This window comes from Myiozetetes cayanensis, unplaced genomic scaffold (genome assembly GCF_022539395.1).
Source record: "Myiozetetes cayanensis isolate MyiCay16 unplaced genomic scaffold, myiCay2020 scf36, whole genome shotgun sequence".
Lineage (NCBI taxonomy): Eukaryota > Metazoa > Chordata > Aves > Passeriformes > Tyrannidae > Myiozetetes > Myiozetetes cayanensis.
The window spans coordinates 813,514-955,440 of NW_026087588.1; the positions used below are offsets into that span (position 1 = coordinate 813,514).

The 141,927-nt window shown below is 49.0% G+C and overlaps 3 long non-coding RNA genes across 10 annotated transcripts; all 3 read left to right on the plus strand.

Annotated features, from left to right (window-relative positions):
* Positions 1 to 2,183: 2,183 nt before the first annotated feature.
* Positions 2,184 to 7,298, plus strand: LOC126646624 (uncharacterized). The gene is made up of 3 exons (XR_007630346.1): positions 2,184 to 2,298; positions 3,227 to 3,349; positions 7,109 to 7,298. It is a non-coding gene; the product is annotated as an uncharacterized LOC126646624 (long non-coding RNA).
* A 16,206-nt stretch (positions 7,299 to 23,504) lies between these two features.
* On the plus strand, positions 23,505 to 119,025 carry LOC126646621 (uncharacterized). 8 transcript variants are annotated; one of them, XR_007630337.1, is made up of 5 exons: positions 23,505 to 26,742; positions 50,603 to 50,778; positions 74,233 to 74,359; positions 95,383 to 95,490; positions 118,374 to 119,025. It is a non-coding gene; the product is annotated as an uncharacterized LOC126646621 (long non-coding RNA). The 8 variants fall into 8 exon arrangements; XR_007630338.1 differs by lacking the exon at positions 118,374 to 119,025 and adding an exon at positions 100,485 to 101,055; XR_007630343.1 differs by lacking the exons at positions 95,383 to 95,490; positions 118,374 to 119,025 and adding an exon at positions 76,739 to 76,937 and having other exon boundaries at positions 23,505 to 26,164; positions 26,412 to 26,742.
* Positions 94,303 to 95,360, plus strand: LOC126646626 (uncharacterized). The gene is made up of 3 exons (XR_007630348.1): positions 94,303 to 94,334; positions 94,902 to 95,002; positions 95,168 to 95,360. It is a non-coding gene; the product is annotated as an uncharacterized LOC126646626 (long non-coding RNA).
* Positions 119,026 to 141,927: the final 22,902 nt, after the last annotated feature.

Sequence of the window (141,927 nt, forward strand, 5' to 3'; positions counted from 1 at the left end):
GCTGCCCTTTGCACACATTAAAACAGCGCTTCCCTACCGCTTCCTGGCTCCCTAAAAAGCCAGGTCACACCAGGGATGTGACAGATTGGCCGGTGACCTGGAAGGATATCAAATGGAAGGATTTAGCTTCTGGAGGAGACTTTTCCAAAGGACTCATGGGTGGAAGAACAAAACCTTTCCAAATACCAGTGCTGTCTGTTCTGCTGCTCCTCAGAGGGAGGAACTGGAGTGAAAGAACACCTGACAGTAAAATGCTCCCTGAACTGTGACTGTTTCCATTCCCAGCCTCCTTGGGTAAGTGTTTGACCATCTTTGAAGGTGTTTTCTAGTTCACTGGTGTCATCTGTGAACAGATTTTCTTGCCCTACTCTCTGAAATTTGGACAATGACCAGACATTTAGTTGCCCCTTTTATACTCAAGATCCTTGAATCCCTGTCAACTGGCCAGCTCATGGAATGGAACAGACTTTCCTTTTTAAACCTCTCCAGCAATAGTGAGAAATCCGAATGTTTATGGAATTAGGAAAATCCAGTTTTGGCAGTAGGAAACTGAAAGGTAGAATGTCAAACCAAAAATGTGGAACTCAACAGAATTTAAAATAATATTTTTAGGTAGTTATTATTTTCTTCTTTTCATGAGCTGAAAGGAAAAGATTTTTTTCCTAGCTCTAGTAGTGGCACCTTCTGCTGTCAGAACTGATGCTTCAGATTCTCAGGATACTTCAGGCTTCAATACTTATGCTCCCTTAATTGAGGTATTACAGATACTATGGATTGTTTTTAGCACATCCTTTACTTTTTGTTGTTTTCCATGGTTCAGTGGGTGAACTTGGCACTCTACCCAGAAGGCAAACAGAAATGCTTAAATAAATAAAAAAACCAAAAAATAAAAGAAAATGAGTCTAAATATAAATCTGTCAAAATCAGACTCTTCTCTGCAGCAGCATTGAAGGCAAGAAATCAATTGGCAGGATCTGCATCCAAGGAGGTAAGTGAGGGAGCTGGGGGAATATCCTGCTCGTGGCTGTCAGCATGGGATCTGGCAGCCGTGGTGCTGGGTGTCCATCAAGGAAGTGGAGACAGATCCATGAACTGTGAAGAGAAACCACATTGGTGAAGTCCTGACCCTGCTGAAATCTTGGACAAAAATCCCACAGGCTTCTGGGGATTTCACCCTTGGGAAGAATTGAGAACATGCCTTTTCCTCCAAGTTTTCAAGTATTTACTTGTCCTTCCACTCCAGTTATTGGTCGTCAGGAGTTTTGCTTTTCAGCAGATGCCTTCAGAAAATCCAGTTGCTTTATTCCTAGGAGATGTGCACTCAAAGGCACAGACAGCTTTTGGAATTCTTATCCTTGAGGAAAGTCACAGAAACTGGATTTCCAACAAAAACTTTGCATCAGTTTTGGTAGCTGATCCCTCAATTCATAAAATACTGTTCTTCCTTACTCCAGCTCTTCCCTTGCAGCTCTCCTTGGACACCCTGGCAGTCATTTCAATTCAGGATATGTTGGGCTGTGGCTGAAGTATTTCAGTTTTTACTCCTTTTTTAAATGAGGAAGAAAGAAAAAAAAAAACACCTTTTTGTTTCTTACGGAAAAGTTTAGACAACAAAAAATGGTTTTCATTAGAAATTCCCAGGGGGAAAGAATAGGAGACAAAATTCTGTTCTCTGCCTAACTCTTGTTTCAGATACTGAGGCAGAGTGAATCTTTTGTAAACCCTTTTAGAGGAGGAATTGTAAACAGAATTGTCCATGAAAATGGAAAACATCTTGCACATCCTAAAAAGTGCTGGGCTGTTGCAGTGCAGGGGTCGCTCCTGCTCCACCTCCTCTGATTAAATACTGACACACGGCAAAGCCTCCAGGCAAGCCTTCCATATTCATCAGACAGGAAAGGAGGCATTTTGGGGGAATGTCAATACGAATATTACAGTCTCTTTGCTCTTTGTATTGTCCCCTAAACAGTCAAAGTGAAGTTGCAGGAGATAATGTACAATTATGCTGTCACTAAAGTTTGTGGAGCTGCTTGCAGGAGCTTGGGAGAGATATCCTTCCAGGCACGGTGAGGCTGCACATTCCCATATCTGTCGTGCTTCAAAACAGGCTGAAAACTGCATTTCACTGTGTGTGTGGGAGACTGTCTGATATTTGGGAGTGACATGTCCTCACTGTCCTCTCCAGCAATGAAAGCGTGTAGGATGTTGTGACTGCAGCGTCCAGAGGACCAAGGAGATCCTGGTAACTCCCATGCCTGCTTTCAGGATGACTCAAAAGCATCCAGTACCATCCTAAGGGTATGGCAACACATGTCCTGCTCCTCTAGCTGATGTGGGTTTTCTTTGCTGTGGAGACCTTGGGGATCCCATCTTGCTTGGCTCCTCCTCGCGCAGGGACCAGATCTGGGATGCAGCCTTGAGTGGGAGGAGTTCTTGGGCATAGGAATGAGGGGTTTTGCACACTGGTGTGGTTTTGGAGAGAAGACCCTTCTCTCATCACTCACCATGTTTTCTGGTTTAGTTGCTGACAAGTTCTGAGGAGGACTCTGGTGACACCAGAGTGGAGGTGAGGCTGTGACCTTTTGCAGCCTTGGGGACAGGCTCCCTTTGCCTCTTTTGTGAGTGATGTCCCTATTTAGGGATAAATAATATTTTTGTTCTATTTATTATTCATTTCTCCCATTTAATATGGGAGAAATTTAATATTTAAACTTAATATTTAAACTTGGTCAAAGTTTAAATCCCCCACTTTGGAAGAGCCAGAGCTGGGAGAGCTGCTGAGCCTGAGGCAGTAGCTGTCCTGTTGCTGCTGGGATGGATTAACCTCTTCCTTGCCAAGAGTCTCTCCTGATGGCTGCTCAAGGTGGAACAAGGAAGGTTCTGGGTGGCTGGTGCAACAGTCTGAGGATGCATTAGTTTAACATCCACGTGGAGTTGTAGTAGATGTCACTTGCTACAGTGAGGAGCTGGGATTGCTGACCCACAAGGGCTCTCCCACTTCTTAATTTTCCCCCTCTGCGAAGGCAAAATCCACTCGCTCTTGGCAGACCCCTTTGTGCAGAGCATGGAGCCAGACTAATGCCTGGTGGGATTGGGTTGAAGCCTCTTCTCAGCTGTGCAGTGCCAGAGGGTTGGGAAGGCCTTGCAGAGAGGGGTTCCTCTGCCCCATATTATCATGGTCAAGCTTCTTGGGGCTCTGCTAAACCTTGTTCTCTCCTTCTCCCAGGGCAGAAAGCTGATCTGCTCACATATGGGAGGAAAGCTGGGCTCCAAACACTGGCTCCTGGTAGCAAAAATGAAGCTGCTGGGCAGGAGTGAGAGGAGATGACGGAGCCCGGAGGAGTGGTGGGTAAGAAAAGCCTTCTGTTGCCAAGCAGGGTAGTTTTATTGCAAGTCTTAATGGTATTTACTATGTTTTCCAAGAGCCCCAGAGCCAGATTTCATGTAGTTCAGCTGTCATTAAAAAGCAAATGTACATTTCTGGCTCTCCTGGCCTTGTTGACACCCTGGAAAATGAGATTCTGGCGTGTCAAAGAGCCAACAGGCAAATACCCACTCCCCAAAGTGTGCTGTCTTCAGATCCCAGAGCAAAACCTGGCACTTTGGGAAGCTGTGCTTGGGTTCATTGGTACTGAACATCTGCCCAAATTCTTCCTGGCTTGTTCAGGCTGTCTCTGAGACCCACAAGGCTTGGCCTGAAAATCTATTATTCAGTGGCATTGATCTTGGTGGTAGTGAGCTGTTCCATTGAATTGTTCTCTCTTTGTTTCCCTGGGCATTTTCAGTCATTGTTTGATGTGTAAGCCTGTCCTTGCTGGTCTAGCCTTACTGAGAGTCTCCCCAGGGTGGGGAGGGAGGGGGTCTCCCGTACTGGCATGGCTGGATGCGGCTGGGAAGCATCTCCAAGAAGGGTACAGGGAGGGGAACATTCCGCCATCAAACCCGTAGGCAGTGCTGCACGTACCAGCCTTTCTGCTGCCAGGAGAAGAATAGTGGGACTGTAAGTATGTGGCTTTTCCCAAGGGATGTGGGGCAGGGGGACGTCCCGGGCAGCAGGCACAGGGAGCCTGAGGCCACCGCTGGGCAGTGGGAGAAGCCTTTGCCTGACAAGGCCGTGCCTGCTCTTGCCTTCTCTATTTTTTTTCACCCCTGGTTCCATTAAGATAATTAAATGAGAGGTTACGATTGCGGGTGGGGGAAGGAGAAGTGTCAGCCAGCCCTCCCTGGGTGGGGTCCCCGTACCTTCCTTCCGCCCGCAAGTGCCACCTCTGAGCAGCATCCGGCCTCGTTCCCCTTTCTGCTTTATTTATGAATAAATAATCGCCGCGGCGGAGAATAAATCAAGCGGCTGTGGCCGCGCTGGCGCTTCCAGGCGGCTCGTTCCTCTCCCTTTATCCAGCTCTGAGCGGTGCCTGGCAAAGCGTGCAGCGTTCTTCCCCCTTCCCTCCCGCTCCCCATTGTCCTCCCCAGTGCTAGCCTGCAGACCTGCCCCCTCCTTTAATTCCCTGCTGGGGGCTGCTGTCCCAGGCCACACAAGTGAAAGCATTCCCGACGCTGAACAAGGTTCCCCCGGGGAGGGTGGGCAGTGGGAACGGCACAGGGGAGCCATTTGCTATTCCTTACAGATTCAGGCAGCTGAACTCTCTGAGAGAAAATTTGCTCTGGGATGGTTTTGTGGTTTTCCTCCCCTTGCTCGTGGTGTATTGAAAGACGCTGGGAACACCAAGTGGGAGGTGTGTGCAGGGATGCTCTGCAGCACATGGCAGGGCTTCGGTGCACACAAGTGGAGGTTTACTGTCCTTTCTCCCTCAAAGGCGACAGCTATTTGTAAGGACATATTTCCTGTTTTATATCAGTTGAGATCAGTGGCCGGGGCTGTTGTTCTGGACACGTGGTGGTGTGGAGATTCTATTTTTTTTTTTTCCAGTGCAAACACACCTTCTGACAGCACTGGGCTGAACAACAAGGAGCAAAACTTTTCCCTGACCTGTCTGTACCTACACAGAGATGAGAGGATGGATCTGAGGATATTGGGAGCAGGCTGGGATGCTGGAGACTCAGTCAGGGATTTGTTGTATTTCTCGGCCTGCTGTTAATCTCTATTTTGCTCCAAGCAGAGCTTGTCAGTGCCCAGCATCCCTCACACACACTGCCCTGAGGAAGCACTGAGCACGCTGCCAGCAGGGCCAGTGTTAAATCCTTTTCCTGCTGGGTTTTTCCCAGGCCTGTTGATGGGACTGTTCAGTGCAGGTGCCTCTCCGTCCTACGTGAGGTTTACCAGACATGTGACACACCAGGCCCAGAGCAGAGGAGGGGTGTAAGGGTGTCCCTCGGGCAGCAGAGGATGTTTGCATCCCGTCCCCTTTCCATGGGCTATTCCACATCCCAGCTGCTACCCTAGCTCTGTTCTCTTCTGCACTAACTCCAAATGAGTGAAAGAAGAAAACAGGGTGAAAGAAAACGGGTGAAGAAATAAATAGGATTGGGAGATTTGTAAGAAATAAATGGGATTGGGAGGTATGTACGAGAGAACTAGAGAGGGACTTTTGGACAAGGGCCTGGAGTGACAGGACAAGGGGGAATGGCTTTCCACTGCCAGAGGGCAGGGTTAGGTGGGATATGGGGAAGCAATTCTTGGCTGTGAGGATGGTGAGGCCCTGGCACAGGTTGCCCAGAGAAGCTGTGGCTGCCCCATCCCCTGGAAGTGTCCAAGGCCAGGAGCAACATGGTCTAGTGGAAGGTCCTTAAGGTCTCTTCCAACACAAACGTTCTGGGATTCTGTGATTTGAGAGCTGAAAAGGTATTGTGTAAGGCCATGTCACATGAGGCAGATGAGCTGCTGGCTGTCCTCCCTGGGTTCCCTGGGTACATGTTCCTCCCCGGAACATGTAGCATCCTTTAATGGACTAGTGACTGCTCCAAGTGCCATAGAATGTGGGGAATAGAGCCAGGAAAGGAGCTCTGCAACAGAAGAAAGGACATGTGGAGGCTATTGCACCACAGCTAAGGGATATTTACCATTTTGTGGGAAGTGAGGTCTCAACAGCAAGGAACAGGTCTCTCCGAAAGCTGGACTTGCTTCTCCAGCTGTAGCACAGCCACCTGCCAGGCTGGAGCAGCAGCTGGGGTTTATATGGGGCTTGATCCAGCAGTGGCTTTGTGGGTCAAACCCAACTGGGACCTTATCAGAGCAGCTGCTTGCACCTCTGCAAGCAGGAGAAAGATACTTGTCTTAAATATTTATCCCTGCTCAGGGGCTTTGGGTGTAATTTTGCATTTCTGTATGAACTTTGATACCAGTAGATGGTGTTCTCTGGGAGTTGTATCTAAATCTAGAAACACTCTGCATCTTTTTCTCTCTCTCTTTTTTTTTTTTTTTTTTTTTTTTTTTAAAACACTCAGCCAATCAGTTTTGGGTGAAGTTCTGTGCCTCATTAGTCTTCAGCTTCAGGAAACATGAGAAATGCATGATGTCATCAATTGTGTACCATCACATGCTTTTGAAATGCCATCAGACTTGCTAAATATTCAGTGTATATTTTCTGTCTCAACAGACTGTGTTGGCTGAAACTGCTTATGCAAATGAAAAGCTGTACCTCTTCAATAGGTTGTTATGAGCTGATCCTGAATAATTGGGGTTGAGCGGAGCAGTAGGTGGGAAAAGTCAGCAAAGGCAATAATTAATCAAGTGGCTTCACGTCTAGCCTGGATGTGGAACCCAGAAAACCCTCTCTGAAGACAGGACATTCATTCCTAAGGATTGCAGGAGCTCCAGTTGTGCAAAAACCTCCTTTTTTTAGGTTTTGCCCAGCAACTCCCAAGGGAAGCCTGTTAGAAAGTCTTTTCTCCCCTGAGCCTCTTAGCATGTATTCCTAAACTCAGCTTATATTAATTCACAACTGCTTTGTTCATCGACTGAAATGGCTCTTTTTCACCCTATTTTCCTCCCTTCCTTTTTTTCCTCCTCCAGTCTTCTATGTATTTCTAGACCCCAAGCATGTCCCTTCTTGGCTTTTGTTTTGCTAGACTAAGTGAGCTGAGCTCTTTTCATCTCTTCTCAAAAGGCAAAGCTCTCTGTTTCTTCTGTATCACCCTTTATTTTTTGCAGGTCTTTTTGATCTAAAGTGGACCCAGTCTCCTAAATCACAGCTTTGAAAGATGACAGAGCCATTCCATGGAGATAGTGGGTGCTGGAAGGGTGGGTGTGAGAGCAAGGAGCCCACGTTCCAACCATGATGAACAAGCCCCAGAGGGAAGCACAGCACTGCCAGAAACAAGCAGCAAGAAACTCATTTCATTCTCAGGCAAGTGTCTGATAAAGGAAGATTTTTTTTTTCCCCCCTGTTGTAAAACAGGGTATATGCAAAAAAATGCAGAATGGATTTATCCAGGTGATTGTTAAGAGTTAATCGATAATATAACACTTTTCTCGTTATTATGAGAAATTAGCTGATTAGAAACTTGATTAGTGGGAAGATTTTTCATGACTATAATTAAAGCACTGCATGGCTTCTTGTGTAATTGATATTTAATGGTTACATGGAAAGCTGGTTGTCTATAAGAAACAGTGTTGGGTTGATTTTTTTTTTCCATTGTTCGCCTGTGGATTGGGCAGAGGAGGGGCCAAGTGGCTCACCTAGTCAGGGGGAAGGAGGGAGAAGAGGATGAGATGCAACTGCTCAGGACCTAGAGAGGTGGGAAAATATCAATGTTTTGTAGCCATGTGTGGGATAAAAGAGCTGGATGGGGGTCTATAAGGAGGAAAGGTAGTGGGATTTTGTTCTGAGAACAGAGGTCTCATTAGTCTAAGCTTCAAAGAACCAAAAAACTATCCAACTCAGAAACAATAACCCAACTTCTCTTGGAGGGTGATATGAGAGCAGGGATTTATCCGTTTGATGTCCTCTGTGTGAGAAGCTAAAAGACACAAGGTAAAGGTATGATGATGCTTCTCCTGGTGTCCTGTTCCAGCTCTGGCATCAATGTCAGGGAGGTACCTTTGTGTTTGTCCTGGAGGAACAGTCTTTCTGGGCTTTGTCTATAAAGTTTTGGAGTGTTTCCCAAGAGAGGCAGTGGAGCCTCTGCAATGTTGGATGCTTTATCTGCAAGATCTGCTCCAGCCCAATCAGCCTGATGGGAAAGAACTACCTGTCTTGTGATCCTGGGGTATCAGAGTCCACAATCCCAGTGGTCTACCCTGGCCTAAAGGTCTGTTAACTCTTCAGTTAAAACTGGTGAGTTGAATCCCACAGAATCACAGGATGGGCCAGGCTGGAAGGGACCACAGGGTTCACCTGGTCCCACCTCCCTGCTCCAGCAGGGTCATCCCAGAGTACATGGATTGCATCCAGCTGGCTCTGGAATACCCCCAGTAAGGGAGACTCCACTCCCTGTCTGGTCTCTGTTCAGTGCTGGGGCACTGCACAGCAAGAAGTTCCTGGTCATTAGTTCCTGCCCGTTCCTCCTGTCCTCATATCCCAGTCCCTTTGCCTTGTAGCTCCTCTGACAGTGTTCATGGCCAGTGTGATAAAGGCCTGGTCCTGTGCCAACTGTATCAGTTTTTGGGCAACTCTGTAGGATATGAAGACATACAATGGGGATACAGACACTGCCAAGTGTCTACATATGTGTTTTCAGACTGTAGCTCATATTGTGCTTTGTAATTAGATTACTGGGACATTCCAGTGCCTGAAGAAAAACAGAGAGAGACAAGTTACAAGAGCCTGGAGTGACGGGGCAAGGGGGAAAGGCTTCAAACTGACAGAGGGTAGGTTTAGATTGGATATTAGGAAGAAATTTTTCCCTGTGAGGGTGGGGAGGCCCTGGCACAGGTTGCCCAGAGAAGCTGTGGCTGCCCCATCCCTGGAAGTGTCCAAGGCCAGGTTGGACGGGGCTTGGGGCAACCTGGGCTAGTGGAAGGTGTCCCTGCCCATGGCAGGGTGTGGAATGAGAGGAGCTTGAAGGTCCCTTTCAATCCAGCCCCTTCTAGGATTCTATGACATGCTCTGTTCATCTCCTCCGCTGATGAGATGATGTTTGGTCCTAAGCACCGTGTCCTCTGTCCCTTTTAGTTAGCAGCATTAATCCAGAGTTTCTTCCCTGATGGAGAGCTACAGCCCTCACTGCAGGGACGCTGCAAGTGATTGTGCCAGTGTATGAACACGAGGCTGCTCCTTTGGAAAAGCAGCTCTCTGAATTTCCACACATCCCAAACTTTGTCCTTGTGTCAGCCAGCATGGGCAACAGCTGTGATGGGAGGTTGGGGCTGGGCTGGGTTTGGCAGGGAGGCTGCAGGCAGCCTTCCAGCCCTCAACCTGGCAGCAGCCATGCAGGGAGGTTGCACTCGGGCTTGTCCCCCATTGGGTGCTGTGCTCTGCTCCCCCACATCAATCTGCCCCTGGCTGTCAGGACTGTGGCTCGCTCTGGGTGTGTATTTGGCCAACGAATGTCACACCACCCCAAGCAAATCCACAAATCTAATAACAATCAACCCCACTGCTGATGCATTATTAACATTTGGGTTTGTTTTCCTTTTCCTGCGAGGAGAAGTGTTTGAAGGTGGGTAGATGGTGCTAAATTGTGTTTATTGCACGCCTGCTGAATATATAACGTCTGTGTGACCTCCCTGAAGAGTTAGACAGGCCTTTGCACAACATAATAATTCTCAAGCACTCAGAAATGCATACAAATGCTCTGGTGCAATAAGAGGAATTCTAGACCTCACATGCTAGGTGATGAATGCTGCTGGGGGGCCCAGCAACTGCCCAGATCCACAAGAGAAGACCTCTCCTGTTTTGTCCAACAGCAAAATGTTAGTGAATTCTTCTGGAATGGCCGAGGAATTGGTGGTAGGTTTTAAAAGCTGATAGCCCTGATGGCTTTGGAGGGAGATGCTCTGGAAATCCTTGATGGCACAGGCCAATCTGCAGCCTCTTTTTACCTTGTAGTCAGCCAAACAGCAAGAAAGCCTCAGCACGCAAAGTTTTCTTGTGGTTTTTATTCTAAAGGAAGGCAGTGGAATGTGTGGGATATGCCAAATCTGCTTTGTTAGGATTCCATTAAATGCCTTTTCTCTGATTGTAAACCAGAAATGTTTTCACTCTCTCTTCAGATGATGTTCTTTGAAAGGTAAACTCCACCAAACAAACACTTGTAGCCTGAAGTACCATCTCAGGGTGCTGACTTGTTATTTTGGTAGAGGAAACTTAAATGTCTCAATTCAAGTTAGGAGATGGCAGAAGTTTTGAGGGTTGTGGTGTATGATTTGGATTCCAAAATGTGTGTTTCTGGGAAAGCATGGAGCCTCCTTCCAGGGATGGAGCTCCAAAGGATGGAGCTTCTGCAGCTCTTTCCATGGGAAAACTGGGAAGGGAAGCTTTGCTATACTGTAACTGTGTGTCATCCAGTGAATCACATGGAAAAGACCCCATGGAGAAACAGACCCTTTGGACTGAAACTGGGTCTTAGATAAGAGTTACTGATAAAACTTTTGGCAAATTGAGGCTGTCTATACCTACAATAAGACACTAAGTCAGAGCATCTGAAGGAGGGAATGAAGATGGGGAAGAGCCTTGATTTGAAGCCCAGTAAGGACACTGAGGGCACTTGGTGTGTTCAGCTGGACAAGACAAGACTGAGGGGAGACCTCACTGTAGTTCCAGTTTCCTAGGCAGGGGCAGAGGAGGGGCAGGACTGAGCTCTGCTCTGGGGGGACCAGGGACAGCACCCAGGGAATGGCTGGAGCTGTGTTAGGGCAGGGTCAGGTTGGATCTCAGGAAAAGGTTCTTCCCCCAGAGGGTGGTTGGCACTGAACAGGCTCCCTGGGGCCGTGGGCACAGCCCCAAGGCTGCCAGAGCTCCAGGAGGGTTTGGATGATCCTCTGGGGCACAGGGGGTGACTCTTGGGGCTGGGCCTGTGCAGGGCTGAGGGTTGGACTGGATGGTCCTTGTGGGTGCCTTCCAGCTCAGCATATCCTGTGATTCACCCCTCCCTGTCTGGCATCACCACAAGAGCTCACTCTTCCTGTCATTGCCTGGCTGAGGGACCATTTCCACACCATGGAGTTTGCTCCTTGGCTAATCTTATTTGGATAGCAGCAGACTTTGGCAGCCACTTCCTCTCTTTGCTTTGCTAACATCAGCACAGTTTCATTATTACTTACTCTGGAGTTTATGCTCAGACAAGATCAGGCCGCAGCTTGCAGCTGAAACGGGTCAGAATCCCATGTTTGCCAAAGCTTGGCTTGGGAAGGCAGCTTTGCAGGAGAGAAACTTGGCTGAAATAGCCCTGAGACTAACTGCAGTTGTATATAAACGTGTCACCTGTAGAACAGCCTGACAGTGTGTGTGCAAGTGCCAAGAGCCAGGGGTACAAATCTCCCTCCTGGTGTTGGCTTGTGTCTGGCTGCCAGCGCTGCAGGAGCTCTGACTGGAGAAACCCTGGCTATGGAAATCTCTCCTGCTCCAAGCCCTCAGCCAGCTATCCATCAGTTACTGATGAGAAACAGGTTCAGAGGTCTCCCTAAAATACTTACCAGGAGCTTGTGTCTCCCACAGAAACCTGATGGAGTGCAGCTCAGCAGACCTGGGTGAGTTGGCGGGACTGGTTGTCTCCCTGCTGCTGCTCTTATTTATTGCTGTGGTCTCCTGCAGTATGTGCTTGGTGCTGGGGGACAGAGAGCCATTAAAGCCTTTTGAAGAAGAGCAGGAGGAACTGGAGAACTTACAAAGCTGGGCTCAAAATGGCTCTCCAAGATGTGGTTTGCAGTTCTTGCAGTGAGCTTCCCCTGTGTTTGTTGCTTACCTTGATCATGTTCTTCCAGTGTTTTCCCCCTTGTTTTTGGGTTCAGTCCATGGACAAGAGAGTTCTGATCCAAAGTCCAGATGTTGGAGAGCAAGTGTGTTGCCCTGAGATGGCCCTGAGGGCTCATCCAGGTACTTGAATTACTACTCTGTGATGAATTGCCATGAGCCACTCTGTGCATCTACTCATATTTCCATGGCAAATGGGAGGTTATTCAGCTTCATTGCCTTGCACATGGTCATGGCTGGGCTGTGGGTGCCTGTAAATCCAGTGAAGTGTGTGTGTGTTTGCTGTGCTATCACTTTTTAAGGGCCAGCCCAGAACAAACTGAGGACTTCCTTTGAGGACTGTGGGAGGGCCAGGCCAGCCTGGCTGGCTCTTTGCTCCCAGCACAGCCATGCTCACTTGTGCTTTGGCAATGAGAAAGAAATTTCTTGCTGATTACAAAAGGACAAGAGGGAAGAATGAATTAATTAAAAAGATTAAAAAAAAGTCCAGCTACTTTTCATTTTCCAAAGTGCCCATTTTCTTAACTGTTCCTCTAAATGATCATCTCTTTGGATTTATTCTGTTTCCTCAATGCTGTTGTTGTTCTGTGTATTCCATGTCACTCAGCAAATGTCTCCCATCTCCTTCCAGCCAACTTGCACAATACACTACAATTACATAATTACGCTGTTGTAATCAAATAATTAAGTTGCACATTAAACATGCATTAGGGCTTACAAAGGAAGGAGCTTCAGACACGGGCACAGAATAGGAGGGAGTGAGCCAGTCAGTGTTGGTGCTAATTGCATCCTTTCTAATGGCTCAGGGACTCCAGGTTTTTGGTCTCAGGTGGCAAAATGGCAGTGGACTGAGACTGCTGAGTTTTAAATAAGCAGGCAGGCTTAGTGAGCAGACTTCCCTCTGGAGGGAAACAAGACTCAGTGACCAAACACACGCAGAAAGAAAAAGGGAATAATTGTGAAGCCTATTGGATTCAAGTCTACTGAAACCTGCTTTAGTTGAAGCTCAGAATCAGCTCTTTGAGGAGGAGGAGGACACCTGTCCCTTGCCATCGTGGGACTCAGCTGGTCTAGCAGGAGAAGGTTGTGAAGTCTTTGGGATGTCAGTGTTTTAGCAGTGGGGTTGGGATGTCTTTGGGATGTCATTAGTTTAGCATTAGTACTAGAGGAGTGAATGAGTCTGTGACTAAGTTATAGATATGGGTGTTTCCCCCATTTTTTTGTTTGCTGGTATAGGAAAAATACCACCAAACAGATCCAGATCTTTGTCCTGGCCTCATCCTGCCTCTAATTTGCTGCCACTCAGAGACTCAGGTGGCAGCTTAGGACCCACTGCTCCTAATTCAAACCCTGCAGGATGAGGTCTAGCACAAAAGATGGCCCTGGTCTATTCATGCCACATCTAAACAGCAAAAATCTGCTTTTTGGTACAAATTTGGGTGGATTTCTCAAAGGATTCTGTGTGAGTATTGGGTGAAACAGCTCTGAATCCTCTCATGGCTGATGTCTCCCATAGCTGGGACATGGCAGAAGAAGCTGAGGTGACACAGTTGCTTCCCACCAGGTTTTACAACAAGTGGTTTTACAACGTACACACTTCATCTGCATCTCTGCAGCAGTGGCTATGATCCAGGGAACGTAGAGATCAAATTGAAACAGAAATTGCAGGCCTGGAGGAAGGACTCTCTGGAGAGCAAGAGTAAATCTGTGTCCAGTTTGATATGCCAGGATAAAAGGGTCTGCGTGGTAGGTCTTTGCAAGTAGGAACACGGTCCCCTCCTAAAATCTTTGGTTATTGAGTCTCTAAGAATTTCTTTTTTTAACGGGAACTTTAATCTTACAATTAAAAGCCAATGTTTGTGCTCAGTAATTGCACAGAGGGGAAAAGGAATGTTCTCTGATGCATGAATAAGCACTAGGAGGAGAAAAGTGTTTATAAATCAGGAAACACGGGGAGTTGCAGCAGCATGGAAGTGACCTGAAGGCTGGTGTGTCTTTGGCCTCTTGGGGAACTGGAGTGGCTGAGGCAGCAGAAGGCAGCTGAGAAGGAAGGAGCAGCCATGGGGGTCCATCAAACCACTGGCCATCGCTCTGGTACCGCTCCCATCACTCTGGACCAGCTGTTCAGGCCCTGGGGATGTGCAGAGCCCTCCTGGCTTTCTCACCATGCTGCTGTTGTGTCTTACAGTCTGTTCCAGAGATCTGTGCTCCCTCTACGTTCCCAGAGCTGTCCTTGTTCCGTCACACAACCCACACCTACCACACCTACCCAACCCACACAACCCAATCCCAGGTAATCTTCCACCTCAGCGCAGAACAAGTTCACAGCAGCATCTCCACTCCATGGGTTGGGAAGTGGAGAGGAAAACACGGAGCAGAAATACAGAAACTTCTCTTCAGCCACAGTTCAGCACCATATTTCCCCCTGAATCTTGAGAAGAAAACATGATCCTGAAGAATTTTTTTCAAATCCCTGCTTTGAGCACATGTACATGCACTTAAATAAAAAAAATGCTTCAGAGAAAGCTCTTTGCTGTATTAAATCTGATTGACTGGGTTCCTGTAGCATGCATAGACTTCACGAAATATAAATGGTGCAGGTTAGATAAGATGGTGTTTAAGAGGGGAAAAAAACCGCCCAACTATAGAAAGAAGATGCAATTTGATGAGCAGATCCAAGGCTGTAAGTGGAGATTGAATGGGCTATAAACAATTTAAGGCTTGGGAGAAGGCCGGTGCTGCTGGGGATGCATTTGTAGCCCAGTGTGCTGGCTCTCTAACCCACCTGGAAGAAGGAGTAAAAATTCTGGGAAGGGTGATCTTTCACACTGAGTCCTCATCACGTCATCTTCAAAGATTTCTGAGCATCTCCGTATCCATCTAATGCTGTATATATACTTAAAAGAAAATAAATCTATATGTATGTACCTGCTAAAACATCAGAACTGTGGATTTATTCAGCCATCCTGCTCCTGTTGTCTGTGCATCTGTCTTGTTTAAATCTTGTTCTCTCTGTTTTGTCCACACTAGGTGAATAGGAGATACCTGAGTGAACTCCCAAAGCACCTCTGGGTCTTACAGCTTTAAAGTGTGGCTTTAAAAACAGCACTTCCAACCAGCTCCTCATGGATCTGCTTCCACAGGTTTGTGTTTTACAACACAAATTAAGAATTTCTGAGGTTTTTTTCTGGGTGCATGAATACATTGCTTGGCTGCTTTGAGGTTCCTGTACTGCTGACTGGAGAGGGGTGCTCGAGGCTCTTATGAGTATTCATGTTTCCCTACAGCTTTGGTTCTGGGACTGGAGTGTTTATATAACGCCTGCTAAAGCAAAGAGGGATTCTGAGGAGAAAGGAAAAAGAAAAGCCTGGGAGGTAAATGTTGGATGTACTCTGAGGCCATGAAATAAGCCCAACTCCCATCCTTAGGCTTTTTGGATAGTGAGGAATGGGACTGGATTCCCATGGGGTGACTGTGGAGATGTCCATGGGGACAGATCTTCATGTTTTTGCTGTCTGAAATATTCATGAACTTCTGACTTCTTGAGAGTTTCCTTGCCAGACAGAACCCCCTCCAGCAAACAGTTAATAATTGTCTGGCACTTGGAACCACGGGCACTCACAACACGTACAAATTTGCAATACCAGAACCCTTTGCAGAGCAGAATTTCTGGTTACTTGAAGGCTTTTGCGCCCCTCTGTAAATCTGTGTGAACAAACATTTTTCTTGCTGTTCTTTATTTTCTCCCCTGATTTCTAACCCTTCTCCCCATTTGTTTTATGTCCCTGTCCTTCACCAGAATGACAACACCTCCTAATATAGCCTGGGCTACCAATTCTCTTCTTTGCTCTTTACTCCTTTTTCCAGGACATTAATGAAGAGGTGACAAAAGATGGGTCTGAGTGATCTCTGCTGAACCCCATCAGGCACGTCTCCCCATCTTGACACTCTGCTGTTTATCACTTTGCCTGGTTTATGGGTCTTTCCTCCCTTTCTGAAGCACACACCTTTTCTCATGTCCAAGTTGATTTGAAAGGAGCACCAGAGTGATCTTTCCTGGGAGGCTGGATCAGACATCTTTCTGAAGCTGAAATACAGTTTTCTACCTCATTTGGATGGAAGGCCAGAGCACATTGACTGGGTAGGGGCTGAAAAATCAGTGTTTTTGTTATTTCAGGCCATGTTTGTTGTGGAACCTGCTGAGGAGAGCTCAGCCCTGGGAAGCTTTTATGGCACATGTGCCCATCCTGGTGATCTCTGCTCTCAGTGAGTGGCCCTGACAGCAGCTCTGCGTCTTGGTCAAGTAAACCTGCTCCTCCCTGGACAGAAGCAGCAAAGAGAGGCTTGATAGGGACAGGCAGCCCTGCTCCTTGATGTCCCTATCACAGGGATGGGCTGTCTGGGTGGGGTGGGAGGTGGAGAACCTCTGTGTCCTACAGAGGTTCTCCCCCAAGGTGCAGTGGGGGGGTGAGTTGAAGGTTTTTGAGCAAAGAATGCTAAGAGAAAAGGTTGTAACACAGTGTTATCCACCCATCACATCCCAGCTGAGGGCCTCATTCCTTGAGGGACCCGGTCTGTGACCATCCTGTGCCTGGACAGGCGCCTGGGGGTGTGATTGCCATGAGCGAGGTGAGAGCAGGGCGATAAATTCCAGAGGACAGGTTTCAAAAGGAAGCCTGTGTTGGCTTTCCTCCCCTCCCTTGACTGGGACAAGGCTTGGGCACTGGGAGGAAGGCCTTGCCTGTCCCTCCTCAGGCCCAGCAGGATGTCCCAGTGCTCCAGAGCGGCCTCTGCTCATGCACTGGCAGAGCCAGACTTTACCTTATGGCATCTGCTTACTTTTCCCTCCTGCTTAATCGGTTCTGTTAATTTATTGTGGACAGGAGCTTGTTCTGCCAAGTGCTAATTGCAAAGGTTATTGTTTCTGCCCTTCTCAGAGCACAGCAGGAAACCCTACAATTCCATCACATGAGAAACAAGGTAAAAAAAACCCGAAGTTTTTGGGCTGGATGTGAGCCTATCGTCCCATGCAGTGTGTATGCCACAGAGCAGGGGCTGCCCTGCTGTTTCCTTCCCACTGCAGAGGGAAACCTCCTGTCCCTGGGATGGGGGATTGAGTTCCTCCTTATCATCATGAAATATGTGCTTGAGCACAGGTGTCCTTCATCCTCTGAGCTCTGGAGTTTGCAGGTAAGGCTTCCAAAGGCTGGAAGCTGGTGAGGGAATGCCATCCCCTGTGAGGATATTCCTCCTGTCCCTGGGCATGTCTGGCACATCTTTCCAAGGAGCAAGCCTGGGCTGGTACAAGCTTGTCCCCAGCTCTGGTTTCTCAGGGTGTCTAACTGTCTCCACTCTGTGGGTGATACGCTGTTGTTCCTAGGGTGGCTGAGCTGGCCACAGTCCTTTTCTTGATGAAGGGAGACAGGCACACTCTAATCTGGGAGGTTTCTCCTAGGTGCAGAAGTCTGCTTCCTTGGGTGAAGTGGGATGTCTCCAAAGCCAGGCTCCTTCCCTGCAGGGAGAGGAAGAACCACTGCTGCTGGGCCATCTGCTGACAGGGCTTCAGCGTCTGCCTGGATCAACAGATTTCATGGTGGGCACCAGCCCCTTCCCCAAGTACCTGGCACTGCAGTTGTGTTGGGGTTTGAAGGGGAAAAGCCCAGAGTCTTTTCAGGAGGCTGCTGCAGTGCTGATCCTGATTCTTCAAGCTGCTGGACAACCTGGTGGAGCTCCTCCTCCTTTGCTTGTCCATAGGTGTTGGTGCCACACCTGAGAGCATCCTTTTCCATGGCCTCTGTCCCCTGGGGCTCTGTATTTGCTATCCCAGGCTTTGTTCCTACTGCAGTGTTTACTCTGGCTCGTTTCCTGTTTATCTCATATCATGGCTGGTGTTTGTTTTTGTTCAGCAGCTCAGAAGCTTTTGGAAGCAAGTGTTTATAAACAGAGGGATGTTTGGGACCATATTTGGATCCATCAGCAGACTCCAGTGGTGTTTTACACAGATTATGGGTATGACTTTGTACTGTTTCTTCTCTGCTCTGCCCTCTGGCCCAATATCCTCTAGTTCAGTGTTTTTCACGATGCTCAAACTTTCCCCCTCCTCTTCAGCTCTCTCCAGAGTCCCTCCCAGCAGGTACGCAAGGCCAACCACCGCTCACTAGACAGATAAGTACAGAATAACAGATTAATGGCACATATTTCATTCCATTCCATTCTAGTCTAATGAAACACATGATAAATGTTTTATTATAAATTTTATTCGTTTCCCCTCTGTAGAAAGTCTGGCTAGCACCTGTGGGCAGCACTTTCACGTGAAAGAAGCACAGTTAAAATCCAGGTTTCAGGGAAGAAGTGCATATATCACACTTAAAGGAGCTTTTGAGCTTAAGATATAAAGGCAAATTACATTTTATATTGTGACTTTAATAGCTGAGGAGCTGCATCTCTGAGCTGTGCAGGGTGACAGTGGCAGCTCAGGCAATATGTGGGACAACGTGCCAGCCATATGTGTCGCCATATCTCACACCCAGCCTTGCAAGTCAGTGCTTTTTATTGAAGGGATGAATTTGCCAGCATGTCAAGGCTGTCTTGTGCACTTTTGAAGAAGTGCCACGCTGTCTGTAATCCCCAAAGGCTGGTGACAGGAGGGGAGCAGGCTCTGCCTCACCAGGTATCTCCTCCATGCCCTGCCTGCTGGGGATGGAGGCTGGGCTCGACTTCAGCACGTGACCTTTTCTCTCCCCAATTCACTTTTTTCCCCCCACTGTGTGCCAGGCTTCCTTCCTTCTGCCTTCATCCTCATGCTTTCCATCTGTCCTTCCTCACAAATTCACATATCTTTTCTTCCCAAATTTTGGCTGAGCTTCCCTGTCTTTGTGCTGGGGGCTTTGGAAAGCCTCATGCCAACACCTGGCCAGGGCGAAACCTTGACCACGTGCAGGTACCTGCAAGAACCTGCAGCATTTTATTTTTTTTTAAATATTGTTGGCCAGAGGATGGGCTCCAGGCGTGTGTATCTTCCAGATATCCCAGGGCTTTTCCTAGGGCTCTGTGTGTGCTCTGAAAGCAGGTTGTGGGAGAAAGGCAGCTCCATGTGCTCTATTAAATGAGTGTTGTTTCTCACGCCTCAAATTGAGCAAAAATGCTGGTAGTAAAAAAAAAAAAAGTACAATCACAAAGAAATCTTTCTTGGTTATTCAATTTGTGCAATATCTTATTAGAGGGAAAGAAAGGACTGTTATCTGCCTTGTAAAGGTTAATATAATAATAAGCAGATACTGACTTCTATTGAGACGAACATGATGATTTATTGACCCGAGAGGTAAATATTCAGTGAAGCAAAGCCAGGGTCAATGCTCACCACGAGGGGAATAAATTCTGGTGTTTTCTGCAATGGGGAGACCGGTCACCACTAAACATCATCTGCTTTGGTGTTGCCTACTGCCACTTCAGTGAGACAGCTAAATGTGGTAGATACCAACAGGTATTTCACCTTGTTTTTTAGAGAAAATGCCAGTTTAATAATGTTTCCTTTGGATATTTTCGTCCTTTGAAATACTTTATGAGGCTTTTAAAAGTACTTTCTTATAAACCAAGCAAACAAACAATAAAAGCAGCTCCCAAGGGTAACTAGTTTTGGATTGCCAGATGTATTTCTTGACTAACTGATAGAATTTTATTGTACTTTATTTTGCTTTATTAGAAAAACACTCAGTTTCCAATTTCCAAGCCTTCCAGCCTGACCAGAGGTTTTCCTGCACAAGTGTTCCTTTGGATTGCAAACCCCTTTTTCATGTATGAAATGCCTCAACACAGAAATGTCAAGCAGCTCTCGTAGTTCTCATGGAGAAAGGTGGGCTTGGAAGGCTGGCACTTGCTGCAGGGAGCTGCCTCCCTGGACCACAGGGATGCTGTAGGATTCTTTGGGAGAAGGGAGGTACAGAGGGTTTGTGTGTAGGGATAACTGGTGCCTGTTTGGGTTGTGATGGGTATCACTCTTCTCCAAGCAGTGGCAGATGTGTTCTCCGCTCTTCCAGGCAGTGTGCTGGCAATCAGGGATGTTTGCTGGCTGGTTGCTCCCAGAACGTGGTCCTGTGAGATGAGATCTGTCAGCTGCTCTCACCTGGGTGAGAAACGTAAATTCCTGTCTTGTAACGTGCCAAGGGCTTGTCTGGCTGGGGCTGGGAGGAACTGTAAATACACTTGGTGGGAGGAGGGAGAGGAATTGCACTTCTCCAACTTGAGCAAAGTGACATGAAGAAGGATATTATTTTAGAAAGTTTATCTCTTTTGTATCTATGGTGACAAGATCTTTATCGGGGTAAGACAGACTCACGGGCTGTCTGCTCCTTGTTATCTCAGTGTAGGATGACAGTATAAGTATCACGTCTAGAAATGTTATCTATCCTTTATTATTTCACTTGTGAGGGGCTAACAGGAGTGTTATCAGGGTGTTTACAATCAAAACACGTGCAGCTCAAGTGATAAAAGGGAAAACAGACATCTGATCTCCAAGGATATGAAGACAATGCAGCCTTGAGCAGGAGGAGATGGATCCTATTTTTGAAAATGGTTTGGCAGGCTGGGAATGGACAAACAAGTTCAGATCATAAGCTTGAGAGATGGGTTTAGGGGAGAGACACACACACAGGCATGCAGAAAATGAAAAGGTGATCATATCAACAGCAATCTCAGCTAAAAGAGAAATATTTCCCAATAAATTTTTTATGATTTTTTTTTTCTTTTGTTTCTCTCTTCTCCCTTCGAGAGGGTGATACGGAAAGCTGTCAGGACCAGCAAGTGGAGTAGAGTTGCTTCAAGTCAGTCAGGATCTGAGAAAGCTCAACCAGGCTTGGAGGGTGGAGAGCAGCCAAGGTCACTTATCAGGGAGTTCATTGAGATTAATTCCTTATCTTGCCTGGGTCAGTGCTGGGTTAATTTAGGGAGTGCAGAGACAGAGGGTTAGTGGTGACCATAAACCTTATCCATGATCTCCTTAGGGACAGAGAAGCTCAGTCCCTAGAGGACTTTTAGAAATCTGACCCCTGGGATGCTTGAGCTGCTGGTAATTGAGAGGAGTCCAAAGCCGTCCTGGACAGCAGATCCTCACTGACCCACAGCTCGAGCAATCCAGGTGCCAAATGGTGTGGGGTTCTTTATCTAACATGAATAAGCCTCATTAGTTGAAGATGGGGTTGTGCAGCACTCCATCTAAATCCAGCTCTTGCTCCCAGAAGTGTTTGTGCTCTTGCCTGGTTTGCTCTTACTGTAGAGGATGTGGCAGGAACACCTCATATCTTTATTCCACTCTTGATATCAGTGCTCTCCAAGCGAAGCTCTGTGGCTTCTATTCCACAAAATAACATGATTTTCCATCATCTTTCCTCACTTGTTTGTCCCACGATGAGGTGGGACACAGAAGCTTATGGCCTCATATGGAAAGCAAGCAGCAAGATCTCTCAAGGAGACCCAAACTGGAGCAGAAATTTTGGTGCCAAGTGTCCCTCTCTCCCTTGTGAAGGAGATGGAGAGGGTGGAGGGTGTCTCTGTGAGATGTAGATGAGGGCTAGGTGCTGGGAGGGACCTTGGAGGATGAAATTGACTCCTGGTGCCAACCCTGTCTCTGGGTATCTGTGATAGTTTGGACCTGGCTCCCTGTCAAATGCCCGAAAGTCACGACAGCAGCCCCCTTCCCCCCTCCCTTCTCCTCTTAGGGCAAAGAAAAAAAACTATAAAAAATTAAAGAACCCCAAGTCAAGCTACTTATATAAAAAATATATATATTTATGTAAATTACAGTTATATACAGTTAAGATGCTATATACATAGTAAAAGGGGATCCACCCCCCGAAGGGATAGGGAAAGGGGAAAAAAGGGATGAAAGGGAACAAAAGGGACACCGAACAGGTATACTTGATCAAACTCAAGAACTATACTAGTAACTAACAAAACAGATCTCACCACTTCCCTTAGAAAAGCAGGATTGGCAGACACAGCCAGCACTCTCCGAAACCCCCACGTGGCAGGCCAGTGGTCGCTGCAGGCCTCAGCTTTAGATAAGCGAGACCAGCACAAGGACCTACAGTTCCCGACCCTCGCTGGAAGAGAAGAGAGCGAGGTCTCTAATCTCCAACTTATTTATACTCTGGTTTACGTAAAAATCGTATGGAATACTGGATACTTGGCCACTTCCTTGGTTACAGACTGGTCACCAGGAAGGCCTAGATCAAAACCATCACAGCATCTGTCTCTGGGCTGGCAGAAAACGGGAACTAAAGACCTGCTCTAGGTAACGGGGAGGGAACAAACACAGACTTCTTGTGAGCAGCTTAATAATTCTGCATTGGCCTGTCTGCCGAACTCCATGTTCATCCTGCTTTGAGGATTAGCCTCCTTTCAACCTGTCAAATGCTTCTGCCATCACTCTAATGGCTGTGAGCTCCTGGGAACCCTTCCTTCACCTGGGGGAACCTGCAGTGACTCCTCTGTCTTGTTTAGAAGAAATAATCTCTGCTTGTGTTATGTGGTGTTTTGTTGTTGTTGTGGGTTTTTTTTTTGTTGTTTGTTTTGTTTTGGTTTTTTTTGTGTGAAGCCCCAGTTTTGGAGGGCCAGAGGGGCCATTTTGTGCAGTAATGGATGACCCACTGCTCGTCTCCTGCCCTTCATCTCTCACACCTTTAATTGCACTTGTGTGTCTGAAGCGTGTGGAATTCATTATCCAGCAAACAACGTCCTCTGCAATATCAGCCTTAATTAACTGCCCCCCTCTGTATTTTCTTGCTCTTATCCTCTCCAAATCTCCAGGCTGACACAAGCTGAGGGCCCCCCACATGCATCAGTGCCAGCTAGTGAGCCATGACCAGATAAGAAGAAATGGAATTCCTTATCTCTTTTTTTTATAAACACATACACATGCACACACAAACCTGGAAAAGGTCAAGGTTACTGGGAAGGAAGAAGGCCCTTCAAGACAACAAAACCCCTTCTCTTTTTAAGTCTCCATAGCAACTGGATGGAGCATCATGGGATGTTGAGATGAGAGAGGACTATTCTTTCCCTACAACACTCTTTCCACTTCATTAGACTCTTTATCAACTATCTGTGCACTGGGCTGAGTGTCTGTTTTTGTGTTGGGGAGCAGTGCAGAGGACTCAAAAGTACGCTGACCTTTTCAGTGGGACTTTGGGAGTTCCTTGTGGGAGTTGCATCCTCTTCCCTTGCCTTCCTCCCCCACAGCCCCCTTGTCTCCAGTTCACATGACCTTCTAATCAAAACCCCTGTGGCTGGTGAGGTATGAAGGGTTTCTTTAAAAGGAGAAAGGAGAAGGGGGAAAAAAGAAGAGAAGATTATGAGAATGTCCTTCAGTGGCACTGGAGGTGTCAAGACCCAGCTGTCAGAGCTGTGCATCTGCAGGGAAGATTAATGAGTCTGCTTAGAGGAAATCCAAATAAAACAGAGCAGAATAAATACCAAGTGACTGTGTGGGTGATGAGGGGAAGGGTGAGGAAGGAGCAAGAGAGTGTGACAGGGCACAAGTTGATATTCCTCAATCTTGTAAGTGTTTGATTCCCTGTGGAAGAGTCAGTTAGAACAGGGAAGATCTTTGGATTTAGTCCTGTGGGCTTGCAGTGACATGGCTGAGTGTGTGGGTCTGTGAGTGTGGTTATAAAAGTGCTGGTTGGACTGAGGCACAAACACTGTGTATTTTTATTTTAACTTCCATGGGTAAGAATTCACTGTGGAGGAGAATTTTGTGTTAAGCTTCTCAACACTTGGCCTGCATTGTCCTCCAGGTGTCTTGAGCTGCTTTGCAAATGGAATCAATGGTTGTTCTTAGGAAACATCAGTGCCTGTTTTGTGTTGGGCAATGGTTGTAATGTACCTTGGAGATAGGCTGGGCTCTGTGGGGGTTAGGAACAGATTTAAGCCTTGCTGTGGATGGTGGGATTGCACTTACTTGCACTGCAGAAGAAACTGGACCTTGGACCTGGCCTTCCACCGAGAACCAGGACACTCTTAGAACCTTCAGCTTCTGGATCCTCTGGATTTTCACTTCCAGGGAGCCATTATGTGACAGTTTGCAGCTTATTTTGAGAAGCCTTCACACCACAAGTACCCAGCTGAGCATCTTATGGGCTGAAACTCCCTGTGTTTGGTACTGCATGGATCAGACAAGGAGAGGGGCCTGTTAGTGTGGATGGCTGATGAGGCCAGTCATTTAAACAAGTGTTTGTAAAGAGTGTTAAGGCTTTTAGGCTGTGTGCCTCTGAGCTGTAAGATTGACATGAGTGTTTGAGAGAGGAAAACCATCTAAAAAAAAAACCAAACCTTTGTACTTCCAGTAGGAGTCAGGCTATGAACACCCCAGTCCTGCTGCCTCAATCCTCACAGGAGTCATTCTGAAGGGGGAAATCCCATTAAGTCATAATAGGGCTCTTAAGTAGTTCCCTCAGATGAATTTGTGGCACTCTGCAAGTCCCATAATTCCCAATATACAGATGAAGAAGCTGAGGTTAAGTGACTTAGCCAAGGTCATGTAGCAAATCAATAACCACTCCAGCACCCCTCTAGTTGCCTCCATGTGTCTCCGGCTTCAGTGAGGACACTGCCAGCACCTGCCAAAGGGAAATTATCATCCCCACCACGGCCCAGCCATGGAAACTCAGGGTTTGAAATGTTGAATCACGTGGCTAAACAGGTACATAAAAAAGCTGGTGGTGTTAAGAAACGGGGGTTTCTGAGTTCAATCTAAGCTTGCTTCCCACGAGTGGCTGTTCCCAAGGAAAAGGGTTGTTTGTCCTGGGATCAGGCAGACTGTAATTCTGGGACTCGTAGGATGCTTATTTTAGTTCATTTATGTGTTGTCTTTATCATAGAGTCAGAGAATGGTTTGGGTTGAAGGGGACTTTAAATCTGATCTGATTCCACCCCCTGCCATGGGCAGGGACACCTTTCACTAGCCCAGGTTGCCCCAAGCCCCGTCCAACCTGGCCTTGGGATGGGGCAGCCACAGCTTCTCTGGGCAACCTGGACCAGGGCCTCACCACCCTCACAGGGAACAATTTCTTCCCAATATCCTATCTAAATCTATCCTCTGTTAAGTTTAAGGCTATTCTCCCCTTATCTCTTGTTCCTCTTCCCACCACAGCTCTCTGGGGTCAGAGGGGAATGGGAGATGCTGGATGTAGACATCTGGTATTGCCCAAGAGGGCTGTTTCTCCTTATGACAGTGCCTTGCTCCCCTGTTCTTTTCTCGCAGCTTTTCTAGAGCTAATTCCCAGCTCTTTGAATTGCTGGTCCTGCTCTTGCAGTTGCAGTGGCCGGTGCTTGATAATCTGGGTCCGTTTCCTTTCCCAGGAAAACAGGACAAAAGCATAGAGAATGAACACAACCTGTGTGTTGGGATCAACCCACTGTCCTTGGCTTTGCTGTGTTCCCTGTAGTGCCTCCTGCAGCCCTGTGGGATGGTGCTCCAGGAGGCTGGAAAGGAGAGGTCAATGATAAGTTGTTCTCCATGTCAGGCTCCTTCCAACTTTGCTGCGAGGTCTCAGAAGGACAGCATGTATTTCATGTATGCCCCTCTCTGCTTCCTGATCAGCTTTTCTGCATGTGTTTGGCACTTGCCAGACCTCTGGCATCCCTACTGCTGTCCAGCTTAACATGCAGGAAAGGAGCTTTTGGGAATTCTGCAGGACAGCAACTCTGCAGGTAGAAGGGTGAGGATGAAGATCAGCCTCCTGCACTATCTCCCACAGCTTTATGACTTTCCAGCTCCTCCAGAAATGCCCTGACCTAATCCAAGAGCCCCTCTGTGTCCTATCCCCGGTGCTGTGCCTGCATTGCAAGCACTAAGCTCCTGCTCAGCCTTTCCCAGCAGCAGGGAGGGCAGGGTGGACTGCCACTGCTGTCTCCCATCTTGCTGGGGTGATGGATGGCAGCTCCTGCAGAGGAGCGCTTGGTATTGGATAGCTCCTGGAGGATTTCCAACCTGGCTTTGAAGTTGGCCAAGTGTTAAACTTGTTTTGATGGTTTTTATGTATTGGAGCAGTTTTCTGTGTTTATTTTGGGGTGATATCCCAGCACCCCAGCTGCTGCTGGAAGGATGCTCTGGGAGGGCACCATCCCTGAAAACAACCCTCCCTTCAGCAGTGCATGGCAAAGCTCCCGTGTTTCACATTCAGTGGGAGGCACAGGAGATATTTTGGACTGCAAACTGTGGCTTTAAAAAAACCCACTCAGCAGTGATTTGAGGTTTTCTTCTCGAAGCCTTACTGACTTTGAATATATACTGCCTCTGTTTTTGTGAGCAGGCTCTCCAGCAAGACGGACCTGTTCCAGGGATTGTTGTGCCTCAGGTATCAGCTGCTCCTTTTGTAGATGGGATGACTTAGGCCCCCTGTTCCCTGCCGTCCTCTGGTTTGATTTCACCTTCCTTCACATCGTGGCATTTCAGAGAAAGCTCCCTGTTTGGTAGAGCAGCTGTGCTGTCTTAATTCAGCTGTAATGTGTGTTTGTCCAGGTGCTGCCGGTGGGGCACAGCAGCACTAGGAAGATGTTTTATGAGATCCTTTCCAAGTCCTACTAATCTCTGAGTCTCTCTAGGATTTGTGGATATCAGCTGTGCTGCTTTTGCTTCGTGGGATGGGGTTGGAACCTGAAGATGGGAAATCAGTTGCGTGTGATCCCTTATCTGCCTCGTCTCACTGTTACCTCTCCCCTCCCGGCTGTTTCCAGCAGCCAAAGAGGGGTTAGTCGTTGTATTCCAGACCTTAAACCATGTTGGGGGAGTTCGAACATAGCTGAGCAGCTTCAGAGAGGGTCCTACCTGCTTGTTTGTGGAGCTTGCTGGTGGCACTGGAGACCTTCCCCTGCAGCCTGGATCCCAGGGAACGTTCCCACTCCTGCACCACCGAGTGCCAGCATCGAGATTAAGGTAAGGCTGCCACTTCCCTGGGTCCAAAGGGTGTGTTTTGTGTGTGTCCTGCTGCCAGAGCTAGAGTTTGCTGCTTCCTTTTGCTTTTGCTGAGGGAATTAGTGTCTCCTCAGTCACTTGTATTTGGATGTGCACTCTCTGAAGGAGAGAATTCCCTCAGTGGCATGTAAATGTTTGATTTTATTGTGAGGATTCTCTTCCTTGCACCTTCCCCTGTGATGGGAACGTTTCTGCCTCAGAAATGCCTATTGCTCTCAGGATGCTTTTCTTTTTATGCAGTGCATTCCCAGGATATATTGCTGTTGGAATATATTGCTGTATCCCCCTCCTCTCCCCCAGTCCTGGTTGCTGTGTGCTTGAGAGCCATCCCATTCCCTCAAACACTGTTTGATATTTTCTCCTGCAGAGATGGTGTGGGGATTGTGGAGGTCACTCTCCCTCTCCGTGTCTCGTTGTGTGTGTGCTGTATATATTCATCTCCTGCAGCTTCTGCACCACAGCCTCGTGGATGAAGTTGTATTTTAGGCTCACACAACTTCTGTGCTGACTGTACCACTTAGTATTTCAGTCTGTGCTTTCCCTTGGCTTTCAGCTCAGAACTCACATTGTCTTCGTGCTGTTGTGACTGGCGGAGTTATTTTAATTTGTCTCTATTTTGTCTCAGCTTTGTTTCCTCCCTCACAGAGCATCGGGGAGGTCTTTGCTGTCCAGCCCATTCACTGCTGTTATGCGTCACCAGCCCTCTGCCTGCTTGTTTGTGAGCTGCTGGGTTCATAAAACTCAGCCTGGAGAGGGATGCAAATCATATCCTTGGGCCGTCCTGATCCGTGTTCTGAGCACATGTGCACTGCTGTGTTGGCCCAGCAGTTCTTGCCCCTTTGTTAGGCTGCTTTTAGCAAAGCTCTTAGTGTTTAGGGTAATGCAGAGGGGTTTTCTCCTTCCTCAGTTGTTTCACATGAGTCTCCACTCAGGGAATTTCCTGCTGCTTTTTGCTTAATTGTGTTTGTTTCAGTTGTTCCCAAAGGCCACCCAGGAGTTGGACGTCATGGAGCTGGACACGCACAGGGGGAGGGAATGGATGTGACCCAGACAAATGCGACCCCCAAAACTGGGAAAGCCCCCCTGGCAACTCTGACTCAGCCTTTGAGATGCCCAAAGGCTCAGGACAACAGGAGGGAGACCTTCTAGATCAGGAGCAAAGCAGGCAAGTTGTATTTTCCCCTTCAGCACAGAGAGCTCATGGCAGGTTTGGAGCAGTTCCTGCCTCTTATTTCTCCCTTTGGATGTGGGATCATGTCTTTGGTGTCACACAGGACCCTCAAGTACTTCCCCTGAGCTGTTGGCTAAGTCAGCTTTGCCCACTGCAGGCCCCTGCAGCTCAGACTCAGAAGCAGATCCTGTATCCTGGGGATATTTTCTGGGAGTCCCCTTTGAACTTTTGCACCTTTCGTGGCTGTAACACACAAAGCAAAGGGTCCCTCTTTGCAGGTTTGTTCCCTGCAGTGGCTCATTGTGCTGCTCAGCAGCATGAAGGTGCATTTAACATCATGTCTGCAGGGGCAGGGAGGGGCACCTTTAGCATTTGAGGTTCGTATGGGTCAGAAATGGCTTTGTGGAGCCTATCCAGGGTTTCAGTGTGTTTTCCTCAGCTGCTGTGACGTGCTGTGTTGCTCTTGCAGCCTTTCCCCATCTCTTCAGTAGCGTGTTGCTGCCGCTTTGTTCTGTCCTTTATCCAGCCCCTCTGGTAGTTTCCCGGTTTTCCCACAGTGAGTTAAAGAGCCTCCTATTGTTGGGCACAACCCCTTCCATTGCCACCTGCTCAGGGACAGGGGTTGTTGTTCAGCCCAAACTGTTTGTTTGGGTTTTCTTTCTTGCCACATTCACACCTTTCCACTTTCATGTACCTGCAGGAGCCGACTTGCTTCTGACACTGAGTTCAGTCTCCAAACATAAAAGAAGAGAAAGTCAGGACAGAAAGGCATTTAAGCTTTGTTCTTCCTCCACACCTGCTGTTCTCACTCGTCAGGCACTTCCTAAAGTGGAGTTCTCCAAGTCCCTAGTCATTACCCTTTACATAAGCATAATATAGTGCTGCAGCACTTCCTACAGGGAAGCCACCTATTGTAGCAATCTGTAAAACAAAAGCTGGATTGATCCTTCTCCCATTGCTCCCAGAAAAAAAAAAAAAAAGAGCTGCATGCTGTTCCTCAAATGGGGAAGTCTGAAAGCCTTCATCAGAGGGCAGTTCATTTTTACACGACGTTTTTACACTCCAGCAAAACTGAAAGCAAGGCATAATTTGAAGCAGCCACGGTGGCTGTTAGAGCAGAACCACACAAATAAAATGCCTGGGATGATGTAGCTGAACACGTCGCAGTCAGAAAAATGTCAGTGTGCAGGGAACAAGGAAAACGAGATGGATGAATGTGAATTAGCAAGGAGCAGGCTTCCAAGGCAGAAAAATCAAATTGAGAGCATAGATCATTAGATCCAAAAGAAGCAGGTAAGAAGTGCATGAAATTGTACCTTGAACAACAGAACAAGTGCCTCCACCTCCAGGGTGAGTGGATAGACAGGGGAGTCCTGGCTGCCAGTTGAGGCTTTGCCACTGGGTGTTGTTGCCCAGATCACTTTTGAGGTCCTTGTGCATCAGCTTCTGTGTTTGTGAGCCAAAGCAGGGTGCTTTTTATCATCTGCAGATGTAACCGGCTCCAAAAGAGCAAGGAGGTGGTTTCTGGAGGGACTGCCTTGGCCCCTGTCATCTTCCAGGGGTATCACTGATATCTATTGCATGCAGCTAGTCCTTTGCTTATTTTTTCCCCAGCAGGCAAAGTGTGAAATTATTTTGATCCTGTTGAATTTTTTAAAAGTAACTGTGCATGATTATACCCAAAAAACTGAGGTGGAAGAAATGCACTTCACACACAGCAGCTCTTGGCAGATGTGAGAAAGTGTGGCATGGGTTTGGACCAGCCTAGGAATGGCTGAGATGGAGGAATTTGTGTGTTTGAAAAGTCGAGCTCATATTTTTCTTGGACAATCTTTCAGGTCACTCTGTAACACAGAACTGAAGGTCACAGTTCTTAACGGGATTATGAAATGCCCCAGATGCTCAGTGTGATAGTCTAGACAAGGCAGCCCAGGGAGAGATGCTGGAGGAAGTTCCTCTGACAGGTCCAGGCAAGAAAAGCCCTTTGGATGGACACGTCACACATAGAGCCTCCCGTTGGTGCTTCTTCCTGTCCACTCCTGGAGAGCAGAGACTGGTCCCAGTTGAGTCCTGCTTAAGGATAAAACTCATGGTCACAGGGGAATCACTTCATTCAAATCCCCTCTGGCTGATTCCCCCACTTCAGCTGAGGTGGAAATTTCACTGGATCTTACAGAGATATTAATTGAGTGATAAGGGAAGTTCTCCCTTTCAGCAGCAGGTGAAAAGCCCAGCTCCTTGCAGGGGGTGTGAACCAATCCCAAATCTTTGTTTGTGAAGCCTAGCCATGATGATGATGATGATGATAAACCAACACGTACTTTACAGAATATGAAATGGAACCAATTTTTCCTGTAAGAACAATATAATCATAATAATAAAATCATAAAATGGTTTAGGTTGGAAAGGACCTTATAGACCATCCAATCCCAGCCCCTGCCATGGGCAGGGACACCTTCCACTAGCCCAGCTTGTTCCAAGGCCTGTCCAAGCTGGCCTTGGACACTTGCAGGGATCCAAGGGCAGTCACAGCTTCTCTGGGTAACCTGTGCCAGGTTATGTTATAAAACTTTATTAGCGATATGAAATGAAGAAAATGCCCCGTCTATTATCCCAGGTTTGGACACAGAAACACAGCCCAGCTGGTCTGAGCATGGCAATTGAGAGGGCTCTTCTTCTCCCCTTAATGCCTTAATAAATATCCTCTTTATTTTATCAGAGGCTTTATTGTTGCTGATGTTCAGTGTGTCCAGGGATTTCCACTTCACTTGGCAGCCTCCCAGGTTTCAACCTGCTGTCACATCCCTCACAGCCTGTTTGCTGTGGAAGGTGTTACTGTGCTGGTGTGCTTGGCCAGTCTGTGATGTGGCTCCTTGCAGCAGCTCTTGGGAACCTTTGCACACCGCTTTTTTTGTTTGTTTGTTTGTTTTTTTTGTTTTGTTTTGTTTTTTGTTTGGTTTGTTTTGTTTTTCCTTTTTCTTTTCTTAGCTTTGGTTTATCTGAACTGGCTGTTGTAAATGTTAGTTAAAACCTTGTTGAGTGGCTGGTGTTTTACAGCCGTCTGGTTCAGCAGTTTATTTTGGTCTCCAGCGATGTTTATAGATGCATTTCCTCTCATCTCTTCCAGCTTTACATTTGCTTTATGATACTTTGATGCTTGTTTTTGGAAGAGCTTTTCAGTGAATTATCTTGGGAGTTAATGCTGACCTGCTTCCTTGGCTTCAGCAGCTGCTCTGCCCTGGTGCATCCCAAGCCGGACGCTCGTGCTGCAATGAATCCTCTGTCAGCTTTTTGCTGTCAAGATTTTTGGCTATTGCTACATGTCATTCATATTGCAGGCTCTCCTGAGAGTGAAGGGGAACATGAATCTCCCCATGGGCCTACTGGGGAGGTTCCTGAAGGGTGGAAAAGCCCTCAGCCGATGGGATTTGCCCAGGACAGCGCTTGCTATGAACCCATATTCTCTAATTTCTGAGCTGTCATAGGAGACTGCTTCGCCTTTTTCAGGACGATTTAAGAGCATATGCTGTTCAGGATTCCCACTCGAGTGTTATTTATTAGTTTTGTAGTATCTTCCAGGCTGCTTTCTTCAGTGTCAGGTTGATTCCTTGGGGACAAAGGAAACAAAGGGAGGGAAGTGCTCGCAGGAGGGATAGAACAGGAGTGTGACTAATACCTTCTCTCTCTCTCCACAGTGTTTTTTCACAGATCAAAAATCAATTAAGGGCGAATTTCACTGGGAACTCTTTAAACAATGTAATATTTCATTAGAGATTATTGCAGGTTCTTTCACATTTGCAGCCCAGGTGTGAATTACAAAATTAGCTGATTCTTTTAATAATTTCCTTCGGGGTAACGCTGCTCTGAGCACCCTGTGTTTGGTGCAAGCTGTGCAGCTGCTCTTAGAAAATATGTGTTTGTTGTCTCCCCCCATATCCTGGTGGAGACACAAGACTGAAGGAATGGGTTTCTGAGCGTGAGGGTTGCCTGGCTGGGCACAGGGCTGTGGACTGGAAGGAAATGAGAACTGAAGGAAATGAGAGTGTGATGTTACAGGAGACATAGAGAGGGGCTTTGAGATGAGTGGATTGCGGCTTTTCCCAATCCCTTCTTGAGCTGTTACTTGCACAAACCCCTACCTTGGTGAAACCTCCCTGTTTCTATAACTTTCTACCTCCTTCTTGGTTTCTGGATCTGTCCCTCTTGCCACCTAAACTCTGTAACACTGAGAGGGATTCTGGAAGTGCCAGCGCATTTTCTCTGGCATCTGGATTCCTTTGGACACATCTCTCCTTCCAAACCCCTCCCTTCCTGAAGCATGAGGAGCTGAGCAGTGTGATTTCCTCTGCTCCACTGCAGCCACCCTTTCAATCATCAGCTTGCCCTTTTCAGTCCCCATTCCCTGGGTTGTACATCTTGCCTTATTCCCAGCCTGCTTATTGATTCTTATTTGGGTATCATCTGTCTTAGTAAGGCCTGGGGAGCCCACATTTGGAGGGAGAGGTCGGGTCTTTCATTGGTTTGAGTGTGCTGTGGTTGGGTGGGAGTTGGGATGCATAAGCACTTGAAGTTGGAAGGAGCAGGATCAGTCTTAAGAGCAGCCCATAGAAACACATACATCTGTGTTTGTCTCACTCTGACCCACATTTTTGCAGTTCTTGTCCCCTGACAGCAGTTCTCTCTGCATTTTCCTCTCTCTGCAGAGCTCTCCCCTGCCCCAGGAGAGTGTTAAGGGTTACCTTGGTCAGGGTGACCCCTGGCACTGCAAGGAGGAACCAGTAAAGGCATTTTTTAAAAAAAAAAACACAACCCTCTGCAGAGACCCAGTGGCCATAATTGCTTTCCTCGAGAACGGGAGGATGAGGCAAACAGTTATGATGGTTTTCCTTGAGTGCTCTCTTGGGCCCTAATTATTTCCAGCTTAGGATATTTTCTGTCTGGTAGGACTCCTCTCTCTAATGATCCTTGCTGAATCTCACTTCTAAGTACTTGCCCAGCCCTGCCTTGAACCCCCTGTAAACTTTCCATAGCCCCTTCTTCTCATAAGCATTTTATATAATTTGCTGGGGATCTCTTTGATTCATTTCCTCTGACACTCCTGGTTCTTGGGTTGGACAAGATGATTAACAAATAATTTTCTACCTGACAGGAGGTTGTGGCCAGGTGGGGCTTGGCCTCTTCTCCCAGGCAACAAGGGACAGGAAGAGAGGAAATGGCCTCAAGCTGTGCCAGGGGAGGTCGAGTTTAGACATCAGGAAGAATTTCTTCACTGAAAAGGTTGTTAAACATTGGCAGGGGTTGCCCAGGCAGGTTTGGAGTCCCCACCCCTGGAGGTGGAAGGACTGGAGGTGGCACTCAGTGCTCTGGGCTGGGTGACAAGGTGGGAATCAGGCACAGGCTGGACTCAATGATCCTGGAGGTCTTTTCCAACCTGATTGATTCTGGTATTCTGGGATTCTCACCCCCTCCTCCAGTGGACTCAAGATTTTTCAATTCGCCTCACCTGCCTCTTTTCTAGGCAGAATCCCAGCCCACTGGGCTGTTTTTCATGGAGAAGCCATTCCAGACCTTATATCATACATTCTGTCCTTCCATGAACCCTTCCTGCTGCATTCCTTCTCCTTTGCACCCCTGTAGCTCTGCAGGGTCACCATCCACAGAGTTTACCTGGTTGCCAAAACCAGTTTTGGGGTACTTTGTGTGGCTTGAGTGACCAGAGTGAGCTGCACATTTGGGAGAAGCTGGCCCTTATTTGCAAACACTTCTATTACATGAACCTTTTCAGCAAAATGCCAATTATTATGAGTCTTGGAAGAGGACTCTCTGCAGCTTCCAATTACAGTTCTGGCTGCAGCCGATTTCACTGTCCTTTGCTATTTAGGGCGCATTTGAAAATGCATTTTGGGCGGTGTCTTTCATTTCATTTATGATGACTCACATTCTTCCTAATACTAAACGAAATTAAAAAGGGCTTCCTGCTTGGAATCAATTAGTTTTAATGAAAATAAAATAAATAGGTTGCTGTATGTTGGCCACGTGGCAGAACCACTGGAGGGAGAGGAAACCCAAGTACCTGGCTGTGGTGCCTGGATGTTGCTCTATAAGTTCTGCTGAACCCCAGAAGGATTTGGTGTATCTGTTGGCCTTTGGAACAGGAGAGATGAGTGATCAAGCTGGGTCTGCTCTGAGGAATCTTCTAAAAATGCTCAGTACATCCCACATTTACGCTGATAATTCAGTTCAGATGAGCTGATTATAGCCTGTGGGCATAACCGTGTCCTGCTCTGGGCCCCTCATGGCAAGAGAGACACTGAGGGGCTGGAGTGTGTGCAGGGAAGGGAATGGAGCTGGGAAGGGGCTGGAGCAGCAGGAGCGACCGAGGGAGCTGAGGGGGCTCAGCCTGGAGAAAAGGAGGCTCAGGGGGGACCTTCTGGCTCTGCAACTGCCTGACAGGAGGGGGGAACCGGGGGGAGTCAGGCTCTGCTCCCAGGGAACAAGGGACAGGAGGAGGGGAAACGGCCTCCAGCTGTACCAGAGGAGGCTCAGGAGGATATCAGGAGGAATTTCTTCCTGGAAAGGGCTGTCAGGCACTGTAAGGGGCTGCCCAGGAGGTTTGGAGTCCCCATCCCTGGAGGTGTCAAAGGGAGGACTGGCCGTGGCACTCAGTGCTCTGGGCTGCGGGACAAGGTGGGCATCAGGCACAGGGTGGACTCAGTGATTCTGGAGGTCTTTTCCAACCTTAGTGATTCCATGATGTGCCATTTATTCTCTTTACCTCTTCCAAGTTCAGCAAAGTGCAAGGGGTTAAGGCTGAGGAGAATTTGGATTTGGGAGCTGTGGCTTCATGCTCTGGGAACTTTTGGTTGACCTTTGCATGTGATTCAGGTCAGATGCTGGGACACGTTTTCCCACCTCTGTGGAATTATCCAGATCTTGTGAAATGGGTTATGTTGGCTGAGGAAAAAGAGTTGACTGGGCATGAAATGTGTTCTGACACCATCTGAGCAGATCTGGGCCGCCAGGGAGAGCCTGAACTGGGCCAGTCCTTTGTGTCCTGTTCAAGGGGCACTAGAATGGGACCGACAGTCCCATCAGACAATGCCTGTGAGGGTTTTCCTGTGCTTGGGCTCATATTTACCCCCTCCTGCTTGGAAACACACAGAAGTAGATCAAAAACATTCTGTCTAGTGGATTCCAGCATTAAGTCAAGTGACTGTTGGATTCTTTCCAAGGGCTCACACAACCCTTCTGAAAAGCAGGTTGTTATGTGTTAGTTTGGAGCCCTTTTGTTCAGCCTCAGGTGTTTTTGTTCCCTTCTGGTATTTACTGAGAGGATAAGAAGAGAATAACTCAAGATGGCATTGTGCAAAAAATCACATGTTCAGAAGGGGAGTGCTACATTTTGGCCCTTCCTCCACCAGGAGTGGGATCCCTTGCCCCTTTTTTCAGTCAAGTAGCAGATTAGAAGAGTAACAAGCCTTTTACTAAATCAAAATCCTACCGAAAGGAAACACTACACTGCACGGTTTTCCTCCTCTGTGTGCAGGGAAAGATGGAAAGGCGAGGTTGGAAGAGGAGGATGAGAGGGAAGTTGTGTTGTTCGATGCTCACATGGCATCAGTGAGGATGAGGAGATACAAAAACATGAACAGAACTTTAAATAATTACTGTATTTCAACATACTCATCCCATCCAGTTGTACCTGCTTATGCAGGAACAGTGCTTTCATTTTTTTTCTTTTTCCTCTATTTGTTTAGTGGTTTTTTTTTTTCTTTTAAGGTGCAGGTTATTAAGGAGTCTAGTAAAGGATTTTAATTAATCTCTGGGAAATAATTCCTAACTTGGTTTGTAATTCAGAATCCTAGAAGCTGCTTGGCTGGGAAACTCCAAAAACACTTGAATTTATCTGAAATCTATATGCTGGAGCCTTGCCTTGCTATGGATGATGTATTTAAGCTGAGGAGAAACTGAATAAGAAGGGCTGGCCATGTGTTTTGTACAATGGATTTTGCAGGCAGAGATTTAATAAGGGAGATCCATTATTTTTGGTTCAATGGTACTGTTATCCATATGCCACTTTTCCAAGCTTTCATGACTCCTGCAAACATCTCGGTGTACTTGTAGGCCTGTCTTGAGTTTTGATTTTTTGCTTGACAACGGAAGGCAGAGTCAGGGTTATTTATGATATTTAACTCTGACTGTAGCATCTCATTTGCTGTCCTGACTCCTTCAGGGGTTTTTCAGCACCACCTCATTACTTAATCCTCTGTTTTTCTACGTGTGCTGCTCTTCTAAGGGTCTCTTTTAGGCAGCTGAAGGTATTTATAGAGCATTCATCTGGGCATGTGACAGGCTAGGAGAGCTGGGGCTGTTCAGCCTGGAGAAGAGAAGGCTCCAGGGAGGACTTAGAGCCCCTTTCAGTGCCTAAAGGGGCTCCAGGAGAGCTGGAGAGGGACTTTTTGCAAGGGCATGGGGTGAGAGGATAAGGCTTTGGAAGATGCTTTCAGCTTAGAAAGAGAGTAAAGAGAGGAAATTTAGGTTGGATGTTGGGAAGAAATTCTTGGCTGGGAGGGTGAGGAGGTCCTGGCACAGGTTGCCCAGAAAAGCTGTGGCTGCCCCATCCTTGGAAGTGTTCAAGGCCAGGTTGGATGGGGCTTGGAGCAACCTGGGCTAGTGGAAGGTGTCACTGCCCATGGCAGGGGATGGAATGAGGTGGGCTTTAAGGCCCCTTCCAACCCAAACCATTCCAGGATTCTGTGATATGGATGTGAACCAAAATTATGCTTATTTTCACCCCAGAGTGACCATCATGTTGAAGCTCTGACAAGTGCAGCCATGTGTGGTTAAAACAAGCTGAAATAAAGAGGTTGTGAAGGTGATCAAAAAGTTTTAGTCAGGTGCTTCATTAGGGTCCACCATCCTAGTCCTGCCATCCAAACCTGAAAGGGGAGAGCCTTGGGCTTGGGCTGCCCAGGGATAGTGCTCCCAGTGATGGGATGTGCAGCAAACAGCAGCATCAAGGAGCTGGAATGCCCTGCTCTGCCCTCAGGGATGCTGCTTGTTTCTCTGTTCAGGCCTCCCTTCCCTCCAGCTTGTTAAAATGTTGATAATCTCCCTGGTACGGTGGGTATTTGTTGTTGGACTTAACTGCAAAACCCCTGCAAAGCTCAGGGTGAGGGCTGGGAGCAGCTGCTGAGTTGTTCCTCTAATGGATTCAGTCTCATGCTCTTGTGCCCACTCACCTCTTTATTTTGCTTCCTTTCTCCTCGTTGCCATTTCTTTGCTCTCTTTATTCCATTTCCCTCTCAATTCTGTGTTTCTGGCACCTGCCACCCAGCTTGCAGAGTCCCCATCTGCCACAATCCCCGTGGAATGTGTCCCTGCCCAAAAACTGGGGAGGTTTGGTGCTGGGGAGGAGAGATGCAGCCAGCAACATACAAGTTATTTTTTATTTCAGGCTTTTAACAGCCAACCAGGCTGACTATCAACCATGACTGTTTCTGCTCCTCCTTCCCTTCATTTAGGTGAAGGGGACTCTGAGGGAGGCTCTGGAGGATCAGTGGTTGGCCATCCCAGGGACATCCTTGGAAAAATCACATAAAAGCACATGGCTCATGCAGGTCCTGCCTTCTGTTGCAAATTCGTGTCACCCCCTGGCACAACACAGGCTGGTGAGGGAAGAGCAGGAGCTGGATGGAATGGGATGGGAAGGGATGCTGCATATTCACACTGACTCAAGATACCACCTTTCTCAGCTCGAGTCATGTGAACACATTAAATATTAACACACAGGCAGCTTTCTAAAAGATTTTAGCCATCCAGGTGAATGAGACCTTCCCTCCCTCTCTCCATAGAGACCAGCTCCCTGCTGCCTGGGTTGCCAGCACACACTAATTGGGGCTGTCATCAAAAGGAATGAGTTTCCAGGCGAGCTGAGTTCAGCCAGGTCTGGCTCTGAAGTGTGCAGCTGCCCGTTCCCTTTTGTCTCCCTTCTCCTCCTGCCATTCTTTTTTCTTCTCTCTCCCTTCTGTTTCTTTTCCTTTTGGAAAGAAGCTCTTTGTTTGGGGGCTGTGAATGGGAACGTGCTCCCCTCAGTGTGTGTGTGAGGGGGTGTCTCTCAGGCTCTGAGTGACTCTGGAGAGGCACATGGGCAGTGCAGGGCTCTGGAGGGGACAGTGTGACACCCGTGTCAGGAAGGGGGGGTAGGGAGTATGTTCCTCAGCATGTAGCAGCTCCTCTCCACAGCAGCCCTCTACAAAAGGCTGGGAATCCCTTTGAAAAGGCTGGAGACGTAGTGCAATTACCAGCTCTTCCAGTCTGCTTCTCAGCATCCCTTTGGATAACCTTTGACTCCTCATTTGAAGGCAGTCTCTGGTGCTGTGCCCCCAACAGGGTAGGTTGCTCCTGCTTGGCCTCTGCCACTGGTCCTTCGAGGCATCAAACCTGTGCTTAGATCATTTGTACCATCTCAGTGATTTTTCAACACCGGGCTGGGCTTTGCTGCTGCCTTGGAGTGGTCAGGGCTGCTCATTCCTCTTTCACATTCCCTTGTCAGCACAGTGCAAATGTAATAATGTCCGCAGAGCATCCCTCATTCTTGCAGGGCTGGAGTGATGGTTGGAGTTTTTTGGGGCCTCCTGTGTCCTGCCACAGAGCAACCCCTTTCCAGACACCTGAGTGCTCTAAGTTTGTGTGGGACATGGGAAATATCTGCACCCTGGTGGTCTTGGAGGGTTGAACTGGACAAAAATTCATCATGGACAGCAGATTTTGGGCCACAGCTCTACTGAGATCCCCTCCACACCCTTTGGGTACCAAAGTCACCAAATGCTGTTGTTTTATCCAGAGTTTCTGGACATTCCATGCAGCCAAGTCAGTGTTTTCATCACTCACTGAGCTCACCAGGTAACACAGCTCCTGCTCTTACAGGAGATAAGGTGTTCCCTGTTCCCAGTGTCACCTGGCACTTTGCTTCCCAGACCTGGAGACCAAACATGCTTCCCTGTGGGTCTAGTCCAGCACAAAGGAAGAGGAAAGAGGCATGACAGATGGAGAGACTGCTCTGTGCTGTGGGAGATCCAGGAATTCCTTATGGATTAGCTCCAAAGGTGACACCCTGGTGTTTGCAAGAGGCATTTGGCTGGGGGGGGGCTCTGCTCCAGGGCAGGTCTGAGTGAGCATCAGTAGGGTGGGATTGTTCTGGGGAGGAAGACAAGGGTAGATCCCATCCCAGGCCTTGCTGTTTCCAAGGCAAATGTGCAGATTTCCCTTATCCTGGTGCTGACAACTGTGTTATTAATGGAGTGAGAGGGGCCTGGGCTCCCCCCTTGCCCCCATGGCGAGGGATGACACCAGCAGCTCAGAGCTGCAAGTTTCATCTTATTCTGAGCATTTAACCCCTCACAGCACCAAATTTATTGAGGGCTGGACTGAGGCAAACAGGGACAGGGCTGCTCACCCTCAGAAAACACCTCCCCCAGTCCCAATTCCACAGGGGGGATGCTTTTCCCACCCTGGGGGTGCCCCTTCCAGCCAGCAAAATTCATGGTGAGGGAGGTCACGGAGCAAAATGCCACCAGTGGGTTCCATGAAGGGCTGGCTGATTTTATGGCCAATAATAACATTTGTAGTTCTACATGCTATGGTAAGATAAGGCTAATCAATTCTCATGCTTCAGGTCAGCAGCTGATTGCTGCAGGGGTCAGGAAGGAATTATTTGCTCACCATTTACAGCTTTATTTAATTGGCCAGATGCATTAAAAGCCTTTTAATTATTTTTTTCCCCCTTCCATCCTTTTAAAGCATATGGAATTAAACACTTCCAGGGACAAGGCTCTGCACTAGGAGGGCACCACTGCTCTAGTCTAGCAGGGCAAGTTTTGCTTCATTAGTGAACCTTTCAACTGGGATTTTGCTGGAAGTTGGCAGAGAGGGTTTTATTCCAGAAGAGGATATTTCATTGGAGCTTCCTGATAACTCAGAGGAAAATTCATTTGGCTCTTCAAAGCGAGTCCTGTGTGCAGGGTCTGCTCTGAGTTTGGGTCCAGAGCTGGATGGGAATTTTCCACTGCAGTGCTCATTACACAGGCATAGCAATTTCTGTAATTGTTGGTTTTAGCTTCACTTTCAAAACTGCAACAAAACCACTGGGAAAAGTCTAAATTGAAGAGCTTTGTTTTGAGGCAAATTCTTTGCTTTAAATGAAACCCGCAGTCAGGAGCCAATGCAACAGCGGAAAGCAGCTGCCAGGGCTGGTTTGGAGGAGCTGCCGTGGAGTTGCTCAGTGCCCTGGCATGGACTGTCCTCTTTGCAGGGATTTGTCCAGGAGCACCATTCCCTTTCATCAGGAAAGAAAGCAGATCCCATTCATTTCACTGAAAAATGCCTTTTCCTCTTCATGGGAAACCTGCAAGAGAATTTTTCATCTCAGCTGCTTTCCACTGAAAACCTGCATTTTTTCTCGGGACTAGTTTTAAAAATCAATTTTCTCATTTGATTAAACAAAAAAAACACCATAAAATCTGGGATATTTAAAATATTCTCTTTAAACTAAAGCTCCAGTTGCCTTGTGGGACTTTCAGAGGAGCTGAAGTTTGCCCTGGTTCAGACTGGAGCACCATAATCAAATTTCTTCTCCATTGTTTTCTTTATTGTGGTTTTTTTTTTTGCAAATTGTAGGGATTGCTGACCTTTTGTCTGACTTTTGAAAGTGGAAGACATAAAAACTCCCCTCCACTCTTGCAGGACAGCAATTCTATTTTCATTTTAATCCCTGCTGTAATTTGACACATTTCTTTTAGTAGAAAGGAAACCTCTGATAGGGGAGCTCCAGGCAGAGCCTGGCACTGCCATGTGTGCCCAACAGCATCCTGCATGATTTGCTGCAATATCCCTGATTTTTAGCCCCTTTTGACTTCTATTTCTGCCTTTTAGAGGCTTTCTTTGCACATTCAGAAGGACTGTCCCTGTTCTGCCCCAGGGCAGGAGAGTGAGGTGAGATGAGCTTGATGGTGAGAAAAGCACCACATCTGTGTCCTCAACCAATGCTGGAGTAAATGTGAGATGCCTAATGAGGTGATTAGAATGATTAGAATAATGAGGTAGGGATGTGAAACCCTGTGTTTCCCGACCTGGGACTTCCCCCGAGGTGACCACGCAGGAGGTTGAAGTGAGGTAGGAAAGGGAGAGTGGGGTTGTGGAGGGGGAGCCACAACCCGGGCTATGATGGGGAGGAGGGTCTTAAGTGAGCCAGGGCTCAGGGTCCTCTTGAGGCAGCTCCCAGCTCGTGCAGATCGTTGTTTCCATCCTGGCTGCAGTGAAAGGAACTCCATTTACTCCTGCTCCTGAAAATCCTGCCCTGAAACGGGAGGGACTGGGGTCTTGTGGACAGTGAGACCCTTCCGACAGGCTGGGCAGGGTGAGGAACCTCGTCAAATCTGCAACAAAGGCTTCATGGAAAGATTCATTCAGACAGATGGAAAGGTCCAACAAACCCTGCAAAAACTCCAACTGAGGACAAAATCTCTATTTACTGTACTTGGTGTACCTCTGCTATAGGATTTGACTTTCAGGAATGGCTTGTCCAGGATGGAAGGAGTTGCAGGCAGCTCAGATTGTACAAGATTTTAACAAGCAGAACATTCCAAGGGCATCTTCCTGGCTGAAGGCAAGACCCTGCTGGGCTGCTCCGCTCCAGTGCCTTGCAGGGAGACGTGTCCTTCTGTCCTAGCTTCTGTCCTCATGTGTCTGAGCACATCAGGACTCCTTGTCAGGGATTATCTCTGAGGGGGGTTCCTCCATCCCCACACTCTCACTGAAAGGGGTTGGAATGTGGAAGTGGTGAGTTCCTGGGACCTCTCAAGGTCAAGCTGTCATCCTGCACTTGGCAGAGCTGCTGGGCTGTGTCCTGATCCACAGCAGTCACACCTCTCCTTTTTGCTTATCGAGACACAGCTATAAATTAATTGTGGATTATTAATTAAATTAATTGTAAAACTTACACGAATCACTGCCTTCTCTATCCCAGTCTATAATCACTTGCCTTCCATGACCAATTAGACAGGGACAGTCAATATTTTATCCTTGTCCAATACCAAGGCAGCTGTACTGGAGTGGCATAGACCAAGAAATCATTGCTGTCATTGCTTGCATGTGGACTGGGGAGAGTGGGCTTCACCTGCTGCAACTGGAAATGATGAAAAATGCACCAAGAAAATGGTTAATTAATTCCTCCAGTTGTGCTTGGCTGAGCACAGGGGGGCTTGAGGGCTGCAGTCATTTGCTCTCTGGTCAAAACCTCCTGCAGAAAGTTTGGCTGGACCTCTGGGTGGGGTGGTCTTGGCTGGGTTTCATCAGTATCCTCAGTTCTGCCACTAATTTTGACTCTAATATTCAAGTTGCAGCTGAGTTCCCTCTCAGTAGAGCTGGCTGAGAGGGAGATTTACACCTGTTCTCCCAACTGGAAAAAACCCCACGTTCTATTGCTGATGGAATGCTGAAACTTTAAAAATGCAAGTCACTTTTTCATTTTGCTGCTGCAGAACTGTCTGTGTGGATGGGAGCAGCAATAGGGATGGTAATTGCAGACAAAATCTCTATTTCCTTTAATTGTTTCCGTAACTTGATTTACTTCTGAAATACTTGGTGGATGTTTTGCTTGTTTACTGTCTCTTTGCATTGCTATCACTTTTCCTGCCTTGACTGATGGAACACATTCATAATATCTTTGCATTTGGCATGGACAGATAGAGTTGGTCTCAATAGCAGCTTGTGTAGATAAGGAGCTTCTGGTGAAATGGTTAATATCAACTGAGGACAGAAGGAGTGATTTGTAGGGAAGAGGCAGCATGAAACTACAGAAAACCCTGCCTGAATCTCTGATTTCAAGAGCAAAATCTAAGCAGGATGAAGTTACTTTGTAGATAGGGAAAGGAAAAGGTTGGGCTGGAAAAGGGATAGCTGGGGAGGTTGGAGAAGCCCTTGGTTCTGAGGAGAAGCCCTTGGTTCTGAGGCCATCAAGGCTCCAGTGAAAGACCTCCAGAAGAATTTCTGCGTGGTTAAGGGCTTCATGTGGCCATCCAGGCTTAACTAGAAGGTGGCACATGGAGTAGAGCATTACCCTCAGCTCACCAACAGACAGAGGGACACGTGTTCTACCCCTGTCTGTTGGGATGGCAGGGAATACAGATCAATGTCCATGGCCTCATGGGAGGAGGATGCTCCCTGGCTCTCTTCAGCATCCCTTTGCTTCCCTTCCATGGTGGTGGCTCTCTGCACACCTCAGGAATGTGGCAATCCAACCCTTTATGCCTGGCAGTTATTCCTCCCACCTCCTGCTTTTGAAGTTGGCCGGGAACCCTGGCTGGCTTTGCAGTCAGGCGTGTTCCTTGCTCAGCTGTGCACCTGGTTCTCCTCCTCTTTCCCACTTATTTCCATAGCATTTCTTCCTCCTGTGGAGCTGTTGGACACCTGTGCTCAGCTCCAGCACACAGCTCCTGTCCTCCCTCGCTGAGGAGGCTGCAACAGCTGCTTTCATTTCCTCAGGTCTCTCTTCAGTTACTGCCTCACAGCTCCAAGGAGTCTTCCCTAGCTCCAAGCTAACCAGTTTTTGGCCAAGGCTCCAGATCTCTTCCGTATCTTATTTCCCACGTGCTCTGGGTAATGCTTTGTCTCTGGACAATTTTTTTTCCTTTTAATTTTGCAGCGAAAATTACCTAAGCTGGCTGAAATAAGTGTTTCAAAGATGCCTTGTTGATTGGAAGCCAAAGCTGGGGGATGCCTTATATAGATGTTTTCTCTGGGAATAATCAGCCCGAAGGCTGGTCTCGGAGGAGGGTGGCAGATGAGAGCTATCAACTGAGGTTTTTATGAAACACGAGACTTGCACTAGAATTTCAATTCAGATAAAACATGCCAATTGAAGTGTATCTTTCCCTTGTCACTTCTGTAGAAAGAGATTTTATTAACACCAATTGCATGGAAACAGGGGTCGGCCACAGTGCCCCCATGAAGATAAAAAGACATTAATGCACTTAGGCTGTGACAGCAAAGAGCAGCTGGTTTTATTTTATGTCCCTTTGGACTCCAGTGGGAGTTTTGTATGAGCAGTGTGGGATTTTGGGGCTGAGTTCAATGACAGATCCCTTTGGTAAAAATCTGGGGCAGAAAGGCTGGGAAGGAGCAGCTCAGGGTGTGAAGTGACAAGATCCTAAGTGGTCCCAGTGTGGGTGAGTTGTGAGACCTCAGGATTGCTACAGATGGGATGTTGGGTGTGAAGATGGACAGATGATCAGGTGTAGATCCTGCCCAGATGTTTGCCAAGCTGTGGTGGGTAGATGCTGGTATCCCAAAGATTTGGGACCCATTCCTACTTGCCAGAGCTGGAGCCACGGGCATGGTTTTTGTATCCTGGTCTTCTCTTTCCAACAGATTCATTTTTCCCTTGTATTGCTGTCAGAGCTGGGCATGAGCTTTAGCCTGACCCAAACAATGGATACGGAAAGCTTTGGGGAAAGATTGTAGGATGCACATCCCCCTCCTGATCCTGAGTCCTGCAGCCATTGCAGCCCCACCCCAAATATTGTGGCAGTTTTGGGCACCACAACATCAGAAAGATATGAAGCTGTTAAAGAGGAGTCCATGAGGATGGGGAAGGGCCTTGATTTGAAGGTGTGTGAGGACACTGAAGGCACTTCGTGTGTTCAGCTGAACAAGAGGAGACTGAGGGGAGACCTCACTGCAGTTCCAACTGCCTGGGCAGGGGCAGAGGAGGGGCAGGAGCTCTGCTCTGGGTGAGCAGGGACAGCACCCAGGGAATGGCTGGAGCTGTGTCAGGGCAGGGTCAGGTTGGATCACAGAGAAAGGTTCTTCCCCCAGAAGGTGGATGGGCACTGAACAGGCTCCCCAGGGCAGTGGGCACAGCCCCAAGGATGCCAGAGCTCAAGCACAGGGACAGAATTTGGGGTGTCCTGTGCAGGGCTGAGGGTTGGATCCTTGTGGTTTTCTTCCAGCTCAGCATGTTCTGGGCTTCTGTAGTTTCCCCCCACAGGCCCCCTGAGCAGGAGAAGGACTGTGGCCCATTTCCCAGCCCCACCAACCCATCCTCAGCTTGTGAGGTGCTTCTGAGGCTTCCTCTGCTCCGAGCTCCATCCCAAGCCTCACTCACTGTTAGTAAGGCCGAGGTTTCACAGTTCCCACCCGGCACAACCAGATTGGATGACAATTTCTCGGCAGGAATTGTCCAACACGTCCTGGTTGCAGTCCCCCAGAGATTGGCACATCTCCTTCAGTCAACTAGCCCATTGTGATAAGCCTGGAGCTGGGTCCCTGAGCCCTGGGCTCCAACCTGCCTGGGCACTTTGCAGTGTCTGGACCCTGCTAAGGGGGTGGGAGTCGCTGCTGGAAAAGCTTTCTCCTTCTAGGTCATCTAATTTAGAGCTTTCTAATAAATAGGCTGCTCGACATTTTTTGATATAAAGGTCAACATCCTCTGATAGAGTCGAGGATTTGAAGATAAGTGGAGGAAATGGCATTGGTAGGCTGATTTTGATAATGATACTAATCCTGGCTCTGATCTTTGATAATGATAGTAACCCCATCAGTGAACTCCTCATATCGCTGAAAATGGGACTGGTATCCTTTTTGGCAGAAGTGATGCCTCTTAGCACAGAGCAGCTTTCCTGGAGACTTTAACTTGTGCAAGAGCTGCCACACAGAATGCAGAAAAGGAAGCTTAAATTGTTTTTCAGGAAGAAAATCAATCAGAGCAAGTGTTTTTGGCTAAATCTGGTCTCAGTCTCCTGAGTCAGCTTTCCCAAACCTGTTGGGTGTTTGCTGATGAATTATTGTAGTGATGAGAACACAGTTGACACAGAGGCCAAAGGGCATTTATGGATGGAGGCTCCTGTTTCAGAAAACATCTTCAAATCCTACGAATCCTTTTATTCAGGCAGAGAAGGACCAAGACTTCCCTTTTGTGGAGCTACTGAGGAAGCTGTGCTTTGGGAAAGGTGGGAAGTGGTTCAGCACAGGGGTTTACCACATCCCTCCAGTCTGTGGACAGTGGATTTTGAAGCTGTTTGTGTTGGAGATGTTTTCTGGCCATTGTGTGTTTTTTTGGGAATGCTTAAGGGAGAGCAGAAAGAAGCTGAGGAAGAAGCTCTTTCTCTGTAGACCCTGACAGTACACACAGGGCTGGTGTCCAGAGAGAAATGCCCAGATCCACAAAGTATGTTTGGAATTCCTTAGAGGATTCTCCCAGCAGAGCTCTGCAGCACCTGAGGATTTCTGGGGAGATCAGAGCTGGCAGGGCCTGGTTTCCAGTATGCCCTGTTTGCTTTGCTACTTAAAATTTTCCCAAGTTAGAGTAGTACAAGGTCCTCTTTTTCTGAAGAACCCCAATGCCTGTATCACATTTTGCTCCCCAATTTCTGGTCTCTAATGTGATATGTAGCATCACTTTTCAGGTGGGGCCAGTTTGGGGATTGTCACACACCTCCCACAGTCCCAACAACCTTTATTCTCCTTGACCTGTGATCTATCACAGGCATGTGCTGAGAGCTGATTCCTATCTCTCGTCAGGTGGATCAGTTATTGCTCCGTAACTGGCTCAAGCCATGGGGTTGGAGATGTTGGATTTCTTTGATAAGGTACCAAAGTGACATTCTGATATCTGAACCAAAGCAGAGTCAAAGCACTGAGTAAATGCTTTTCCCATCTCCCCCCATGGTAGTCTCCCAAATCCCAGAAGAAACAACTTATTTCTATTACTCAGACACTTTCTAGCAGGAATTATCTGCCTGAGCAGAAGATAGTTTGCTTTCTTTGTGTTTCTTAGGCTCTTGCTATGACTTGCTCTCTAGAGAGAAAAGTATAAAACTCCTTCCAGGTGACATTTGCAGAAAAAAAAAAAAAATCAATTGTTTATCAACATCCCAGCAATCAATAAATGCAGTGATAGGTGCAACTGCCTCTCTCAGAGCTGAACCTTGATTGCTAAGGAGGCAGATTTGCTGCTAAAGCCACCTGGGCCTGAGGCTTGGCTGTATCTGTGGGGCCAAAGCCTGGAGCTGATCCTTGGAAGATCGGAGAGTTGCCTGGTGCTGTCCTGAGCCCTTTGGAAGATCAGAGAGTTGCCTGGTGCTGTCCTGAGCCCTTTCCCTCCTCAGGATAGTGCTGATTAGTGGTCTGTGCTCATTGTCTCTGCTCTATTGGGCTCTGCTGATTGAGAGGGCTCTGGAGATGTTCCCACAGGGGTTTGGGCTCTGGGTACTTCTACACCAAGACACAGTGCAGAGATGAACCACAGGGCGAGGTGTTTGTCCTCACCCCTGTTTTGAAGTCTTAATTGTCTGTTTGTCCACCTTCAGCAAGCCCCTGGACTCCCCTCTCTCTTTCTGAAGAACCCCAATGCCTGTAGTACGTGTTGTTCCCTGATTCCCTTGGCATCCTGAGCTTGCTGCTGGAAGTGGGCATGGAACACTTCCAAGGCTGTGGGTATTGACGAACTTGCTTCCAACCGCACTGGTGAAAAGGCCAGACTGGACAGGGCTTGGAGCAACCTGAGCTAGTGGAAGGTGTCCCTGCCCATGGCAGTGGGTGGGACTGGATAGGCTTTAAGGTCCCTTCCAACCCAAGCCTATCCATGATTCTGTGGTTGGCATCTCCAGACATCCATCTTCTTCCTCCCTCTCCCCAGATGGTGCTGCTCCCTCTGCCTGGGACACCTGCAGGATTGAAGGTGTTACTTGAGTCCCATTAAATGAGGCAACTTGAAGATGTCCCTGTTTGCACAGGCTTCCTGAGCCTGAGCTTTCCCAGAGCCAGAGTTTTTCCAGAGCTCAAGGAGCATTTGGACAATGGTCTTGGGTACAGGGTGGGATTATTGGGGTGTCTGATTATTGGCAGGGCCTGGAGTTGCACTGGATGATCCCTGTGGGCTCCTTCTGATTCACGAGATTCCATGATCTAACTTTGAGGTCTCCACGTGGCCCAGACACCCCCTCCCAAAGAAACAGGGTAGGAATGGAAGAGTTAACACCAGCAGCTCCCAGGCACGCTGGAGAGTTACATCATGTTGCTGTGGAAACTAACTTTGTGAAACCACAGTGATGTATGGGAAAGCTTTGGGTCAGCGGGTAATAAATTCTGTTTAAAAAGTGATTTTTTCCCCATCTGCTGATGTAAACATCATTAGGAGAAATGACGGTTGAGAGATGGATTTCTTTTTCTATCAATTTTCAGACAAAGGAAATAATTTTGGGTGTGTGGGGTTGGTTTTTTTTATATAACAAAAAAGTTGCTGGAAATCAGAGAGTACTATAAATAATGAAATAAAGAAAAAGCATTGGTGATGGAACAGAAATTTTCCCTGGTGATTGGTTTACAGCTTCCTGTGATTTAATGGGAACGTGCAGTTGCCTGTGGGAAGCTGCACAAACCCTGGATGGGCTCTGTAAGCTGATGCTTTGTAAACTGTAGCACAAATCTCAAACTTTGAGGGCTCCAGAGCATCCTTGGCCTACAAGTTTTATCTCATCTGCATTTTCCTGGCCTGCCTGTTTTCAGTGAGGGGTAAGTTCCCAACCTGCCACATCACCTTTGGGATTCTCACTGAGGTGTGGGGGCTTTTTGAGGTTGTTTTTGACCCTTTGGGACCCAGGAGGGTCTGGAGGGATGCAGCAAAACTCTCTCAGTTTGCCCAAAACAGTGTGACAGTCCCAGCTAACAGCAAGTGTGCCACTGGAAATGCAGACAAAGGTGTCACCATGATTAATGGGGTAATTAATAAGCAATTAATGTGCTTCATGGCATGGCTGTAGCTTTTCTCCCAGCCTTCCACTCAGCACTGATCCACTTTCTCTGACAATCAGAGCTCAGAGGGCTGTTGGAGATGATCCTTCCAGACCTTCTCCTTGGTGCCACCAAGAGCATCCAGTGCAGCTCTGCCTTGGCAGGGCAGGGTGTCTGCTTTGGAGGGAAATGAAGGAAATCTGAGGGTGTTGTTTCACCAACTGATGGGATTTAAAGTGATTCAGTGGATTGTTCTAGAAATGAGTGCTCTGAAATATCCTCCTTTGGCAGCTTCTCCATTCACATCCCCAAGCTGTCTGAAAGTTGGCCCATGTGCAGATACCCCACCTGGCATCACAGATTCCCATTTCCCTGACCTACAGTGTTATTCCAAACTCATCCTTCTGCCTCTTTCCTCTCCTGGCTCAGCCTGCGTTTTTCCATGCCCTCCAACACCCCCCCAGTTCTCCATCAAACCTGGGTGGGTTCTCTCAGCTATGTTGAAGCCCATCCAGGTGTTAGGCTGAGTTTAGAGCTGAGCAAGAAGAGCATTTCCCATTATGGAGTTTAATTTAAGTGTACTTTTTGTTTTGAAATGTCCCTGTGAAACCATTAAAAATTGTTTACATATTTTCAGTCGATTCTGGCATTTCAAAGCAATTGGAGTATAAGAGAAACTTCCAAGTGAAAAACTGTTTTAGAATTAAAATCAAGGTATTCTATGCCCTCAAAATAATGAAACATGATGTTTTGATGTTGTCAAAACACTCGGGTCATTGTTTTGTTTAGAAACAAGGCTGGGTTGGTAGTGACAGGCCCAAGTGAGTTGTTTCCTTTTGCAAGAAGTCAACATTCCCATGGAAAATCCCCACGGAGCTCAGAGAGGAGCAGCCAAACCTCACTCACTTGTGTAATACCATCCCTTTCACTCTTCAGCCTCAAGGCTTGTGCTCGAGGAGGAATCCCAAAAGTTCATAATTAATTTGTGTAGCTAATTCATGGATGGAGTGGGAATAGGATCGTAAAACAGTAATAATCCTCAGTGTTTGTGAGTGATGGAGTGGCCACCGAGGGCACCCATGGTTTGCTGAGGAACACGAGTGTCTTAGAGGACATGGATGTTATAATGCAGTGTAACAAAATAAATGGCTGTGGTAACAAAGGGCGACCAGGTCAAAAACAGGCAGAAGATTCCACAGCTCGGGAGATTTTGCGCTTTGTCCTAGACTAATGGAAATGTGAGGAGAAACCTCCCTTTTAGAAAGCAAAGGAGAGGAAAAGGGATGTGAGGGATTGCAAGAAACCCCATCCCCCGAAGACCAGCACAGGTGTGTCCTTTGAGCTTGGTGTTTTGGGATCTGAAGGGATTTAGGTTGTCTCTGTTTATGAAGACCAGGTCCACCCCTGGGGAGCTGCCTGTGCACCACTCCAATGGCTGATCCTTGGCATTCCCCAACCCTCCAGGAGAGATTCTGGCTCAGGAAAATGCTCCTCCCAAGTGCTCAATTTGCTGCAGGCTGCACATGGGCACCGGTGTGGAGAGCAGGATGGCTCAGGACCATGGTGCTGCTCTTGCACGGGATTGGGGTGGCTTCTTCCTCGTGGCATCTCTGTTTGCACCTCCAATAGTGAGGTTATCCCCATGCCCCAGGAGGTTCTCCCCTGACTGCCTGCACTTTTAAGTGCATCCATAGTTTTCTCCAGCCCAGCCTGGCATGTGGATATTTGAGAGCCCACTGCATCTCTGCCAGCACAGCTTGTCTGCTGTAACCAACCCAGTCGTGGCATCATTTACTGCTCCTCCAATATTTGTGTCAACTATGATCTTTCCTGGCAGCAAACTCATGTTTTCTCTTCCAGATCCTGGAGAAAAACGTCCAGCAGTCCCCAGCTGAGAGCAGAGCTTTCCCTGCACAGCCCTGGTGGATAAGAAGCTCAACAAGACCTGGGACCCAGAAACCCCCCGTGTGCTGGGCTGAGTCCAGAGAAGTGTGGGCAGCAGATGAGGGGGGACTGTTCCCCTCTGCCCTACTTAGGTGAGACCCCCCTGCAGAGCTGCCTCCAGCCCTAGGGAACAACATCAGGAGGACATGGAGCAAGTCCAGAGGTGGCCATGGAGATGCTCCAAGGACTGGAGCCCCTCTGCTCTGGAGACAGGCTGGGAGAGCTGGAGACCTTAGAACCCCTTTAGTGCCTAAAGGGGCTCCAGGAGAGCTGGAGAGGGACTGGAGATAAGGGCCTGGAGTAAGAGGGCAAGGGGGAATGGCTTCCCACTGCCAGAGGGCAGGCTTAGATGGGATATTTGGGAGAAATTCTTCCCTATGAGGGTGGGGAGGCCCTTGCACAGGTTGCCCAGAGAAGCTGTGGCTGCCCCATCCCTGGAAGTGTCCAAGGCCAGGTTGGACGGGGCTTGGAGCAACCTGGGCTAGTGAAAGGAGTCCCTGCCCATGGCAGGGAGATTGGAACTGGATGAGCTTTAAGATCCCTTCCAACCCAAACCATTCCATGATTCATTTTATGAACCCTCCCTTCACTCCTGGCTCCTCCAGAGTGAGATTTCCTCTGTTTTGGAAGGGTCAAGATTTCAAGGCAAGGCCCCCAGTTCATTCACCTCCGTTTTGTGCATCCAGCAGAATTCCAGGCTGGGTGCTGGGGAGATGGTGTGAGCTGTGGTTTTAGGATGTCAGCAGTGACAAGGGGGTGAATGATCTTTCTGTCAGTGCAGTGGAGGCCATCCTGCACTATCGATTTCTTTTTATTTGTTTTTTGTTTGTTTGTTTGTTTGTTTAGCAGAACACTCCATTCAAAGCAGTGTAAAGCACTCTTTAAATATTAATGCTTTTCCCCACTGATTTCCCTCTCTGCCCCCATCTCTTGTTTTACCTGGACTGCTGGACAGCTGGAGGATATTCCCACCAAATGATTAGCAGGTCCAGGATGGTGCATAAAACACTCAGCAGTGCCCCTTTACCGGGGAAGCAACTTGACTTTCATTGTCAGTGCTGAAAGCATCTACAAACAGAGATTTAGCATCAGCCTCCGGGCTTAAGACACAGCTGTTATATTTTCCTTTCTCCCTTTATCTGTTTTTTTCCCCTCTCCTTTGCACTAATGTAATGCTTATTTAGGAACTGCAGCCATCTGTGTCTGCTGTGGATGGCACTGTTAAATTTGCTATTGCTTTCTTTCCACTGGTTTGATGAGCCTCCCAGAGCACAGAGAATTTCCCAGGACAGCAAAGACTTCCTTTGATTGCTTTATTTTATTTTTGGTTTTGTGATAACCTCTGAAAGGGATGGCGTACACAGTGCTGGGAAAAGGTGGGCAGCTGGAGAGCTGAGGATCCTGCCTTGTGCTGAGTTAACAAGGTGAGTTTATGAAGAACCAGTCAGCAAAAAAGTTGATGAAATTAGAGGGGATCATGAATAAAAAGGGAGGGAAGGAGGAAGGGCTGGGACTGGAGCTCTTCCTGTTCCTCCCACCAGCTTGTGGTTGCTGGTGAGATGGATCATGCAGGAATTGGGGCAGTTGCAGAAATCCAGTGTCCAAGGCCAGGGAATGTTTTTTGTGGTTTTTTTTTTTTTTTTTTTCCTCCCTGGGTGGACAGGGAGCTATCCCAAACTGGAAGTCATGGCACAACAAAGGCTAGGTGTGGCACTGCCAGTAGGAACTCTGATGTTTCTGTTGGAGAGGCAGAAGTTGATTTCTTCTTGTTTTGTCCCCAAGTTGCCTTCAAATGGCTCGTGTTCACCCTGGTGAGGAAGGGTAAATTTTAACAATATCTGCAAAAAGAATGAAAAATATCTCTCTTTTGGCCAAACCTTGTAGAGAGAGCTGCTCTGGATGGACTCCCCAGTCCTACAAGTTATTCACCTTTTAATCCACCTCTCTTTGATTTTGATTGGTGTTTTCTCTGTCAGCTGCTCCTTTAAACTCTGCTCCATGGGAACCATAACTCCTCTTTGCTCCTCTACCTCTTGGATTGCCCTCTGGATGGGAAGGTTAATAACAAGTTTATCTGAAAATACTTTTCCATCTTATGGAAAATAATGGGGCCCAGGAATTAGGTGGTGGAGGTGCTGCTTTATGGTCTAGAAGGGCTGAGATGGGTTGTATTTGACCATAAACCCTTTGGCTGCACCTCTTTGGGTAGCCCGGACTGTTCCATACTCCTCCTCCAAAGCATCATTCAGAATCCCTGAATACACTGAGCTGGAAAAGGACCCACGAGGACCATCCAGTCCAACCCTCAGCCCTGCACAGGCCCAGCCCCAGGAGTCACCACCTGTGCCCACTGCCCTGGGGAGCCTGTTCAGTGCCAACCACCCTCTGGGGGAAGAACCTTGTCCTGAGATCCAACCTGAGCCTGCCCTGACACAGCTCCAGCCATTTCCTGGGTGCTGTCCCTGGTTCCCCCAGAGCAGAGCTCAGTCCTGCCCCTCCTCTGCCCCTGCCCAGGCAGCTGGAACTGCAGTGAGGTCTCCCCTCAGTCTCCTCTTGTCCAGCCGACAACATCAAGTGCCCTGTGGCTGCAGGCTCTCTGAATTGACTTTGCCATCTCCCAGGATGGGATAAGGTGGTGTTCTGAATGGTGATAACTTGCCTGGTTCAAAGCCATGGCAGGGACTGCTGCAGGCATGAGATGGTGGAGCTGGTCAAATTCCAGATGTCAGGAAAGTCACTTTAGCTTTGCAGGATGCCTGAAGGTCCCCGTGTGCCTCAATTCACAGACACACAGGAAACACCTTAGCTGCTACTAAGACTGATACCTCTCCATCCTTCAAATCCAGGCAGGCAGGAGCACATGATCCTGCCTTGCCTGCTCAGAACCAGTCCCTGGGATGTGCCAGCATCCTGTGGAGCCATGGGCACGTTGGTCTCCCTGAGCTGGCAGTGAGGATTAGTACCTGCAGTGCTGAAGGCACCCCACCCTAGCTAACTCCTGAGGGCCTGGCAATATGGCTTTGCAGCTGTCAGCATGATGAATGGATGTTATGTTTTATTTGCTGCTTTATCACATACTAATTATGTATATGATAATTCTGAGTATCACCGTTTCTTTGGGCTCATTTGTTTTTCACTCTCTAGAGCCAGAACAGGGGGGCATTTCTATCTTCTCCACTCCCATTCTTGAAATTCTGCTTTAATTGCTTCTCTTTGACTCTTGCTTAAAGTTTCCTGCTCTGAAGGGGTCAGTGTATTGATCCTGCACTTTGATAAGGTCAGCAGAGATCAGCTGTGACATTTCCAAGCCATTTGCTCCTCCCCTAATGGGCTTAGTCATCAAAGAGTTTTACAGGGGACAGGGCAGGGGAGAGATTGAATTTAAACTCTTACATATGTTGATTTAGGCAGTCCTGGAAGGTTCTGAATAGAGGTGTCACTTGACAGGCTAAAGCATGTGATGTGCAGGTTATGAACCCTGTGTGTGGTACCGGCCATCGTAACCAATGTCGTGGAACCTCCACGTGACCCACCTTACTGGGGGACTGAGTGAGGTGGCACTGACTGATCCCAAAGGGCACAGAAAAAGGTGACCCCCACTCCTGGCACACCTACAAACCCTGGCTGTGCCTCCAGCCACAGCCAATGTGCCTCCAGCCACAGCCTCTGACAAAACAGAGGAAGGTGAGGAGATTAGGAAAAAGAAACAGCAGGCAACATCTGTCCAGCCAAATGAGCCTGGAGGAGGAGAATAAATAAATGAATTCCTTCCCAATGTCTGCAGCAACCAGCTGAGGTCTGGGGGAGTGAGATTGGACGACAGCAAGGGGCTTAATGAGGAGTCCAAGGCTGAGCAGCAGATTACACAGAATTTCCTGTTCTTGTCATGGCTGAGGGGACAAGGACGGGAGCAGGGGCATGGGGGGATGCCCTGCACTATCCAGTCCCACTGCCCTGAGCCTGGATCCTGTCTCCCAGGAGCTGGATTAAAGCCTGGTTGTCCCAAAGTTATCTCCTGCTGGGCCAGTGGTGTCAAAGGAGGAGGATCCACACCCTTGAGAGCTCCTCCAGTGTTCCCTTGCCCTCCCTGCTGGGAAATTGCACTGAATTTTGGGACTTACCTGACCTGAACTTCCAGGCATTGCATCTCATCGTGTAGCTGTCAAAACCCTTGGAAGTGCCCTGGGACCCAGGATGTTTCCATGCTGGAGGTATCTGGACATCTTGGGATCTATTAAGCAACTCTTCAACAAACTGAACAAGCTGAGCTGAGTGAGGAGTTTTTCCAGCCCTCAGCTGTGTTTCTGGAATCCTTTGGAATGCTCCCTGGAGCGTCCCCTCCCTGTGTGGACACCACAGATCTCCTGGGAAAGCTCTGAAAATGCAGAGCTATGGTGAGCTCTGCACAGGGGCTCTCTGAGCCTCTGTGTGAAATGTTGGAGGGGATTGGGTTTCTTTACATGGAGTCATGTAAATGTGGGTAAAAGAAGGAGAAAAATGGAAGGTAAGAGAGGGAGCAAATGCAAAGGGTCAGGAAAAACCCAGTTCCTGTCTCTGCTTGGCTGAATGTTCACTTACTCTGGCATCTTTAGTCCTGTAGCAGTGGTGCTTTCTGAGGTCATCTCTCACATCGTAAGTAGCTGCAATTTGTATTCCTACTTCCCAGAGGTGTTATCTTGCATTTGGTTGCATCAGACTTCATTTTCCCACAGTGCTGTACCCAGGCCCTGCAGATCAGGGTGAGCAGCTTGTGGTCAGGTGAGCACGTGTGGCTGAGCAGAGCAGAGCACCCCGTGTGCTCTGTTACCCTGTCCAACCACGGAGGGATGTTTATCCTCCTGAATCCGTGCTTGGGCACATGGATCAGGGGGCCCTCGACTGGGGTAGACCCTATTGACACCTGATAGGATGGGGTGAGAAAAATGTATTTAGTGGCTCTATAAGGGGCCATGAATCCTGCCCCTGGTATCTGATCTCATTTAACCTCAAGTGCAACCCGCCCTGTTCTTATCGTTACTTACTGTGTGACCTCCCTTTCTGCTGTCTATAAATGTTCCCAGCAAAGAGAATCACTCCAGCAAATGGTGGATAAAATGCTGAATGATGTGGCCAGAGAGCAGAGCATTGGAATTGATCTAAACTGCCTGGATGTCCCTGCTGATCCTGGAGCAAAAGCTTTTTGTGGATGTTTTCAGGGTATCCCAGGCAGTGGCAGAGTGATTCAATCAGCCTCTCTTATCAGATTCTCACTTATCTTTCCCTTCCCTTCTCCAGCAGGGTAGGAAATGCCTTCTCTGAAAGGCTGGACAGGCACTGCTGGGGTGGAGAGCTGCAGCCTTTAGCAGAGTAAGCAGATACCAGATTATGAGGTAACTTAAGAATTCAGCTGGTTAATCGAGCATGTGGCCTCCAGATCCTTCCCAGCTCCAGCCCTGCACACCCTCGTGCCTTGGGGCTCCCATATGAGAAATATGTGTTTTATGCACACAGGGTTCTTCTCCATGGAGGATTTCCAAGGCACCAGCCTCTGAAATGCTCCTGGCTGCTGCTCCTCTTGGAGAGGAGACAGTCCCTTGTCACCGGAGAGACATCTGCCAACCTGAGCCCACAGAGGGAGGCTGAGGGTAAATTACTTCTTAAAAAGTCACTTTAACTGCTTTTTTCTCACTTGGGTCAGAATGACCTCAAGGAACAGAATAGGCTTGGCTGATCTGGCTGTAGTCCCAGCCCTTGCCCTGTAGATGCTGAGTAACCCAGCCAAGGTAGAGCAGAATCAAGCAGAAGGTCCCCTGCAGTGTGGGATGTCACTGGACCATGCAGAGGGATTAGGGTTTGTGCCATTCTCAGGTTAACACTTTGCAAACACTATTTGCAGGCAAGAAGTGATAGTTCCAAACACGTTTAAATAAGTTTAAAGACTGGGCATGCATATTCCTTAGGGTTTAGAGTGGATGGAGCAGGACAGTGGGGTCCTCAGAAGTGGATTTGAGATATACAGTTGCCTTATTCCTGTTCCTGTTGGGGTTTTTGTGGGAGTGAGGGCACTCACAGGGCTGTGCTGGCACCCTGGGCCCTCTTGAGGACCTTCCCCTGTGCTCCTGGATGCTGTGGGAGGGCATGAGCTGCTCTGGAGGTGGAGCTGGAGTGAGCAAAGTGCAGGGTGGGACTTGGGAAGCTTTGGGAAGCTGATTTACCAAATGTGTGGTCTGGTGGAGCCACTGACATCTCCCTGGCAAAAGCACCTGTGAACAGGCAGCTGGGATTTCCCTCTTTTCCCTTCCTTTCCTTTCCCTGCACTGTTCCTGTTAAGCTCTCTTCACTGCACTCACCCTGATGGTCCTTCTCTTGGTTTATGTCCTTCAAACTCTTCCCTTTAAACACTTAGTCATCACTTAGCTAAACTACTATATACAAATATAGCTCTTTTGATCTTCCTACGTAAATCAATACCTCCTGCCCTTTCATCTTTGTAGGGGCTTTCTCTGAGCTCTCTCCAGTTTACTACCTGTCTTTAAAAGTGAGCTGTCTTTTCAGCCTGATTCTCCACAATTTTCGGATTTCCTGAAGCCCCAACAGCTGCAGGAAATGGTGGTAGCTCCTTGCCACCTCCCTTTACCTTTGAGTGGTACCAACTGTTACGTACAGAGCATCTCTTGTCTCCTTGGGCTGCTGTGGCTCTTCACAAGCCTTGTCAGCCTGTTCTGTAAGTGAACAGTGATGCAGCCCAAGCTCCCGTTCCCAGGGGAGGTCTCACAGGACAGTGAAAACCAAGGCACAAGCCAGGCTCAAAACTGCTGTGCCATTTTGGGGTGAAGGATGCTTGTCCCACTTGGGTTATAGAAAGGAATTCCTGCAGTAATTGATGGCTGTGGAGATGAACCCAACATTGTTTGCAACAACACAGCAAATTCCCAGGGAAGCTGTGGCTGCCCCAGCCCTGACAGTGTCCAAGGCCGGGTTGGATGGGGCTTGGAGCAACCTGGGATAGTGGAAGGTGTCCCTGCACGTGGAAGGGCATGGAATGAGATGATTTTTAAGGTCCCTCCCAACTCAAACCATTTTGGGATTCTGTGAAATATGTGACATGAGTACAAGGAAGCCCAAGATGAGTGAAGGGAAATGAGCTGCAGGTAGCAGCTATTTGTCCCTGCAGGGTGGGTAACTGGGCATCCCTTCCTGAGCAAGGCACTGGAGCATCCTCAGCCATGGCTGGTGGGCTCAGGTCTCAGGCTCAGCAGGGAGCCAGACCTGGGACACGTGGGGTGGGATGCTTTTGTCATCTCCGTGGCAGGGATGGATGGGCTCCTGTCACTGCTTGGCTGGAACCGTGGGAGCAGCAGGAGTGTCCTGCTGATGTACAGCGGGAGGTGATCCTATGCCTTGATTTAGTGTGGGTGTCACACACTAAACCCGGCTCACACTTCATCCCAAGTGTTTAGTCCCTTGCTTATGTTACATTTGGGAAATAAAACTGTCAGTGAAATGGTCTTGAGCATGTGACCATGGCTTTAGGGCAAGAATTAAGGCTCTCTATAGGGCTGGAAGAGACCATTGTGCAATTCTTCCCCCTCTCCTTAGCCTGTTACCTCCAATTACCCTGGGACCATTCCACCCCTTGACTGGGAACACTGGGAAAGCCATTAAAGCTATTACAGTAAAAAGTCTTCCCCACCCCCCCCACCTCACTTCTAAATGAAAGGTTTATAATAGCAATAAACCCTTGATTTTAACATCTCCTTATGGGTCAAATCAAAGCTGGTTAGAGCATGAGACAGGGAATCTCACCACTCTGCTCATCCCCTCTGGATAAATGGAGTAGTGCTGCCATGGGCCATATAGCTTAATTAGTCCCTATTCTCTGCCGTTCCTTAAAAACATCCTTTGCAAAGCCTGGGCAGCCTGTCTGCGTCATATTTCCTGCGTTCTCAGAGGTGTTAATGAATTCATTAATCACTTAATGGCAAGGAAGGTCTTTAGGGACCGGCGTCGCAATTTACTGCTCCCAGGAGGAAAACTCTCTATCGCTGCTCTAAAGTTTCAGCTCCGCTAATTTGTGCCAGCAGAGCTGCTGAGCTCCTTCCTGCAGTCCTTGGAGTCCACATGGACCTCCAGCATTGTGGAAGAGCACGGAGTGATGGGGGTGGGAATTTCCAGGGTGAGGTCTTGTGCTGAATGATGAAGGTTTCAGAGGCTGAACAGGGCAGAGGAAATCTCTCCCTACCCTCGTACTTGTTTTCCTTTTTTTAACCCCCACTGGAACAGGCTTCCTGAAAAACCACTGCAAAAGTTCCTCTGTGCACTGGGCTTGGAAATGCATCCCAAGCCTTGCTGGCTTAAAGGAAATACAGACTATGGCAGTGTGGCTGTGTAATGTGGTCTGGGATTGCAGGCTAGGCCGTGAAATGAGCCTGTGAATCTTTTCTAATTGAAGAACGTCAGGGTGATGTATTTTGACTGAAACTGTCAGTTCAGATGTGAGTTTGAGTGTTTGCATTTCTGTTCAATGGGAAATGTTGATTATTTCAGTCTCTCGCCCTTGGAGCGGGAGAGTGGTGGGTGCCAAAGTTCCCCACAAAATGGCTCTTTTGGCTTCTTTCTAATCACAGGGAGAGGAGGAGGTGAACAGAGCCCTCCTCTCTGCTAATTCCCTTCCACCAGCCTGTCATCACTTTGCAATTGCACCTTTTTTAAGGATTTTTTTTCTCCCCGCTTCTCTGTTCTCCCGTTTAACTTCTGCTCTGGTTTCTCTTTCCATCTTTGCTCTCAGTCTGTTACTTTCCCAGGCTGAGAGCCCAGGGAAGGGCAGTGTGTCAGAAGAGGGGTAGAAGAGCAGGGAGAGCTGGGGGCTGCCCATGTGCAGGCCTTTGCTCCCTATCCCTGCTCTCCTCCTGAGATTCGTTCCCCAGGCTGGTGTTCTTGGCTCAGCAGCTCTCGTTAAGGGACATGTGAGATGAAAGGCAGGAGAGGAGCTACACGTTGTCCTGGGAGAGGAGAAAGGAGGGAGAGAAAGCAGGAATGCAAAACCGCTTCATTGGAGGAAGCACAAAGGGAGGCAATTTCACTAAATGCCAGATGGTCAAACTGAAGCAGAGACATGCAGAGCCCTCTGCATCCAACTGTTTGCTTTGGCAGGAGCCTCGAGCTTTCCAGTGAGAGTCTCCCAGGTGCCCTCTTCTCCTGCTCGGCTTTCCTCAGCCCCTTTGCTCATCCTCTGGACCCCTCCTCTTTCTCCATCCTCCTTCTACTCCCTTGGATCTCTTTCCTGGCCTCTCATCTCCTGCTGCTGTCCGTGATCACCTCCAATGCTGATGTGATTAAGAGCAAAGACTGAGCACGGAACCACCTGGGCAACCACCCTTCTTCCTCCAGGAGGAGATGTCTCTGTCCAACAGCAGGCTTGTTGAACATGGGAGCTGGATGCATGGCCAGGCAGGGGAAAGCTTTTGTTTGAAGGTATTCTTTAATACATGAAAAGATATCCATGTCTTGAAGAGTCACACCTATTAAGTATCCATTGGTTATTTAATGAGTGGGTTTTTTACAGTTATTACTGTTATTAAATCTGAATTTTCCTACGCTGAAAACACTGCCAGGGTTACCTATGGAGTTGCACTGTCAGCTTCAGGAAGGTAAACAAGGTAAAGATGGTGGGAATGGGAGTTTTTGTGCTTTTCTTTCTTGGGCAATGTCCATTTAGAGGTTATTTTTCTCCCTGTTGTCTTCAATAAAATTCCAGATAACAATGGTCAAGATGGAGATCTACAGAACAGCATAATAAGTATTTCAAAATTTGTACAAACCAGGGACTATGGAAAAGGCAGCTGAGCTTTCCATGGGCTCATACTGACATATATGTTTATTACCAGCTATTCTTGCTCAGATTTGAAAATACAAGTTGTTTGCAGGTTGTTCTCCTGGTTTAAATTGTAGAGGTCTGTGGAATAAATACAGGCAGAGTGCTGATCCTGAATGACTGGATCCCATTTCTGAGGCATTTAACTCAAGTTGGCAGCACAGCTCCTAACAAGGCTCAGAGGGAGAGTGGAAGCTTGGGTGGAGGCAGTGGGATGCTGGGAGCCTGAGCAGGGCAGGAGATCTGCATTTCCCTTTGTGCAAATTAAATCAGAGTTTAGGCATCCCAGAGATTGAGGGGTGGTACCCGCACAGGGTGGCATCTTGCCACTGCCAACACAACACTGGCAGTTCTGGGCTTGTTCTTCCCATGAAGGAACGTTGATGATCCTGGGAGTCTTTCCAGTTTAATGATTCTATGAGTACAAATTTTGTCCTCCCTTCCCTGAGAGATCTATTGTTTGGTTTGGCTGGAAAGGCAGCAAGATCCTTGCAGGCAGAGGACCCATCACTCTGGGGGAACTTGGAATAGTTCAACTTGGACATCACCCCAGGAGATGTTGCTCCAGACAGAGCAATCAGGAGGGACTTTGTTCAGCACAGGCAGAGAGATGCAGCTCCCAAGGGGCTCCCCTGTATATGAGCAGTGTGCTCTCTGCATTCCAAACATTTATTACCCTACACTGCCTTCTGTGCCTTTTACAACAATTACAACCCGTGTTTGCCTTGTTGTCTCCACAGTACCTAACAGGAATGCCATCATTACTCTAGTCATTAGCAGAATGGAGGTTGTTGTCTGGAGCTGCTGGCTCGTGCACTCCAACCTCCCATGCTCCATCTTCCTTCCAGGGGGCTGTTGTTGTGCTCAGCAGGGTTGAACCTGAGGGGGAGAAGAGGTAATGGAGATTACAGAGAGACTTGTTTTGAGGGAGTGCTGGTGGGGGTCAGGATCAGCAAGGGGGACTCAGGGATGCTGCTCATGTCAACATCCATGGAAATCAGAGCAAAACAGCCCCTTCCCTACATTCCTTCTGTGCTCGGTGTCTCTTAGCTCTGTTCCTGGCAGTCCAACCTGATGCTTGGACCTGAAGAGATGCTTTTCCTCTGGTGGTGGAGATCTGTGGATGAAGGGGAAAAGGCTGGAATTCAGCTGGCAGCTGCTGTTAATCCAGCCATGTGCAGCCCTGGTGGTAGCAGGTGGCAGGGATTCTGGATCCACTGACTCTCTCCCTTTCCCTGCACAGAGATCCCCATCTTAGCATATGGAAGCCCCAGCAGAGATTCTGGACCTGCTGGGTTCCCCTTGATAAACCAACAACAAAAAAAGAGGGATGGGTAGATTATGTTTTCCCACACGAGCATTTTTTCATGTATCTTCCCTCCTAGCCTTTGGCAACCCTGAAACCCTTGGAAGTTCATTTAGATTTCCCACATTTCAAGGGTGCAGCAAAGATAAAGCAAATATTTTAACTATGGGATGTGGGAGGGAAGTTGTGCTCCCCAAAACAATCCTGCCCTCTGTTCACCTTTCCTACGGAAAATGCTGAGCTTCACATTTCAAATCTCACATACATTTTTCTGGAAATGTTATCAAACTCTTTACAGAGCTGCTGACCAAATGGAGTGTTTTGTTTAAGTTCAGTAACAGGTCTCATTAAAACATAAATGATTGTTTTTCTCATTATGGTAAAAAGGAAAAAAAGAAGAAAAATCTTTCATAATTTTTCTATTTTCCTTCAATTGTTGAAATTTTGGGGAACCAGAACTGTTAAGTGTCTATCTCACTGGGGGGATTCCAGAGGGAAGGACTTAATGGCTTGGAATATAAACATAATATTCGCAAAAAAAGAGGAAAGTAAGAAACAAGGTTTATTTGTTGGTTGTTTCTTTTTCCCCAAAATATTGGTCTTTTGCACCACAGTGCAAGAATTGTCACATTCTCCCATGGTTCATTCTCACAAGGTTTGGTTTCTCAGTGTTTAAAACCAACTTAACCTTTGCAAGACCTTTGCAGGACAGCCACGTCCTCGGTACTTTTTAACTCCAGCTTCACATTGACTGTCCTTGTTTTTTATAGGAAGCTGGGGAAAAATTATTTATGGGCATATTTTCCTCCTTTCTAAATGCAAATTATTAATTCAAGTGAAGATGTATAATTGTTTCCTGATATTAGGTATTTTTAGGTGTGCTCCCATCTGAATGCTACAAGCAGGCCTTTTTCCATTATCCTTTGGAAAGAAAAACAAATTTCAATGGGATTGTATTTGTTGAATACTGATGAAAGTAACTGAACAGAATTTAAAATTTACATGGGGAATAAGGTATAAAATGTGACCTACTGAGTTAAACTATTTGCTGTATCTTAGCAGACTATCATCATCATTGAATTGTAGCTGTGATAAAATATAACTCGTAATGCAGGGGATAGAATAATGTTTTTTATAATGAAAAGTGCATTTCCTGTGTTCTACCAAACTTGGAATACTTGGAGCAGAAGTAATAACAAGCATATATAATGAATGACCAAAACCTGTGTGTATCCAATTACCCTACAATGCGATACTTAAAAGTTTTTAAGGATTGTCTTTGAATTTTGAGTAAAGTCAAAAGGAAAGGTGATTTCTGGGGAAGTCAGATTGTCCCTGGAGCTGATGCTGCAGAGATTTGGGTGATCCTACCAGCCCAGATTCACAAATTGTTGGCCCAGACCCTTGAGTTCTTCTGGTTTGTGACATTTAGAGGAGAAGATTTTGTTCCTTGGGAGTTGTGGTTCCCCTCCAGAAAACAGAAAACCTGTCCTGTGCCATTCCACCCTTCAGTGTGGAAACCAAAGTGGGTTGGGAGGCCTCACAGCTGGGTTGGGGAATGCTGTTGATCCTCAGCCCTGTGTTGTTATTAACTCACAGAACCCTGAGCCCACAGATCCCACAATCACAGTGTCCAGACATCAGGCATCTTCTGGTGGCTGAAACTCCGATTGAGATGGTGACAGTGATGGGGGGTGTGGAAAACAGGAAAACTGTGGATAATACTTGCAGCTTGGAATGTGGGCTGTGTGGCTCTGCAGGAAGAACGGTTGGCTGGAGTGAAGTAGCAAACTGCAGGACCCTGATGATGCATTTCAGCCTTCGGAAAGCTCTAATTGATCTTTGGTACAACAAGCCCAGCTCCTGAATTGGATAAATCTATCTATAAATCTGATGATCTATCTTGGGCTGTGCTGGGATGACCTTGGCTGGATTGGTGCCCACCAAAGCTGCTCCATCACTCCCCTCCTCAACTGGAGGGAAAACAGAAAGCCTTGTGGGCTGAGATAAGGGCAGGGAGATCACTCACCAGGTACCATCCTGGGCAAAGCAGACTCCACTTGGGGAAAGTAATTGAATTAACTACCAACCAAATCAACCCTATGTGCTTGAAAGGAGACAAGACCACTGTTTTTTGGCTGCATTTGTGTCCTGGGGATCCTCCAGTGCTGCCCTGAATATCCGCTGGCATGGAACACATGGCCCACGGCCTGGGAACCTCTGAGCACACCCTCTGAAGGAGGTTGGACTTGGTGACTTCAGTGTCCTGTGCTAATCCAGGATCCTCCTGCTCCCACTAGAGCACCAGCAGCAGCGTTGCAGTGACCAGAGAGCCAGGGCCCCTCATCCACATCCACCTCTGCTCAGAGGTAAGGAATGATGCTGAATTCAACACGACAAGGAGGGCAGGAGAAGCAGAGGGACAAAGACCAGGGCTGAGTAGCTGGGACTTGCTGCTGCTCTTGTTTGTGTTGAGTACCTCCATGGGGGATGTTCTCCACTCTGTCTCAGCACGCTGAGAGGCCTTTAAGTGAGAGGCTGTGGTTTACAGAGTCAACAGATTTAAGCAGGCTTTGAATATTAATTATTAATTACTCCTGGAGAGTGCCATACATGAGATTGGTGGAGTAGTTAACAGCCCTGCCTCCTCCTCCCCACAGACACGCTCTTGCTGTCAGATTTCTCTCCCCGACCCAGACCCCAGCGCTAGAATTAGGCCAGAAACTATTTTCCAGTTGAGTGGCTTTTAATGGGCTCTCCAGACGTTTTCTCTGCATCCTGTGAGTGACTAGATATGTGGAGAGCAGAGTCAGTGGGACTGATTCATTCTCTAAGAAGTATTACGGTTTTAACTAAGTGAGGCTTGGTGTTGCTGGAGGTTGTATCTCATTCTCCAAAAACAGCCACTAATTACCCACAACACAGGGCAAGGGGCTGCTCTGGAGAAGCCCATTTGCAGGAGTCCTGAGGGAAGCTGTTTTTCTGGTGAAAGGCATGGTGCTCATCTTTTATGGGTCATCTCTCATAGGGAAAGGATCTTACCCAGGGTTCCTGGGAGTGTCTCACCCACCTCAGCTGTGGCAGAGTGAATGAAGTGGTGTTTGGTGATGAAAGTGAAGGTTTAGGGGTGGTTCCACATCCCAGCTCTCTGCAGGTGTTCAGAAGGTATGTGTCTCTTACAGCTTTTCAAGCCATTGAGGTGCCACTTCCTTCCTGGGCTGTCCCTCCCTGTGTGACACAGCCTGTTTTAATTTCACCACGCCCTCCCTCGAGGTCACCCACACCTTCTTGGGATCTGAGGTTTTGTCCCCGTGAAGGGACTTGCCATGGAACAGGAGTGCTGTGAGGGAAGGCACTTTGGGGTGACACTGGGAGGTCTTCTGCTGAGCTGAGCCAGCACAGCTCTGCTGGCCTTAAGTGTCTGGCTGAGTCTGGGCTGGTGTTGTCTTACAGTAGTGGACAGAAAAGACACTCCAAAATCAGAAGTCAGCCAACAGAAAGCTTTGAGTCTTCCCTGGTGGCCTCATAACATGCTTTGTGAGAAGCTGAGGCCTGCTCCCCAGTTCCCCTTCCTTCCCCCGTGGTTCAGTTGCACATCTCAGAGCGGTGGCTGCAGCGCTGCAGGCTGAGCAGAGCTCTGTGTGCGGGAGCCAACAAAAAGATGAGCCACGAGTCTCCGGGCAGATCCAGCTCCCTCTTGACTCCAACTCTTGAACTGCCTGGCTTCCTCCACCTCCTGGGATAGAAATTTGGGATAAAGCACAGCCCTCATTACGGGAACTGCTCAAGCAGCAACAAAAAGGGCAGTGGAGAGGAGGCTCGGGAGCTCCCTGTGCCAGAGGAAGGAATATTGTGATCTGTTCGCGGCTGCCTTGTTTCCAAACACCTCACACACTTTGTTCGTGCGCTGGATTAAGTGGCCTGCAGAATTTAATTCCTCTGGGAAAAAAACCCAAAACAAAACAGGCTCCCCACCCCCAAAGTGCAGCGATGCCTTAATTGGGCTGTGACAAAGCTGAACGTCTCCTGAGCCGGGAGCGGGGTGGGGGTTGTTTGGAATTCTGCATCCTAAGAGCCGCGGCCGTCCTGTGTCTAGGCAGACAGTTTGGCAGGGAAAGTCACAGCTGGGTGATTCCAGCTCCCCCAGGCCGCGGCTTTTCGAGGGAAAACGCTGACAGATCGGCAGCTAGAGCGAACAGGACTCTCATAATTTATTTTTAATGCCACGCTGTCTTTAACTGTGCAATTTCCTCCAGGGTGTTTGCTTTGAGCTCGCGGGATAATTACATCTGAGAAACCAGGCTAATTACAGTTAACAGCCTGAAAAAGGGAAGGCCCCCCTTCCCAATCCCCCACCCGGGTTTTTCCAGCACCGTTCCCCGCGACGGCCCCTTTTCCATGGAGGAAGTCGGTTTGTCCCGGCGTTGGGACGATCCCTTCCCATCCTGGCTCCGCAGAGGTGACGCTTCAGTGGTTTGTGTTGGGTGGGGACGTGGCAACCCCTGCCAGGGCTGTGATGGGGCACTGATAGCGGGGAGGTCACCGGTGATGCCGTGGCCAGGGTGGCAGTGCCCTCTGCGGGTGGACCAGCCTGCTCCGTCGGGAAAGGTTGCTCCGGTGAGGAAGGATGCTTCCCTCAGCCAAGTGGGGAAAAAATCCTGGATTTCCCAAGCTTTTCATGACTTAGGTCCAGCACTGTGGACCTCAACATGAGGAAGGACTTCATTTGAGGGTGTCGGAGCATTGGAGCAGATACGCAGTGAGGGCCCAGAGAAGGAGACTCCACTGCAGTTCCAGCTTTCTGGGGAGGGGGAGAGGAGGGGCAGGCCCTGAGCTCTGCTCTGGGGGAACCAGGGACAGCACCCAGGGAATGGCTGCAGCTTTGTCAGGGCAGGGTCAGGTTGGATCTCAGAGAAAGGTTCTTCCCCCAGAGGGTGGTTGGCTCTGAACAGGCTCCCCAGGGCAGTGGGCACAGCCCCAAGGCTGCCAGAGCTCCAGGAAGTTTTGGATGATCCTCTGGGTCACAGGGGGTGACTCCTGGGGCTGGGCCTGTGCAGGGCTGAGGATTGGACTGGATGGTCCTTGTGGGTCCCTCCCAGTTCAGCACACTCTGGGATTCCAAACCTATCTGGATGTGTCACCTGCTCCAGGTGACCCTTCCTTGGCAGGGTGTTTGGACTGGATGATCTCCAGAGGTCCCTTCCAACCCCAGCCACTCTGAGATTGTGTGACTGTGCAATGAATGCAGGTAACTGGGGAACATGTTTTCTCCTTCCAGTTCATCCATTCCCATTATCACCTGCAATTACTCTGTGACATGCAGGGCATGAAGTGCACATTGGGGTAAAGGCGCCGCGCTAGCACCGCGGAGACCCGGGTTCGATTCCCGGTCAGGGCCACTCCCGGGCAGGTGGGGCTCGTTAGCCCTTAAAGGCAACCCACCTACGTCCTAAGGACCTCGCTGCCACCGTCCCAGCTCGCTTGGCCCCGGCAGATGAACCTTAGGATTAAAGGGTGGGCTCAGTTCCGCGCACACTGTGTCTCACCTAAAAAATCCAATGCGCAGGCTGGAAGGTGGAAAGACCTTCCCCGGATCTTCGCTCGCGAAGACTGGCCATTATATTATTATTATTATTATTATCGCCTGGCCTTCCCATGGAAAGATGCTTTCCCCTCCTTCCTCCACACTGTTTATTCTGCATTTAATATAGGCAATTTTTTTTAGTGGGGGGGTTGTAAGTGTGGTTAGCTATGGCTTGTATAGGATAATTAATACCTTTCTTAGTCCAAATGGTGAAAAAAAAGTCTCCCCCCAAAAAATCCAACCCAAACCTGACAAGTGTGTGGGCTTGGATTCTCGGGAGACAGGAGCAGCCTCTGCATCCAAGAAATGTCCTTGTTTCTGTCTTTATCATCTGCTCTAATAAAAGCTCCCAATATTTCCTCCAAGCCTTCCTGACTTAATTTAGGAGTTCAGGCTGGGATGAGGAGCCCACTGGGCTGCAGGAACATGAATGGGTGGGAGGGATGGGAATTCTGACTGAGGCAGCACAGTCAGAGTTCCCAAGGCTTGATGTGCTTTCCCCAGGAGCCCAGGGTTGACAGGTGTGGTCCAGGTCCTCGTGGTGTTTCTGCTGGGCTTGGCTCTCCTTGCTGAGGCTGAGTTGCCCCCAGTGCCCCCCCAGCACAGCCCGTGCTCCATCAGGAATCACTCTGGGAACTGAAAAGGCCTTGAGTGCCGCCTTGCTGGAACACCATGTGGTTACTGAGCTCTCTAGAGAACAAAATCTAAGAGATCTGAAGCAAAGCAGCCCCCTCTGTGGCCCCCAGCAGCCTCAGGTGCTGCCTGGCACTATATCCATGCATTTGCTCTCCGTGTTTTTACACGATCCGGCCTCTAATTCTTGCAGTCTTGAAAAATAATTCATTTTCCCTTCTGGGATTCCAGTTCAAGGATTAATTTAATGATTTCTTTTTCTTTCCCATTGTTTGTTTTTAATGATCAAGGTGATAGTTATAAATTGTTAACAAGTTCTGGTGGAAATGGGATCCCTGGGAACTTCTTTTACACGCTGAATAAAATAACAGAGATTGATTTAGCAAAGCTGGTTGAGTTGCTGTGTCTTCAAAGATTATCTTGGTTCTGCATGAAAGGCCAGATTTTTGAGCAGTATTTAGGCCTAACTGAAATCAGGTGCTCAAGCACCTTCAAAACAGGAGAAGCTTCTGTCTGTAGGGAGTGATAATATTGTACGTTAAATCAGGTAGTGTATTAGAACTCACTTTTTTTTTTTTGGCTGGGTAATTTTTCAGGTGGATCATTTCCTCTGGCAAACCGCTGAGCAGGCACAGAAGGATTATTTTAGGAAAAAGGCCCTTTCTTTCTCTGCTGGGAACAGCCCATATCCCTGGAGGCCACTGGGACTGGTGAGGGCGGATGCTCTGCTGGTGGCATCTCCACGGGACTCTTGGTCTGAGAGCCATGACTTTGCACAGAGGCAGAATTTGTGGGGTTACTGTGGCTCATTTTGCTTCACTCTCCTTCTGCTCAGTGTTTGCTGATGTACAGAGCATTTACTCCTGGCAATTATTCTGATGAGCAGGGGGTTGTGTGAAAACTGCAAACAGAGCTTTCTGGGGAAATGTCTTCAAAGGATGATCTCCTTTCGATGGAGCTTGTAATTGTTTAATGATTTTTTATATGGATTTCCGTGTGGGCTGCAGGACAGGCAGGGCTGGTTTGTCAGCAGAGAGCATCTGCTCGTGCTTCACCCTCTCGTCCCAGTGGCTGGGCAGCTGCTTTCTGAGCGCTAGTGGAAATTGCTGATTTCAATTTCCCTTGGTTGTACTGCTCTGTCTCAGACCCAAACCTTAGACTTGTCATGTTTTTTTTTTCCAATTGAATCAGCTGTCTGTCCCAACACCCCTTGGCTCTGACATCCTTGGTCTGCAGGGCTGTGGAGATGCTGCTTTACAACCAAAACAGGCAGGACCACCAGGACCCCAGGTCCTGCTCTCTTCTACTGTGGCCCATGATACATCTTGTCCCTCTCCTAAGCTGAAAAACCATTCCAATTGCATTGCCTTTCCCCCTAATTGCTTGGACAGGCAGGAGCCTTATTCTGGTTTCTCACCTAAATTTATTCATGAGTGAGTTGTGACCTTTTGCTGATGTTGTCCTTTCACCTTAAACAGCACTTTCTCTTCCTTCATGTTAAACCTCCTGATACAAGGAGAGAGAACAATTTTACCACCTCTGCACCTTCATTTTCTTTGACTAACAAGTCAGGTTTTCCCAGCAGCTGTCTCTTGCAAAAAGGCCACCTTTGCTCTGATGATCCTTGGAGCCAGTCCCAGGCTGAGCTCACTGTCCTTGACCCCAATTTTGGGTGACAAGGCTTGCATGGTGCCTCACACGCAGTGTCACCAGATACCCTACAGCAACTTTGCCCACCTGAAGCACAAACTTACTTATAGTTCTGCAAAATGCCTCTGTGCAAAGGACTTCTGTGTTTGAGGAATGAGATTTTAAAAGGTTTGATCCCTTTCTCAGTGAAGTCACAGTTGAATTTCCCATTGATTGCTGAGGTTGTGTGTCCTGGACTTAATAAACCTTGTTACTGAGTGCCAGAAGTGGTGAACTCCTCTTGACATGATAAATCCCATGCCAGAGGCGTTGATGTGTCTGACAGGGAGCTGAGGGCAGCAGGAGCTCAGAGGAGGTAATGGAAGTGCAGTGCCAGGCATGGATCCCCTTCTCCTGCTCCCTTTTGCTTCTCTCAAGGATTAAAGAGCATATAAATAATGTAATCTCTTCTTTTTTTTCTTTTTAAAAAAGGAGAAAGAACAAGGTGAAATTGTCCCCTTGGCTCCCTTGGCTTGTGTAAAGCTGGGAAGGACTCCAGAGGCCAATCCTGGGCAGGATTTTGGACACAACTGGTGCTTTGCTTTGCATCTGAGGTGTCTGAGTCCTTTTACAGAGGTGGGAACACAGGGAAGAGGATCCTGAGCAGCCTGATCAGTGGAAGATGTCCCTGCTTATGGCAGAGGGGTTGGACTACATGACCTTTGAAGGTCCCTTCCAACCCAAGCCATTCTAGGATTCTGTGCTCCTTCTCTCCAGCCACGGCCCACAGAATTGGGAACTGCGGTTGAGTCCTAAGGCTGGCTGGAGATCAACCAGAGACCCTGTCTGATGGAAACAGAATCCTTCTGTTTCCTGATCTAAGCCCCATAACACAGAGCAGATGTAAAGGTCTAGCAGAGACCAGGAAACCTTTTGTGTGTGAGGTGGAAGCGAAGGGCAGCGCTGCCAGAGCAGGGAGTCTGTGGCAGGGAAAATGGGATCCTCTGGGCAGCGCAGACCTGGCTCTGCAGGGCAGGGGCACTACACTGCCATAGAGTGTAAGCTGACTTTCTAGAGCGATCCCGAGGTCACAGGTCACTAACGCCTGCAGCACGACCTGCAGGGTCGGTGGGATGCTGTGCCTGATCCTGCCTTGCCTCGCTGCTCCCTGGAGGTCCCTTCTGCGTCAACCACCTCCCGCGTGGTGGCCCTGGCAGCTGCTGAACAAAGCGAGGGAAAAGCAGGCCCAAGCTGTGCAATTTGCAGATGATCTGTGTACCTGCTAGTTCCTAACAGATGTTTTCCTTTGCGTGACCATTTGTAAGCTGCTTCCCTGTCACAGGCTGGAGTAGCTGTAAAGCTGGGGAGTGAGTGATATCTCCCACCTGCAGGAGCAGCATTCCCGCTGTAAAACCTGCTTTGCAATTTCAGGAATCTCCCATTACACGGAGTTTTATACCCAGTGCAAACCACGGCAAAATGAGTCTGTTCAGTATTTTTGACACAGGCTGTAGAAAAACATAAACTAGAAGATAAGAGCTGCAGGAACTGGATGGGAGCCACGTGACTCCATATCCTCTCCGAGGGGCAGCCAGGAGCGGGTGCTGTGAAGGGAAATGCAGCAGAAGGCAAAGCTGCCTTGTGTTAGATCTGCTCATCATCCCCAATAGCTGGAGGTTGCCTGCAATATTAATATCACTTTCAGCAGAGAAGTTGGTATTTAGCTGTTGTAACTCCAGCTATTCTTGTTCCCCGTGTACGTGCCGGCTTCCTCTCCGAAATGTCACAAATTCTTGGCCACCACATCTTCCCGTGGAAGTTGACTCCAGGCTTTAATTAGTCATTGTGGAAACCCCGTGTTTCCTCCTGCAGGGCTGTACCTGGGTGGTGTCAGCAGCCCTGAAACGCTGGGTCAGTTATTATATGGTTGATTCTGAGCAGCAAAACATCACCATGGCTTAACTATCACAGGCTTGGGTTGTGCTTGGCTTTTCCAAGAGGTCTTTAATGCATTGAAGGACTGCAATTCCTCATCTCCTGGGCAGGTTGGCAGGTGTATGGGAATGTTATACCATCCTTTGAGTTACCCTTGAGGGGAAGGGGGGTCTGTATGAGAAAGGCTGTGGATTTTTCTCAGCTTCTTGTGAGCTCAACCACTGAATCCTCAAAGTGGTCTTTGGAATAAATGTGCAGCAAAAAGTGAAACAAGCCAGGAGGAGTCTTATGCTGAAGAGAGGAATTTTGCAGAGTGCTGTTTCCTGGGATGTGGCACTCTCCAAAACAACCCAAGCCTTTAGGAGCCTTGAGTGTTTAGGAGGGAGGGATGGGTGCAGCTCTATGGGGGAAGGAGGATGCTCTGCATGGGAAAGCAATGCTTGCCCTGCTGCACCATGTGGCTGCATTCCCAGAAATGCCTTGTTCATCCCCTCTGGAGACAGACAGTACTAAACCACAGGGATGACTCTTGGAAATCTGTTGCTATGTGCATTTTGCACCAAATTCCCGGGTGGGTTTACCTGCAGAGATGTGTGGGAGCCAGTTTGGATTCCCTGTGGGTGCTGCTGGAGCATGTGGCCATCTGTCGGTAATGGCTGCTTCCCATCTGCTGTGGAGCTGGGACCAGGACAGGCTTCAGGGAGGGACCTCCAGGCATAGCATCCTCCAGAATGGCTCCATCCAGCACAGCAGGATCAGGCCTCTTGCAGCAGCTAAACTGAGAGCAGAGTGGCCTCATCTGCAATATTGGGGCAGTTTTGGGTGACACGATATCAGAAAGATCTGAAGCTATTAGAGAGTGTCCAAAGGAGAGAATGAAGATGGAGAAGGACCTTGATTTGAAGCTGTGTGAGGACACTGAGGGCACTTGGTGTGTTCAGCTGGACGAGACTGAGGGGAGACCTCACTGCAGTTCCAACTCCCTGGGTAGGGGCAGAGGAGGGGCAGGACTGAGCTCTGCTCTGGGGGGACCAGGGACAGCACCCAGGGAATGGCTGGAGCTGTGCCAGGGCAGGGTCAGGTTGGATCTCAGGACAAGGTTCTTCCCCCAGAGGGTGGTTGGCTCTGAACAGGCTCCCCAGGGCAGTGGGCACAGCCCCAAGGCTGCCAGAGCTCCAGGAGGGTTTGGATGATCCTCTGGGTCACAGGGGGTGACTCTTGGGGATGTTCCTGTGCAGGGCTGAGGGTTGGACTGGATGATCCTTGTGGATCCCTTCCAACTCAGATATTCTGTGAGTCCCTGAATATAAATTTCTTTGCTGTGTACAACAGAGGAGGAACCTCTGTCACAGGGTCAGGGTTTGTTGTGCTGCCCATGGGCCTCCTGCCCCACAGTGTGACCTTGCTTTGATGGCTCAAAATGAATATGAGGGGTCAGGTGCATCCCTGTAACCCCCAGCTCAGTGTCTCCTCTTCCCCTCACAGTGTGAACTGATCTGCTCTGACAGAAAACTCCAGGAGATTTAAGATGACACCTGCCTTTTAGGGAGAACGGGGTGAAAGATGTGGGTTTGGGGTGAAAGTTGGTCTAGGGTGAGGAGCAACACTGACTGGGGCGTGTGTGGGGTACAGGGAATCTTGCTTGAGACATCTAGAGATAAGAGACTTCCGAGGCAGGACACAAAAACAGAGGGTATGGAAAGGCAAGGAGCATCCCATGTCACAGATTAAAGGCAAACAGGCATTTTTCCATGAGTAACTTCAAAAACCTGGGACAAAATAGGAGCCAAAAAATTCCCTCTGAGACATAGCTCTAAACAAGGGGATTTTCCAAGCCAGCCCAGATCTCCCAGCCCTCTTCCTGGAAGGGGCCCAAAGTAACAAGCACTATTTAACTTGGAAATCTGGGGAAAGGGGAGACTTGGCCCTGCCAGTGTGACCCCCTTTGCTCTGTGTGCAGGGGGAAATTTTTCTTCCCTTCCCTCGCCTGTTGTCAGATTTAAGCCCAGCTAACTGACAAATCCATCTCTTCAGAGATCAATTACAGTGTCTGGTTGCGAAGCCTGGAAATCCAATTAACTCCTAAATATTTTTTTTTCCCGTTTTAAAACAAAACAAAACAAAACAAAAAAAAAAGAGTGAGGGGAGAGAAAGAGGGAGACAAAGAGGGAGAAGCATATTAAAGCGGGGGCATAAATCACCTGGAAAACATTGCAAACATTAAAATAAACAAGGACGAATTTCAACTTCATTTGTCTCTTTTTGAGATTCTGTCACTGATTTATTTTACTGCTCTGTCTGAGCTTCATTTTTGCCATTGCTCATATTCTCTGTCTCTGGAGCAGAGCCCCAGGTCCGGATGCTGCTGTGCTGATGCCTATGGAGAACATCATCCCTTCTGCAGGGCTCTGCTCCCCTCACCTGGGGCTTTCAGGGGTGCATCCTGCATTCAGGGGCTGAGCAGCCCTGCCTGGGTGTTTGGGAGAGGAGTGTGACTCATCAGACTTCCCAGGAGGAAATAACTCTGCTCCTCAGTCACAGACTTGGACTTTTTGCAGCCAAACTGAACCTCTCCATCTCAACCTCGTGTCCTTGATCTTTTACAGGACTCATTCCCTTTGGTCAGCTCTGCCACACCCTCAGGCTTCCAGGAGGCTTCAAGGAGACTCTTCTTCCCAAGGCAGTGGAACGGTGTCCATGTGGAAACTTGCTGTGCCCATGGAAGTGCTGAAGGTGAGCAGGGCCCGGGTGTGTCTCAGCCTGATGGTCTCACAGAGATATTTAGAGGGAAAGGGAAAGGACTAAAGACTGATTTATTTGTGAAGTTTCTGGTCTTGGGAATTGGCCAATCGAGGGTGTGGCAAGTCCCCAGTGATACAGCTGCCTACCAAAATAAGGGGTGTGAATGGCAGTGGAGAGACAAGCAGCACCTTTGCCTGATCAAGAGGATTTTCTCTCTCAAATTCCTCCTGCTTGGCTGGAGCCGTTTTCGGGTGGGAATGCAGGTGGTACCAGTGACAGACACTGAGCACCTGTACAGTAGCTGCAGGTGTGATGTAGTTTCCTTCGGGGTCTGGAGCGGCAGCAAGGTCGGGAAAACCCTGGGACATCCCAAACAGGGAGGGGCCAGCCCTGGTCTGGGACAGGAGAATCTCTGTCTCAGGCAACAGGGCTTTGAACCTGAAGCATCTGGAGGTGGTCCTGGGCGGGGCTGAGAGTCGGACTCATGGTCCTTGTGGGTCCCTTCCAACCCAGCATATTTCGTGATCTGGGCTGCTGCCTGTAGTCCTTGTCCCCCTCCTAAAGAAAACTAAAGAAGCTTTAGTTTTCATTCCAAAGGAGAATGAATAATCCTCGGGGGCCGGTGTCAGGAGGAATCGTCCCCCTTCCTTCAACTCTATCAGAAACTCTTCAAGAGGCCGTTAACAAATAACCTTCCCTCGGGAGAAATTAGCTCCCGGTCCCAATTCAATAGCTGCTCATTTGGAGATGTCCTTGTTCCCTTGTGCGAGTGGCTGATCTTCCTTTGAATCCTGCTGTTCCCGGACCCCGTGATTGCTCCCAGCAATCACGAGCTGCACATTAGCAGCTCATGCACTGATTGCTGAGCAATCCCAACACAACCTTTTGTGAAAAGTTTGGCGAGTTCAGAGCTCTGCTCCCAGGAAGCTGCACAGATCTCACTCCTCGCATGTCCTGGCGAGTGAGGCTTCAGATGAGGGCTGGTTTGCCAGGGCTGCTGTGCAGGGGAGATCTGTGCTTGGAGTCTGGCTTTAGAAACAAAATCTTGTAGGCATTGTCAAGGAAACCTGGTGAGAGCACAGAGTGGTCCAACAGCCTCCAGGCAGCCTGGAGCAAAAACTCTGAGATGTGCAAATAGGAATCCAAATGGATTATTTCTTTTTCCCTCCAGCCCAGTGTTGCAGAATAGGAGAATGGCATTAGGATAGCTTAAAAAACCCCTGAAAACCTCCTCCTGTGTCATCTTGCCCAGACCTTCCAGTGAGAGCTTGTGAGTGAATTCACAGAACTACAGGATTGTTTGGGTTGGGAGAGACCTTAAAGATGGTTTTGTTCCACCCCCTCTAAGGGCAGGGACACCTTCCTCTACCCCAGGTTGCTCCAACCTGGCCTTGGACACTTCCAGGGATCCAGGGGCAGCCACAGCTTCTCTGGGCAACCTGGGCGAGGGCCTCCCCACCCTCCCAGGGAAGGATTTCTTCACAATATCCAATTTAAACCTAATTCACCCAGAGATTGGCCCGTCAGACCGGCCTGTGCTACAAACTCTCCACTCACCTTAATTTCCAGAGCTGCCAATGAACATAGGGATGGATACCCAGAGAAATCCATGTCCAGCAGGACAGAGCAGGCTATGGACAGTTGTTTTGCCAAAGACATTTCCCTGAGAAACCTTTGTTTCAGACAAAACCCATTACTCAGTTTATCAATCCCTAGTCACACTTCAAATTCCTATATCCCAATCCATGGGATAGATTAGATAAGCTTAATTTGAAATGTGAAAGCAGGCTGGAAATCATTGCTGTGCAAATTGTATAGAGGGTGGGCTCTTTTTTTCTGTTCCATGGCTGAACTAGAATTCAAATGAATGAATAAGATCCATTCTGGTAGTTCTCAGTGAGAAGTATTTTTCTTTGGAAAAAGGACAAAAAAATAACGAAACCCCTCCCACCATTTTATTCAAGCCCGAGTGAAGCTTTTCGATTTGGGGGGAATTCAGTTAATTTTCCTACTCCTCAAAATGGGTCAACTTTTAAATAGAAAATGTCACATTGAAACAGAAAGCTGAATAGAAACGTTTAGAAAATGTGAGATTGTATATACATGTATTTGGAGGTTTAACGACATTGTGGATGGAAGGAAAGCATCCAGGCTATTTATAATGCAATTAGGCTGAGACTGAGGACTAGTTTTTGCTCTCAGTAAACTGCATCTCTATTTCATTTAGAACAATCTCCTTCCTCATTCAAAGCCCCTTCTCCCAGCTATGGCTGGGAATATATGGCTGTAGCTGGGAATACAGAGCTTTATAGAGCTGGAATGACTGTGGCTGTCCTGTGTCACATAACTGCAATGTTTTCCTTTTCCAAGGCTTTCCAGGCGTGCTCCCATAGGGATGTTGATATTTGGGAGCCAGGTATGGTGGTGTGATGTGCCAACATGAAACCATTCTCAAGGAAATTTGTTCCAGCAACTTTCCCCTGCAGGTTTTTCCCAAGGTTTTTCCTCTTCTCTCCTATTCTCCTGCAAATGTCCTACACCATGTTTTCCATTCATTATTAAAAAAAAAATCTTACAAAATCCTCTCCTTTCTGGCTTTTTTGGTACCTTTCAGTGTTCCTTCACCCTCTCTCCTTGCAGTTCTGGATGTGTAAGTACTAAGTTGGTTTCTATTCTCACTGTGGGGGTTGGTTTCCAAACTGTTTATTGAGTAATAAAAAGAGACAATTGCAAGTCATTGCCCAGGGATAATGTGCTAATACTTTTATGACTGGACAAAGGGTTGGAACAGCCCCCAAATGGTGGTGAGAAGGAAACCTGGGATCTATTGCCAGCAGAGGAGAGGGACAGTCACTGCTGATAATCAAAGCTGGTGCAACAACTGTGAGCTATTAAAATTGCTTTGGGGGTGGGGGGCTGGATGATCATTATTGCTTTCAGAGCAGAAGTGGTTGAAAGCTTTTTGGAAGGTGTTTAGAAATCAGTGCTACTCAGGGGGAATATGATGGACCACCATGACTGCTCATGTTCAAGTCCACCAGGCCAACAGCTTAAGGCCGGGGGTTCCTGGGAAAACAAAGATTAAAGGGTGCTAATGCCTTCCAGCAAACATGAGTTATCCCAGAGATAACAGAAGGATTAAGTTTCTCCAGGCACTTGAGTCCACCAAGCAATGCCACAGCCTTGGTGCTGCAGAGCAGAGGCAGAACCTACTGCTGCAGGGGGACTGTTGGACTGCACCCACCCGGGTGAGACCTGTCCCATCCCTCTCCCCCCAGACCCTGGGGGTTTCATTATTTTTAAGCTGTATCTGTAGCTAGTTTAGCATGTGAATTATTGAGGCTCCTGATGAACCCCTGGGCTCTGTGTTGCTGTGGGGACAGCAGGAGCTGGGGTGGGTGGGGGGAACAATTTAAAATTTCCAATGTGCCCCTGACCACCCAACATGGGCATTAAAATGCTGCCAGAGAATCAGGAGTGAACAGGAGTGCTCAGCTCACCTGTCTGAAAACATTCTGGGGTGCTGTGTCCCTCTGGCCCTCTCCAGGAGGAATTTCTACTCATTCTTGGGAACAGAACATCATATTGGCACTATCTGGTTATGGAGTTCAGTGGAGGATTGACTGAGGAGGGCCCTGGAGAGGCGCCACTCTCTGCCCATTCCCAGGAGCAGGAATGAGCTGTCCTTCCAAAGCAGCAGCAGATCCAGGCCTTGGAGTGGGCAGGAAGCCATGGAACTGGGAGTAGCTGTCTGCAGCTGCCAAGCCCTCCCATTTGTATGTTAGTGGTGCAGATAGAATCTCATAAACTGGCCTCCATCCTGCTTTACTGTGGGTTTAATGAGCGGAGGAAGAACTCGGCTGTTTATTAAAACATTAGACAGTAAAGTTTAACAATAGACAATAAAGGGTTTTGTTTTTCCATCCTTCTGACTGTCAAAGCTACAGCACTTTGGGCTGGAGAGGGACCTGCTCCCAGTCTCCGAATGCAGAGTGACAGGAGGGGGTTGGGACAGAGGCAGGGGAGTTGCAGAGGAAGAAATGGAGGCTGAAGCAGAGCCTGGAGTGATGGGACTTGGCAATCCCCAGAGCACCACACGGGGTCCAGGTGCTGGGAGTGGTTCTGCTGTCCCCGTTTCAGGCACAAGGAAAGGTGAGAGAGGAAACCACAGCTGCCTGACATGGCAGCAGGACCTCAAGTGACCAGGAGACCTTGATCTAAGAGGACTGAGGGAGCAAAAGGGAGGCAGAAAGTTTGGATGGACCTTTCTTCCAACCAGGGCTGATGCTTTAGAGACACCCCAGCCTTGGGGCTCTGCATTTGTCAGTTTGCACCCAAAAAGTAGATCAGTTTGGGGGCATCAGGGCCCAACTGACCAGACCCCCGTTGCCATTGTGAGACAGCAAAGCCCCTGGTGTTCCCTGTGCTTGTCCTGACCATTCCCTGCCAGCCACTCTGGCTCAGGGCCCTTCAAGCCAGGTAGCAGGAACGTGCCATTGTACATCATTCTGTCACCTGGGAACAAACTGCAGTCCTACAAGGCTTAAATGGACTCAACTTGCCTCCTCAGCCTGGAAAATCTCCGTGCATCTCAAGGATTAAATCCTGACCCTAGTGAAAACAAGTGAGCATTTTCCAGCTGACTCCGGGGGGCTGAAATTTAATTCCCAGTTTTAAAGGCTCTTTAAAATCAGCTGTGATATATAACCTGGCTTCTCAGCCTCTAAATACCTCAACAAGATTGGCAGCGCTCCAGGAGGGCCATGGACAGGATTACCAGCAAATCCAGAGGTCAGGAGAGAAACTGGGGAGCCCGGTTGGGGCAGAGTGGAGCCGCAGAGCTGGAATTGCCTCTGGCTGTGGCTGTGGTGTGGGGGAAAAGCTGGGAAGCAGGTGAAGTCCTTTGCTTTTTTAACCATGGAAGTGGTGTGGATACATTTCTGTTTGTGCTTGCCCGTTTTGGAGTGTGTTTGTGCAGACGTATTTATGCACACACACTTCCTCCCCGCAGGTGCACACACCAGGATCTGTGTATTTCCTCAGCCTGCAGTGCTCCATAAACTGCAAAAAGCCAGACAAAATATTAAAATTAAGTCCCTTATCACTGCCAAGTCATCAGAAACTAATATTAGAGCTACTGGACAATTTTTTCCTTGAACTATCCCCACTTCAAGATCCTGATATAATGATTCTTTCCATAGCGCTTTTCATTCCGTTATTTATAAGAAACAATGTTCAGTCCTCCCTTGACAGTATTTGCAGGGCTGCAGAAAGCAGTGCGGCAGAAAGGTGGGAGAACAATTTTGGTGATGTTTCCATAGCTACCTAGCTGCTAAATGTGGTTTATTCCATTTTAAAGTCACCCAACACACACACACACACACACACAGATGAACCCTCTCACACTCACAAATCCCCAAATGCAGGGCACTAATCCCTGCTCTGCCTATTCCAGCCTAATCTGCCATTTGTATATTTAAAGGGCTACTTGCTGCATAAATAAATGGCTGGATAGAGCAGGAGGATAAACATATTGTTTCGCTCTTGCTCCTCTCTCCGACGTGTGTGTTCCAGTTGGTCCCTGGAATATTATTACGGGTATTTTTACCCAGCCGTTGAGCACCGGGGAAGTCAGAGGTAGGAGGGTGTCCTCTCGTGGTCTGTGGCATCTCTGCAGCCTCAGAGCAGCCCGTGGAGAAAAAGAGGGGGAGAAGGGGGTGTCTTGGAACAGCGCGGGGGATTTTAGGGGAAAACCTCTTTGGATGGAGCTTCCTGATTCTGGGACCACGTGCAAAACCATCCCGGCATCCTCCTGATCCAGGCAAAGGGGAAATACAACCCTGTGCTTGCTGGGCAGCAGCTGCAGGCCACTCTGCACACTCAGTTTTCTAAGCCTATCCCTGGAAGGAGGTAGAAAATGAGATGTGCGGAAGGGGATAGCTGATACCAGCCTTCCAGAGCCGAGGAAGTTTGCCCTGGGAAAGCATGGATGTCTGGAGAGAGATGTGCTGTGTTAGAGAGTATCCCAGTGTCTGTGATCCCAGTGCACAGCTGGAGTGGAGGGAAGGGGTGCAGGACACCTTCAGAAATGCCTAATGTGTCATCCTGAAATCCCACATGGCAGCTTCCTAGCACGAGGGATTCTGTGATCCCACTGATGGAGCAACACAAGGGATGCTGTGATCCTGCTCCTCCAGCAGCCCATGGATGCTGTGATCCTATCCTGGAGCATCACAAGGGATGCTGTGACCCTGCTCCTGGAGCAGCCTGAGGGGTGCTGTGAGCACCTGGATCTTCATCCCCCCACACCCTTCACCTGCTCTACAGCCACTGGGATCCACTGTCTGGAGGGGCTGGGAGGAGGATGAGGAGCCTGAAGGCTCCTGTCGTGTCCCTCACCATTAGCACTGAGTGTGTGCCATGTGTGCTCTGCCAGATCAGCCTTTGGGGCAGGCTGGGTCCTTCCCTGGCTTTGCAGATTCTTCCCAGCCCTTCCTTCTAACCTGCAGCTTGGGCATCTGCTCCCTCTGGAGTGACTTTCCAGCCAGCCCGGTGCTGACTGTATGGGGTTTAACCCTCTCCCACCCATGCATCATTTTCCATGGCCCCTGGAATCAGTCCCTTCCAGGTCTGAGTTTCCCAGTGCTGCACTGCTGGAAATCCTGGGTGTCTCTGCAAAATAGGGAAAAGCTGGAAGCAGGACAAGAAATAGATACAGGCAGGGACAACAGAGAGTCCATCAGAGAAGAAAAGAAGACATACCCAGCATGAATTTCCCACCTGAAGGTTTATCTGACTGTAAATAAAATGTATATGAGGGTGATATTCTTTACTCAGAGGGTGGGGAAGAGGTTGCCCAGAGAAGCTGTGGCTGCCCCTGGATCCCTGGAAGTGTCCAAGGCCAGGTTGGTCGGGGCTTGGAGCAACCTGGGCTAGTGGAAGGTGTCCCTGCCCATGGCAGGGGGTGGGAACAAGTCCCTTCTGACCCAAACCTGGTATTCTGTGGAAAGGGTTTCCTAAGGAGCTTTTTGCAATGACAGGAATAAGGAACTCTCTTGAAGTGGAGAATTTTTGTCACTCTTTTTTTTTTTTCTTCTGCCTGGAAAAAAAAGAAAAGAGGGAGTGAAAAACACTGCTGCAAATTGGGTTTTATTAGTGTTTGTAACCAGGTGCAAAGCAAATAAATCATCATTGGAAACCAAAAGCACCTCTGACCGTCCCTCAGCTTCCTGATTGTTTTGCAAACAGGAATGCATCCTGTTGTTTTGCAGGTTGCCTCTGCTCCACAAGTTTCCTAGGGTCTGCCAAGGTGCCAGGCGTGGTTAGTCACCACTCCATCCTTTTGGAATGCCTGTGCTGCACAAGGTGAGGTAGCAGATCCCTTTGGGGCATGGCTGGGATTCAGCCCAGCCCAGTGTGGCTCTGCCAGCACAGGAGCAGCGAGGCTGTGTTTGCATGGAGCTCACAGGTGGGATAACCTGGCTGCAATTGTCCCCTGGTTTAATTGTCCCACCTCTATTCCTTCCCAGGCACAGACCTGGCTCTTCCTGGCTTTTGGGAAAAGATACTCCCACCTTTCTTTTGAGCCCTTTCTGTAGAGCTCAACACGCTCTGCTGTGGATCATTCACAGGATATTCTGAGTTGGAAGGTTCATCAAGGATCATCAACTCTTAAGTGAATGGCCCATATGGGGACTGAACCCACGACTTTGGCTTTATGAGCACCATGATCCAACCTTGTGAGCCAACCCCATCCCTTTTCCTTCCCAAGATTGCTTCAGCTCTCACCAGCTGCAGGGCTGCCTGTCATTCCTCCCATTGTCGTCCAAGCACAGACAGACTTTCCCACAGCCCATTTCCCACCCGTGATTGCCATATTTTTCACACCTTTCTGTGCCAGGAGAGCACAGAGGCATAGGGTGTGTTGGGGCCAGGCTGGGAAGTGTGGGCAGGAGCTGCTCACAGCTCATCCTCAGCCCAGGGCTTGGTTGTGCAGCACAGGGGTCTGGATTAGGATTGGGGTTATCAAATATCTTCATTAATGACACAGTGGATGGGATCAGGGGCATCCTCAATGACTTTGCAGGTGACCCCGAGCCGAGGCTGCAGTGACGCACCTGGAGGACGGGGCCACCCAGAGGGAGCTGGACAGGCTCCAGAATTCCCTTGGGAATCTCCTGAGGTTCAACAAGGCCAAGGGCTGGTGTTGCCCCTGGGTCAGGGCATCCCTGCCATCAGTCCAGGCTGGGGATGAACAGATGGAGCAGCCCTGGGAGAAGGCCCTGCGGGTGCTGGTGGGGCAGAGGCTGGACATGGCCCAGCCCAGAACCCCCCGTGCCCTGGGCTGATCCCCCAGCGTGGGCAGCAGGGCAGGGGGGGATTGTGCCCCTCTGCCCCCTCAGGGGAGACCCCCCTGCAGAGCTGCCTCCAGCCCTGGGGAACAGCACAGCAAGGACATGGAGCTGCTGGAGAGAGTCCAGAGGAGGCCCCAAGAGGATCAGAGGGATGGAGCAGCTCTGCTGGGAGGAAAGGCTGGAGAGTTGGGATTGATCAGCCTGGAGAGGAGAAGCTTTGGGGTGACCTGATTGTAGCCTTGCAGGGCCTGAAGGAGCTACAAGAAAGATGGAGAGAGACTATTGACAAGGCCAGGACAAGGGGGAATGGCTTCCCACTGCCAGAGGGCAGGGTTAGATGGGATATGGGGAAGGAAATGTTGGCTGTGAGGGTGGTGAGGCCCTGGCAGAGGTTTCCCAGAGAAGCTGTGGCTGCCCCTGGATCCCTGGAAGTGTCCAGGTTGGACAGGGCTTGGAGCAACCTGGGCTAGTGGAAGGTGTCCCTGCCCATGGTAGAGGGTAGATTGGGATTAGTTTTAAGGCCCCCTCCAACCCAAACAATCTGGGATTCTGTGAAACAAAAAACTAAACCCTTATCAACAAGAACAGCAAGGGCAGCCCATAACTGTGTTATTTTCCTGCACAATGTGAGCTCCAGTGGTGGGCCAGGAGACATCAGCATTAATGGCCAGTTCCTGACCAAGGCATGAACACCCTCCTCAGTGACTTGCTTTGGAATTTCAGGACATTTGTCTTTGTTGTTTTCTGTGGGCCCAGGAGGGGCTGGTTATAAATCGATTCCCCATGGCCGTGGAGCTCTCCTGGGCCATCATTAATGTGTGATTATCAGCAACAGCAATAATCACCATGTCACTGTCGCCAAGACAGGTTTTGCTATCTTTGTACTGGCTGCCTTTCATCTGCAGCTCCCCAACAGGCACATGCTGGAGGTAAGAGTGTTTGGCTGGCTCTATGTGACAGGTAATACCTGAAGTCTAGGGTACCATCCAGGGATTTGACACTGCAGGCCCTTCTCCAGCAAGAAGCAGCAGCACAGAAAAGTTTCTTCCTGCCTTTTCTGCCTCTTGCAGCACTGGCACCAGGCAGAAAACTCATGGGACCAGGCAGAACCCAGCTTTGGATTTCCTGCTGTGGGAAAGGGACAGGTCTCCTTCCCATTACCCTGGCAAACAGCAGGAGTTGCTAAAGAAAGCTGCCTCCCTGCAGCAAAGACACAGTGGCTGAAACATTCCTCCAGCCCTGCTCTCTGGATTAAGAAAGACCGAAGGAGGTTTTTTTTACTTTCTGCTTGCCTTTTTTTTTTTTTTTTTTTTTAATCAGTTCAATGTTTTACAGCTCAAATTCAAACAGCAGCTTAAGAGCTTAAACAATGAAACATAAGGATGTGCTGGCATGGATGGGCTGTCTTTCCTCCTGCTTGGCATCAGCCTGGGGAGAAAAATACCTGTGTCTCACCACCATGAGCTAAGCAGCCTTGCCAGGCTCCTCACTGCCTTTCTGGGAGGTAAGACGGGTGTGCAGAGCTTTGGGAAAGCCAGAGAGGGACTTTGGTCAAGGGCTGGAGTGACAGGACAAGAGGAATGGCTTCCCACTGCCAGAGGACAGGGATAGATGGGATATTGGGAAGTAATCCTTCCCTGTGAGGATGGTGAGGCCCTGGCACAGGTTGCCAGAGAAGCTGTGGCTGCCCCTGGATTCCTGGAAGTGTCCAAGGCCAGGTTGGACGGGGCTTGGAGCAACCTGGGCTAGTGAAAGGTGTCCCTGCCCATGGCAGGGGCTGGAGTGAGATGATCTTTAAGATCCCTTCCAACTGAAATGATTCCATGAAGATTCTATGATTCTAATGGGGTTGTGCCACCTTAGACCCACTGATCCAATCATGCCCTTGGCATGGCTTCTCCCACTCCCCTGATGCCAACAGCTGTGGCTCTGTGGGATGATGGGGTCCCTGAGGCATTTTGGGAAGTTGCTGTTGTAGGGCATGTTCAGAGATGGGGGAAATAACAGGCAGGGTTTGGGTTCTCCGGATGAGTGTGTGTGCTTTGGATTTCTGAGGAGCCACCCAGGCACTGCCATTCCCAACCTGGTTCAAGATGGATGGAGCTGCCTGAAAATAATTGCAGAGAGCTGCCCAGGGAAACTTGTTGCTATTCAGGATCAGTGGTCAGCCCTGTCTGCTCCTCCACGTGGACACCTCTGAATCCCAATGAAATCCATCGCCTCCTGGTCATTCTTGTTCTGTCTCCTCTACTCCCCACTGCCTCTCACACTCCTCTCCCCCCTCTCCTTCTTCCTGCATGCCCAGCTCATGTCACAGAGCAGAACTTCACCTCCTTCATCATCTCACAGTTACTGAGAAGCATCAGTTGTCCAAGTAGCCAAAGGAAGGCCAAGAGACATCACAAATCAGAACAGGGGGCTTTTTCTGCCCACCAAAATGTGTCCTATGGAAACACAACTGCCCCCAAGTTATTTTGTTATCAGGGCAGAGAACAGACCACAGTATAAATTCTGGATGGCAATAAAAGCGAAAGAAAGGATGCTCCACTTGGGGAAAGGAAACTCCTCCCAGGCTTCTGGACCAGATGCCCAGCTGGTGTAAATAAAAAAGTGCTAGACTGGTTTACTCAAGCTGCAGCTGTTGGAAAAATGCTTTTTCCAAAGCTTTTTCCTGCCTGGCTTGGTTTTCTTTTTCTGTCTTCCTCCAGCTTCAGATGTCATTGGTAAAATCCAGATGTGAAGCCTGTCCCACCCTGTCCCTTGCCTGACTGTGGAGTGGGAGGCAGTGGGATGGCTGAGAAACACCAGACCTGGGGCCAACTCAGAGCCAGGAATTCTGTGCTCCCCTTCCCCTACCAGCACCCCCAGGGCCACAGACTCACAGTGTGCTGAGCTGGGAAGGACCCACAAGGATCATCCAGTCCAACCCTCATCCCTGCACAGCACCATCCCCAAGAGTCACCCTCTGTGCCCCAGAGGATCATCCAAAACTTCCTGGAGCTCTGGCAGCCTTGAGGCTGTGCCAACTGCCCTGGGGAGCCTGTTCAGTGCCAACCACCCTCTGGGGGAAGAACCTTGTCCTGAGATCCAACCTGACCCTGCCCTGACACAACTCCAGCCATTCCCTGGGTGCTGTCCCTGGTTCCCCCAGAGCAGAGCTCAGTCCTGTCCCTCCTCTGCCCCTCCTGAGAGCCCACAGCAAACATCCCTCAAAGGCTGTTGGACCCAGATGGAGCTGGTGGGACCATCAAGCCAAAGGTTGGCTCTGCAGCAGCTTCACTGCTGTCCCTGCTCAGCCTGAAGCCTATGGTGTCACACACAGTACTGACATGGGGACAGCCCAGGACTGCAGGGCCCAGAGCTGGGCTCGAAGGATGGCCTTGGAACTCTCTGTTAGGTGAGCCTGGGTTTAAAGTCCTCCTCCTCCAAGCTGACCGTCTGTGCTGTTTCCTCTCTGAATGATAAACACTCAAGGGTAACCTGCTTTCTTTAATCTCCTCTGGCTCGTATCCGTCTGAGCTGCACATCATATTAATTATGTGCCTTTTATTCCCGTCCATGCCGACACAGGGGGATCACTGCTGCTCCTTCTTCCTCTTTTTATTATCTCACTGCTCACAGTCACCAGCCTCTGGTATTCTGCACCACGAGAGGACACTTTGCTAATCACCTTCCTTCATTAGGAAAACTTAATTTCAGTGCTGACGAGAAATTAGATTAAAGAAAATAAACCACCCAAAAACAGCCATAAGGTTTCTTGTTGGATTAAATATTAAAATTAATAATCCAGTGCTTTGTTCAGCTCCGTATTTATGTTAATATTTAATTCAATAACAGCCCATGTTTTAGAACATTTTCCCATTTGTTTAAGGCTACAGATGAAATTGCAATTGCTGCCTAAAGTAGGACAATATGTAAGTAACTGGTTTATGCTGATGAGGAGCAATAGCAGCTCCAAAATCCTCTACCTGGCAGGGAGGGGAGGTTTAACAGTGGGGAGGGGAGCAAGGAAATGCAAATCCTGCTGGCTGGAGGAAAGCCTGGAAGCTGGAAAAGAGGGTGAGAGGCCACAGTGCAGATCCCAGGAACTGGGAGGACTTCCAAGGGTGTGTTGCCCCTGTTGTGGCACCTGTGCAGCATCTGAGAGCTCAAGGGTGTTTGTCCTGAGAAGGACAAGCACTGGGAAACCTGGTGAAGATCCAGGTCCTGGTTGGCAGGGCCACATTTGGAGGCCTTACAGGGTCACCACTGCTCACCCTTGGGATGTTCTCTCCAGCAAACCCTGCGAGCAGAAAAGTGTCCCAGCGGTGGTGTAGCCACACAAAGTCTGAGCTGAGATGTGATCCAGAATCCGTGATGATGGGAAATGGCCTCAGGTGGCACCAGGGGAGGTTTAGGTTGGATATTGGGGAAAATTTCTTCATGGAAAGGATGGTCAGGCACTGGGAGAGCTGCCCAGGGTAGGGGTGGGGTCCCCATCCCTGGAGGGATTTGGAAGCTGTGTGGATGTGGCACTTGGGGATGTGGGTTAGTGGTGGCCTTGGCAGTGCTGGGGAATGGTTGGACTTGATGATCTCAGGGGGCTTTTCCAACCTAAATTAATGTGTTTTTCTATGAGGATGCTGAGTTTTCCACTGATGGCTTTGAGGTGACATGGAATACCACTCAAGATGCTCTAAATAAAAAGCTTTAGTTTCCTTTATCCAGTGCTGAATCAAGCCTGGCTTAAGTGAACCTCAACTGCTTCTGCAGCCCTGGGGTTCAGCCTCAGCATCCCATGGCAAGGAGAGCTGAGTACAGGAGGAAAATCCATTGCCCAGGGGGTTTCGTGTTTCAGTGTGGAAAATCAGCTGAGAAGGAAGTCCTGATCAGTTGCTCTCATTTTCCAAGGGGTGGAAAATGGATGTTCTCCTTTTCCAAGGGTGGGCAGAGCCCCTTGCAGGGGCTGGTGCCAGGATTTTACCCACTGGAAGATATTAGATATTACAAAAGCCCTTTTCTTCCACAGGATTGCTGTGATGTTGAAAACCAGAATAATTATACAGTGTGATGAGGAGGAAGAACATGGAACACATAGCAATGATCAGGAAAACTTAAATGCTGTGGAGGTGGAGTTCCAAGTGAGTTTTCTGAAGTTTGGATACATCCCCAAACTTCCCTGAACCTTTTGGGGCCTAATTAAATTCGAGGGGACTTATAAAAAAACATGCGTGGAAAAGTTTTTTTTCCATTAAGAAAGTGCTTAATAAAACAGATTATGTGTAAAATAGAAATATGGGCCTCGTGAAGGAAGAGTGAAAAGACACTAATGAGCAGTGTCTGAGTGTTAATGAATCATATTAGCATGCCATTACCTGCAAATATTATAAATAGACCAACCAGTTTTAGGCTTCCTTTTCTTCAAAGAACCCTCTATGGTTTCTGAAGGTTCTCTGATGCAGTTAATCTCATTTTACATAAGGGGAAACTGAGGCAGAAGTGCATCACTTGCACTCAACCCTCGAGCCTGTGGTGGAGGTGGAGATGAGAACATGGAAGTTTTATTTTTATATGGATGATTTGACTTTTGGACACGCGGAAACCACCAGGCAGCATCCTGGGCTCTCTGTGTGGAGCAGCTCTTCCCTCTGCCTGGAGACAGCACTGAGAAGGTCACAGCTCCAGCAGGTACTTCCTCAGCTGGATCCTGAGTGTTTTGTTCCCCTCTGGACCTCGTGTGGACATTGGCACTTGGGTCTGCTCCAGGAAATTCCCCTGGATGGGGATGGCTTCTTGGTTCTTGCAGGGCTTTGCCCACATCAGGGCATGTCCGGCTGTTGGCTGTGTGAGGTCCCACCAGCCAGACACCCTCAGCTGGGAGACCAGGGCTCTGCTTCCCATGGTTTGTTGATCCCTGTTTCCCTCCTCCATCAACACACCACACCTGTTCACTGAAAGCCAGGAGTGATTTAATGTTTGTTTCCTGGCTGTTTTGAGCTCTTCTGGGAGCTGATATTGACACCCCTTATTGAGAAGGATCCCAGTTATAGCTGGATAGAACTAGGAAAGATGGGCTGGTTTAATGGCACTATCGGTAAATGTGTGTTCATGGGTGTCTTTGTCACCTCTAACTGTGCAGAAGGATCATTGCACTTCATTTGGGCTCAACCTAGAGACTGATTTTGGGGGAGAGGTTGGAAGGAGACTAAATACCACGGGGAAGGGCTCAGAGGGCCTGGAGGCTCCACTGGTTCACCAGGAGCTCTCCTGCCTTGTTGTTATTTACAGCCAAACTCCCTGTTGCAGTGATGGACACCTTCAATAACACTCTGGATGAGGAAGCTGGAGGAGGTGCTACCAATAATTGTGAAGGATGTCAAGGAGGAAGAGCTGATGTGTTTAACCATATGGGCTGGGATTCCTCTCCCCTCACCAATCATGGTAGAATCATTTCAGCTCTCTCTCTACTCCAGACACATGCAAGTTCCTCCTTCCAGAAGGCCATTTGTCCTGTCCCAGAGGGGTGTCCATGAGGGATGGGTTCAGGAGTTCTTGGGAGGTTTTTTCATCCTGTTGACAATGGAGAGCACAGACACCTTTTAGACTAAATACGTGACTTGCAGTCAGTGCTGTTGGCAGAGACAAGCCCTCCTCCCTCCTGGAAAAAGCACAAATAACTGTAATTTCACAAAATTTCTGACAGTGAGCCCTCATTTTTTAAACAGCCCTGGCTGTCAGGAGGAGCTGATGCTTTGGAAGAGGACGGCTGGTGCTTGTAAAGTGGAGTAAGGGAACAGTGTGTACCTGCTGCTCTCTACCTGACAGCAGGATTGCATTTTGATGGCCCTCCGTGGCTTCAGAGTCAAGGTCCAGACCTTTGGAATTGCTCTGGCCTGCATTGCAGACCTGGGTGAGTGAGGAGCCTTCCTTCTGTTTCCTGTGGGATAGCTCTAGTCTTACCAAAAGCCACTGGGACTTTGTCTCCTACATCCTCAGATAATGCAGGGAAACAGATTCACGAGCCACATGAAAACCATGGAGGGCAGACTCTGCTGGAATAGGAACAAGGGAAGTCTTTCTGTGTCCATCTGCCTGATCAGTGGCTGGTGCTTTTCATAACTGCCTGTCTTTTTTCCCCCCTTCTCTTTATTCAGAGGAGATTGTGAATATGTTTTACATCTGCTCTTGGGCACCTGGGTTAACACCAGCTTGCAGAGCCTGGAGGTGGCCTGGATGTGGAAGCAGGCACAGTTCTGGGATGGACTCATGTTCTGCTCCCACCACACTGCTCGTGCTCAGCCAGGCTGGGATGAAAGCAGCACTGCACTGGGAGTGCATCTCCTTCCAGGTTGGGAGCCCAGCATGTGCTTCTGAAGACAGGCTCTCGCTTGGCTGTCTTGCTATTTTTCCCTTCTATTTATGAACAGATGAGGGGAGAAAAAGGCACAGATGACAATATTTTGCCTTCTTTTACTGCTGGAAGCAAGGCTGAGCAGCTTTGTTTTAGCAGCCGTGCCTCTGCAGGCTCCTGGCAGGTTGGCCATGGGCTGCAGTCTGTGATGGTTGTCCTGGGGAGTGTGAGGGATGTGACTCTACAGGATGGGGGGAGGGAAAGCTCCTCCTTCCCTTTCCTTCATATTTAGATTTGGAAAGTCTCCTCAGTAACAGGACAGAGCCCCTTGGTAGGATGAGGGGGAGTGGCTTTGAGCTGAAAGAGAGGAGGTTTAGATTAAATATTGGGAAGATGTTGGCTATGAGAGTGGGGAGGCCCTGGCACAGGTTTGCCCAGAGAAGCTGTGGCTGCCCCATCCCTGGAAGTGTCCAAGGCCAGGTAGGAGGAACCTGGGCTAGTGGAAGGTGTCCCTGCCCATGGCAGGGGGGTGGAACAACATGGTCTTTAAGTTCCCTTGCAACCCAAACCATTTTAGGATTCTCTGATTCTAATCCTTGCCCTCATCCTGCTCCCAGGCATTGTCTCCAGGACAGCCTGCTAAGCTGAGATCCCCATAGGGAGACAAAGGTGTAGAATGCTCAGGAACCCAGGGCTCAGCAGCTCTCCCAGCTCATCTTGTCCCATTTCGAAATGGGTTTAAATTCAGCTTCCAAGCTCCCACCTCATGGACACCAGGGAGAGGACACCCCACCCTTGGGTGAGCAGCGGGCTGGGCAGTGGTGCTTGTGTTTCACCACACCCATATCCTAAAACACCACCACCCCCCCCCCCCCCCCGAGTCCTAAAACCCCCTTTTGATTCCGAGCAAGCAGCATCTTCCCTCCTGCCCAGTGAGATGCGGCCAAATTGCAAATGTCCAAGCCTGCCAGGGTTTCACTGTGCATCCAGCAGCCCAGAGTAGTTGGTTTTTTCTTCTTTCCACCTTAGGGGTTTAGACTGCACAGCAAGTCCAGTAATGAACTGTTACTCTGGAAAATAAGACTTTCATTAGGTTAGGATTCAGCCAGGGTGTCTGCGTCCCTCTATAATGAACCGTGATATTGTGCAAAGCCCCGGCGTGGAGCTGAACCCTGCTTATCTCAGTGCCATCATTTTCCCACTTAGCACCAGCACAGCCCCTCACTCCATCCAGTCCCACAGCCAGGGCAAGGGAGGGAGACTGTAATAAGGTTTCCTCCTCACTGAGCAGCTTTTTGGGGGTCAAACAGTGCTTTTAAGTGTTGGGTGTGACTCTTGTCTTCTATAAACAAACGCTGATTTTTTTTATCCTTTTTTTTTTTTTTTAAGTGTTCATTATTCATCACCAGCAGGTCCTGAAATTGCAATGCCTATCTCTTCTGCTGTGAAAACATTAATAACTGCTTTGGCTAAGCCCCGAAAGATCATTTATTTTACAAATGTGCAGAAAATTCAGGCCGGCTGGGATTAAAAGCCCAGCATTTCTTTGTAGGCGAGGCTTTCAGGGCACATTTTACCAGGAGCAAGAATGAGTTTTACACAGATCTACATTTCCAGGTGTGGACAGGCTGCTCACCCACCAGCACAACTTTAAGTCAGGGGCTGGTAGAGAGCAACAACCAGTAAAACTGAGCCCAAGGAAGGCACGAACATGGGAATCCGGAGCTATTTGTGCTCCGTGTTAAGGGGCTTGATCGGCTTGATCCAGGTTTTATTCCTGCATCCCCCCTTCTCCTGTGCATGGGATGCTGGGGCAGGGGGGATCCTGTGCCTTCCACACGTGGCTGGGGGGGCTCAGCATTGTGGGTCTGCCTCCCCATCCCTCCCCCAGCCCTGGGATGCTCCCGATGCTCCTCACCTCCATCAAGGACGAGGAGCAAGGAAATCCCAGCAGCCTCTTAAGAAATATTTTAATTAAAACCCTGACATAACGAGGGCTTTAAAGGACATGAAAGACAACAGCTGTGGAGCTGCTCTCTGCCCCCCTCCTTCTCCTCCCCCCTCTCTGCAGTGTTCTTAGAGCAATTTTCATTGACAGCTTTTTGGGTTCCCTGTTCTTTGCTCTCCGGGGTGGTTTTCAGCTCAGGCTGTGCTGTTGTTGGGCTGGGAGCAGCACACAGCCCTCCCCTCCACCAGCCCCTCCTGGGGGAACAAGGGGACAACCTGCCTTCCCCACCCCCAGGGCAGGTGATGCTGCAGAGCCCATGGCCAGGTGGGAACTGGGGGCATCCAGGAGGTAGAGGAGGATCTTCGCAGTCTGGGCTAGCTTGGAGGAGCTTGGGGCAGTTGGTGTCAGGGGGCTGTCTTGGTGTCCAGCTGGAGATGTGACACCACCGGTTCTGCAGGGCAGGGACTCTCCTTTGGATGTGGCCAACCACCACAACTGAGCTCAGGATTGTCTCAGGTTGGCTGGTCCACCCAAGCTTGGGCCAGTTGCTGGTGTACCTAAGCCTGTGCTTGCTGGACAACTGCCCAGCCTGGCAGTGCTGGCACAACAGTGACCAAACCAGCGGGGCTGCCAACAGGGACTTTTCTTTATCCTATTTAGATGGAATATTGGGAAGAAATCCTTCCCTGTGAGGGCAGCAAGGCCCTGGCACAGGTTGCCCAGAGAAGCTGTGGCTGCCCCTGGATCCCTGGAACTGTCCAAGGCCAGGTTGGACAGGGCTTGGAGCAACCTGGGCTAGTGGAAGGTGTCCCTGCCTGTGGCAGGCAGTGGAATGAGATGATTTTTAAGGTCCCTTCTAAACCAAACCATCCTGGGATTCTATGATTTTATTTAAAATATATTTCAGGAGACCAGCACTGACATTGTTAGTCCAGAGCTAAGAATGTCCAACCACTTCCTCTTTCTGGGGGTTCAACACACCTGCAGATATCCCCAAGACCACAGAGTTGGGCTGGACCAGCCATTCCAGAGCTGTTTCCAAACTCCATTGCTAACACTAATACATGATTTAGGGAAAACATGATGTGGCATTAGTGATTAAAGTGGATATTTGGATTTGATTTAGGAAATCTGATGAGAAGGAGGAGCCCTTCGATCCCCTTGAAGAGGGTAAGACGATGCCACGGCTTTTCTTTGATCTGCTTCCCTCCTGCCCACCCCACATGTCATCTCAGGCCTAAAATCAGCAATCCAGCCAATCCAGTGGGTGCAGGAGCAGGGCCAAACTCTTCCCATTGAGATTCCTCGTGCTTTGCATCTGCAAATGGAAAGAATTCACCGGTTCAGGGCTTCCAATTAGAGCTGGGCAAATGAGAAACTTCTCAGCTCACTGCCCAATCCTGCACCAAAAAATGCAAATAAGGAATGGTTTGGATCAATGCAAAGTACAGACCCTTTGATATTTTTTTTCTTCCTCCCAAAATAAACCCTTCTCCTTCCCACCCTGATTAATTTTAGATCACATGAAATGTTTTATTCAATTGCAGCCCGAAATGTCATTTCAGAATATTAGCTGGAATAATATTCCTTTTGCAAAAAAGTTTAACTTTGAAAACTTTTTCATTCTGGTCTCACAAATGGAGGAACAAATTTGTTTTCTGATTAAAAAAAAAAAAAAAGAAATAAATATGAGTTTTGTGAATTTTTTGGTGGGATTTTAAGCCCCTGGAGAAAGGATGTGACCAAGCCCTGGGGGGGCTGATCTTGCTGGAACCACCAAGCACAGGTTGGCCAAAAGCATCTTCATGCCTCAAGAGCTTCCTCCTACTTTCTCCTACTCTGCTGCCTGCTCTTTAATCAACTATTTAAACCCCAGCTTGGAGACTTTTCATCCATTTCCAAATCCCTAAGTCTTGGAAAAAAATAAAATAGACATGGAGAAAACAGCACATGGGAGGGCAGCGAGTGTTCTCAGCCTGCCCAGGGGGGTGGGGTGTGATGCCCCCGGGGTGGGGGGAAGGGGGAGGTTTGGAGGAATGGGCAATAAATTGATTTTCATGGCTTCTGAGGCCACTGTGCGGTTTGCAGCGTGGCTGCGCCGAGCCTTGCAGGTGGATCTGGAGGCAGAGCTCCAAGGGGATTAGTCAAGATTTATTTTTCTTTTTTTCTGGAGTGAGATGAAAGGGGGGGAAGGGGAGGGGGAGATGAGCAAGGAGTCCTGTGGAAAGGAACTCATTATTTTTTATCTTTTCCAATGACCTTGTTTGTTTTAGTCCTGCTTGAAAGCGGTTCCTTTCCTTGTGGAAATTTGGAGAGATCTGGAGGCTGGGGCTGGTGAGAAAGGGGGAAAGGGGGAAAAGGGAGGTGGGTGAAGAAACACGGAAAATAAACAGAATAAATGTAAATGTAAACCGAGGTGGAAAAAATTCACCAAGGAGAAATACCCCTCTGGGCTTGGTGTGTGATGAAACAGCTCATCTGGGGAGGGTGGCTGGTCTGAGGGTGTGTTGCCTTTTGCCTCCAAGGAGAGCTCAGGGTTGTGCACATGTGTGTGCAAGGTGGTGTGGCTGAGCCTGGTCCAGGATGGGCTGCTGCTTCCCATGGGAGAGCTGTGAGGAGGGAAGGGAATGCCCACAGTACCTTACAGGGGCATTCATTCCCTTATAGAATATCATGGAATGGTTTGGGTTGGAAGGCACCAGTTCCACTATCCCAGGTTGTTCCAAGGTCCATCCAACCTGGCCTTGGACACTTTCAGGGATCCAAGGACAAGCCACAGCTTCTCTAGACAACCTGTGCCAGGGCCTCACCACCCTCATGGGGAACCATTTCTTCCATATATTTAACCTAAATTTCCCCTCTTTCTGTTTGAACCCTTTATTCCCTTTCCTGTCACCCCAGTTCCTGATGAACAGTCCCTCTCCAGCTCCCCTTTGGGCCCTTCAGATCCTGGAAGGTGCTGTGAGGTCTCCACACAACCTTTTCTTCTCCAGGCTGAACAGGTATCTCCAGACCGTGTGGGGAGCAGAGGCATCTTCTGTGTGACTCCCCTGCTCCTCACCCTAATCCTGTCTGTGCATCTCCTAAAGAAATTACTTCAGAGACAATATGAGAAGGATTTAATTCGATTTTTCCCCCTCTTTTTATTCCAATGGGCCTTGATCCAGGCTGGGAAGCAGTGAAAGCATCATGGACACATGTGTGTATCCCTCCTCAGCTTCCATGGGCAGTTCAAAAGGTCACCACTTTATTCAGGGTTGGAATTTTTGCCTTAGAGAGCCCCATTAATTTAACCCTGAGGGGATTGTTTTACTGGTTTGTTTTTTTTTTTTTTTTCGTTCTCCCATTTTGTTCTGCACTGGGGGCACGTGGACTTTGGAAGAAGACACTGCATCTGCCATGGCACCATCCTGGAGCTGCAAGGGAACACCACAGAGCTTGGCAGTGACCCAAGGGCCACCTCTGCCCCAACTGATGCTGCCTTTGAGGGGTAAGAAAATCTCCCCAAACCCCCAACAGGTGCCCCATGGCCCTGATACCTCCCATGGTCCCTCTAACCTCCTTTACCATGTCCATGTCCAGCTAATCCTGTAGTTGCTCACCAGCCTCTTCCTGCACTTTAAACCAGTGGCATCCAACCTCCAGCTCCTCGTGTGAAAAAATAAACCCTAAGAAGCTCCCCAAAGGGCAAGGGCAGCTGTTCTCCTGGCACAAAGCCCTCTGACCAATGGGCAGGGTGGCTAATTTTAGCTCAAACCACTCCTCGCTTTCAACTGTCGGCTCGGGTTGATCTTCTTGTGGTCACTCATAAATACTTATGGAAATGCTTCAGGTGCTCCATTTGCACGGCTGGAAAGGCTCATATAGAATTCGAGGTGCCAGGATTTAATTGGGTGACCCGTGCTGGGCAGGAATTTTTGCCTCATTTGTGGAAATCGGAGTCCCTGTGAATGGAGACCAGGGAATGAAGTGGCCACAGAGTTGTCAGAGAAGCCTTGGAGAAGGAAGGGATGGGGGCCCAGCCCAATTACTGACTTGCAGTTTCTTAACAATATAGGTGTTAAAAAAGGGTAATTTAACTTAAAAACAACAACTGGGAGCTGCATTTAAACCACCAGAAGTCCCAGAGAAGCCTAATTAGGACCAGTAATGCTGAGGCCCTTGGGATGTAAGGCTCAGGTCTGCAAATTGGGAGACCCCGTTACCTTGAAATGATGGGATCCAGAGGGAGCTGGACAGGCTCCAGAATTCCCTTGGGAATCTCCTGAGGTTCAACAGGGCCAAGGGCTGGTGCTGCACCTGGGTCGGGGCATCCCTGCCATCAGTCCAGGCTGGGGATGAACAGATGGAGCAGCCCTGGGAGAAGGCCCTGCGGGTGCTGGTGGGACAGAGGCTGGACATGGCCCAGCCCAGAACCCCCCGTGCCCTGGGCTGATCCCCCAGCGTGGGCAGCAGGGCAGGGGGGGATTGTGCCCCTCTGCCCCCTCAGGGGAGACCCCCCTGCAGAGCTGCCTCCAGCCCTGGGGAACAGCACAGCAAGGACATGGAGCTGCTGGAGAGAGTCCAGAGGAGGCCCCAAGAGGATCAGAGGGATGGAGCAGCTCTGCTGGGAGGAAAGGCTGGAGAGTTGGGATTGATCAGCTGGGAGAGGAGAAGTTTTGAGTTGTCCTGATTGTGGCCTTGCAGGGCCTGAAGGAGCTACAAGAAAGATGGAGAGAGACTATTTCCAAGGACCTGGAGTGAGAGGACAAGGGAGAATGGTTTCCCACTGCCAGAGGGCAGGGTTAGATGGGATATCGGGAAGGAATTTTTGGCTGTGAGGGTGGTGAGGCCCTGGCACAGGTTACCCAGAGAAGCTGTGGCTGCCTCTGCATCCCTGGAAGTGTCTAAGGACATGTTGGACAGGGCTTGGAGCAACCTGGGCTAGTGGAAGGTGTCCCTGCCCGTGGCAGGGGGTGGAATGAGATGAGTTTTAAGGTCCCTTCCAAACCAAACCATTCTGGGGCTCTGTGATTCTGGCAGTAGCTCTTTACCCAGTGCAAACGCCAGCTAGCCAGGCCTGGGAAAGCTCCAGCTGAACTCCAGAGGCTTCAGGCTGGCTTTGATAAGGGTTGTATTCAGTGAGAAGTCTCCTCTAGATTTAGCCCTCAGACTTTAAAGGGAATAATTAAAAAAAAAATCCTTTTTTTAAATTTTTTTAAAATTTTTTTATTTTTAACCCACTGCTCTGAGTTGCATCTGAAGCCCAGTGAAGAGAAGAGGAGCAAGGAAAGGTTGTGTGATGGGGAGCAAAGGGAGAGAAGAGAAAAATGAGATGAAAAGGTCTTTGTAGTAACTGTGCTTCAACAAGAGACTTCCCAGCTGCTGACTGGGGTCCTGAGTGCATTCCATTGATCCACCCAGGCAGTTCCTGTTGATGGGAGTGTGTGTGGATAATCCCAACCCTTGCCCCAAACCCCAACAGAGAGAGGTTTTTAATCAGATTTAACCCTCATGTGGAAGAAAATACCTTTTTATTTCAAGGGGAAAAGAGCTGCCAAGAGGTTTTCCTGAGTTCTGCTGGAGACAGCCATTATCCCAAGGATTTTACCCTTCCCAAGGGCAGCTGAGGCAGGTTTAGGGTTAAACACCTTTCTATTTCAAGGGGAAAATGCTGCCAAGGGGTTTCTTCGAGTCCCTGGGTTCTGATGGATTAGGGTTAGGACCCTAAGGATGGACCCAGACATTACCCTGCAGTGTTTTGCCCTTCCCAAGGGCAGCTGAGGCAGTCAGGGCCCTGCCCATGGCCCCCCAGGTCCCTTCCCAGTGGGATCCCACCATCAGCATCCCATAGTGTCTTGGTGCTGGCGGTGAGGCCGTTACAAATAATTTATGCTCTGGGCAGAGCAGGGAGGAAGAGAGAGCGGAGCTTTTAATTAAAATGATATCTCACAGATCAAATAAATATGAATAAGATGCCAAAAACAACTGTATAAATCCCAAACACTCTCCTGTGTTTTAATTATTTGTGTTGATAAAACAAGAGCAGAGGCATTTGGCTATGCTCGGGGGGCGCTGGGGCAAAAGGTCACACTGGGATTTTTTTATGTTCTCTTCAAGGAACAAATGTTTCAGAAGCACAGATCTGACAAACTATAATTCATATCAGGGATTAAATTGGAAATTTAGGGAACAATTGTTAATATTTCAAAGTAATTGTTTAAGAAATTATCATTTTGGTATCTGCCGCGGAAAATAATTACATACCACTAATTTTTCTTTTTTTCTTTTTTTTTTTTTTTCCAAAGGCTGGAATAGTGTTGGAAAGATGAGGAGTTTTGCTGTGAGCTATTTATGTAGTTCAAATGAGGAGATAAATAGGAAGGGACTTTCATGTTCACAGGCAAATGAGCCTGACTAATGTACAACTCCCGGCTCCAAAGTGGGCCTTGGATTCATTTGAAAATTGAGGGGATTTTTTAATGGATGGGGCTTGCAAGTCACAGCAGGTGAGATAATAATCAAACCTGTGCATATTAATTAGAAAAGGGTCCTCAAATAAACCCTTCCAGCATGGAGAGCCCCTACCTGCCCTTGGCAGGATTTTGGGGTGGAAAAGGAGCTGTTTTAATGCACCAGTAGGCTGAGTCATCTCTGGTCTGCTGGAAAAGGGGGCTGAGAACTTGAATATTTAGAGGATCATGGAAAAAAAATAGTCTAGAAGGGATCTTAAACATCATCATCTGCATCCTACAGCTTGAGAATGGGGTTATCCAGACCCCAGAGCATCCTGCCCCTTCCCTCTGCTGTGCTGTGCTGGTGGAAGGCTCATCGTCCTCCCTCCCAATACGGTTTTCCTCAAGGGATGGGGAGAAACAGCACCAGGAAAGGTCCAGCAAGCAGCAGGTTGATTTGTCAGACAGGATATGGCAAAGGGAAACTGTTCCCATGAAGGCACCATTTCAAATGGAAAAGAAAAAATTATTTTCTGGGGCTGGTCAATTTTTTCGGCAAAATTGTTACTCCATCCTTGGTGGGAATGATTCCCAAGTGCCTCTGAACTGTCTCCTCAGTTGCCCTCTGGCTTCCCCAGCCACCAGCTGGGCCCCCAGTGAACCTCCTCAGTTGTCCTGTTGGCCACTGGGATGGTTTTGGCTGCCCCAGCACCCTGAAGGCCCCGTGCTGCCAATAAATCTGTGGGGCTGGAGTTGTTGATGGGTCTTCCGCTCCCTTCATGCTCTACTTTTGATCCCTTTGATCTCAGGGACTCCAGATCGCCATGAAAACACGGCTCTGGAGGCTAATGAGGGACACACTTGACCTTTGCAGATGTGGTGATTAAGGATGACTGGAGAGTGTGGGGGAAGTAAATGAACTCCTTTTGGCTCCAGACTGTTACAAGCACCAAAATTATGAATCACAGGGGCTGTGGGAAGGCATTTAGTGATCAGCTAATTAGCAGCAGGCACGCTAATTAAGGCAGCTTTGTGTTTGCCCGGGTCTTTGGGGCTGTCCTTCCTCTCCTGGGCTTGCTGGGATTTAGGGTCCCCTTGCTCTCCTGGGTTTGGGATCCTGTTGTGCTGGATATTCTGTGCTTTTTAAAGAGTTGCTGTGGTTTAGGAATTAATTACAAGTGAAGGACTAAACACAGGTAAAATAGTCCTGGTTTGTGTGGTCCTGCTGTACCTCCCAGAGGGACTAGGAAATGACTGTCCGTCTGGGGGTCGGCAGGAAAAAACAGAGAGGAAAATGTTCTCTTTCCCCATGGAAAAGGGAGGAAGGTGGATTTACACCCTCCTGCTCTTGCAAGGCACCGGGTAGGTCCATGGCAGCTCCTGCTAGAGCAGAGAGGTTGTGGCTGCCCCTGCATCCCTGGAATGTCCAAGGCCAGGTTGGACAGGGCTTGGAGCAACTTGGGCTAGTGGAAAGTGTCCCTGCCCATGGCAGGGGATGGAATGGGATGATCTTTAAGGTCCCTTCCAACCCAAACCATTCTGGGATATCATGATTCTAAGGGAGAGCTTGGAAAATGTGGGGAATGAACGGGCACTTTGCTCACCTGCTGTGGGAGGATCAGAGTTGACCTCTGAGGGACAGCACATGCCATCCTGGCTTTCAGCGGATGAGGGAACAGGGTTTGGAGCCCTTCCTTTGGGAACTCAATTTGTAGTGTAAATCTTGTCATAACAGACTTCTCTGCCAGGAACTTTTCCCCTATTATTAAGCCAAAACTTTCCTATTCTTAATTTCGTGATTGCTCTAAGCCCTGTCCAACCTGGTCTTGGAAAATTCCAGGGATGGAGCAGCCACAGCTTCTCTGGGCAAGCTCTTCCAGTGCCTCTTACCTTTGGAGTAAAGATTTCCCTCCTGATATCTCATCTGACTCAAGCGCACGCTGCTGCTCTTGCATTTGTGTAGAGGCATTAAAAAAAAATCTCCCTTTCGTGTTGTTTATCATCTCTAAATATCAGAGCTAACAACCCAGGTTTCCTTTACTCTTTCCAGTGTGCCTCATAAATCATCCACGGACAATTGGGATCGTGTTGGAGCTCTTCCCTACCTTCCCTGGCCGTGGGAATGGACTGCGAATTTCCATGTGGATCAGAGCTGAATTAGTTGCCTTAACCCAGAGGCCAAAGAAGGAGCGATCCTTCTCTCTCCTGCAACATGTTGATTTCACAAAGGCTAAAAACTGGGGGTTTGTGGCTTTTTTTTTCCCCTCAGATATAACAAAATAAATTGGTTTTCAGGCTCTTCTTTCCCATAAGGTTCGTTGTAGGGAAAAACAAGGGAGGGAAGCACAGAGGGAGAATCCAATCCCATGCCAGGCAAAGCTCCTCCCCACCCTGGGTGTATCTTTGTCCTGGGGAACAGAGGCTGGGCTGGTTCCCTCAAAATTGCCCCACCCCACAGACCTTCCCAACAGGCCAGGTTGCTCCTCAGGGTTCTGAGGTAGGATTTGGCTACTTCGAGGTGACACTGCCATGTCACCAACACATCACCCCCAGCAGCACAGCTTATGGAGGAAATCCTTCCTAGTAGGACCCAAGGGTGGGCGTTTGAAGTGCTCTTTCAAAGGTGGCTGCACCACCCCTGGGAGTGATCAAGGCCAGGTTGGATGGGTTTGGAGCAGTGGAAGGCATCCCTGTCCTTGGCAGGGGGTTGGAACTGGATGGGATTTAAGGTCCCTTCCAACCCAAACCATTCTGAGATTCTGTGAATGGTGGAGTCACCACCCTTGGAAGTGTTCAAAGTACGTTGGGGGAGGGGGGGGCACCTGGGGACATGGGTGGCCTTGGCAGTGCTGAGTGAATGGTTGGACTCGATCTCAGAAGGCTTCTCCATTCTTAACAATTCCAAAACCAAGTGGTGGATTGGAGATCATGATCTGACAAAGGGAGGAACAGAAGCAGGGACCAACCTTGTCCCTCCTGGGAGGGCCATGTGTTTGCAGCCAGGACACCTCAAAGGTGGTGTGTTTGTGCTAGCAGTGAAGGCCCCAGGAGGCTCTTTGGGGAGCGAGGGAGGTGTTGAGATATTTTTGCATTACAGGGGAGCTGCTCGTAAGGCAAACGCTCTAATTAGAGGAAAATATTTGATCTTCACAGGCTTTTGGTGAAATATCTCAGAAAGGCAGCAGATGTTGCTGAAATTATTTCATTCAACTGTTTTCCCCCTTTTCTTCAGTTTTTTTATCTCTTTTTTATGAGGCACATAGAATTAAAATTCAGCAAACATCTCATGGCAGTTTGTTAGGGGGGTGTCAAAAACTTGCTCTAAAGCAGAGGTGATGTTTCATCTGAAGGAAAATATGTGTGTGTGCACCAACATTGTTTTGCCTGACTTTTGAAAGCCATAAATTATCAAACCTCCAGCTCACCCTGGGAGCTACCAAGACAGCCCAGGGCCTGGTGTCACCCTGGTCAGCACAGCATCCAGATGATCTGCCTGGTCTGCCTTGTCCCACTTGCTTCCCAGTAGTTCACCTTCTCCAATGAGCCAGAAGGTTCAAATCTGGCTCCTTAGTCCTAAAAAACAAATGTGCATAAATATAGGACTGCCTTAAAGACCTTCCAGAAGGTCTTGTGGAGGTCCCTGACCTCTTCAGAGTTGGTTCAAATGAGGAATATCAAAAGAGAGGAACCTGAAACCAAGTTTAACCTTCAGTGTAAGGAGGCTTGGGAGACCAAAAGCCCCTTTTTAGAAAATTTTGTCTCACATGACATTATTCTATTACAGTCCTGGCTATGGCAGCACTGAGGAAGTCCTGAACTGATGTATGGTGAGAGGCATCACCCACCAGAGCCCCACTGAGCAGGTGGGAGAGTGGGAAAATGATTCTGCCTGTGTAGAAGAGTTAATGGGGTGTGTGTGAAGAACCACAGAATCCCAGAGTATCCTGAGCTGGAAGGGACCCAAGGGATCAGCAAGTCCAACTCCTGGCCCTGCACAAGACACCTCGACAATTCCGCATCCTAAAGGCCAGTAGGGTGTCCTGCAAGCCCAGGCAGCTCCATCCAAACAGAGAGGAAACACAGAGCTCTCCCCTTGAATTGTCATTGTCCCAGGGTCTGCAGACAACTGATTGAACATCAAAGGCTGCCTCAAACCACAAACCCCCTTGCTCCGATTAGAGAGTCCAAACAAGGGGCTTCACAGGATTTGCTTGTCTTGGGTCACCCCAAAAGCATCTGCAGGATCCCACATTGAACTCCACAGGACAGGTCACTTCATTATGTCGAGGGAGTCAATGCATCGACCAGTTTATCAAATGATAAACAGGGTTTGTGCTTTCATCAGGGCTGGGAATATGAATTGATTTGACAGGCTGGAGCTTGGTAAAACAAGGAGAAGGGGCATCGGGGCATCACTGTATTAATTAGCCATGTTGAAGCTGCTTTTAGCTGCTTCCGAAGTTTAATCAATATGCTACATTTGAGTCCCAAAAGGCTTATGAAAACAGCCTTTGAAATCCTTTAAATTGTTGCCTCTGTGAGGTTTTAGACTCTTGGTGTGTTCTCGTTCCACAGTTTTTCTTCCCTGTCTTTTCTTTTTTCCCCCCCTCCTGAAGTCAACAGTGACCCATGAGGGCTGGGATGGGAGGGCTTCCTTATTTGTGCCTCCAATTTGCATTGGCCAGGAATAGAAATAAAATGAAAAAGATGTTCTGTTTTAGTACAATAATAATAATAATCCCAGGCACTAATGAGCTGCCCTCTGCCTCCCCGTTTCTATATGCAGTAAATTACCTCCATAGACTTAATCTGATGTGAATGGGCACGGCACCATTTAAATCATGTTTTCCTGAGCCCTCACATACTGTTCAGGCTTTGATTTAATACAAAGCAAGGGTTGAGCTTGTTAAGACATTTTACTGAGGGGGGGGAGGAGAAGGTGGAGCTGAAAATAACACTGGGAATGAGGCTGTGGAAAGAAGGGGATGGAGGGACTGGGACTGTGGGATGAGGAGGGGGCATGGGGAAGGCAGAGGTGCTACTGTGAACTATCGCTGTTTTCCCAGGAAGGGAAAGGAAAGCAAGTTGAAGGACAGTGGGAACATGGGGGGCATGAGGAGAAAGGCAGGAAAGCAGTGATGAACCGGGAGGCAGCAGGTGAGGTGACCCACTGGTCTCCAGTGGTGTTGGGGACATGGGAACACCCCTGAGGAAGAGCAGGTCACCAGGAAAGGCACCACAGGGAAGGGCACAGAGGCTCATCCTGCAGGCTGGGCCTTTGGGAAATCATCCCCAAACTTGCCCAGATGTGCCTGTAGCAGTTCCCCAGCTCACTTCCCTCCGTGTGTCTTCAGCAATTCCCCTTGTGTAACTCCCCAGGGGCACTGCCACAGATGTCACACCAGTGCAGGAAACAGGGGAAGACCAACAGTGCTTGGAACAGTTCTCAGGGCCCCAACATAATTATTCCAATTCCAGAGCCAGGCCCTGAGCTGTGCCTGCTGCTGCACATCCCTGCCACACACACTCACTGCATGTGCAGATCCTGCTGTTAATAACGGAAGATGCCCCAACCTCTCCAGGGGCAACACTTTGCTGTGGGCAAGGTACTAAATCACACTTGAAGTTTCCAGGCCAAAATATCTTTATTTTTACTTTTTGAGGAACAAATCTCCCAAAAAAGCAAATTTCCAGGCCTGACTACCTTGGGTAGCGTGGCAGTGGGTAGGAAAGGAGGCAGCCTGGCAGGAGGTGAGGTGATGACCATCCTGCAGCAATGGTGTAAAAGTGATTACAAGAATACAAGAAAAATAGGGCTGGAAGGGAGGCAGGAGTTGTGTGTGCAGCTCAGTGCAAGGCAGGGTTAACCTTTTCCTTATCACTGCCAACTCAGAGCCCCAGGAATGGGAAACCTTCCTACAGGAACATCTCTGGAGGCACCACTCAGCTCCTAAGGTTTTTCATAGGATCACAGACTGCTTTGGGTTGGAAGGGACCTTAAAGATCATCTCATTCCTCCCCCTGCCATGGGCAGGGACAGATTCCACTAGCCCAGGTTGCTCCAAGCCCCATCAACCTGGCCTGGAACACTTCCAGGGATCCAGGGGTAGTCACAGCTTCTGTGGGCAACCTGGGCCAGGGCCTCAGCACCAGTTCCTGCCACCGATCAGACTCAAAAGAACTGTGGCCCTCAGAGCCAGGAGGCACAAAAACCTTTTACCAGTGGTGTTTTGCAAGTGTAGGTTGGTCAGTGCATGGTGAGGGCACCTCTGCTGCCCCTGGCACCCCTCTCTGGCCTGAGCCACAATCAAAACAGAGAGAAGTTCCTACAGAATCAAAGAACCACAGAAACATTAAGGTTGAAAAAGCTCTCTAAGATCCTGCAGTCTGACCATTAACTCAGCACCACTGTGTTCACCACCACACCATGTCCCCAAGTGCCACATCCACACACCTTTTGAACACTTCCAGGGGTGGTGACTCCAACACTGCCCTGGAACAGGCCTGTTTCAAGCTGGACAACCCTTTCAGTGAAGAAATTTTCCCTAAAACCCAGTCTGATCTTCTTGAGTTTTCCTCTCCTCCTGTCCCTTGTTCCCTGGGAGCAGAGCCCGACCCCCCCAGCTCCCCACTCCTGTCAGGGAGTTGTAGATCCAGAAGGTCGCCCCTGAGCCTCCTTTTCTCCAGGTTGAGCCCCCCCAGCTCCTCAGCCGCTCCTGCTGCTCCAGTCCCTTCCCCAGCTCCATGGAGGATGAAGTGAGGGGACTCTGATGACATCCAGGCCAGTGGGTCTCTTCCATTCAGGTGTTTCCATGTTCTTCCCTTCCCTCTATGCCTTGATCCAAAGGATCAAGGATGTGGCTGCACCATGAAACCTTGGGCACATCTCAGGCTCATCCTCAATCCTCCCAGCCTTGGGCACCATCCAGCCCTGCCTGGGGTGAGTGGGGGGGCACCACATCCCCCTTTCCTGTCAGATAGGTGTGTTGGCTTCAGATGCCCCCAGGTGTGTCAATACAGCAACATCCCCCCTTCCCTTGTGGGATGGTGGTTTGGGATGCAACCGTGCCTCCTGGTTGAGTTCCTGAATGTTTCTGTAGGTGCAGAATGGGCTGCACAAGGTCAGGACTCCCCCTGGGCCATGGACAATGCAGGGAGGAACATTAATAGCTTCTGCTCAAAGGGCCAGCTCTGAACACTCAAAAGATCAATTATTCTCTGAATCCTCCACAGAGGCCCCCCAGAGAGGAGGACAGAAAGACAGAGGTGTCAGAGCCAAGAAGAAGGGCACAGAGGGAGAGAAGGGCATGGAAATGCATGGTCTGCAGCCATGTGAGGCTCTTCCTGCCTCGTTTGCTGCTGGCAGAGCTTCAGAGGAGACAAAAATCAGTCCTGGAAGAAGTTCACTGTTGTTCCTTGAGCATGGACTGCAGGAAAAGCTGGATCTATGGCCAGGGCACCATGACACGAGACTGGAGAAGGAAACACCAAAGGAATGCTGCTGGCCAGCTGTCCTGGGGGCCCGGTGGCAGAACAAAGCACTGCTGGTGGGTTCCAGCACCCCAGTGCAGACCAACACCACCCAAACCTCTCCCTGGGATTTTCCTCTGAAGATATTGAAGGTTTGGATGGTGCCCTGGTTCCTGGACCCCACAGCAAGGGGTAGGATGTGTGGGACAGGAGTGGGAGGACAGGAGCTGCAGGACAGCTTGGACCAGGGAGGGGAAGAAAGTGCTGAGGAGTCACTGCAGAGGAGAACGATCTGGGGGCTTCAGGGCTGGCTTGGAAAGGAGCCCTGTGCGAGTGCTTTTCTGTTTCCATCACTCCTCCCACTTCCAGGAGACCAGAGGGAGAGCTGGGAGTGTGCATACAATCAATACTTGGGATTTGTCCAGGAAAACGAGCTACAAAATGCACGTCCCTTGCCAGAGGAGCCTGGTTTTACCCTGGGAAGCCACGAATGGTGTCAGAGAGAATATCTATGGATGAATACATTCATATACACCCAAAGCTTTTGCTTTTCTTCCTGCCCCACATCCTGCTCTCTCCAGCACCCAGACCTGCTCTTCCCAATAGGGAAGAAGCAACAGAGACCCACCTTGACTGTGGAGTTGTTCCTCCTCTGGGGGAGGCAGCCCTTTGCTGCAGAGAAATCCTCCACGCCTCATGTCATCCCAAGCTGTAAAACTCTAAAGGAAACCCTCCATCAGCAGTGCCACAATTACCTTCCCATTTTCCTGCTTCACTTCATTAAAAAGAAAATGTTATAATTAAGGCACGGATGGGAGGAACAGATTAAGTGCATTGATGAATCGGCACTTAGACAAGTGGTTTAAAAATAATAAACCCTTCTCCAGAGCCCTCCTGAAAGGGAGTGTTTCTCATCCAGGGGGTTCTGTCTCAGCTGGGACTGGTGGTTTTCCATCATTGGAGCTGAGGGTGGTGTAGGAACAGGGTTTGCTCTGTGCTGGTGGGTGATACACTCCCAGGAAGGGCTTTTCTCCACAGTGAATCTTTTCCCTTCACATCTAAGGAGGGTGTTTATGGTGTGCATTTTAAATGGAATTGAACATCACCTGCTTTTTCTTCAATCCTATTTCTCTCCTTCTGGCACATCTTTGTTACAGTCATGGCTTTGTTCTCACAATTACAAAAGCCCTTCAGGTTCTTATTTCCTTTTTAGGACAGGTCCTCACTGTGTGAAGGGAGTGGTGAGCAGGTAAGGGACAGGAGAAAGGATGTGCCCAATTTCCAGTTCCAAATCCCTGTTCCCTATGGGATATCCATGTGCCCCAGAGTTACTTCAGGGAGCACCTTCAGTGAACTCCCTCTAACCTAAAGCTGCTTCAAAGGCAGCATAGCAATGTTTCTAACCCACACATACCCATTTTAAACGTAATTTCATCCCATTTCTAATGTATTTTCACCCCATTTCAAAGCCTTTTTTCACTTCCCTCATGGCCTTGAGCCAAGATTTCGGGCCTGCCCTACCCACGTTTGCTCCACAGCCAGTAAGTCCCAGCCCTCCTGTAATGAAAATGTCACTAATGATAAATATTTAAAGGGATGTGATGCTTATTTTTATATTTACTACCCTGACCTTTATATATTTGGATTTTATTTTATGTTTTATGTGGCTTCCCTTCGCCTTTTCACAGCCACACGGTGCCAGGGAGGAATAAGCACCATAACAGCTCCAAGATTGCTGCTGCACTATAAACACACACACAGAGGACGTACAATTACAGAACTTTAATGCCTGGGATAATTACTGGCTGCAGTTTGCATTAATGCCCCGGGGTGATGTAGTGATCAAGTCACTGAGACACCAAGAAATCCACATCCCCAGGGGATTTCTGAGGGGAAGTCGTTTCCTACCATCCTGTGGTTAATTATTGTGTCTGTGTGGAGAGGCTGAGACTCAGAGACTCAGAGAATCACAGACTGTGTTGAGTTGGGAGGGACCCACAAGGACCATCCCATCCCCAAGAGTCACACCCTGTGCCCCAGGGGATCATCCAAACCCTCCTGGAGCTCTGGTAGCCTTGGGGCTGTGCCCACTGCCCTGGGGAGCCTGTTTGGAGCCAACCACCCTCTGGGGGAAGAACCTTTTCCTGAGATCCAACCTGAGCCTGCCCTGGCACAGCTCCAGCCATTCCCTGGGTGCTGTCCCTGGTCCCCCCAGAGCAGAGCTCAGTCCTACCCCTCCTCTTGCCCTGCCCAGGAAGTTGTGACTGCAGTGAGGTCTTCCCTCAGTCTCCTCTTCTCCAGCTGAACACACCAAGTGCCCTCAGTGTCCTCACACGTCATTCCCTCAAGGCCCTTTCCCAACTTCATTCCCTCCTTTGGACACTCTCCGATGGCTCAATCTCTCTCTTCCATTGTGTCCCCCCAAAATGCCCCAATATTGAGGTGAGGCTGACCCAGGGCAGAGCAGAGCAGGACAATCCCCTCCCTGATGCCCCTGGGAAAGGGATGTCCCTCCTGGCTGCCAGGAGTGGGCACTGGGAGCTGCTGGGGAGCACTGGGAGCTGCAGAGGGACCTGTGCTGGGGCTTTTCCTGCTCCTCCTGGGCAAGACAGGGTGGTCAGTCCCCACCAGAGCCCTCCAGGAGCAGGGAAAGGATTTAAGGATGTCTGGCATGTCCATGTGGACACGGCCACCAATAAACTGGGCATTTTCCTCAGCACAGGGAGAGGGAAACTCTGTGGGGGAGAGGGAAATTCTCCGGGGCTTGGCATCTGGCAGCCTTGGCAGAGCCCCACATCCCTTTACCCTTCAAGGAGTGGGGAAAATAAAAGGAAGAAGGAGTTAATAGGCTTGGTTCTTTGCTGAAGAAGTTTAAAAGGAGAGGAGAAGAAAGTGCCGAGGCAGCTCCTTTTTGAGGCTTTGAACTTCAGGCTTTGAAAAGAGGTGGGGAAAATCTTAAGGAATTAACGAGGACTACAGGGAAATTATTGAGGGGGAACTTTCAGTGCTTGGAAAGACATGAAAACCCCCATATATTTATTTATATATATTTATATATTTGCATGCACGTGTCTGTGATAGCGTGACCCCTTCACCCAACCATTCATCTTCCTCTCTGATTTTTCTTTTATGGTGTAGGAATTATTTGATTTGCTGACATGGTGGCTGGGAACGGCAAGAGCTTCCTTTCTCCCACTTTATGAGCTCTGGAAAAGGCAGAGGGAGCTCAGCAAAGACCTGGGGCTGCCACCACCCTGGCAGTGTTTGCTGAATCTCTGCCTTGATCACAATAATTCCCTTTCCAGGAAACATCAACTTCTTTTTTTTTTTCCTTTGTCAGAAAAAAAAGCCTCAAGATAAATATTCTTGGATGAAAACCTATAAAAAGCTCAGACTGACAAACTATTTTTTTAGGCACTTCTTTTTCTCCCAACAAGAATATATCTGTCAGGAGAAACAGATGTTCTCTATGAAAAATCCTCTTTAATTACAACTCTGTCAAAAACCTGGAGACAGATTTCTCTTTTTTTTTTCCCCCAAGCCCATTAAAATGTGTGTGAATGGCCAAAGCTGGAAAGCCACAGCTCCTATTGTAATATAATATTTAAATAAAACATTTCCCTATTAGGCTGAGCACCAGCAAAGCCGCAAGTCCAAACTCCTGGACAGATTCAAGTTGCTGAAGGTTTTCTTTTCTAAACTGAGGTGTTGAGCTTAAACTTGAGCTTTCCATGGGTTGTTTTTGGGGACAATGAACAACCTAGATTTCTTACTGCAGCTAAGGAGAATCTCTCTCTGCAGAATTTAGGACTTGTGCAAATCAGGCCAAATATTTGCATAATAAAATAAGAGTTTAAGATCGGGTGTTTCCTCAAACCTGGCGCTGTTCCTTCAACAATTCCCACTGTGTGCCCAGTAAATATTTTCTTTAGTAAATATATTAAAGCTCTAACTAGAAACCTTCTCTTTCTGGGGTCTTACCTGCTCTCCAGCAGCTTTCAGACGATGGCAATGTGACATAAATGTGAAAAGAGGTTTCTCCAGCACGGCATTTCCCCAGGGCTGCCACGCCACCTGTTATCCAGGGGAATAAAGTTCTGCTGGAGATAGTGGCAGGAATGCAAGGTTGATATTTCTTTATTTATTGGTTACAGTAATTGGCTAGAACATGGCTGAGTAGTTGGAGGAAAATAATCAATAGTTCTTGTCCGCTAATGAATGATTTTCCAGCAGTCGCTGGTGTAAATAGATTTCATTAAAAAAGCAAATCCTCCCAAACAAGAAAATTAACGAGGGTTTATGAAACCTATGAAATTGCACAGGTCTGAAAAGCTGACAGAGATGACAAATATCTGCTATTGTTGGGTGTGGGAAGCAGGTTTTCTTTTCAATTTTCACTCTTGTCTCTTAAATAATAACAATAATTAGCCAATCCATTATTCCTTTCCCAGAAATCTTCAAGGGCAAAAAATGTCGGCCTCAAGTCATGATAACACCCTGTTCCCTGGGCTCAATTCCTGCCAAATCCCTGCCCTGGGAATTTTAGGAGCGGAGCCTTCAGACTCTCCTATTTCATGAAGGGACTGGGCATGATGGGCTCACTGCTTTTCTTGGCTTCTGGGAATAAAGTGATGTAAACCCAACCTTCCACTGAGGGATTTTATCCCAGCAAGTGGCTATGCAGGGCAGAGGGAAAAAACCTGACACTTGGCACCAGTGCTGCTGGAGGTCAAAAGAGTGGGTTAAAAGAGGTTGGAGTTGTTAAGTTTGAGATTTCTTTCAAACACTTCCATTTCTTCCATCTGAGGAAGGAAACTCAAAATCTTATTTATTTTGGCCAGGCCATGCCTCCCTTTGCCCCAGAGGAAAGTGAAACTCTTCACTTGCAGCTCCAAAAACCACAAACCCCAAAGCCCCTTGTTGAAGAGTTCCCTGCCACGTTTTCTCAGCTTCTCAGTTGCTGCTGGCAGAGTCAGGAGGCCTTCAGGGGCACGGAGGAGATTTGTGCAGGAGGCAAAACACACAAAACTCTCAGTGGCAGAGAAAGCCACTGTCTGCTCCTTGCTCTCCAAGGAGCTCCTTCTCCTTTTCTCCTTCTCCTTCTCCTTCTCCTTTCTCCATCTCTTTCTCCTTCCCTTTTCCCCTTCCCTTCTCCTTTCCTCTTCTCCTGTCCCTTCCCATTTCCCTTCCCATTTACCTTTCCTATTTCCCCTTCCCATTTCCCTTCCCCTTCCCTTTCTTTTTCCCTTCTCCTTCCCCTTTCCCTCTTCCTCTTTCCTCTTCCCATTTCCCTCTTCCTCTTTCCTCTTCCCTTTGCCCTTCCCTCTCCTGTTCCTCCTCCCTTTCTCCTTCTCTTCCTCCCTCCCATCCCCCTAAATCCTTCCCTTCCCTTCCCTTCCCTTCCCTTCCCTTCCCTTCCCTTCCCTTCCCTTCCTTCCCTTCCCTTCCCTTCCCTTCCCTTCCCTTCCCTTCCTTCCTTCCCTTCCTTCCCTTCCCTTCCTTCCCTTCCCTTCCCTTCCCCCTTCCCCTTCCTTCCTTCCCCTTCCCCTTCCCCTTCCCTCTCCTTCCCTTCCCCTTCCCTTCCCTTCCTTCCCTTCCCTTCCTTCCCCTTCCCCTTCCTTCCCCTTCCCCTTCCCCTTCCCCTTCCCTCTTCCCCTTCCCCTTCCCCTTCCCCTTCCCCTTCCTTTCCCACCCTTGCTGGAGAAGGTTCCTGGAGGCAGGAGCAGCTTTGGGCACCATGTCCATGCCAGGACCATCCACCAGACCTGGGGTTTCCCTGGGAATTGCACTGTAATCTCCCTTCGAGGGAGCTGCTCCCATTTTTCAGGATGGTAAGTCCTTTAGGGATGTGGACTAAAAGAGAAAGTGTTTCATTTGCTCTCTGGGAGCCCGAGCTGTAGATCAAGGCCCTGCTCAGTCCCCCAAGGAGCAAAAATGGGTTTTCTTCATGTGCCAGTTGAGACCATCCCCTGGGGAAACTCAAACGCTTCTCTGCTCTTTCATATGGATGTCAGCAGGAGAGATTTTTCTCCTAAAGCTGGATAAATCCAGGCTGTTAGTGCCTGTCCTTCCCACTCTCCTTAGTTCTTGCTTTTGATTTCCTGAAGGGTGAGGCCCAAGCAAACCCTTCTGCCTCCCTTCTGTCTCTTTGTACAAACTGAATGAACTTCTTGCTGATGCTCTGGAACCTGAGCAGCTTTGGTTCCTGGGATGTTTCTCTTTTTGTGCCATCATCTGGATGCAAATGCCCAGGCAGATGGCTCAGGAAAGGTTAAATAACCTTTAGGTTAAAAGTTAAATAAATTCAGAGTGCATCACACAGACCCTGTGGAGATGGAGACTCTTCACAATGGAGACTCTGTCACGAAGGTGGGGCCCAGTACCCACCACTGGGTCTGTGGGGTTTTGCTTCAGCAGAGCTTTTAGGGTTTTCTTCTCCTTCAGCCTCCTGCCTCACATCACTCACCTCCTGCTCCCCATGGGCTGATTTCAGGCAGATAGTGACCCCTTGTCTTGGGATTGTGGCCAGGGAAGGCACATAGAATTGGAGAGGAGCTGCTTATGGACTTGGCTTAGTGGTGGATTAAGTGGTGGCAGTGCTGGGTTAATGATCAGAATCAGTGACCTCAGAGGACTTTCCCAACTTTAATGATTCCATGAGAGCTGAGACCACCCCTCCCCAGTGGCCAAGAGCTCATGGGCAGCCTGGCAGAGCTCTGGGGCTCTGTTTGGGTTCCAGGTCAGCTCTGCCAGGAGATGGCTCTACCATCAGGCCACCGCAGCACTGGGTCCTTCCAGCATTCGCAGGAAGTCTTATTGCAGGCCTAGGGGATTGGGAAGGTGGAAGCCAAAGCTGCATGACTGTTCTGGCCATCAGAGTAGCCTGTTTTCATCACAGGAACCCCATTACCTGGAAAGCCGGCCAAGGATCTCAGCCAGAACTGCAGGCATGGCCTGAGCATGAGGAATGTGCTTGCTCTTGGCTCAGCTGCAGGAAGCCCCTTTCCAGTCCCTTCCCCTCCACCTCTCCAGAGAACCATGGAACATTTATGGAAGAAAAATGCCATTTAAATGACCTCAGCCAGAGCTCTGTAGACCTCACTGTATGTCTTGACCTTGGTTTCATCATCACGGGCAGCCTTGGCTACTCTCCCTGTCCCTATTCCTGTCCCTGTTCCCACTCCTGTCACCTGGCATGGGTACCAGAGGACCAGAGCATTCCTGCTGCCTGGCTCCAGTATCTCCACAAATAAGGGGTTTCCAAAGCCCTCCCTTGCCTGTGATCCTGCAGTCATAAATCCTGGCCCTCTGTCACCAACAGTGATTGAGCCTGCCTGGCCAAACTGATTCCTTGGGAGCCCCTGCAGTCACAGCAGAGATGATCACCCACTCAGGATGGAATCTTTCCCTCTGGAGGACTCCTATGGAAACACCCGGCAGTGTCCACAACCCACCAGCACAGGCACATCCCCCACATCCCCACATGCCTCCTTCCCTGTGACACCTCAGCCCTCTCCCTGCCCTTTCTCCTGACACTAGGCCTGTTTGCTGCGCTGCAGTTGAAGAAACCAAGGGATGAATTGAATTTTTGAGCCTCAGCAGCCGGTTCACACCTATGGCCTTGCTCTTTCCAGCAGGGAAACTGCCCAGATTTGGATGATACCCTCAGGCACATGGTGTGATGTGGCATGTGGGCCTGTGCAGGGCGAAGGGTTGGACTTGGTGACCCTTGTGGATCCCTTCCAACTCAGCGCATCCTGTGATGCTGGGAATTACCCCTGCCCCGCAGGGCTTTGCCTTCTGGCACCTGGAGAGCTGCTCACACCAAGCTGGGGGATAAGGGAGTTGTCCTTTGGACAAATCCCCTCTGAGGGGACTGGGGCTTCCCCCAACCCCTCTCCTCGCTCCGGAGCTGAGAGTGAAGGGAGTGTTATTGTTTGTAACTGAAAGCACTTGGAAAAATTACCCAAATCCATGAAAGTAATGAATCTTCTCAGCAGGGGCAAACAGACAGAGACAGGTAGGCACTCACCTGACACCAGGCAGCTTCAAATACTAGTACACCAGAAAGAGCTGCCATGGGGGGTGGGGGGCTCCTGGTTGGGGTGAGGGGACCTGTTTTCCACAGGAGAGTGACCCTGGGGTGGGGATGTGTCCTCCTCCTCTGAGTCCCTGTCACCCTCCTGGTGTCCTACAACAGCAGCTCTGGGAATGCAGGAGCAGGACTCCAAGGTGATGCTGCCTTACGCTGATTGCTGGGGAACAGCTGGAATTTTGGGAGTGCCAAAGCCTCATCCCCTTCCTGCAGCCTTGGCCAGTCCCCTCCAGCCCTCAGGGCTCTCCAACCAGTTTGCCTGTGTCAGAGTAAGCTTTTAAACCCCATAGGGGAGAGGCTGAGCAGCCTTTTAGGCCTGTGTGTGGCTTGTCACAGTGTGCAGTCCATAAATAATAAATAGTGGTGTTCCTGCCTCCTCCAAGCTTTCATTTTGTTACCCAGGAATAATCTGTATGTGTGTATATATATATTTATATTTGTATATGTACCTTGTGCATGTGTATATAAACAGACATTTGTACACAGGTTTGAGGGTTGGACTTGCTGACCTTGGAAGTCTTTTTCAACCTTGATGGTTTTATGATATTTAGTGGATATAATGGCATTAAATGGGCTCAGAGGGGCCAGGTTTGAGACCACTGTGTGCAGGATGGTTTTGAATCACGTGCACTCTGAGCTCTCCCATCCATCCCTACACCCTCATATGATCCCAATTAAATTCAATCACCCTGGACTTGCTCCCTCCTTTGAAGGCCCAGCTCTCCAGTCCAGCTTTGAAGTTACAAACCCCATCTTCTTGCTCAAAACTGTCTTTTTTTCCCTGAAAAAAGCCTGGCACGGGGAAAAAAAATAAATCAGAGATGCTGCATTTCACTGCTAACCACGATCCCACTCCTCCAAAGAGCCAAGAAAAGGAAACCAGCAGAAGGCAAATTGCTTTTGAGCACCAGAATCGCTCTGTTGTTCAAACCTCTCCCAGCTTGAGGGGGTCTATTACATTTATTAGTCCACAAAGCAGCGGCTGTGGTGGCACCTGCAGGGCCTGCCCTTGCCCTGTGGAAGGCATGGGGATGGAGAGTGGGCAGGAAGACGGATGGATTCAGAATTATCTCTAATTTATGGGGCTCCATGGTCCCTGTGCCGTCTGTCTCCAGGAAATGACACCACTACTTCAGGAGCAGAGATTAATCTGAGCAGGCAGGAGAACGACAAAACAAATCATCTACTGCAGGAATCTCATTTGATGCCTCTTAGAAGAGCCCTGGGATGGATGGCTCTTGGAAAGGCTCCACCACAACACGGATTTTCCCCCTTTTCTCAATTTTTCCTGCAATTTGAGGTCTCTGAGGAGTGTGGGGGAGGCAATCCCAGGGCTGGTTTTGGTAGTGCAGGAGCTGTCAGTCCACACAAGAGCCCTGGGACCTGTGGGATAAGTTATGGGGGGTTGAGGCTGGATGGAGCTGAGAGCATGGGACAGAAGAGCTGGAAGCTGAGGTAAAGCTGCAGGGCCTGAGGGCACAGGGGGATTTGGGATCACCCTGAAGGCATCACCCCCTTTTTATTAACCATGGGATCAGCTAAAGATCAGGGACCCTGAGATGAGCTCAGTTTGTCAGAGCACAGTGCCAAGAACACCAAGGTCTGGGGTTTGATCCCCAGAGGGGCCATGCACTTCGGAGCTGGATTGGATGATCCTTGTGGGTCCCTTCCAACTCAGAAGGTTCTCTGATAGTCTCTAAGAAGAGCCAAGTTGTGAGGAGGGTGCTGGGATCCCTCTGGAATGACAAAAAACTCTGGAGGAAGCAGGTGCACATCCTGAGGCACCACATCTGGGGGACCAGGAGGTCACAGATAGACAGAGAGCTGCTGGCATTGTGACCCTCTTCTGCTGCCTGTTCCAGTGCCGTGGTGCCCCCTGAGATGGCTCCTGCACCCCCAGATTTGGGCCCATGGGGCTCTCCTGAAAGGACACAGCATGTGCTTGCTGGGCATGACCCCACACAGCCATGGAAAAGCCCATCCTCAAACCCCAGCCCAAATCCTCCAGCTGGGAAGTCAGCAGGGGGATGGCAGCCTGCACACCCAGCTGGGGACCTGCAGCAAGCCCCGCACAGAGCCCACCTTCCCCTTCTTCACCCTACTGAATCCACCCCCTGCCAGCACAAAAATTCGTCCTCCTTGCCCAGGAGCTCCGTGGGAGCCCAGCACTATTCCAGCTGGATCCCAGACTGATACAGGATCGATTGGATTGATTTTTTTAATTATTTTTTTAAGGTGCAGCCTTGGAATAGCTGAGAGTGGAAGGCTCAGCTGAGCATGTACTTCCACAAAATAATTTGTCAGGCCCCAGTGTAGCAGCCTAATGACGGCTGTAATTTATGGCTGACAGATGATATTTTTCTCGGCAGCATCCTCTCCTTTCCCTTCCCTTCCTCTGTCTTGTTAGGAATGGCATCAATAATGTTTATTGTAGCTTTTAATTTTTTATCGTTGCTATTCTTACCTGTGCTGCTGGAGAGGAGCAAAGGCAGCAGGGCAGGCAGAGGCTTTGATAAGTGTTCAAGGGGAAATGAGGGATTTAAGGAATTCTTCCTGAATGCTGCAGTGGAGAAAGGGGAAAAGTGGGGCTTTTCCTCCCCCAGACTCATCCTCTTATTCCCACTAACTCTTCCCAAGGGAAGTAGTCACAGCCCCAAGGCTGCCAGAGCTCCAGGAAGGTTTGGATGATCCTCTGGGGCACAGGGGGTGACTCTTGGGGCTGGGCCTGTGCAGGGCTGAGGGTTGGACTGGATGGCCCTTGTGGTTCCCTTCCAACTCAGCATATCCTGGGATTCTGAGATTCCATGGATCTGTGCAAGGATGCTCAGACCCTCACCTCTCTCCAGGGCAAACCCAGGGCCCACCCATGAGCTCACACTGTGGAATTTCCTCCCAGTTCCCCCAAAACTGTGCTCCTGGCCCAACCCCGGTGCCAGGCAGCTTCCATGTCTTGAGCCACCCAGGCTCAAGTTCCAGACACAGTACCTTGCCATCGCCACTTTATTTTACTTTTCTTTTACTGTTATTTACCTGGTTTTCCTGCCCCACTTCCCTGTGTCCCTCACTCCCGAGCCCAGCATTCCTCACTGCGTGTTTGCATTTCACAGCAGCCTCTTCTCACACCTATTAAGCGCTGCACCCGTTAAAGGGAGCTCTGAGCGCTGTGCCGGCAGTTGCTTCGCTGTGGGGGTTTTTTGGCTACCTCCACTCGAACATCCAGGGGTTTGGACTGGCTGACGGGGACATGCCCTCGTGAACAGCAATTTATCTCAGGCAGGGCTTCACCACCAACCTCAAACCTCTCCCACCATCGCTGCCAAGCAGCCCCTGGTGCCCTAGCTCTGCCCCCACCCCACGTGGGCTCGCAGGGCACCTACTGGTGTCCCCAAAAATACCTGAAATCCTTCCGACCTCCAATTTTCCTCTTTTCCACCCCATTTTCTTTCAATTAACCCTTAAGGTTTGAAGCCCTTTAAACTGCCAGAACCAGGTTGGACAAGGCTCTGAGCAACCTGGACTAGTGGAAGGTGTCCCTGAGATGATCTTTAAGGTCCCTTCCAATCCAAACCACTCCGGGATTCTATGACCAGCAGTTCCCAAAGGAATTTCCCTCTCCCCCTCCCCCCGCCCCCCGCTCTTTCCAGACACCATAATTCCCACCCCAGTGGTTGTTTTAGCATCATTACAGGAGCCTCTCAGACGAGCTGGTCATTTACAGATTAGACAGACATTGCTTACATTGTTCATAACCGATTATGGGATTGACAGTTTGGCTTCCACCCAAAATTCGGAGTCCCAATTTAGCCTAATTGGAACAGAAGAGCAGAGCAGGCTGGGGGAAGGGCAGAGTGACTGCTGACAGTTTAGTTAACGCTGATTTTATTGATCCCTGAAAAGCCTCTGATGTTGCAGGTTCCTCTTTACAGGGCAATAAAGTTTATAGCTTGGGCTGTCCCAGGGGAGTAACATCTACGTGTCTCCAGCTGCTCTCAGTGATTTCAGAGGCCCTTGCCAGCCCTGGCCCTAATTTCCTGATGAATAATCAGAATCCAAGCAAGAAAAAAAAAAAAAAAAAAGGCAAAAATTCGGTTCTGGTCTTGGAATCAAAATGCCAGATACCAGATTGAAAAGGAACCCCTCCCACGTGTAGGATTATTGTGCTAAAATCCTTTTAATTCTTATTATTCTTATTTCTATTCTATTCTATTCCATTCCATTCTTCTATTTAATTCCATTCCACTCTGTTCCATTTCATTCCCAACCTTCTGTTTAATTCTTCTATTTCGTCCTTCTCATTCTGTCCCACAAAATGCTGCATTTCCTGATGCTCATCCTTAATACACTCATAACCTTCCCTACATTTCGTCTCTCCAGACTTCTCTGTTGTAGCCTGGGATCCCTTTCCTGTGCCAGCTGGAATCGGTACCTCGAAAAGCACCCCAAAAAAATCAACACTTTTGTCCAAAAAAACCCCAAAAACCCAAAAACCACGGAAGAAGCAAGATGAATCCTGGATCAAGTACCAAAGATGGACCACTGCAGTTCTACTCAAATCCACGGGTCCTGCTGCTAAAACCTCGATGAAAGGAAAGTACCCTGAAGCACAGGAGGGGCTGCGGGGAGCCGTGACAGTCGTGAGGCAAAGCACATGTTCAAACAAGCCCCGGGCAGGCAGGGGGGTTGAGGGTTTTCTTCCCTCCCAACCCCTTTGCTCCAAGCCTCTGACCGTTGGATTCTCCCTCCTGCACCGCCAGAACTGCGGCTCCTCGTCCTGTGGCTTTGAGCTCATTTGTCAAACCCAGAGATCTTTATGAAAGGCTGTTAGCAGAGCATTTACTTCCCATTTCTCATCCCATGCTGTCATCACCTCCCAAGATTAATTAAGGAAAAAAGACAAAGAAAAGACGTCTTGTCTCTCTTTTGTTTCCCCATTCCTTGCATTTTTTTTTTCCGCCCCTTTCTCTCTGTTCACGTCCTGAATATTGCTGGGGAGCAAAATAAGCGAAACTCGATATTTTCCTCTTCCTTCTTGTGGCCAATATATCAATTTTTTTTGCCTCCCTGTAAGTGGAAGTGGTTGAGTGAGCTTTTGTCCAGAACATCAATTCTCTCTCATGGCCTCAGCTGCTAAACCTAAGCCAGGAAAGATCCCAAATCCATTGACTTATGATGGCTTTAAGCGCTTGTTGCAGACTCACAGCCCCAGTGCCAGGGTCGGTGTCCTGTCCCTGAGTCACTTCCAGGGTCACACGGTGCCATCGATCTTGGGTCCCTGAGGGGTAATTGGGTGATTTTCCTCAGACACCAGTTGCTGTCTGCACTTCTTACACCCTTTCCTTCTCTCAGGAATCAAAACCTGTGTTACCACAGGCTTTTCCACAGCCATTCCCAGCAGCCTGGCTGTTTGTTCTGCTCCCGAACCCACTCGGGTCGCAGCTGTGCGGATGATTATAGTTAAAAGCAGAGCCCCACTTGCCCTGCCACCCTCCCAGCCCTGCTCTCTCCTTGCCCCCCTGTCCCCACAGTCCCCTTATCCCATCCTGGCAGATTCCTTTCCACCTCTTGATTAATGACAAACTCCTGGGGGTTTACTGGGCAGTTTAGCTCTCCCAGTCTGACCAGTTCACCCAGTGGCTGGCTGTGCCCAGGACGCTCCCAGGGGCCGGTTTGCTGCCAGGTGGAGGAGGAGATGCCTCCTCGTCCATGCGTGTCATCGCTGATCCATAAAAAACAAGAGCGAAAGCTGTGGAAAAGTGGGAGCTGTGCCCGTCAGCCGCACCCGCCTCCCTCGGGGCTCTGCAATCTGCTCCTCCACGCCTTCCCAAAGCTCAGCCCTGACATTTTGCCTCGCAGATGTGAGTCAGCCAAGGAGGAGGGAAATCCAGCCAGCTCAGGTTCCCTCCTTGTGCTGTGGCTCCCAAATGCCGGTGTGAGACAGTGGGACATCCCACCTCCCCCCCGCCCCGCCCCGCCCGTTCCCCGTGTCACTGCCCCCAGTTTTGGCTCCTTCTCTGCCGGAGAGCATGAAACCACTTTTTCCTTCCTCCTTGCTCTCCCGGCGACTCATCCCGAGCCCACTCAGCCTCTCCCTGCTTTTGCTGGGCTCCCCCGCTCTGCACACGTTCAGTCCCATGGCTTGTGAAGCCATCAGTCAGCACCGTGCTCGTCACCCCGAGCCACATACGCAATGAAGGCGTGGAGCAGCGGCTCCTCAGCTGGTGTAAATCAACACGGATCCCCCACCACGGAGTTCGTCTTCCACCCGGCCGGGGAGGGAGGGAGGAAACCCAAAACGCTGCTCGTCGGAGTAAAAGAAATTTGGGCAGTAATTAGATCTGGAGCATGATTACCCAAAGGGAAAGGAAAAACAAATGTGGGTGACAGATATTTCCAGGATAACTGCAGTTATTAATGCTTTTCTCTCCCAGTGACAGGCACAAGGGATTAGTATTGCCTGAAAAAGTCTGGTTTACTGTGGGAAAAAATGAGGGCTGGAAATGAAGCAAGTAGAAGGCCATATGCTGCTCGGTGTGCTGTGGGGTCCTGGGAGGATAGATTTAGCCAAAACAACAAAAAGCAAAGATGTGAGGCATATGTGAGGAGAAACATGAACCTGTTGCTTCGAAGTTTCCAGTTCAAAAAAGGAAAAAAAAAAAAAAGAAAAAAGAAAAAAGAAAAAAAAAGGAACCTGTTATTCTGTGTTGCACAAGGAATTGGTGACCCTGGAGCTGCAGGGAATGGTTCCAATTAAAACCTCCCCCCCTTCCTCTTGCCTTGGGTTGGGTTTTTTGGGTGGGAGGGTGAAGGTCCAGCCCTGCCCCTGTCGGGAATGAGTGATTTTAGGTCACTCAAAGAATCCCCATCAAAGGCTTCAGCAAGAATACTTTTAATAGGGATTTATAAAAATGCAATTCCATGAAGTTCAGTGATGAGGTTCAGTCAGTCCTGTGTGTTTACAGGGAAAATTGAAGCAGAATTGAGCTCAAATGGTTTACACAGGTCTGAAGGGGCACCCTCTGAGCCATGGGCTTTGGAGTATAATCCCTTGCTCTCTAAACTCCTGTTGCAGCTCATCTGTGGCTAAGTCCAACCTTAGTCTCAGATCTGGACAACAGTTTAAGTCCAAAGGAATTAACTCCATGGATTTCAGTGGTGTTGGTTCACCACGAGCAGCTCACCAAGGATCTGCTGTGAGCAAGGGGTCTTGGGTAAGGAAGGATCCCTCAATCCCAGGTAAGGAATCTCAAACCTCCAGAGATGTCCCAGCTCCAGGGCAGAGTCTCTGGAGTGCAGCCCAGCTGCAGTTTAGAAAGAAATCAAATTAGGCCCCTCCAAAGGTCTGCCATTAGTGAAAAAGTCTCTCAAGCCTCAAGGAGCAACTTTGAGGGGTGTCCCAGCTCGAGGGGGGATCACCTGCCAAGCAGAGCTCAGGAAGGTTCACCTTGAGTGCCAAAATTATGGGATAAAGTGGTTGGTTTGTATGGAATACAGTGGGAAGGGTGTATCTGTCTTCAACCCACAACTCTCTTTGTTCCTTGATAAATGAGCCTTGTAAAAGCCACTGCTCTTCATGAGTTAATCCTGCTGCTGGTGGTCCAAGCTCACCTGCAGCAGATCCCTGGTTTTCCGTGGTTTTCCTAGAGGGGTTCTTGGCCCTGTCACAGTTCAGAACCCTCTGTGGAGGCTGTCCCAAAGTGCTGCTGGTTGGGTTGAGGGGTTTGTTGAGTGCATCTGTCCCACCCTCCCACAGGTGCCTCCATGCAGCCCCTCCTCCCCTCAGATCTCCTTCTTCCCAGCAAGGGCTGGTCAGGTCCCTGTGTCCTTCTGCACAGCTTGGACAAGCAGCCACGAGCTTCAAAAGCGACTCCACACGTATGTGGGCTGGGAATGGCTTGGGAATACCACGGGCTGACCTCCCGCTCTGGTTTGCTTTGGGGGGTGTGCACTTCCAAACAGCTCCCTCTGCTCTGAGAGCGTCACTCAGCACGTCTGGATACCCCAAGCCAGATATGCTCCCTCCCAACCAGCAAACCCTGCTTTTAACACCAAGTCTGCAAGCAAGCAGGGCTCAAAAACCAGCATTAAAATGAGAGCAAGGGCATCTTTTCGTCCTTTAAATACAAGGAGTGCTGACATTTAGGCAGTAATGAGATTAATTTCTAACACAGTTGTTTGTCAATAAGCATAAAACAGTTTGTTTTCTGGAGTTTGCCCCTGCCTGTGCTCCCCATGGGGGCTGGAAACAGCCTGGAAAACTCCACCCAGGGCCTGGCCCCGGCCCGATGCTTCGGGGAAAGCTCCAGACCTTTCGAGGAGGGACCTGGGTGATAAACTGGCCACATTTAAAGCTGGAATTTTAGCTAAAAATCGGGGTTTTAATAGACCATCCAAAACACATGGCACCAGCAGAGCTCCCAGCCACAACCAGTGTTTTTACCTGCCGCAAAGCCACCCGTAAGTTCATTTTCCCTATGGATTTGGTACAACAGGCAGCTCCCAGGACGGGCACAGACACGGGGCTCTGCTGAGACAAATCCAACTCACGTTTAAAGCTGCACGAAAACCCACATCCTTCCCAGGGGAAGATGTAAAGCATCCCCCAGCGCTGCAGGGGGTGGGGACACCCATTGCCTCGCTGATTAGGTGACAAGAAGGTGTGAGAAGCTGCTGGGGAGGTGGGAATTGTCACTGCTCAGGGCAACACCAGCAGGGAAAGATATAAATAAGAGGAAGCAAACATCTCGCTGGGCTCCGCAGGTGCCACCTCGAGCTGAATGACCCTTGATACCCATTGTTTTGGATATTTCTAACTGGATTAATTTGTCCTCTCCTTACTGTACCGATAACCCCCACGCCCACCTGCCACAGTGCCTCATTCCACAGGATATCTGCTGTATTCCAGCTTCTGAGGCATTTAAGGATGACTTTTTTTTTTTTTTTTTTTTCCAAACAAAATCACAGTCTGACACAAATTGCCTGTCAGTGGTGGTGCTCTGGTTCTCCACAGGATGCCTGGCGTGGAAATATGGGAAGGGAAGAAGCACCAGCACTTTCCCTCCTGGAAGCTGGGTCGGCTTTAAGGGATCTCATGGATAGACAGTGGGTTTGAAGAGTGACACTTCCTTCCCCTCTGTGCTTCTAATGGGCCTTGAAACATCCCTCCTGGTATCTGGGAGATGCCAAAGCCTGGGCTGAAGGAAAAGCAGAGCCCTCTGCTACAAAACCTACTCAGGAGAAGCCAAACATCTCCCAAGCAGGAACAGGAATTCACATAAACGTCAAAACCACAATGCTGAGCAGCACAGCAACAAACACTCCCTCTTCCCACATCTGAGAATCACTGGAAGAATCCTCCTTCAGTTGTTTTCTACCAGAATATTTCATAAAAGTTGTGGATCCCTCTCTGCCCTCACTTTGGAAAATTGTGCCTTTTCTGTTTGACCTGAAAACTGAATGTCTTTGGCCAAAAGATAACCAAACACAGAGGATGGTGAGTGTAAACTGCTGCACCCCTGCCCTGCTGCAGCTCTTCTTTGCCTGAACCAAAAAAATTTCCTCTGAATTCCTCTCCATGTTTCCACAGCTCAATAACCCAACACGGAGAACTCAGCTGGAAAGACAGAGCCCAGCTGGGACCTCCTGGACCTCTTCCCGTGGGGAAGTCAGGTATTTATTTAAAGGTGGGACTGAATCACAACAGACACGGGGAGATGTGAAAATATGGCAGAAGCAGGAGGAGGAAGGAATACAGTTGTCTCTACGCACCGTGAGTGAATAACCTGTAGCCTGGGGGAAGCAGAAGTTGTAACTGAGCGAGTGGAAGCTGAGCTCTGCTCCTCTGGTGTTTGCAGAGGGGAATACCTCCTCCTACCTCGGCCAAAACCTCTTCCAGAAGCATAAACTGAGAGCTGCTGGTGCAGGGAGTGAAGGAAAACGTGAGAGATTGCTCTGAAAACAGGAGGAGGGAGAATGAGAACTGGGCAGGTGGGTCTTTCCCTGGACATGCTCAGCTGCAAGCAGAGTGTCTTGACTTAGAGGAGGGACTGGTGCTGCTGGGGCCACTCTGCTCTGATTTACAGGGGAACCACAACAGCCAAGTCAGGCTTAAAACCCTTAAAATCTCACTTTTGAATGGTTAAAGTTAGAGGAATGACCATTGGAGATGGTCTTTAAGATCCTTTCCAACCCGAACCCTGGTTCTGCACCGTGTGAGTGATTTGGGGCAGACCAGAGGGAAATGAGGAATTAAAGCCTTTCCATTCCTGCTTCACACCATCCCAGAACTCCTTCCCACCAGACGTGCATTTCGGGGAGGATGGCAGCATTTGGGATTTGTTTTCAAATCACAGCTGAAACCTAAAACTAAGTTTTGCTGTGTTCAGACTTGTAGGGTCCTGCCAATTCCCGTGGTAATGCTTTGATTTATTGGCTCTTCCCTAAACACAAATAGCAGATAAATTCAATAGGCAAAGTTGGCCTCGACTGCCACTTTTAAAAATACTTGAAAAGACACTTAAATTAGGGGGAAAAAATGCAGAAAGTTTTCTAAAAAGGACAGAATAAATATAGAAATCAGCTTCAGAACCGACTGCATTCTGAAAGTGTCTAAAACTAAAAATAGAGGGAAACAGATGATTTTTTTTTTTTTACCCTCTTTAATTCATTTTTCCCTTTTTTTTTCCAATCCTTTCATGGGGGTCTCCTCTAAATTTACACTGAGCCCATGAGCCCGTGCCTGGTAAACATTTCTGCTGTTATTTTTGACTAACTGACAGCCCTGGGCAGCATCCAAGCCCAACCACAACAAACTCTGGGAAGCCCAAAGCGAGCTGAGCATGGAGAAGCCTCGGAGCAGACTCGACAATTCCATCCTGTCTGTGGGATGTCACCTGCATGTCACCCTGAGCCACCCTGGTTGGGATCTGGCAGGAGCAAAGCCCTCGTAGAGGTGTCTGACTCTGCTGGAAGTAGGTTTGGGGATGTGGAAGCTGGAAAACTGGCTCCTTGCTGTCCTTATCTGCCCTTAGCACCTGATGGATCTCACACAGCTGAACATCACAGCAGCTCCACAACCCCAGCTACAGTCCCTGGGTGATGGGGGGGGAATTTTTTGACCCTGTGACTTTGGGGATGAGGATGACAATGACGAGAAAGGAAAGGTTTTTGCCTCAGCCTCACCAGCTGCTTGGCATTTGGGAATATTTCAGCGCCCATCAAAGCAGGATGGATACAGAAGAAAAAAAAGGAGAAACCATGAGGAATTCATCCTTCACTGTGGCATTTGCCCAGCCCCAGCCCTCTCCTCATCAGCAGTGAAAAATGCCTCCTCTCCACCAACAATTACCTGTTTGGCTCAACCTTTGGAATGCCAGCCCTTCCATGGAAGTGATGGATGAGCCTGGGCTTGGCCCTGTCACTGCAGCATCTGCCACCCCAAACCCCCTCCCCAGCCCCTGACAATTGACACTCTCATTCCTTCACCATGGATCAAGGGAGAGCAGGAAAAAAAGTGGCAGTGATGAAAGGTGCCTGGAAAAGCGGGAATTAGCCTACGGAAGAGAGGAGATGAATGGAAAGACGTAGGCTGGGGGGAAAGGAGAAGATGGAGAGATGGAAAGAAAGGAAGGGAGGGACTACCTGGAGTGCCCAGACCCCTCTTTGACAACTGTGGTGTGTCCCCATCATTAAGCTCCTGATGGTTGGCCCCTTTGCCAGGATGAGACGCTTCAGGGCTCTCATTCCAGGAAATGGAGCTGTCCCAGCTGACAGGACACTCAGCACCCCCCTGAGCTACAAGGCGGAGCAGGGAGCTGGGTTAAACTGCACAGATGGCATCTATAAAAACCAACCCACAACAGGAGGGTGCTAAGCAGTCAAAGAAAACTGCTTCTCTGGTGCCACGGAGACCAAAGGAGAAGTGTCTCGGAAGCCAAACCCCCTCTGGATTTCACCGGATGCAATGCAGTGCCTGAAGATGGGAAGATTTACTTGGAGGAGTTCAGGAAGTCTTTGGGAACCTCCTTTCACTCTTAGAGGACCTGCAAGCCTATGAGAAACCACTGCTTTGCTGGTGGCATTTTTCCAGGCTGGTGGATCATTTCTACCTCCAGAGCAGCCATGAGGAACCTGGATGTCAAACCCCCCAGTGTTTTTCAGGTTTATCATGTCAAGACCTTCAGCTTGGGTAACATTGCTTTAAGGCAGAATCCCTTTGGAAGGGAGGTGGTTATTTTCAGGAAAAGCTCTGGAATAAATTTATGGTGGTAATAAACCCCTTTCACTTCATGGGTTCAATCCCAGGCTTGCCCTGAGCCAAACCCCTACTTCAGTCAGGATTTACAAGGGGAAAACATCCAACAGAAGCAAGGCTGGTGCTTCTGAACATGCTCTGAAAATGCTCATGCAGGCAGAAAGGCTCCCACAAGAATTATTCCCCTCAGTCCAGCCATCCCAAACCCCAGGACTGTCCTTGCCCTGTGTTAGCTCAGCCCCCGAGACCTGACAAATCTCATTAACAGGCACCATCTGTTCAGGGAATGCTTGGCAAGGGCCTCAACACAGAGAGGCCCTTCCAACTGAGAGAGAAACCATCCCTGCTCCAAGGCACCATGGTTTTAAGGAAGACAGAAATGCCAAGATGCCTCCTGGGAATGCTGGAGAAAGGCCAGGCCAGCACCAGCATCTCCCGTGCCCTGCTCTGTTGGGATGAGGCCACGAACCAGCAGCAGTGAAAATGATTTATTAACACCAGGGAGGGGGGGCGGGGGAAATGAAACAAAAAGGTTTCCCGAGCTTAAGGGGATCACCAGTATTATTGCAATAATGATACTTCAAAGAGGATTCCAAGTAGTAGAGTTCATCCTTTTTGGGGTGGGAATAACTGGGTTTACTCTTCATCCAGTCCCTTTCCAGGTGGATTTGGCAATAAAATTATAGAGAAAGCTTTCAAAGGCATGTTTTGTCCCTGCAAAGTCAGGCCAGGTGGTGGCTTAATGTCATCTGAGGAAAAATGTTGGTGGAAAAAAAAAATAGGGCTTAGTCACAATCATAGTGTAATTTGTCCTTGGGGAAGTAATTATTTGGGATTAACGCAGAAAAGGTCAGGAATTTTTCATTCCAAAACCACAATTTTTTGGGAAAAAACCCAAACAACACACCTTTTTTCCTAGAGTGTCACAGGTTCCAGAGATTTTGTCCAAAAGGAGGAGTGTCCTCCAACAGACAGAAGTTGGGAAACAGACAGAAAACGGTGACAAGGAAAAAAAATGACATTTCCCTGTTACTCTGGGTTTTAACTCCTCCAAATTTTTGCAGCCACCTTAACACTTGTAGGCTAAAATAATAATTTTAAAATAGGAAAAGCCACTCTTGTCCTCCTCCCTCCCATTCCCCCAGGCCTTTCCTCACACGTTTGTCTCTAATAGGAAGAGCTAATCTAATTTGATGTTTTGGGATATTTTCCCTGCAGGAGCTGCAGAAATGCCACCTGCTACCTGTGTGTTAGATTTGATCACAAATCACCAGCACCCTGAGCTCCCCAGGATCTCTTGATATTTTAATGGCCAAGAAATGTCTGGTCACTGATGGCAAAGGAGCCCAAATTGCACACTGAGGTTTTCCTGTAAATGCCAAACATTGCCTTGCTTGTTGTATCACCCTTAATTGCACCTCCTTAATTACAAGAAGTGAAATCATTAATTATATTTGGTGGAAATAGCTACAAAACCTTCTACTTCAGCTTTGCCAACCTCCCGCAAGTTCAGAATTAACCTTGGGAGGGTGGTTGGGCACTGGAACAGGCTTGGACAATACCCTCAGGGACAGGGTGGGATTGTTGGGGTGTCCTGTGAGGGGCCAGAAGTTGGACTGGATGATCCTTGTGGTCTCTCCAACTCAAGAGATTCTGTTTTATAGTGATTAAACCACCAGGTTTAAAGTCCAGACAAAAAGGTCAAATGGTTGAGTCCCACCAGATCACTGTGTCCAGCTGCAGCGTCTCTGAGCTGGGAAGCCACTCTCCCTCCATGAGCTGCCCTCACCACGGGCTACATCTCCTGTACTTCCAGTGGGTTATAAACCACCTGAACCTGCACCGAAACGAGAAGTTTTGTGCTATTTTGCTTGAGAAGCCAAGTGACCAGAACGTTTCTGCTCAGTGCTGCAAGGCTGGAAGAAAATTGGCTTCAGCTTCAAACAAGGGAGGAGAAAAAGTTAAAAAAAAGAATTGGGTAATGTTGGTTTAAGACTCAGACTCCCCCTTAAAACCCACAAGTACACCCCGGGTAACCAAGCCTGATTGAAAGCAGAGATGTTGAACATGTCTAAGAGGGATTCCCAGGGCTGCAGCATCTGAAGAGATGCTCCCAGACAGGAGATCCAGCTTTGATTTCTATCATCTTTCTGTCACCCCACTTCTCCAGGGACCAGGAAGGGATGAGAAGCCCCAAATGCAGCTCTCAGTGTGCAGGGTTGACACTGGGAGAGGAGCATCTTTGGGCCAAGCTGTATTAGAAACAGCATCAGAATCATCCAAGAGCCTTCAAAGTTTCCACATGATTATGGGAGCAAATATTTGGACTGGAAGTGCTGTTAGTCATTATTTGCAGTTCATTTTCTCTTATTTGTTCTCTGTCTTTTAAATAATAAAAGAGAGAAGGCCAATATGACAGCTCAGAGCATTCCCATCCAGGAGCAGAAACAACACCTGGTTTTTCTCTGCAAACACCCTGGATGTGCACAAACCCCCAGGAAATGCTGTGCCAAGGAGGAATTTGGCCCCTTGCTTGGAACCACAACAGATGTGGCACTGATGGATCCTGATCATCCACTGTGAAAATCCCCCCTCCTGGCCTGTGCTCTGCTTCTGTATGGAGTTCTTCTGGATTTACACCCTGGGGCAGAGCAACAGGAAGCTGTTCCCTGTTTTCAGGCCTCTCTGGATTTGGGGGCTTCCCCGCTTCATTGCTCTTTGGCACCTAATTTGGAGGCCTGATTGTGGCAACAGTTGTTCCTCAGGCTGGGGCTCAGCACCATTAATCACATCAGGAGGCAGTGGAGATCCCTAAGGCAGGAAATCCTGGAGCTGGGGCAGGTATGGGCAGGAAAAGCCCCCAGACAGGATCAGAGTGTGCTGAGCTGGGAGGGACCGACAAGGACCATCCAGTCCAACCCTCAGCCCTGCACAGGAACATCCCCAAAAATCACCCCCTCTCTCTCAGAGGATCATCCAGACCCTCCTGGAACTCTGGCAGCCTTGGGGCTGTGCCCACTGCCCTGGGGAGCCTGTTCAGTGCACAACCACTCTCTGGGGGAAGAACCTTTTCCTGAGATCCAACCTGACCCTACCCTGACACAGCTCCAGCCATTCCCTGGGTGCTGTCCCTGGTCCCCTCAGAGCAGAGCTCAGGGCCTGCCCCTCCTCTGCCCTATCCAGGCAGTTGTGACTGTAATGAGGTCTCCCCTCAGTCTCCTCCAGCTGAACACACCAAGTGCCCTCAGTGTCCTCACACGGCTTCAAATCAAGGCCCGTCCCCATCTTCATTCCCTCCTTTGGATACTCTCCAATGGCTCAATCTCTCTCTTCCATTGTGTCCCCCCCAAACTGCCCCAATACTGAGGTGAGGCTGACCCAGGGCAGAGCAGAGCGGGACAATCCCCTCCCTGATGCCCCCAGGACAGGGATGCCCATCCTGGCTGCCAGGGCACTGCTGACTTAAGGACAAGTGGCCACCCACCAGGACCCCCAGGGCCCTTTCCTGGCACTGCTCTCCAGCCTCTCATTCCCAGTCTGTCCACCCATCAGGGGTTGCCCCATCCCAGGAGCAGAATCCGGCCCTTCCCCTTGTTGAACTCCATGGGGTTGGTGATTCCCAGCCCCCTGATTTCCCAGCTTGCCCATGGAAGTGCAAGACTCCCTGGGAGCGGCCATATGAGAGGACCTGTTCAACAGCAGAACACCTCCATGGTAATGTTGGCATCAAAATCTTCCTCAGGCACCTTCACCTGGAAAAACACCTCTCCAAAACACCTCCAAATTTCATCCAGGCAAATGGTGGGTCCCATACAGGAGTTGGACTCAATGATCCTTGTGGGTTCCTTCCAACTCACGACATTCTACAATTCTTGCTCCTGAGACGTGGAGGGGTAAGAGCAGGTTCCTTCCAAAAAACACCTGGTTTATCCCAGAAAATCTAAACAGAAGATGCCAGTTCGACTTAAAATTGAAATATTTCCAGAAAGCTGATCAGAAACCCCCAGAGCAGAACATCTTCCCAAAAGGCAGAAGCACCTCAGGGTGGACGTGGCACTTGTCCCCAGAGATTTGAGCCTGCAGGGAAGATGAGTGATGAACAGACCTACAGCAAAATCCCTCCCAAATCACATCCAACCCTCCATCTACAATGAGATATTTTGGGTATTACATTTGATATTGGGAAGAAATTGTTCCCTGTGAGGGTGGGGAGGCCCTGGCACAGGTTGCCCAGAGAAGTTGTGGCTGCCCAATCCCTGGAAGTGTCCGAGGCCAAGTTGGACAGGGCTTGGAGCAACCTGGGCTAGTGGAAGGTGTCCCTGTCCATGGCAGGGGGTGGAATAAGATGGGCTTTAGGGTCCCCTTCCTTCCCAAGCCATTCTATGGTCAGCTGTGGAGAAGGAGAAAGGACCCTGTTTCCGTGGACAAGTGTTTGTGCTGAGAACCAACAGAACTTTCTGCTGAAACCATTTCCAACACCCTTCTTGAGAAGGAAAAGAGGAAAAATCTTGAACTGATCTAAAAACTTGGCCCACCAGAAATCAAGTTAATGTAAAATGGCAATATCCCAACAAGGCTCCGCTTAGTCTTTCCTCTGAGTCATCCACTGATGTGACTATTAATAATGCCCTGTTATAAAATCCATCCTTGCAGGAGGAAGGATGCTGTCAAGACTCCAGCGACTTCTTGCTTCCAGTGAAATACAGGTAATGTTTGTGTTGTGTTTTCAATTCCTCTTTTCGGGTTATTTTCCATTACCACCGTAATAATAATACTTCTGCCTAAAAATAGCATTTTTCTTTCACAATTGGAGTGACCTTTTATGTTACATGGGGATTAGCACAGAACAAGCCTCTTGTTCAGTTTAGAGCTGGCAATAAACACTGGGGCCTCCAGGGCTTTAAGCTGAGCTTTGTGACTTTGAGGTTGCTTGTGGGGAAACTGAGGCAGAGAGCAAGAAAACCACTGACTTGGTATTGTCAAGGGGACAGGGGGCTGGGAAGGCTGTGCTGGCTCTGGAATTGGATCTAGGACAAGAGGGAACAGCCTCAAATTGCATCAGGAAAGGCTTAGGAAAAAATATTAGGAAAAAAAAATGTCTTCACCGAAAGGGTTGTTAAACATTAGAAGGGGCTGCCCAGGGCAGTGGTGGAGTCCCCATCCCTGGGATTTAATGTGGATGTGGCACTTGGAGACGTGGAGCAGTGGTGGCCTTGGCAGTGCTGGGGGATGGTTTGACTAGATGATCTTAGAGGGCTTTTCTGACCTAAGTCATTTTATGATTACTTAGGAACAAAATCTGACAGTCATGAAAAATTGAATTCACTTCATCATTAGACCTGTTTTAGATTTTCTCCCCTCTTTTACCCTAAAATAGTGAAAATTCTTTCCTCTTTCAGAGAGAGGATCATTGCAGGGTTACCAAAATGCCTGTTCCTTTCCAAAGGCAGAGTTTGCAATTACTGAATTTTGGTACAGCACCAACAGCACATTTTCTCTCTCTGGTTTCATAGTTGGTCCAGTGGGGTATTTCCTGCTCTAGCTGCCAAAAGTATCCCTCCTAATTTCCTCCTTTCTGGGAGCATTTGGATTCAGCAGGGACCACAGCATCATGTAACACCTGCCTTTAATATTAATAGCTACTTTTTATTCTGGAGTTATCTGGCTTACTTTAGAGAAGATATTCTCCACGGCAAAGTCCTCGTGCCTTGCTTTACAATGGCCTCCTGGAATATTTCAGTATTCCCAGCAACTTGAACTGCCTCTTCCAGGAAGCCATGCTTTTATTACCTAAAATACTACAGGACTCCCTGGTAGTTTTGGACAGGATGATTTTCCTGGCCCAATCTAATAAGCGTCCTGAAATTTCTGGGGGGAAAGAATCAAAGTGGTGCCTCATGAAATGCTGAAATCTTTTCAGGAATAGCATTCCATTCCCCAGCACATCCTTCAGGGTGGATGGAGATGGGGAGAAGAACAAGCTCAGCATTCCAGCTGCAATTTTGCTCATCACTTGGAGATCAACCCCTACCTTTGCAAGGAGCTCAGATTTTCTCATTGGAGGGGTCAGGGTACTCCTTGAAATAAATGAGACCTGCAGAGAGCTCTCATGCAGCCAAAGGAGGGAGAGAAATACATGGACCTGACTGGAGCAAAGAGATTAGCAGCAACTCAGTGGGATAAATTGAGGGGGAAAATAAATAAAATAAATCAGAATTCTGCTCCCAAGAGTTCAGAAATCTCCAGGCAAATTAGAGAAGCAAGGAGGGCAGCCTGAAAAACAGAAGAGATTCAAGTAGTTATTGCTTGTTGCCTCTTACTTGCTGTGGGACTCTTGCCATTTTGGTGACGCTTCCTGGCACTTGTTTCCTAAGTGTACATACCAACTTAAAAAGCACTGAAAGGTTGAACACTGGGAAGAAATTCCTCCCTGTGAGGGTGGGGAGGCCCTGGCACAGGTTGCCTAGAGAAGCTGTGGCTGCCCCAGCCCTGGAGGCCCAAAGCCCAGTGCCCGTGTCCTGCAGCCCCTGGAGAACCTCCTCCCTACTGGAGCAAACATTCCGTCATTAAGAGTGATCCATATTCTCTCAGAAAACTCCCTTTTGCCCCTAAAGTGATCTAATATCACACAAAACACATGCTCAGAGCTTTCATTCTGCTCTGTTACCATCCTTGATGAAAGAAACACTTTTCCTTCCACCTTTTGAAATGGTTTTCCATCCCCTCGGCAAGACCTTGGGCTAAAGACACACTGAAAAAGAACAGCTGCTCTTTCTGTGTGAGTGTGGTTTGGTGTTTTTTTGGTTTTGTGTTTTTTGTTTTTTTTTTTTTTTTTTAATTATTTTTTGTTTGTTTGTTTTTTTGTTTTTTAAAGAAAAGATCTTTATCCCTCCTCAGGATTTTTTTTTCACTTCTGATGGACTTCAGGTTTTACAGCTCATTCTGACACTGGTCAGTGCCAGGCACGGGCTGCCTGAGCTGGTTTTTAGGTATAACTGGGTATCCCAGCCCCTGTTTTCCTGCCTCCCAAGCAGTCTGTGACAAAGGCTCTATTTGGAATTCTTTCCCACACATCCTCCCCAGTTTCAGTCTCCTCACTACACTGATACCACTCCCCGGCTTTTAAACATCACTTACCTCACTTGCAGAAATGCCATGTGGATGAGAGGGTGGGAGAACAGCCCTGGCACCTAGCAGGAGGAACCAAGCCCCATATCCAGCCTTGCTGGGCACCACAATCTGCAGTAAGTCTTTCAAACACAATCCCCTGATCACCCAGAGCCACCAGCAGCCCGGGCTCAAGGAGGAAAAGCTGCTCTGGTTCCAGCAGGGAAGATGCAGCCCCAGCCATGCCCACCCCTCCCTGCTCGGGGCTTTGGCTCCAGGGTGACTGCACAAGTGTGGATTGGTTTTTGTTATTTAGAACAATTATCAGCAGTGATTAAATAGGAAAGGACATCAGGCAAAAGAAGGACATGGACCTGCTCAAACAAGTCACAAGGATGCTCTGAGGGGTGAAGAACTTCTGCTCTGGGGACAGGCTGGGAGAGCTGAGGGGCTTCATGAGGAGAAGGGAAGGCTCCAGGGAGACCTGAGAGCCCCTTCCAGGGCCTAAAAGGGGCTCCAGGAGAGCTGGAGAGGGACTGGGGATGAGGGATGGAGGGACAGGACACAGGGAATGGCTTCCCACTGCCAGAGGGCAGGGTTAGATGGGATATTGGGAATAAATCCTTCCCCCTCTGAGGTTGAAGAGGCCCTAGCACAGTTTGCCCAGATATGCTGTGGCTGCCCCATCCCTGGAAGTGTCCAAGGCCACGTTGGATGGGGCTTGGAGCAACCTGGGCTAGTGGAAAGTGTCCCTGCCCATGGTAGGGGGGGAACTGGATGAGTTTTAAGTTCTCTCCCACCCAAAGCAGTCTGGGATTCTCTGGTTCTAAGTCAGGAATGAGTTAAGGAACATAGTTGTGGCAGCAGGTCTGAAGCAACAGTTCTGATGGGGACAGGAGAGGTTTAGGGCCCCCAGGAGCAGTGCCAGGGCAGTCACTGCTCAAACCAGCCTGGCCAGCAGCAGAAGGGATTGTCTGACTGCACGCCCAGCTCCAAGCATTGCCCTAATCCCAGGGAGGAAGGGCAGATCAGTGTTACAGCAGCTCCAACACTGCCCAGGGGCTCTTTTATCTCCTAGCACAGGGCCTGTGATAAACCTGCCTTAGGGCTCCTGCTTTGAAGGGCTGCCAGAAAGCCCTGGAGGCCTCTCCCTACACAGCTCTGGCCAGGAGTGGTGACAAGAGTGGATAAAAGTCACCCCCAATGACCAGATGTGACACAGCTTCATAAGGCACCGTCACCTCGTCTCCTCCTCTGCCTCATCCCAAATTCCACGCAGCAGGAGCGAGTTTCTCACCCACCTTTTTCTGTTGGAAACAGACCTGCTTCCCTCAGGGCATGGAGCAAGACTCACTGGAGCTGGCAGATGTCCATTTTTCGCCCATGGGCAATGGGGATTGCTCTGAGCTTAGATCTCAGCCTCTCTCATCATGAGCCAACACGAGCGTCTCCACTCCCCATCTCCCTTGCACAGCTTCATCCAGGCATTGGAATTCCCTACCAGCCTTGGAAGAAAGGTCTCACATCCCTTACACCTCCTTTAGGGACTGGGATTGGAAGCTACAATGAGGAGGAGAGTGGTTCTTCCCATATCTGAGGGTTTGGGGACCTCCAGGCTGCTCCCCATCCCACCCTGCTGCTGGCCCGGTGCTGAACATGCCCAGGAGCCCATTGCCTGCCCTGATGGAAGTTTTAATTTCCACCTTTGTTAAATGGTCCTTTGAATAATTTATTGCTTATTTATTCTGCCTGAGAGGGAGGTCAGACCACGCATTTAAATGGAAATGCTCTTCACAAGAGCTACAGAGAAGATCAGGAATTATCATTAGTTCTGAGCTGGCCCAGGTTTGAACCCCAGCCTGAGAGAAGCTCTTGCTCTTTATCTCAGGTCCCACCGAGCTCCATCTCTGCTGCTCTGCCAGAGGGATTCCCAGAACACACTTGAAGGGCATCTCATCTCCCTCAAGAATCTGGAGTCACCTGTGTCCCCCTCTCACCACCACAGAGGTGGAGGGGGATTCTCCACACCTCAATCAACACCCCTGACTTACAGAACCGGGAGTTGAGGCCATGCCAACCCCTCTGCCTGCCCCCTGCCACCAGCACTCAACCTGCCCTAACACCTGACTATTTGATATTCCAACTGCACATCTCCAAAAAAAGGTCTTTTCCCAGCAGAAATTAAAGGCACCACTAAAGCTTTTCCCACTAAACCATTCCTTGAATTTCTGCCCTTTAATCTACTTTTTAGTAAAACCCATCACAGTGGCAATGATTTGGTGGGACAGTGGGGGAAGAGACAGGACCTTAAAACAGTCCACCAAAGTGGATGGCAATCACTTTTCCTAATAAGTTTTTCCAATAATAAAACAAGTTTTTCAGCTTCTCAAGTCAAATTCCGCCAGGACATACAGAGTTATCCTGGGATTTCTGTAGAAAGTCAGATTTGGGTGGGTTTGATCCATCAAAAAAGTTATTTGTTAAACTCAGTAGTATCTACTTTGCTCCTAAAATAATGTCCGCAGCAAAAATCTCCTGCCAGGGTCCATATGAAACAGCAGCCCCATACAATTAACTGGGACAGGGTAGGGATACTGAGGACTTCGGGGTTCTCATGCAGGTGAGGGGATTGTGACATTACAACAAGGAAGACCCAGCAAGGCCTGTTTCCATTCACTGCTGTGAATGAAAGAAAACCCCCCTAAATCATCTCCTCACCGTCAAAACTACAGATACAAGGAGTGAACTTGGGTGTTCAAAAGCCAGACAAAATAATCTGATAGACAGAAATAACAGAGGTGGCTGAAATCCAGGGTAACTCACACAAACCTTAGTGGATGGAGCAGTTTGTCATGGGGAGAGGGGGAGGCTGAAACCAAGAGGCCACAGCAGAAGAGGGTGGATGGTTTTATGGGCTTCGAGGCTTAATGGTCCTGCTGGAAATAGTGTGAAAGTCCCTGATTTTCAAGGTGACTGATCTTAGCTGCCTCAAACAGACCTTCTATCACCACTGGCCACTCCTGAAATCCTCCCAATCTGTCCCCAGAGAGCTGCTGAGCAAGGAGGCAACCGGACGCCAAGGCTGGCCCCAAGCCAAGCTCTTCAGGCAAAGGCTGATCTTGCCAAAGTCTCTGCTCTGGAGTTTGAGTTCAAAGAGCTCCTTCACGCTTTCTGACCTTGGAGCAGAAACATTCTAAGTCAAGAACTTCTTTTCCTGTTCAGCCCCAGCTTTTGGGAATATAAAGTGTTTTTTTCCCCCTAATAAATTTCTTCTTTCTCTTTTACTGGGAGAAGTTCTGCTGCTTTGGTGTCATGAAATTAAGGCATGAGCAAAACCCTTTCTTACCTGCTGGGAGGACAGACCAGCCTCCCATCCAGTTCTGGTCAGAGTTCCAGGCTGGAATTGCTTCAGTGGTGGGTCCACACTGGTGGTTTTGGGCTTGGATGCAACCAAGTCATCAGTGACTTGTGTCATTTTTGCCTCTCCAGCCTCCAGTAGTTTGTCCCTTGGGATTGCCATGATAAAGGTGGTCAGAGATGGTCCAGACACTCACCATAAGGAGGTCCCCAACCCCACTGGGACATCTCTCCCAGGCAAAGGGTTCCCACCTTCCTCCCCACTGACCCTTCTCCTTCAGGGGGAAGGCAGAGCCTCCAAGACCCCCAGCAAGAGCCCCTGCTTTGACCCCTCATCAGATGGGCTCTCTCAGAGTGAAAAGGCCTTTCTGCAGCACACAACTTTGCTTTAAGGTAGAAGACAGGCCCAGGGCTAAGCAGGACCCAGACCTGGACCCCCTCTCTGCATGAAGGTTCACCCTCAGCAGGGTGTCCCAAACCTCCTCCTTACCTTCAGACCTCAAATCCTTGGGTTCTCCAGTACCCTTGGCTGAGGCACTGGGTTCCTGGGCTCCAACAGCTCAGCCAAAAGCAAAAAACACCCCAAAGCAGCTTGATGGAAAACACTGGAAGGACCCTCAGGGCTCCTCCAGTGCTCAGGAGGCTAATTGCCAGCAGTCCAATTACATCCCTGGCTCTGAGGGATTTAATTGCCTAGTTGCTGAAGAGAGATGTGACCTATTATGGATCATTGTTTGCAGCAAATTAGTTCAGAAATTCCCATCTTTCTGCCTGTCACGCTCAGAGGGCAAATTCCCTCTGCTCCAGGACTTCCCTGACTCCCACAAACTCAGGCTCAGCCACGAGGAAAAGCTCAGCAAAGACATGTCTAGGGCAGAAACGAGTCTGGCTGTGCTGCAGGAGATGAAAGGAGGCACAGAGAGAACCCAACAGCTCTGAGGGGAAAAACATCCAAGGAAAGGAGCCACAGAGGGCCCATAGCAGCAGATGGAGGAGGACAACACAGAAGCTGCTCCAGCACAGTTCAAACCTGAGCTGGAACGGAGCTGGTGGAGCAGTGGGGAGAGGATGGGGGGGGGTGGAGGTCCCAGGTGAGGGCAGTTCATCCCTGGGAGAGGATCTTTGCTCCTTGAGAGTTCTCCAAAGCAACGACAGAGGGGAAAGTTAAAGGATCTCTAAGTTTGACCTCGAAGTGTAAATAAAAGGAACGTGGAGGGAACGTTTTCCTTTGCAGGACTGAAAGGATATTGGGGAGAATTTTGCATTTTTCTTGCAAAACAGAGCTCTCCCCAACCTGGGCACATCAAGGTTGGGTCTGGGCATGGTTGTGCTGCCCATGGATAACACAACACTTGGACCACATTATCCACAGTTACCTGGGGATAAAAGGAATTAAAGCAGGGCAACACAAACAGCTTAAAACCAGGCCTGCCCTTGACTTGCACAGTATATTTCAACAGACCCATAAAAAGCTCAGGGAATTCAGTCAAGCATGAATAGTTACAAGCATAAAAGAATGGCGGTATTATATTTATTATTAAAACCCTTTTAAAGCCCCCTTATTGTAGATGGATTCCGAGCCTCCAGGGAAAGTCAGGGACAGGATATTTAGCAAAAATGTTATTAAAAATAGAAATTGTTTCCTATGACTTAACCTTTGAGCCTGGGGGGAAATCATTGAGGTGGTGTTATTGGAGAGGAGGCAGTTAGTGGCTGGGATTGTTATGGAAAACTGTGCTCGAGGTTTCTGGGATAGCAGCAGTGTTCCTGCTTCCAGGCAAGCAGAGTTACCTGTGCACCCCCCCAGCTGCCTGCAGCACCCTCAGCAAGGGCAGGAAGGCTTTGTCCTCCTGCCCATGTGCCTTTAACCAGCCTTTGGCAGCTCTGGGAGATGCTCCCAAGGATCCACGTTGGGTGGTGCCACGAGCACAGGGAACATGGGGCTGTGGGAAAGGTGGGAGTGTCCAAGGCCAGGTTGGATGGGGCTTGGAGCAACCTGAGATAGTGGGAGATGTCCCTAACGGGAAGGAGGGTGCCATGGTTTGCTTGGAGCTTCAGTTCCAGCCCAACACCAGGAACACATTCCTGCAAAAAGATTCAGTTGCGACATATTGGTGTTTTGGAACAGAAAAGCTCCTCTGCCCCATAGCCAAAAGGCTGCTTATCAAAGCAGCATCAAATGTGATCCCCCCTGCAAAACTGGCCTGGAGCTCTTTGAGAAATCCAGCTCCAGAGGCCACGGAAATGCCAGGGGAACACTGGGCTGATCCCATTGTCCCCATCTGCCTCCTGGGATACATATCAAGGAAGATGGGCAGATATCAAACGTTCATCACAGCCACTTGTCCCTTCAGCAGCTGACACTGGTGCAGCAAACCAGCTTTTGATCACTTGAGCGTAATGTCACTGCAATCACTGCCTGGCATGTAAATCTGTCTAAAAAAAAAAAAAAAAAAAAAAAAGGAGGGAAGGAGAATAAAAAATGAGACTCAAAGGTCTCTGTGCTTCAGAAAAGCTGGCTCTAAAGTTTTGTTGTAAATATTAGATCTCAGCAAATTCTCTAAACTCCCTCCTCCCCCCCCCCACCTGCATTTGGACATTTTCCTCTTACTTAATGATATTCCATCAATTGCATAACTTCATGAATACCAGGGATCAGGAGTGGGGAGTTCAGCTTCATTATTAGTACAGTTATTGTCCTTTGGAGACTGAGCTAATGGCCATTTGTCTTCTTCAATTCAATTAACAACAATCCTCTCTGGACACCACGTAGGTTGCAGCCAGTGACATCCCCTCCTCCATCAGGACATGACCCTCATCTCCACAGACACATTCTGGCTCCTCTCCTGCCTCTCCCTGCTATACATTTTGGCAGCCCATCAGGGAATGGCCCAGTAAATTATCAAAGAATTAAACTGGGCAGGGCCAGAGCCAAGAAAAATCCATTTATCGATGGCCATCCCCCCTCTGAAGGGCTGGAGTAGGTTGACAAGACAGAAACATGCCTTTCCCAGCCAGCCAAGAAGACTCTTCTCAAAGAGGAGAAGGTCACATCTTCCAGCAAGAGAAGAAGCCGAAGGCTGGGGACAGACTGAGGGAAGAGTTTCAATAGTTCTGAAGAAAATGGAGCTGCTCCAGAAGGTCAGTTGTGTCCCTCCTCGCACAGCTGGGGATCATGGAACCTGTGTGTCCCCATGGAACCTGTGTGTCCCCTTATCCCTGGCTCTGTTCAAGGAACCTCCAGCAGGAGCTCTCAAGACTGAGCACATCCCTCCGTGGTATTGCTGCCTTCCAGCATGGGATGATCCCCTCTCCTCTGCACAGCAGTGGTTTGTCTTTCCATCCCCACCCTTTCCCCCTCCAGCTCTGCCAGGGCTTGCACCTTTACCCAGATGTTGGCAGGGCTGGGGCTGGGGCTGGATTAGAGGGTTTGGGGACTCCCTTGGAGTCAGGGATGAGACTCTCCTGCTCCACACGGTCACTGGGACAGGAGTCACAGACCTGAGGCTTTCCCAGCTGGTGAAGAGGGAGATGAGGTGAGCCTGACACATTCCACGTGGTCAGGCACTGGCACAGGCTGCAGTGTTGAAATCACCATCCCTGGAAGTGTTCTAAAGCTATGCAGATATGATGCTTAGGGGCAGGGATTAGTGGGAGGCTTGGAAGGGCTGGGTTAATGCTTGGACTCATGATCTTAGAGGTCTTTTCCAACCTTAATAATTCCATGGAGCTCTCCACAAGTTCTCAGGAAAGCTCTGTGGTAAGCAGAGGCTGGAGGCCAGCCTGTGCCATAAATAACACCCACCTCTGCTCCTGGCATGTGAGGATTTTAATGGAAAGCATTAATTGCTGGCAAATGTCTCTGGTAGCAATTCAACCTGACAAACACTTTATTAGAACAACCATTCCCTTGAGAAGGTGTGGGATTGGCTGGTAATTTATGGGTGTAGAGAGCCCCTGGATCTCTGGGAGTGGGCAGAAAAGCTGGGAATCTCCTCAGCAGCCAGAGCCTGCAGACCTTCATGAGAAGGGCCTTCCAGTGCAGGCAGAAAAGGTGGCTGCGAGCTGAGGAGATGTGTCCTAGCTCTGGGTCTTTCCTTGGAAGTCTGTCCATGCCCATCTAGCTGGTCTGGCTGAAGCTCCCCAGTTGGGACACCATGATCAACCTCCCCAAGGCTCCTCCCTAAAGGATGCAGCAAACCCCAGGGTTTGTTTGTCAGCGTGTCCTTCTGCTCTAATAACAACAAAATCCATCCCCCTGTCCCTGGAACAGGCAGAACCCGGCACTGCTCCTGCTGGAACAGTGATGGAATCGCTGAGATGGAACAAGATTGATCACTCTCTCCTGAGGAACGATTGCCTGCTTGGTGTCCTCAGTAAATAATGCTCTGCAGCATCATCCTGGACATCATTAACCCCAGAGACAGTGACACCATTTAACCTTCCACAGGCTCACTCCGCTCCTCCCGAGCTCCCTGAGCTGTCTGGGTGCTCAGTGAGTCCTTCCAGGGCCAAGGTGGGGTTGTGATGCCAAAATTTACACGTGGGAAGAAGAGATTTGGCACCAGACAAGAGGGGATGAAGGAGCACCTCTTGCAGCACAGTCTTTATGGGGAACCTACAGCAAGCCAGGGCTAGTTGGGCCGTTTTGGCATCACCAAGTGTGGCACGGCACAGATTCCAGCTGTTGGGCACATCAGGCTGTTTCCCAACTCTCATCCACAGCCATGGCCCCTCCCAGGGCTGCAGACCAGCAGTGCTCTTCCCACGTTGTGCCCAGGGTCTCCTCCCCTCCCAGTCCACAGCACAATCTACCTCAGTGACTCCTTTCAGCCTGATCCCCCACGTGCCAAGTGCTCAGGACTTGGCCTCATCTCATCCTGCCTCCTCACTCTACTTAATAACTCCTGACTGCTCCTTCTCTCTGTCTGTGCCCGAAACCTTGGATTTATTGATGCATTTTTAATTAGCAAACTCATTCTCCAGGGGAAGGTGTCTTGCATCTTAATGACCTTTGCTTTGAACCTTTGCCAGGGAGAGTTTCATACCATAAACCTCTGTCTCCCATCAAGTTTCCTGACCCTCAACTCCTCAGCTGAGAAGCCAGGGGAGGGGTGAGGGATTTGCTGGCTGGATGCAGTCCCAGGCACAGTCCAAGGCCACTCATTTGAGTGTGAACAAGTCACAGAATACTTCCAATGGCTCTGCACAGCT